Below are 104,922 nucleotides of genomic sequence, written 5' to 3'. Positions count from 1 at the left end.
ACAAGCAGTTTAAGTTGATAGCTAATAATTCAAATTTTATTAACTACTGACAGTTTGATAGCCACTGACAAATGCATGCATTTCGCTGCACGCACAGCAAAAAAAGAAAGAAATTTAACTTTTCGCAGGTGTGGCTGTCTAAATTAAAGAAGCGCTTAAAAAGATTAATCTACCGTCGATGTTTGGTGTTTTGTGGAAAAATGCGGCTTAGAACCAGTTTCGAAACGAACACAAATTCCAATTGCACGCCGAAAAGCGGAAAGAAAATTGGAGAAAACATAATGAAAGTGACTGTGAAACTTTGTGGCATTTTTTAACATTTTTTTTACAATGGGAATTCAAGTGCACGGCCGAGTGCAGGCAGAAACTGCAACCGCAGCATAACAACAACAAAAAGAAACACTTGGCTGCAATATATATGTATATATGAACAGTGTTGTTGTTTGTGTTTGCCTGTTGGCAAGTTATTCGGTTATTTTTAGCTGCCTTTAAATACACTTGAAATTATTGCACTTTTACTCTCGGCCTGTTTATTTATATGTGCAACCACAAATTAGCGGTTAATGAAGTTGTTTCAGCTATGCTGTGTTGCTGGTAGTTCAGGTTCGTCATCACCATGGCGGCAATGGCTTTGCAATCGGGTGTGTGTGCAATTATTATATTTGACATTGATGAAACGGATTGAGGGGACAGGAGTTGTGGGGAAAAGTATGTATTTATTTAAAAAATATTGAATTTTGTATTTCAGCCTATTATTTTGCCACCATTTTTTTTTGTAAGTTTTTTTTTGTTTTAGTTTGTTGGCAACCCTACCAAAAATTTGTTCAACGCTAAACTTTTTTGAGATTTTTTATCTTTTTGTGATTTATTTATAATAAAAATTTTGTGTTATAAAATCTTCAAATAGGTGGCAACATTCTTACTTTATAAAAATATAACATCATAGTATTGCAATTCACAGAGTGATGGCAATCTTAAAAAAAAAATTGTATTTACCGTTGTCTTTACAAAAATTTACAGAATTATTTTTTATTATTTAAGTTAGCAATCCTACCAAAAAGTATTTTCAATGCAAATTTTTCTAAACTTTTTTAACTCTAAATTTTTCTTATATTGTATAATTTCTGTATAAACTTTTTCAAATAGGTGGCAACATTGTCACTTTTTTCGTGTAAACCAGTATTATTTCACAAGGTGATGGTAATCTTTCAAAAAAAAAAAAAGATACATACATACATACATACATACATACATATGTATATAATGAACCGTTTACAAATAAAATTTTTTTGAATTGCTTTTTTGAAAGTTGGCAACCCTAAAAAAATATTTAATGGTAATTTTCTTCAACTTTTTTTATTCTACATTTTTGTTTATATTATATAAATTCTAACTGAAAAACTTCAAATAGGTGGCAACACTGTAACTTTTTTCGAATACACCTGAATTGTATTTCACAAATGGATGTCAATCTTTAAAAATAAGAAAAAATGTAAAAAATTGATTTTATTGAAATATTGAATGATGGCAATCCTAAGAATATATAAGATTTTTTTATAAATGTATATTAGAAAACATTATAATAAGCTATATATGTACATATATATCTTTTAAAAGAAAAAATTACAAAAAAATGTTATATATTATTGAATTATTAAAAGTTGGCAACCCTACGAATATTTAGATTTTTTTTTTCTAAATATATATTACAAATTATTATAATAAGTTATAATATCTTTTAAAAGAACAAAATTTTTTTTATTGAATTATTGCATGTTGGCAACCCTAGGCATATATAGATTTTTTTATAAATATATATGAGAAAACATTATAGCAAGTTATAGTATATCCTCTCACAAACCAACAATTTCAATTTTTCACCTTTCCACCCGCCAGCTTTAGTAAAAATGCCTAAAACTTAGTAAAAAATTTACTCGTTCTAAAATAAATTGCTTTAAAATATATATCCGGTATAATATTCTTCTTCTTCTTTACTGGCGTAGACACCGCTTACGCGATTATAGCCGAGTCAACAACAGCGCGCCAATCGTTTCTTCTCTTCGCTACGTGGCGCCAATTGGATATTCCAAGCGAGGCCAGGTCCTTCTCCACTTGGTCCTTCCACCGGAGTGGAGGTCTTCCTCTTCCTCTGCTTCCCGCGGCGGGTACTGCGTCGAATACTTTCAGAGCTGGAGTGTTTTCATCCATCCGGACAACATGACCTAGCCAGCGTAGCCGCTGTCTTTTAATTCGCTGAACTATGTCGATGTCGTCGTATATCTCGTACAGCTCATCGTTCCATCGGATGCGGTATTCGCCGTGGCCAACGCGCAAAGGACCATAAATCTTCCGCAGAACTTTTCTCTCGAAAACTCGCAACGTCGACTCATCGGTTGTTGTCATCGTCCAAGCCTCTGCACCATATAGCAGGACGGGAATTATGAGCGACTTATAGAGTTTGGTTTTTGTTCGTCGAGAGAGGACTTTACTTTTCAATTGCCTACTCAGTCCGAAGTAGCACCTGTTGGCAAGAGTAATCCTGCGTTGGATTTCTAGGCTGGCTCATCCGAGGCTGTGTTTGCTTTTTCATTGGGGGTGTTTTTTTACGTGGCGGGTCCCAAACCCAGCGCACAACCCTATGCAGGGGATGTTTCGCCTTCTCACGTTAGCTCGCCTTCAAACGGATGTTCTTAGGCTACCCAGAGGATACTTGGTCAAAGACCGGAAGTCGTGAGCTACTTGAGTCATATGTAAAAGAATCGTTTCTGGCCACTCCCAAGTGAATGGCGATCAGAGAACTTTCCTCACTTGCGTGAACTTCTACACATGACTCCATCCTCCCGGTATAATATTACGAGCCAAAATTAAACAAAATATAATTTATAACCAATATTTCATGGAAATAACACACATAACAGGGCATAAAATAAATCATCAAGCTGATTTATTTGCAGTTGGTTAGGAAAACTATATGTTAGCGTTGTTGGTGGGGTTGCTTTAGCATTTAAATTATTGTTTTGGAGAGTTACTTTAAAATGCTTTTAAATAGTTATTATTTTTATTTATTAAAAAAAAATACTCTTTACGTTAGCTGAAAAATTCAAATCATATCTTTCGAGCAGACAGAAATTCGTGGTTTAGATCAAATTTAAGTTATAATCATAAAACGTGTAAGTTTTTAAAACATTTTAAATTTTCATAATTTTATTTAATTTATTTTAATTTTTTAATTTTTAATATTCTTAAATTTTTAATACTTTATAATTTTTTTAAATTTTTATTTTTTTTTTAATTTTTTATATTTTTGATTTTTTTTTAATTTTTCGTATGTTTGAATTTTTTAAATTTTAAAGTTTTTTAATTTTTCTAAATATTATAATTTTTTTAAATTTTTAAATTTTTAGGTTTTTAATTTTTTTTTAATTTTAAAATTTTTTTTTTAAGTTTTTATATTTTTTATATTTTTAAAATTTTTCAAATATTTTTTTATATTTTCTTGTTCATTTAATTTGCTTAAACTACACTTAATACGCGTGTATCATTCCAACTTAATGCCGCCAAACATTTTTCATGCCATGCTCTGCAGCCAAAGTCTATGTTTTTCTTTAATATTTGTACACTCTTACGCAATTTCCATAAGCACTTACAAAGTGTTATAGTTCATTGCCTTGCAACACACGTTCACACATGCGCATCAGCAGCGGTCACCTAGTATTCTGCTACCGACAGCAAAAGATGAAAAGCGTCGAGTTTTAATTGAGTCTGCCGCGCACTAAAGTGTTTATAATTGAGTTGAGGGAAAATTATGTAAAAGACACATTAAATACTCATATATGTATGTATGCAAATGAATATGAAACTCAACAGCTGACGGGCAAACTTTCGTTTTACATAAGACAAACTCAAACGCCGGCTTATGGAGCAGCTGAAATTAGAGCAATTAAGTGCTATATAGTATATGGTGCGGCTGAGTGGCAGTTATAATTGGAGTCAGCAGACTAGTGCTGCTAGATCGCATGGCAAATAGACTACAGTAGTACGAAAGCATAAGTACATACATATGTATGTGCATAAGAAATATATGTATATATATATGTATAAAGTAATTACGTGAAATGTGCCTTTTTGAGTTTATGCTTAAGTTGGCAACGCATAAGCCTTTCGAAGAAAAATAATGTCGAACAAAATTTTTTTTTGTATGTTCGCTCGAATTGTAGGGAAATGCGTCGAATTTCTTTTGTAGCGCCTCATCAATCGGTTAGAAAGGCACGCGCATAAAAACGCGCTTAAAACACATATGCGGCTTAAAAATTAACCATTTTTATATTTTAAATAACAATTATAAGCCGGCCACTGCTGAAGCCTTTAAAAAAGTTAAAAACTGAAATGAGAGGAAACTCATTGGAAAGAAAGTATAAAATAACAAAAATGAAAAGAAATATAATTCACGCACGATTAGCGGTTGGGGAGAGGAAGGAGAGCGGTTGGTTGATTTTTAAGTGCTAAAAACGGTTTATCTCTATTTGCGGCAAAACTACGAGTTCTATGGGAAAAGTTATGGGTAATGAGATGATTAACAACTTTTGTTTCAATACTATTTCACATAACCTCAAAATTTATTTGAAAATTTTAAAAACACAAATTTTGGTTTTATTTTTTACAAAAAAAAAAATCTACTTTTATTATTTGTAGCAAAGTAAGGTTTTTATTTTCCATACACAACTTATGTTATGTTTTTAGTATTCAAGCAAAAAAAAAACAATAATGTTGCCACCTGTTTAATTTTTTTTTAATATATAGTAGCACAACTATTTGCTTATGAAACTGAAGAGTTCTAACAACGCCTACAACAGAAAATATATAAAAAAGGTTGCCACCTATTTAAAAAATTTAAGAACAAAAAAACTATATAGTAGCACAACAACAAGCCTAAGAAACTAAAGAGTTGTAACAACGTCTACAAAAGAAAATATATAAAAATAAGGTTGCCACCTGTTTGAAAATTGTAAATCAATTAAAAAAGCTATGAAAAAATAAGTATTACCAAATGGGTACTAAATAAGTGATCAAAATAAATTTTTAATTATTTCATTCGCTATAATAAAAAAAAATTACAATGTTGCCACCTATTTAAAAATTTAATTACAAAATTATTTTAATATAGTAGCATAACAATAAGCTTATGAAACTGAAGAGTTTTAACAAGGCCTACGAAACAAAATATTTAAAAATAAGGTTGCCATCTGTTTGAAAATTATAATTGAATAAAATAGTTATGAAAAAATAATTATTATCAAATGGGTATTAAATAAGTCAACAAAACAAATTTTTGAATATTTCATTCCATAAAATAAAAAAATTACAATGTTGCCACCTGTTTAAAAATTTTAAGTACAAAAAATTTGTAATATACAGTAGCACAACAATAAACCTATGAAACTGTAGAGTTTTAACAACGGTTACAGAAAAAATTGTATAAAAATAAGGTTGCCACCTATTTGAAAATTATACAACAAAATAGCTATGAAAAAATTATTATTACCAAATGGCCATTAAATAAATGATCAAAATAGATTTTTCCAATAGAAAACATTATAATGTTGCCACCTGTTTAAAAAATTAAAAAAAAATTAGTATATAGTACCACAACAATAAGCTTATGAAATTGAAGAGTTTTACAAATATATAAAAAAATAAGGTTGCTACCTATTTGAAAATGATAATTCAATAAAACAGCCATAAAAAATTATTACCAAACGGCTATTAAATAAGAGTAGTTTTAGAAGGCTTTTGGTTAGCGCTATTTTATTAGAAATTTGATTGTTAGAGTTGCGCTTTGTGAGCTGTGCTCAATGTTCGGCGAAATATAAAAAAATTGAAATATCTTTTATTTGAAGAAAATTTTAGAAAATGTTGCTGCTAAAAGTTATATTTATTATTTGCCTTAATTAAGTTGCACTATTCAAAATTTAACCTAAAATATTATAACGCACTGGCAGACAACAACAGTTGGCAGTCATCACTTCACGCTGCTACAGTCTTCAAAAGTCATTTGTTTATGAAATAAAAATATGAAATATTTTGTCATGCATAATAACTAGTAAAATCGGCAAAAATTAATCACCATAAAATTTGCGGCAGCGGTGTAATGGCGTCAAAATGCGCAACAGACAAAAGACTTAAGCGGCGAACCTGCGCTGTTGGCGCATATTGCGTGCATTTACCAACACTGTTAACGATGCTGTTAATGATCACTGTTGGGTTTTCTCGTTTTCTGTGAATTGTCGTATTTTCATAAGAGCAACGCAATTTGTACAGTGCAATTTAACTAAAAGCGATAAATTAAAAAAAAAATTATAAAATTGTGTTTGACTGGTGGCATTTGCTTTGTGATAACTGTGTTGAACCGGATCGTGCGTGGTTTTAGATATGTATATACATATACTATTTTAAAAATAAAATAAATATACATATGTATATGTACATTTATATGTGTGTATATGTGCACGTCTCTAGTACTTAGCGCTAATCGCTTTGGCAACCTACTTGTGTCTTAGTTTTGCCAGCGTCTGCTCGCCGCTCAAGCCACGAAAATTCAGTTTAATTTGGTTTTGTATTAATTTCATTTTAATTATTTGCTTTTTTATTTTTTGCTTTTCATCTGCATATTTGATGATTGTTTGCTGCTAATAACGCTTGTGCATTTAAAATATTTGTTTTTTTTTTCTTTTTCTTTTCACAATTTTAATTTTATGTAATCAGTGTTGACTTGTCGAAAGCGGTTCATGGCAGTCTGCTGCAGCAACCACACACAAGCGTCAAGTCAACACAATTCGGTTACGTTGCGGTTACGTATACAAATTGAGGAGTAGGTTGGCACATGCCAGTGCAAGCGAAGCTTACAGCTTGCAAGAGCGCAGCGGCGTGATAAGCGCTTACTGCCTTCATTGCAGTGTCATGCTTATTGCTGTGGTTGCATGAAATGTATGCTACACAGCAGCTGTAGTTATGCTTCGTGTTAAATTCACAAAAGTGTTTCATAAAGGCATAAGGAACAAGGTTTTGTGCCGTAAATCACATTTTTAACTAGCCAGCTGTGCAGAGCGCGCCAACAAAGGACAAGAAGCAGTAATTTTACTTTCACTGGGGAAGCCCCTGTATAAAACTCTATTTTGTATCTTGTTTTTATATTAACAGTTATTATTTGCCTCGTCCTTCAATTTTTACTACGTAATTTCGGAAACTTGCACGTATTTTTTTCGATACTGCGCTTCGTGGAATTCGTAGGCATGAATGGAATGCATTTTAATTTTGAGTACGAACTTGAAGTTATGTGAATCCCTATTTCTCTACGTAAGGTCATAAGAAATACATTACGTAATCTGTCAATGCCTCTAGGGATACTGAAAATATATATACATACATACATATGTACATACATATGTATGTACATGGGCATGTGGAGAAGGTGAAATTGAAAAGCTGCAAATTATCGATTTTTCCCTTTATTACATGAGCTTCAAAGCTTATAGTGTACATATGTTTCATTTCCTCAAGTAAACATTTTTAGGATGTTGCCACCTGTTTGAAAATTTTAAATACAAAAAAATGTATATTATAAAAAAGGACAAAAATAAGCCTATAACACTGCCGATTTTTAACAGGACCCACAAATATATAATAATAAGGTTGCCACCTGTTTGAAAATATTAAGTACAAAAAAAGATTTCATTATAAAGAAGGAAAAAATTAGCCTATTAAATTTATGAATTTTAACTACGTCCTCAACGGTAAATATATAAGAATGAGGTTGCCACCTGTTTGAGAATTTTATGTATAAAAAAAGTTTATATTATAAAGACCGACAAAACTAAGCCTATCAAACTGATGAGTTTTAGCAACTACTACTGTAAGTACACACATAAGTTGTATATATGTAAGTATGAGAATGCCATCAGTTTGAAAGTTTAAAGTTCAAAAAAAAAGAATTCTTAAAAATGAGCACTAAACAAGAGTAATTTTATCACGCATATCTTTGAAATATTTTGTAGCAAGGTTGCCAGACTGTGTATTTACAAAAATTTATGAAAAGAAATCAAATTGATGAAAGTGGAAATACTACTAACAAACTACAGAATAAATATATGTATGACAATAAGGTTGCCACCTGTTCGAAATTTAAAATTAAATTATACATATGTACATACATATACATGGAGGATGGAGTCATGTGTAGAAGTTCACGCAAGTGAGGAAAGTTCTCTGATCGCCATTCACTTGGGAGTGGCCAGAAACGATTCTTTTGCATATGACTCAAGCAGCTCACGACTTCCGGTCTTTGACCAAGTATCCTCTGGGTAGCCTAAGAACATCCGTTTGAAGGCGAGCTAACGTGAGAAGGCGAAACATCCCCTGCATAGGGTTGTGCGCTGGGTTTGGGACCCGCCACGTAAAAAAACACCCCCAGCGAATATTAACAACAAGCCTCGGATGAGTGACCCCCCTTTTGATGACGACCATGGCAAACGAAATAAGGAGAAAATAGTTCGAGCTGCAGAACTTAATCGAGCGGGTACAATCTTCTATAAGAGTGTACAGCTGCTGGCGTATGCCGATGATATTGATATCATCGGCCTCAACACCCGCGCCGTTAGTTCTGCTTTCTCCAGACTGGACAAGGAAGCAAAACGAATGGGTCTGGCAGTGAACGAGGGCAAGACGAAATATCTCCTGTCATCAAACAAACAGTCGTCGCACTCGCGACTTGGCACTCACGTCACTGTTGACAGTCATAACTTTGAAGTTGTAGATAATTTCGTCTATCTTGGAACCAGCGTAAACACCACCAACAATGTCAGCCTAGAAATCCAACGCAGGATAACTCTTGCCAACAGGTGCTACTTCGGACTGAGTAGGCAATTGAGAAGCAAAGTCCTCTCTCGACAGACAAAAACCAAACTCTATAAGTCTCTCATAATCCCCGTCCTGCTATATGGTGCAGAGGCTTGGACGATGTCAACAGCGGATGAGTCGACGTTGCGAGTTTTCGAGAGAAAAATTCTGCGAAAGATTTATGGTCCTTTGCGCGTTGGCCACGGCGAATATCGCATTCGATGGAACGATGAGCTGTACGAGATATACGACGACATTGACATAGTTCAGCGAATTAAAAGACAGCGGCTACGCTGGCTAGGTCATGTTGTTCGGATGGATGAAAACACTCCAGCTCTGAAAGTATTCGACGCAGTACCCGCCGGGGGAAGCAGAGGAAGAGGAAGACCTCCACTCCGTTGGAAGGACCAAGTGGAGAAGGACCTGGCTTCGCTTGGAATATCCAATTGGCGCCACGTAGCGAAAAGAAGAAACGACTGGCGCGCGGTTGTTAACTCGGCTATAATCGCGTAAGCGGTGTCTACGCCAATTAAGAAGAAGACATACATATACAAAAAATTACAAAAGAAGGAAATAGAATTATTATCAAACTAAATAATTTTAATAACACCCACAAGAGAAAAAATATATGACCAAGGTTGCCACCTGTTTAAAAAATTATAATTCAATAAAACAGTTATGACAAAGTAATTATAACAAAACTGGTGTTAAGCACGAGAAGTGCTTAGAACGCGTCCCACTGAAATATTTTACAGGGTTGCCAGACTGTTTTTAAAAAATTGCAAGTAAAAAGAGTAAACTGGAAATGGAAATACTACTATCAAACTAAAGAATAAAATTTACAACTGTAAATATGTAAGAACAAGGTTGCCACCTGTTCGAAAATTATAGTTAAATTAAGTATAAATGACAAAAAATGATATTTAAAAATTTTCATATGCCTTACAGTACAATTGGGTGCATGTCACTCGAATTTAAGATAAAATAAATTTACACACCTCAACATATGTATAAATAAGTACATACATACATATGTATGTACATATGTATATATGTAGTAGATGTACATATGAAATAAATCCTGCTTGCATGCGGATACCAGAACGCCTACTTCCATCTACAATGAGCACTAAATATACACGCGTAGACATACATATAAATAAATACGTGTTCAATTACATGAATATCACGTGTGTGACAATGTCGGGGTTAGTAAATTTTATTTATTTTTTTTTTGCAGGTTTAACATTGCTTTGATATTATCTACTGCGGCAGGTGTTTTTATTTTTTTCTTTTTCAATTGGAAAAACCACTGATATTAACTTGCTTGTTATTACGAATTAATAAAGTTTATTGCAAACATACATACATACATATGTATGTCTACAAATATATAGTAATGCATAGAAATATCAAAATATTCACATTTAAAATAAAAGACATATGAAAGCAAAAGCAAAAAGTAGTTATAAGAGTCAAAAATTCAAAAGGCGTTTGAGTATAAATAATTTAAAGGTCAAATGACAGCAGCAAATGAATTTGATTGACTGCAAAAATATAGTAGTCAAATATGTCAGAAATAAACAAAATTAATTGACACTTTAAAATAAAATACTTAAAAAACTGCATTTAATTGATTTTTGGACAAGCACTTTAGATGCGTAAAATAATTTTTATTCGCTAACATATGTAATTTATTAATAATAGCGGTAAATAATGGCATATCATAATAATATTATGTTCGTTAAAACTAGTCAAAGTTAGAAAAATAATTAAATTTGAAAAAAATGTTTCAAATAACTGCTGTTATTGTTGTTATTTTTCTGTGTTACTTATTTCAGTAGCGGTAGAAGTAGTAGTTGTTGTTGTTGTTACTGTTCAAATAACTGTTTTTGTTGTTGATTTGCTGTAACTGCTGATGCTGTTATTTTAGTAAGCAGTACTAGCACTAGTGGTAGTGTTGTTGTTGTCGTTGTTACTATTATCAGAAATTTTTCTGCTACTTTTCTTATTTTATTGTTGTTGTTGCATTTATTTCTGTTCTTGTATGAATATTAATTGTTGTTGCTACTACATATTATTATTGTTGTTGTTGCATATGTTGTTGTTCTTGTATCAGTAACAGTAGCAGTTATAGTTGTTGCTGTTCTCATTGTTGTAATAACATTAGGTGTAGTAATTTTAGTAGTACTTGTGGTAGTAGTAGTTGTTGTTGTTGTTGCTATTGTCATAATTTTTTCTGTTACTTTCTTAATTTTTATCGTTGTTGTTGTAGTTATTATTGTTCTTGTCTGAGTATTAATTGTTTTTGTTCCTTTTGTTGTGATTTTTGTTTTTAATATTTTTTGGGACGAAGCAGCCAGTAATTTTTTTTTTATCTAGTATGTATAGTATGTAAATTTATTTGCAAGTCATATTAAAATAAATAAATAAATTGTTTTTAATATTATCATTAGTGTATGTGTGTAGTTGTCACATATGTTGTTGTCCTTGTACTGATACATTACTGCTGAATATCTGTAGTAGTTATAGTTGTTGTTCTTGTTATTATTGTAATAATGGTATCTGTTGTAGTTTTCGGTAATCAATATAATATAATCAATATTATTGTTGTTGTTGTTATTATTTTTAATATTGATGGTTGTTGTTGTTTTCAGTAGTGGTCATTGTTGTTGTTATTTAGTGGTAGCCGTTGTTGTAAAATTTTCTTTATTATCATTGTTATTGTATTTAATGTTGTTGCTTTGTTTTTGTTCTTGAATTAGTAGTAATGACAGTGGTAGTTGTTGTTATTAAGCTACTCTCAAAAATTTTATTATTAATATTCGTTTTATTCTTCTTATGATTTTTATTTATCGTTGCCGTGGCGACAGCACTGACGATGCAGAAGGCATTTTCCACCCCCCACCCTTAACAAAAACAAAAAAAATGTATTATTGTTTTTTCTTTGTTGTATTAGCAGTTTCTGTTAATTTTTTGTTAATAATGATAATAATAGTAATATTATTAATATTGCTTTGTTGTTGTTGTTCTTATTTTAATTATTGTTTTGCATTTGTTGTATTTGTAGTTGTTGTCAAATTGTTTGTTATTTATATTAATAAAATTATAATGAATGTTACTGCAATTTTAATTTTTTTTTGTATTACTAGTTGTTTTGTTGTTGTTTTTTTTTATCTAATTGATTGTTAATAATAATAATATTATACTTGATGTTGTTGTAATTTTAATTTTTGTTTTTTTTTTGTATTATTTTTTGTATTTTTTTTTTGTATTTGTATTTTTATTGTTGTGTTGTTTTCGTTGTATTAGTAGCGGTTGTTGTTGCTGTTGTCATAATTTTTTGTTAAAAATAAAATTATTAATGTTGCTTTTGTTATTGTTTTATACCGAAACAAAGTATTGCTCAAAAAATCCCATCCTAATACCCAGATCATTTGCTAAATAGAGAACAACCCTATTATATTTTCATATATCCTGAAAGAAGTGAGAACTTAAGACACTTAAGACTGATTCATATTTGTATATGTATTTCTTCTTTGCAAAGCAAGACCATTTGAGACGCAAGGCAAAGGGTAATTGATACTCCATACACTTCAAAATATACACATTCCCAAATACATACAAACATGCTGTCCACCGCAAATCAGGAATATTAAAACGAAAGCAGCTTTTCTCCGAAAATCGAATCAAAATAGGATTTACGAGCAAAATCAATGGCAGTCAGCGCGCAGCATAAAGTACGCAACACGCAATTAGTCACAGCAGCTTGTGAAGGACTAAAAATACACACCTACGTAAACATATAAACAGGTACATATACATATATAACTTTTCGTACCAGCAGCGCAGGTAGCGCGCCGAGGCTGGCCGCTAAGAATGCGCAAGCAACCGAATTCAAATGGACGCAGATGCACAATCGGCCAACAGAGCAGCGAAGAACTTCACAGTGCCGTTAAGATGTGTAAAGTAAAACCATAAAGCAAATAATGTCATTAAGGGAAATGTTCACCATCGAGAACAATAACAACAGCGCAAGCACGAAGACCACTTGCTGCGCAGAGTTCGTTAAATGCAAGGCATCAAATGCGCTGTTGCAACCAGGGGAAGCTGTGACGAATGCGTTTGTATGTAAATGTGTGTCTCCATACATATAAATTGTTGTTCTTGTAGGAAATAGTGTTGTTGTTAGTCCCACTGCACATGCGTAGGTGCGCAGCAAACAGGTGGGCAGCGGAAAAATACAGAGGAAAACTGATGCCTGCAGGTAAACAGGCAAAGTCAAAGATTTTTCATTCTTCTTGCAGCCGTTTGTTTTTTGATTGGCATGCTGTTGCTTTGTGCACTTGTGAGTTTTTCTTTAGCTCAAATTGCTTCTAGGAACGTCTAGTAAAACGGCGGCGTAAATGAATTTTTTCTAAACTTATTCAACAGATTTTTATCGTTTTTGATTTTTATAGCATTTTAATGGTATGGTATGCATGCCGATCAAATTGATATTGGTTTCCCTGTGGGTTTTAACTTAAGCTTCTTTCTTGTACTAAAATTAAACATGAATTTGTTTGTACTATTTCTCAATGATTTTGGTACTAACAGCTTACTCGGTATAGGTCGAGTTTTATACAATTTTCTTCATTCTAAGTTCGTAAATCTTTATATTAAGGAAGGAAGTATTGGAAGGAAGTATTGATCTCATTCAACCCATTTGTAGCACACAGTCACAGTCTACCAACTAATATCAAGAAAGGATTTTCTCTGAATTTTAGTTAAAAATCTGTCAATGTGTCAGATATTTTTGATCAAAAGTTAACAACAGTACTGGGGTCCAAATGTTCGATGCCTAGTCCTTGGACAGTTTTTTTTACATTTGAACAATTTTTGGTCATAATATGGCATACACTAAGGGAATTATTCGTGCAAAGTTTTATCCCGTTATATCAATTACTTTCTGATTTGTATACTGAAAAGTGAAAGCATCGAGTGGAATTTAAACGATATTATATGGGAATTCGTACATTTTCACACTGCGACGTAGGAATTATGAAAATAATGCCATATAATAAATTTTGTCGGCTCCCGAGTTAGGGAGTTTCACCAAAAAGCCCGTCATCCAATTTTTTTCCTGGCTTATATGAAGTCTTCTCATACCATCTCGAAGACAATTTGTAACGTTTTTGACGTATTTAGTTATTGATTTTTAATTTATTTTTAACAGTACCGTTATATGGGCAATATATATGTATATGCGAGACTACCTATGCCAAAACCACCAAATCGATCAGAGAATCAGGAGTCTAGACACAAACTTGTTCTCCCCAAACTCAGCGAGACAAAAATTAAGCAGTAAATATTTTTAAGACCATAATTACGGCAACGGGTAAAGAATAAGAAAAACAGAATGATCAGCGAAAATTCACTCCGAAGTCTTTTGCGAACGTCGAAAATTATAAGGACTTAATAAAAGAAAGGTGGCAGCAGGTATTGATAGTGGCATCCTAAAAGATGACTACTCCCCATGGATCTAGCAACTGAACGCCCTCTGGTATCGCAAAGGATCAAAACTGGTCTATGCGTAGGTTATTGGCCTACATACGCTGGATGCTCATCTGCATTTCTTTCTAGCAATCTTGGAAATTTGCTTAATGGAAAAGCGCTATCAAAAGTCAAATATTCACGAGAATCCTAAGTGTGTTTTCTACATTAAGCGATGATTTCTCGAAATGTTTGTATAAGCAAATATGTGCTTTGAAGTTGAAGAAAATCTGGCATGCATTTTTTTCTTTTAAATATTATTGTTTGATTTGAGTTTTTCTGTTAAAAACACTGTATAACCTCCTTTAAGGCATTTTTTGCCAGAGATCTCTTTGACCCCATATTCATCTTCATCGAAAAATGTTACACATCTTTAAATTAAGAAGAGAACTCGATATTTTCAGCTGAAAATGTTGTTTTCAAGAAGCTCAATTTTCGAAATTCGAAAATTCGAGAGAAAATATTTCGATTTTGGGGGGCAAACTTCGAAAAACGGAGGATTTATTTTTTTCTTCATGACTTAATTGCCGGAAAAAGTTGTTTGGGTTTAATATCCAGAGAAAAATCGATTTTGTAATTTTCATAAAAATCAGTTAAGTTATTTCTTTATAAAAACAAATTTAACAGTTCTTCGAATTTTAGGTAAAATTAACACTCATAAGTTTCTTTCATAATTATTGTATTAACTGAAATAAACTTTTCATTCATCACTAGCATTTTAATATCTATTTCTCTCAACTCACCTTCATAGTTTCGGTCGCTAATTCCTTTCAAAAATCGCTTTAAACTTTCTATTACTTCTTAAATAAAAAATTTAGTTAATTTTAAACTGTCGAATAAACACACTATTCGATCGAGTATTAGATTTTCGTTTGCACAATTTTCGCTTCCGTCAACGAACACGACTAAACCGTTAAATAGAGCGCACCAAATAAGAATCTTATTTCAAAATGCTTTTACGACTGCAACTGACACTCCCGAACAGTGCAGTTATTGGCTTGCGTCAGGTTAACAGTATTAAGAACATTGTTCCATGTCAATAGCACTACGTTGAATTATTTTATAACACTTCGTATTGATGCGAATTATAAAGGAAAACTGTAAGTTACGTAGAAAAATTTTAGCAAAAAGCGCCCGAAATTTCTTTCCTGCTCCGCTTGCGCCACTACGTTAGAAGCGTTGTTGATTTTGGCACAATTGCTGGCACGTTTCGTTTACCCGTTCACTTTGATAACTGAAAAGCAAATTCTATTTTGCTTAGTAATTTAGTTCGCTATTTTCCCGACTTAACCGACTGATCGTCAAAGCGTACAAAATTGCACTGAATTTGGAGTTGACGTTGCGGCCGAGAAAATACAAACCAAGCAAACGAGCCACCACCACCAACACCACCAACAATTGGTGCACACACATACTCGTTATGGGGCTAGCGTAGAGCAACGCCGAAGCCGGGCCAACAACGGCAATGCGGCACAGCCAAGACGACCGGCTCGCGATCAGCCAAGCGACAGCAAGAAGTGAAGCAAACAAGCACACCAGCAACATAGCACATAAACATACACGCAGAAACACGAATGTGTGTGTATGTGCACGTCGGTGCCAGGCAGACGATCGCATCGCAGCGCAACGACCGAGCGCAGTCGAAGCAGCTGACGTTGGCTCAAATTCGTGCTGCCATGCCAAATGGAGAGCGCAGCAGCAGCGCGGTCGACTGCGCAGTCGCTGTTGCCGCGCGCGTCGCAGTTGGCGAAATTGGCAAATTTGCCATTGAGTAAAATTTGTTTAAATTTGCAAAAATTGTCGGTCTACGTCGCCGTTGAGTTGAGCGTTTTCTAGGCGTTTCTTCACACCGTTTGGGTGGGTAGCTTTAATTAAATTTGAGTGGGGTTGGTGGCGTTACAATTGCAACGTTTATAGTGTTTATTTTTTTTGCGTTCTGCTGTCCAATTGATGTTGATGTTTTGTGCGGCAATTTAAATTTACAGAAGCGCGGCATATTTTATGCAAATTTTTTTATCAAATAGCGACCAAATTTAGCTTGACATATTTTGTATGAAAAGAATAAATAAATGGCTAAAAAGAATATGGATATAAAGCAAACAATAACAAAACATTTAAGCATAGAAATGGTTGCAATAAGTGTGTGAATATGAAAATACAGTTATTTTGCTTAATATTTGTAAAAACGAAATAATAGTTGTAGACATAGAAATCAAAGGCAGTGTAAGTTTAAGGAAGAAAATTGTCATTGTTTTGTTAAAATATAAAATTTAGAGTTTCAAAAACATTTCAAAATCGGTAATTAATTTATATTAATTGCCTTTCCAATAGCACACAGTACCGCTCATACCACAGATCTATTGGGATCGCAGTGTTTCATAATACTCGTATCATACTGATCTCATGATTAGAAAACGTTATGAAAACAAGCGAAAAAAATCTAAATTATGATTAAAGGTATAAATATAAAGAACAAATTAAAAGTTATACTAAATAAAAAAATAATTAAAATAATAAAAAAACGTTAACTTCGGCAGCATCGAAGCTATAGCAGGAGAACCTCAAGATTGAAAGTTTGATGTTTTCTGGCGTAGGTGCATATTCTATAGCATAAAATAATATAGAAAGATCTTTAACTTCATTTTAATCGGTCAGTTTGTATGGCAGCTATATGCTATAGTGATCTGATCTGTAAAATTTTTTGAGAGATTAAAGACATGTCTTGGATAACAACTGATACCAAATTTCATCAAGATATATGGACAAATATAAGAGTTTGCATAGCTGGACTTGAGTTTGATCGGTCAATTGTAGGTAGATAGGAAGAATGACTATCTTACGACGAAGCTAAGCCTTTAGGCGCCAGTATGATACCTTCCTCTTCTATCGGCACCACTCTAAACCACATCTTCAACTGCTTCAGTTGGAGTCCATCAGTACGAAACCGCTGAGACGTCGTCAAGAAAACCTCGACGGCTAGTTGCTCTTCTATTCCTTTGTACATACTTAGAGTTTTACAATCGCATTGAACATGTTTGATAGTCTGCTCCAATTCTATCTCCTGACTTCTACAATATACTTTATATGATGTTCCTAGTCTACTGGTATGTCTGCCGATTAGATGGTAGATCTATGTGACAAAATTTCGGATTAATGCTTCTCGTATTTACAGATATGTGAGCAGACAGACGGGACATTCCTAAATCTACTCAGTCATTTATGTATATGATTTTAAGGGTTTCTGACGTTTTTTTCTATGTCCTTCCCTTTTGCTATTGGGTCCTTCCTTGTTATTGAAGAAGCTTTCAATAACGTCCTGCTGGAAATAGTCGTAACTGCACTGAACAGTCTGGGGGTTGAATCTAACCTCAAACATCTTCAGTCTTCTGTGCGACAGAAATGACAAACGGAAAGTGGTAACGCACGTGCTTGACGAAATGTATGTTTGGGAACCCCACAAGGTGGAGTTCTCTCTCCTTTTCTATGGATCCTGGTTGTTAACGATCTACTTAAAAAACTTGAAGATCGTGGGTATCAGATGATTGTCTATGGAGACGATATAGTAGCCCTTTTGGGGTGAAGAAAAGTTCCTGAGTGCCGTGGTGTACGAGTTTATACAAAGATCAGAGTCGTAACACATTGGGCTGTCGGGCGTGGTCTCACCATCAACCCTATTTATACTGTGATGGTTATATTTATTAGAAAATATAAGATGCCAGTGGCACGGCTGCCGCAAATGGGAGATATACGTCTGCAACCGGCGAATGCTGTGAAATTTCTCTAAGGCTCATCCTGAATAGGAAGCACTCATGAAAGCCAGATATAGAAGAGAGAGTAAAAAAAAATTACCTTATACTGCAGTAGAGGAGTCATTGAAAAAAGGTGGGGTCTCTTAGCGAAAGTGGTCCTCTGGCTCTATGGCACTATAGACAATCCCTTATGTTCTATGGAGTGTTTATGTGGTGGAAGTTTCTAGAAAAGACCACACTTGCAAAGAAACTCGAGGGCGTTCAACGGGAGGCCTCAGCTTGTGTGGTGCACACACTAACTGGCATTTAACGCCATCTTGCATATAGTGCCCGTAGACATCGTCGGAAGGTGATTGGCTGGCAAAGTTGCTGTCAGACTAAGAGAATCTGGATTTGTAAAAGAACTCGTGTCTGAACAATTGGAAATCCTCACACACTTTGACTTCATACCAGATCACAAGGATCATGGAGTCGCTAAACCGAATTAATTGCCATTGGCATGGGATATTTTCAAGTTTTCGTTATTATATCTGCTATCTGCACAATATCTTGAACTCATCAGCCAAAAATTCGAATATTAGCTTAATTTTAATAATTTCCATTTAATTATTACATTTCCAACAGCTCAAATTTTCATTAATATTTATATAATTTACATTTCAGTTTAACTAAAAGTTCATATTTTTCTGCAAATGCATGGCATTTCAACTCCAACCTAATACAGCTCAGCTTAACCCACCTTCAACCTAAACCAGCAATAGATATGTACATATAGTATACATATGTATGATATGCTCTTTCAACAATATCCATGTATAGTATACATATCTACATATTTGTAGTGCCTCAGCTGATCGCAGTAGCTCTCATGTGCCGCCACACTCACCTGTCGCTCTCTGCTTAATTACAATACACATAACTTACACACTCACACTCATCTCGTCTCAGCAACTCTCTGGCGCGCTGCCACAGCTTCTCTGTGGTATTTACTTTGTTGCGGAAAACTACTTTCAGATTTGTATTAGTGTTTTTGTTGCAACACTAGTTTTTTTGAACATATATATACATATGTAAGTATGTACATGTTTACCGGCTTTTATCTTACTTTATCTTATTGTTTTCTTTCTTTAATAGGAAATCTTGCATTTTCGCTGTTTCATGGTCACAAGTGTGACGTTGGCTGGTTTTGTTAATTGTGACGATTGTTTAGCATGAAAATAGGCGCTTGGCACTTAAACTCACTAAATAAAGGTAGCATATGTATGTATGTATGTATGTATGTATGCATTTGTCTATGCATTTTTTGTATGAAAATATGCAAACTATTTGTGGTATTTTGGCAATTATTTAATTTATAGGTATATATAAGCACGTGTGAGTGCATGATTTGAATTGCATAAAAGCAATTTGTCACGTTATTTGACGTAGAACATGCTGTTAGTGCAATACTTACAAATACTATTTTATTTAATTTTTTTTGGCAGAACATATGTATGTATACATACATCGTCACCTAAAATACAAAACAACGTATCATCAAATAAAAAAATATTTGAAAAACATTGTCAGTTATAATAACCAATAATAGTATAACCATTTTTATAGTGAAAAGTCAAATTTTTTTTTTAATATGAGTGTATGATAACCAATATATAACCATTTTATAACCAAAACTCAAATTTGGTTACAAAATGGTTATACAAGTATATTGGTTATTATAACTGACAATGATTTCCATTTTTTTGTGATGCGTTATTTGACATTTTAGGTGACGATATGTACATACATATATGTATGCATAATACGAGTATGTATATTGTAAAACATAGCAAAAATAGAAAATTTGTCGATATTTGATTTTTGGTTTGCTGTTTTTACTATAATACAAATTTTTAAAAGCGTTCAAAGCATTAAAATTTAGCTTACAATTTTCAATAAAGTAATTTTCTGTTCCGATATGCTGAAGAATGCATTTCCCGGGCGCCTAACCTCCCGGTTTGGCGTTTTGCACCGGCCAGCAAGATCGCCTGATTTTTCTGCTCCAGATTCCTTTTTGTGGGGCTTTTTAAATCCGTGGGTTTATGTTAACAAGCCTCAGACTCTTGCAGCTCTTAAAGACAATATCCGTGAAAAATGTGAAGACCTATCGCCGGAAGTTCTGGCCCAAATGATGGAAAATGCCATAAAAAGGGCTCAAATGACAATCAATTGTGGCGGCGGCCATTTATGTATATGATATCATATACTCGACATGATGTAAAAAAATTTAAGAGACCAAATAAAAATAATCCACAAGCACAATAAAAGTTTTTCATTTTTTAGAAAAGTTTTTAAATTTTTTAAAAAAGTTTTTTATTTTCCAAAAAACATCGGAAGCTTTATTTTTCCGCTATCTGTTACATATTAATAGATAATGAACGTTTCAAATTTCTCCATTAGTTATGAGGTTAAGTATTAGGCATGGCTATAATTTCTTCCAGTGTAACGTAATGGAACATTGATCGATTGGCCACGTTAGACACGAATTCGTTTCGTAAATTTTCTTCATAGATGTAAAACTCGTGTTTGGTCGTTACATAATATTTTATACTAAAGGTAACTATAAGTATAAGAATTCAATAATAACGGAAAATGTTCATAAATGACTTTTCAGGAATTTAAAGTTAAGATAATATCTTAATATCTACTTTTTTATAACCGGAAGAAGAAAGTCAAGAAGTAAGGTAAGACGGAGGACCTTACCGTTACAATTAAAAGCTTATACTTGAAGAGACTTTTTAGCGGTTTCTACGAACATATTTTTCAGAGTAAAAAGCAAAAACAAATTGAAAAATTTTGGTTTAGCATTTCGAGCTAAGCCGATTTAGCGGTTAATTTGTGGACTCGCATCACAAGAAAGCGAAAAAAATTAGTGGAATTTTTTTACCCACCCTAATACAAACCAAAAAAAAAATAAAAAATAAAATTTTTTTATACCCTTTAAAGTTATAAGCAAAGCAGCTGAAATTGCTGAAAAGCTGAAATTGATGATTTTTCCTGGTTTTAATAAATATCTGTAATAACAGCCTGATAAATTTTATAATATAATTCAGAAAATATATTTGTTTAATTTTCGGTCATGAAATATTCTCTAAAACTGGACGCACCACTTTCAAGTATAATCGTCTTAGTACTATCTGGCTACAGAAAGCTCTTGAAGAACTCAGTCCCTTTAACCATATCCCCGAAACTCAGTCATTTGTCGCTTATTTTTATTTGAAATATATTAAAAGTTCGTCACATCCCTACCTCTAAAAACCACCACACTTTACCTACACACACACAGCCTCACAATTATTTCAATATAAATATATATTTATTTATTTATTTTTTAACAACGAAAACAGTTTCACTTTTATGCGACTGATCCCACATTCCTTTCATGCATATACATATGTATATATAGTATGTACTTGTTTATGTATTTTCATTGTGGTTTTGTATTATCATAAACGCTTTACTCCCCATTCGCGCTTAGAAACTTCGCACTTTCTGCACGAAAACATATCAATTTATGCGGCAGCTACACACATACATACAAACGCATACAAAATGCTGCATTTACACACGCATTAGAAGCCGCGCGGTGACTCTATGAAATGTAATATATGCAGATTAACTAACTGCCTAGCCAAATGGACGTGCGCCGTGCCGGTGGCTGCGACAGCTCAAGCTACCCCAACTCAGTGGCGCGCTGATACACACACACATGCATGCATAGCTGTGTACTAATAAACGCTATAGCACATATGTATGTTTGTAAGTATGCACATATGTGTGTGTATATGTGTATTTGTATTTGTGTTTGTATGTAGTATATACCTTGTTGTTCAATTAGTGCAGAAAACTCTTCTGGTTTCGGGACAATTGAATAATCACCGTCATCAGCAGCAACAACGCGCTGAATAACAACAACAATAAGTGCCTAATATAGTACATAGCGATAAAAGCGAAAGCAACAACATAACAATGATAAGTTTAAGAATCACAGCAAAGCATTATAAATATATGTACATATAGTATACTTGTAGTATATGGTATACTTATGTATACGAGTATATCGTCAACTAAAATGCAAAATAACGTAACATCACTTTTCTTAAGTTTAAAAACGATATAATAAATTTTTTTTTGGTTAAAAACGGTTATGTATTGGTTATAAAATGGTTATATATTGTTCATATATTGGTTATATATTGGTTGTATCTCACAGCGGGAGGATAAAATTCATCACCACTTTTCATAAGTTTACAGAGAAAAAAAAAACGATATAGTGGACGATTGAGTTTCGGTTATGAAATGGTTATATATTAGTCATATATTGGTTATACATTGGTTATATCTGAGGTAAAAATTCATCACCACATTTCCTGAGTTTTCAAGCGCAGAAGAAACGTTATAACAGAAACCACTAATATTGAAACATAATTTGAGTTTTGGTTATAAAATGGTTATGTATTGGTTATATATTGGTTAGCATACACTCACATTGAAACAAAATTTGAGTTTTGGTTATAAAATGGTTATATATTGGTTAGTATATTTGAAACGATTTTCAATTTTTTTGATGATGCGCTGTTTTGTATTTTAGGTGACGATATTCATATATTATATTGTATTATTATATATGTATACACATATACTATATAGCACACATTTATTTACATATGCATGTACTAAGTACCAAGCCACATTGCCAAATGGTGAGATATAGCGGCAGATAAATAAGCATTTAGTGTATAATTTTTAAATTTTTATACGCTGTGTAGGGTATATAAAGTTTGTAATATGCCGAAGGAAGCAGCGGAGACCCTACACATTTTTTTCATACATTTTTATTTGAAGAGATTAATTCACGAAATTTGGCATAAATTATTTTTCAAAGCAACTTTATAATCTCCGAAAAAGTCGTTGAGATCGGACAACTATAGGATATGTCTGTCATATAAACGGATCGTTAAAAATCAAGTTGTTGTATGGAAAACTTTTTCATTAGACGAGATATGTTACCGATATTTTGCAAGAATTATTTTGCAAAGCACCTTCACAATTTCCAAATATATTTTTGAGATCGGACAACTATAGCATATAGCTGCCATACAAACTGATCGATCAAAATGAAGTGCTTATATGGAAAACTTTTTTATCTGACGAGATATCTTTACGAAATTTGACACAGATTACTTCGAAGAGCTATCCCACAATCTCCGAAGAAATTGTTACGATCGGACTACTATAGCATATAGCTGTCATACAAACTGATCGACAAAAGCCAGGCCTTGTATGAACAACTTTTTTATTAGACGAGATATCTTTACGAAATTTCACGCTGAATATTTTGCAGAGCTACCCCACAATCTCCGAAGAAATTGTTGATATCGGACAACTATAGCATATAGCTTGCATACAAACTGATCGATCAAAATGAAGTGCTTATATGGAAAACTCTTTTATCTGACGATATATCTTCACGAAACTTGACATATAACAATTTTCAAAGCTCCTCCATAATCTCCGAATATATTGTTGAGATCGGAAAACTATAGCATATAGCTGTGATACAAAATAACCATTTAAAATCAACATATCGAGCACCTATGACGGGTATTAAAGCTTCGTTGCCGCCGAAATTAATTTTTTTTTCTTGTTTAATATATTTTCTAACTGATCTTGCTGGATACTCACACAATGATAACACTTCGCTTGTAGCAAATTAGAATGTCGCTGTGATGTATGCCTTTACACAGGGGAGCGCCTTCCTTAATATTTATTCTTTTATGTATGTGTGTTATATTTCACGTTAGCACTTTGTTAGCTGCGCGTCGTTAAGCACACTTTAGTAGTTAAATATATTTATAAATATATACATATAAATATATATAAAAAAAATATTTATTTGCAAAAACGTTTGAACGCGCGCGCTTCAAAATAACGTTTTCGACACACTGCAACACCGCCGCCAGCACTGCGCTCACAGATCAGACGAACTAACTAAATCACTGACTAACGAAATTAGTAACGAACTGTGGAGGGAATGTGCGCGCGCCGCACCGACACACCAGCGAGACAAGTTGACGCAGCGGAAATTTCAATAAAACGCTACTTTTACTTGCTGCATGCAGGTCACAACAGGTAGTTATGCAGGTGTGTGCGTTTGCGCGTGCTATCGGACAGCTAGGTAGGCATTTGCGCTGTCGTTGAACGCTGCTTCAAAACTTCTTAACACGAAACGAAAAAAAAAAAGATTTTTTTAACTCAAAATCGAAAACACGAAATTTCGAAACCGTTTACGCGCAACACTCCAACGCCACGTAAATATCGCATAGAACTGAACGATCCAACGTCGAAAATGCTAACGGAACCGCACCGAACTAATACAAACCAGCGGTAGCATGTACTCGCACTAAATGACCGTCTAAGCGAACTGAACTAAACTAAAACGGAATTGAAATGATGTATCGCGCTTTGGGTCAGTCGGTCGTTGTGAATGTTGAGTGATGAGCGTGCGACTTGCTCAAATAATCAGCTCAAAGCAAGGTAGCATGTATAAATAGGAGTAAAAAAAATTGGGACCACAAGTTGTGGCGCTCCGAAACCTACCTAAAATTTCTGGCAATGCTTTGCACTTATTGCATGTAATTAGAAATACTACGCAAGAGTACAATGAGCGCAAGAGCGTAAATGTGAGCGCTCAAGTTCAATTTTTCGAAATATTTGTGCTCAAAAACCTGTCGAATACTTCCGAAAAAACTGCAGAAACGTGAAAATCATCAATCAAATTCTATATGCCATGCACGCTCTCTAACGCACCAGCTGTGATAATCAGTCGGTCGCTGCACGTGAGCGCCGATAAAGCGTGGAAAAGCTCAAAGAATGTCCAATATTAAGCGTAGTGCGTATGAACCACGCTTTGTCGTCGTCGTCGTTCAATGTGAGTGAGTCGTAGTTTGGTTGATAAATGAAATTATATTAATGTTGTGTTATCAGTTGTATTAAATTATGCGCGATCTATTGTAGAGTAACTACTTTTTAGGTATACAGTGGAAGCACTATTAAATGGACGATCTATCAATCACAATCTATTAAGCGGACAAAAAGGCTGGTTTTGGTCTGAAGTCGTTGAAAAAACAATATCGTTGATAAAGAGTTAGTTACTTTGGGAGGTGGTACACCTTATCCCACTTTGATTGATATTTGTGTGCTGTGATTGGTATTTTTTTTTTCAAAAAGCCTTATTCTAAGGTCTGTATATAGCAAACAGCCAATAGGCGCCAGATTCGGACAATATGCTATATAAAGAAGCAATTCGAAGCCCAATCCATGAATCCATGGTGTGAAACAGCACTCTCCTTTTGTGGCTTTTCCAGGCATTCATACTTCAAACGCTTTAATAGATCTGCACTTTTACAAATCTTTCATACTTCAAACGTTCTAATAACACTGTATAAAATTCAATGCTTTCCCTCATCAAGAAAGTCGATGAAATTGATATAAATGACATAAAATTACAAATAGTCTCTTTCGTCTTTACACAATTTGAATGCGGTTCCTTGCTTGCATACTGCTCGGATGATCCTCGATTAGACTCGCGAAATTAATTGACTGATCCATACTTTATCCACTGCCTTATATAGATACAAACAACTCAGAAATATCCATTCTTTATTGTTTTTGGTCAACTGTATGCTCACGCATCATCCCCGGCCTGCTATTTGGTGCAGAGACTTGGACGATGTCAACATCTGATGAGTCGGCGTTACGAGTTTTGAAATATCCATTTGGTGCCAAACAGCAAAAAGGAAGAACGACTGGCGTGCTATTGTAAACTCGACAATAACCACGTAAGCGGTGTCAACCCCAATAAAGAAGAAGAAGTAGCTCAAGCCGCACTTGTGAATGATATATACATGTTTCTTTGATATCTTTAGAATGTAAGCTTTCTTTGAAGATCAAAGCTTAATCAGTATCTATACATTCTAGTGCTGTTTGAAATTCACTTACTCAAAACTCTAATATTTAGACATGAGCTTTATCTTCCTTTGTTATTACCTATTTTAAGGCATTTTTATTTGCCACCTTCGCCATTTTGTTTCTGTTTTCAAGAAGACTTACTCACTTCTCTGTAATATAGGTTCCATTCCACAAACTAGTATAGTCTCCTTCATCCAATGTTATTACAATTTAATTTTGGATTCGGTAATTCTATTAACCTACAGGAACATGTGCGATCGACTATGTCTGCTTGTTTTTGGGCCTTTGGAAATATCTATTGCTCTGTTACAAGCATATTGGTGAGGGAATATACTGTCTAGAGTTAGGCATAATGCAACCTTTTAAGTTGCCGAACCACTGCAGTATATTTCAAGCAGAGGTCTTTGCTATAGGAAAGCCGCGGAGCTGGGCTCTAATGCACCTGCAATCATTCCAGATTCAACATCTACGTAGACAGCCAAGCAACCATCAAGTAACCTCGTATCGCTTATCAGCCAGAAGTGTCGGGTGGAAAGTGTTGCCAGAAGCAAACAAATTCACTTCTACTGGGTTTCAGACCACAAAGCTATCGAGGGCAATGAAATAGTGGACGAGATTGCCAATAATGGTGTACGGCTAACGTTCGAAAACGTGATCAACATTAGAAAACCCATGCATTGAAAAGTAAAGAAAATCAAAACCCGATGGAACGAGGTACCTGAGTGCAAAACTGCAAAAATCATGTGCAAAATGGTAGACCGGAAGTACACAAAATTCCTATTAGCACTCGATAGAAGAGACTAGAGGAGCATGATGGGAATACTGACTGGTCACTGTCTGGTGGCGACACACACCCGCAGGGTGTGGCTGATAGATTGAGAAGACTGCAGGAAACGTTTAGAGCAGGGCACTAGGGAAACAATGGAGCATCTCTTTTGGACTTGCCTCGCATTGGCAAGACTACGCAGGGATTCCTATGATATGATAAACTAGAGGAGGTATCGATAGTTAGGCCGCAGAGTCTGTTAAAATTTGCGCAGGTATTATAAAAGATGACCACTCCTCTTGGATCTAGTAACTGAACTCCATCTGGTATCGCAATAGACCGAAACTGGTTTATGCGCGGCTTATTGGCCTACCAGACTAACCTAACTAAATCTAACAAGCAGATTAAACTCTTGAGAGTTCCTCCAGGGAGTATACATGTACTTTGTTGTTCTTTGAGCAAACTTTGGTACCTTTATCCCTCGAAAGATGTGGGTGAGTCAGGATATCGACTTTTGCAGCTAAAGAGCATGAGCTGCCACTGAAAAGCAGGTTATTATAATACTTGAAAAACATGTTCTGTATAATGTATCGGATGAAGACTAAGCTTCAACTTGACCCAGGCTGGTCCATTTGAACTGCGCGTGCAAGCCGAGTCGGTAAAAATTAAAGCCTGTAAAAACTTGAAAACGCAATCAATCGCTCTGTTATAGCTTTGCCTACAGACTGCATTTTCACCATTCCCGCATAAGCAATCACCCAAGTGCTTGTAAGTACGCAAAATACCGCTATCCCACGCGAAACTGTCACGTGTCACCGTGTAGTTACTCATCTAGACAGCTCCTTTGCGAGCTGTTAAATTGTTTAACACTCACTAAGAACGCATTTCCCGTCTAAAGCGGCGAACAAAGAAACAATCCAGTAAACACCTAAGAATGACAAAAGCAAATATTGAAATAAAGAACTCAGCCGGCAATAAAGCTAGACCTTCGCATTGTTTTTTGTTTTGTTTTTGCGCATTATTCACATAATAAGATCGTAAACAATATCATCGGAATTGGCTTTGCCGAGAACTGCGAAAGGCGATACAGCATAAAGCAGCTCATTATTGTGCGGGCGATCCCTTTCGCCTTTTGCGGTCGATGGTTAATCATCAGCGTTTGCAGCGCCGATTGTGGATTGGACTTATTGAGTGCATTGGGCTTTGACTTTCTTGAGGCACGTTTTATTGCTTGTGCTCGCGACTTGTTATATTGGTGTGCACTCGTACTCATAATGATTTGATTAATCACCGCGTATGCTAATGAGTATGTGTAAATATGCATTGCTTTCATATTGTGTAAAATAATATAATAATATTTAACAATGCGAAACAATGGGTGCATGAAAACGATTTTATTCTTGGAATTTACGCGCATTTCCAAGTAGACAAGTGGAGCGTAAGAAACATACTTACTTTTCATTGTGCTCTTTGCGGTTTTAAATCATCTGCTTGTAAACATAGTAATAGTCTTACATATGTACATATACATATGTATATAGTGATTCACAATAACCGTAAGCTGTTTGACGCCAATTGGATATATTGATGTAGTCAAGTTCTTCTCCACCTAGTCGTTCGAAGTCCAGAGTGAAGGTCTTCCTCTGCTTCCCACGGCGGGCACTGTGTCGAATACTCTCAGAGTTGAAGTGTTTTCATGCATTCAGGCGACATAACCTAGTCTGCGTATCCGCTGTACCTTTATTCGTCATATATCTTGTACAGCTCATCGTCCCATCGAGTGCGGTATTCGCAGTAGCCAATACGCAAAGGACGATAAATCTTCCGCAGAACCTTTCTCTCGAAAACTCGCAACGTCGACTCATCAGTTGTTGTCATCGTCCATGCCTCTGACCATACATCATGCTGAGAATAATAGGTGACTTAGAGCAGTTGTACAGATTGTACCTTCTCATTCAGCTCTGCAGCTCAAATTATTTTCTCCATTTTTTCTTTTCTGAAACCTCGTTCGGTATCGAACGGCGCGGAGAGCAATAAGTAATGAAAATAATGCAAGTGTAGCTGAAGACCGCAATTTTTCTGACGATTACAAGACGTTCTCAGTAATTGGCACTGTCTAAAACCACAACCTGAAGGATTTTGAGTAGGATTGTGGCTTGCATCAGTATAAAGTTGTTCTCTCTCAAGAGCTGAAGCCATTGAACCGCCGTAATTGTTATGAACTTGTTGTTTTTATTTTGGAACCACTTGAAAACGATAACGATTTTTTAAGAAAATCATCTTCTCCGATGAGGCTCACTTTCATCTAAGTGGTGCGGTAACTAAATAAAACTGTTGATACTGTTGGGAAAAAAATCATAAAATTATTTGTGAACAACCTTACCATTCACCTTAATTGACAGTTTGGTATGGCTTTTGTTCTGGTGGAATTATCGGTTCATATTTCTTTCGAAATTTAGCTGGTGACACCGTTACTGTTGATGAAGACTAGTATAGATCGATGATAACCAACTTCTTCTGGTCGCAATTAGGTGAAGTTGATCTTGACAACGTATGGTTTCAACAAGACGGTTTACGTGCCACACAGCACGTGCATCAACCAAATTATTGCGAGAAAAGTTTGGAGATTCGCTTATTTTAAGAAATTGTGACATTGAATGGTTAGGCTACTTTTTATAGGATTTTTTTGACGTCGCTGTTTTTAGCAATAAATCAGACTCTCTTCAAGGTTTAAAAGTCAATATTAGTCATATTTATTTTTTAGTCAATATTATTAGTCAATTTAGTGGCAAAAGTCCTCGAAAACCCCTTTTACTTGACTTCACTTAATTTGACACCAAGTTTTGTTCAAGTCAGTTGTAGACTCTCCAAAGAAATTAATCAGATAAAACCATTACCGCATTAGCTGCTATTGAATCTGTTCGATTGAAGGCAAGATGCAGCTGAAATTAATAGTATTTCTTTTTTAATAATCAGAAATTATCCAGGCATCTTCTTAAGGGGTTAGGCGAGAATTTAAACTCTTTAAAAAGGCAAAAATTTGAAACATTTTTATGAGTCTCCCTTTCATGGTTTATTAAATACATACTTATATTATACAAGAAAATCGGCTGGCAAGGTTATGGCATCAGTCGTTTAGGATGCCGGTGGTATATTATTCATGGAATGATAAATGAGCCAGTTTTAATTCATTGCATTGTGTATTTGATTGCAGTTCTATTCTACCATTCCCAATATTTAGCAATTTTATTATTTTTCAGGAAGGATCAGTTTGAAATTGTACGCATATATGTATTGATTGTATTGCTCTGTGCATACCCATAGATGTCTTGAATCACCCAATTTATTTCATAAAAAACGGACTCTGTCCACAATATAAAAACTTGATCCACAGATGTCGCCTTTTACTTTAGCATCGTTTTATTTAATGCACGTTTACGCAAATTTAATGTTTGAATATTGGATATTGCGATGGTAGCGCCATCTATCGGTCAAACATTCCAAAATTAACAATTGTTTAAAAATGAAAAAATAATTTAAAAAACATTTTCCAGTGGACCAAATTGTAAATCTAAACCATTCTCAAATGTCCTTGAACATACACACAAAATTTCATCAAAATCGGTCCATCCGTTTAGGAGCAGTTCAAATGCAAACACACGGTCCGAAGATTTATATATATAAAGATAGTTTTTTATTTGAGTGTACGAAAAGATTTATAGACACTGTGGCAGTAGAGACACCCTTGAAAAAAATTATTGAGAACACTTTACTATAACAGTTTTCTCAACCACTTTTTTTAAGAGAGTCTCCACTGGAAACTGAGGTTAAGCCTGGGAATCGCCAGCGTTGTAAGCGTTAGATTTTCAAATTTCAGCATATTAGTACTGCTTCCATGAGAGCCGACTTAAATTGTAGAAGTAAAAAGAAATTCATTCAATAGAGTCATACAAAATTGACAACGCCAATCTATTTTCCGTTGGTTATATAAAAATGTTTACATAAATCCTATATTAAGGCACCTTATTGTTCACAAAATTCAATAGAATAGTTAAATAACAACAAAGTTCGGAAAACATGGCAAATACACTGGCATAATATGCGCCTTGCTATAAAAATGTGTACGAGGTGTGTTCAGCAAATAACAGGAATTTCAAAATTTCACAAGTTTTGGGAGCCCAATTGTCTTAAAGTACCATAAAATTTTCGATTTCGATGAAAAAGTGGACTTTATGTAATCCCATAGAGTATCAAGAATTCTTGCCTCAAGCTCAAACGTTAAATAAGGAGTACTACCTGCGAGTTCAACGCCATACGTGTGAAGCAATCCGTAAAAGTCTGGATTTGTGGTAAAACAATTCATGGCTTTTTACCTGTTTACACTTCGTTGCTGGTTCGTGAGTTCTTGACCAAAAGTAATACGATAATGAAGTCCCAACCTACATATTCGACAGACATGGCTGTGTGTGACATTTTACTATTTTAAAAAATAAAGAGAACTTTAAAGGGCAACGACGGCTTCTACAAGCACAGATGATATTACAAAGGCATCACTGAAAGTACCAAAGTCCATCCCAAGAACCGAGTGTTTCATCGATTGCAAGAAGCGCTATCATAACTGCATAGTATCGAAAGGATTTTGAAGACGACAACATTAATTTAGACAAATGAATATTTATGTTTTCTCAAACAAAGAAAATTCCCGTTATTTTTTGAACACACCTCGCATCTATCTTTTAATCATCGTGTAATCAGCTGAAAATTTGCGCAAATCTGAAAAACGTTCAATTCGTACTGTCTTGAACTTTGATGCGCACTTGACGGAATAACAAAGTAGATAAAGAATGAAGCATAACAGCGCAGCTGCTCGGCAAAGATAATACACAAATCAAAATTAGCATCGTCGAGAGCGACAAAAATAAACGAAATATAATTGAATGAGCCCGAGATCGTCAATCTGCTGAATGAAGCCGCAGGCATGCCTACTAATTCATACATACATACATGTACGTACTATCTCATTCAGTTGCACATTAATAAATGTAAAAACGTACATATGTACACATGTACACATAAATAAAGCTATTTACTGTTTTAAATTGAATTATATGATAATTTCGTAAAATAAATGTACGGACATACTTAAATACTCTTGCACGTAGCTTATGAAGGCTGTGCGCTCGTGCGCTAGTAAATTCAGCTCATTAAAAAAATCTCAAACACATGCTTGGTACACGTTTTTGTGAAAAATTCTATAGCAAGCGGAAAATACGGAACCACCATATATTGTATTATATTTCTCTAAACAAGGATTGTTCGATGGAAAAAATGAAATCGGGATATTTTCGAGATCCTGATAAAATTAGAGAGTTTCTGTGGAACAAGGATTGTTAGGTGGTTGTACACCATGATCGTGCGACTAATAATCACGCATGTGACGGTAGCTTGGACCTTTAAAAGCTTCGCAGACTTCGGTAGGGCTCCAACTATCGCAGTTTCAGCGACTTGCATGCATCAGAGTGTCGGGTGAAAAGCGTACTTGTCCATCGGCAGCACTTGAAGTCATGCTTCAGTTCACTTCAAATACACACTGCTCCAAATGACAGCAGAAGGATGTGACAGAGGTAAGATAAGCTCATTTCAGCGGATGAAAAAGTTAAGTGGTGTAATACCATTGGCTTTTCTCCCAAGGGGTAGCATTACCAAAAGGGTAAATTTCACGAAGAAGTTCAAAGTTAGCCTTAACAGCAAGGCTGAATAGAATGATGCTTAGGGATAGTGCAATTAACTGGTAGTTTTGCGTCAGGGATCCAGAAACTCCCAAACACCTGCAAATTAACTGTATAACAGTCTGCAGACGCAGAATAAAAACCCTTGGATACATGTTTCCATATAAAAATTACATCGCCACAGTTTTAATTGAGGAAATGCACCGCGACCTAGGGTCTATTGTGCCCTCTCCTATATCACATGACCTCCCAGAGCCCCAGCAGCCTGAACAGTTCCAGCAGTTTGCCGGGCTCTAGTGAGGTGATGTGATCCCTGCTGATATAAATAGAATCCAGGGCCTTAGCCTTTTTCCACAGATTGCTGTGCAAGCTAGGATTTGGTGTGCTGGTGTTTCCTGTTCCAGGTCGCAGAACCGGCAGTTAGCACAGGAGACCATGCCCATGTTGGACAGGTGCTTCCTGAGCTTACAGTGCCCTGTGTATATTGCGACAAGGAGACGGAATTTCTCACGGGGTACGTTAATTAATTCTTTAAACCTGGAGAGATTTTACCCTTCCAGAAGCAGCTTAGCGTGGCGCATACTTGCTGTCTGCCGCCAGTGCCGCTCTCTTTCCTCTCTCTCCTCCGTGCGGAGCAGCTCCTTAAGAGTGTGGGATCCTACCGCTATATATGGCTCTGGTCCCAACATCTTGGACGCTGCTGCCGTCCGGGCCAGTTCGTCGGCCTTCTCATTTCCTTCAACTCCCTTGTGCCCTGGTACCCAAATTAGGTGTACCCGATTGCACAAAGACAGGCGGTTTAGCCTTTATATGCATTCCTCGACTAAAAGCGATGTGGTCTCGTATGATAGGATCGCTATTAGTGCCGCTTGACTATCACTGAGAATAGCTATGCGCTGGTTGCGATAGTTGCGGCTGAGGTTGATTTCCACGCACTGACTAATGGCAAAAACTTCAGCCTGGAAGATGCTTTGGAAGCAGCACATAGGTGTGGACAGCTTAGTACGTGGTCCCGCAATACCTGCCCCAATACCTTCCGGTGTTTTTGAGCCATCAGTGTACCACTGAATGGTAATGTCTTCCAGCAGCTTTTCCAGCGTGGAATTATTCCACTCCGTCTTGCTGCCTAGAGTTACTTTGAACTTCTTCTTGAGATTTATTTTCTTTGTTGTGCCATCTCGTGGGAGGAGGGCCAGCGGTGTGCTCTCCGCTAGAGCGTCCATCTGTTTAGAGGACATGATCTTCCCTCTTCCACACCCTTTCACTGACATTAGCAGCATGGTGTACTTTGCTGCTAGCTTGATCACCTGATGCAGCGGTGTGAGCTCTAGTATGACTTCCTAGCAACCTTATTTATAACTTAATCTCAATTCTGGAAGCCCAAAAAAGTTTGAAGCTGAGGAACTGGAAGCATTACTCAATGAATATTGTACCAAACACAAGAAGAGCTTGCAGGTTCTTTGGAGTATCTTTAAATATCCATGAGACATTTGTTGAGATCAAAAGAGCGTTCTCTATTATGAGCTTCTAAAACTGTGTAAACACATTGGCTTCGCTTTCTTATCCAGTCTGAAGAAAGCAGAACTAACGGCGCGGTTATTGAGGCCAATGATAGCTGTACATTCTTACATAATATGAATCTTCTCGATTCATTTCTGCAGCTCGAATTAATTTTTTCCAACAGTATATTGAAGAAGTTGCACGACAGGGAGTCGCCTTGTCTGAAACCTCGTGGTATCCGAGTGGATACCATCACCCAGGTAACTGGACTTCGGAGTGAAAAGATGGAGCCATGTTTCATCCATTGACACATATCGATGGAAAATTTCGGGTTTATTACGCTTGAACATCTCCAAACACTGCTCAGAATCATCAACTCATAGCTTTTGGATACTCAAATATTCAGGAATGATAAGATGTACACGTTCAGTTGACATCAATAGACTGTCTGATGTCTCGAACAACCTCACTTTACGGCCATCCCAAATTATTTTGTGGACTTTTTTGATGTTTTCGTCGATAACAATCTCTTTTGGGCGTTCACTGTCTTCGGTGCTCATTTCACCATTTCTAAAACTTAGCATACCAATCCTGGTCCAGTGTCCGGAAATTTGCATTTTCTCTTAAAAAGGCAATATTTTATCACAATACACAACTCTACTCTCTTAGCTATTATACAAAAAAAGCCACAGCACATAGCAACAAATATTTATCAGATTGCAGTTTTGCTCCGCCACTTAAAATTATTTTAAACTCACATCCATCTTTCGACTTGGAGTTTAATGCACTTTGACATATAACTAGAAGTGTTCGGCTTGAAGTCACATAAAAACATAAATATTTATGTTAAATATGAGCATCTAAGCGTTGTGTGAAAGTAAGTAAGCTTGAAAAGGTCATTAGTAAGTGAATGTTAAGTAATAAAGTAGATAATCTTAACTAAAGAACTGAAGCATAGACACACATAAAAAAACGTTCAGTTAAATGACCGACAAAGTAGCTATGAAAATAAAATCAAATGTAGTTAGCGCTTAAAATAAGGCAGCTGCTAAGACATCTTCTTACTTAACATAGTAACTAACTATTAAGCTTAATTACATAAAGTCATTGTGCTGAACTTCAATGGAGTTGCGTTAGCGATAGTCTAAGCTTGTTTAATATTAAAGTGCAAACGATGAAATTGTGTATTAGTACTACGAGTATGTGCTGTATGAAGCTACATTGAGTTGTTGTCGTCTCGCTGTCACTGCAACTGTTCGTTCCAACGCCTACTAAGGCGACTCTATTAAATTAGCACCTCGCAAGTGGGCTGCTGGACCGTATTCTAAGCAGTGCAGCAAAAAATGAAGCTGCACTATGCAATATGCGTATTCTTATGAGTATATGGTATAACGGTCAGTGAGAAATGCAGCATTTTTTCCAGAGAGAATTAAAATATGAAACCACAAAACCTTAAACAAATATTTACGATAAGAAAACATATGACTAACTAACTAACTGAAATGGATGAAGTTGATGTGACCTATGATTCCCTCAAGACGCCGAAATGCTGAAACTTTTGGTGAGCGCATTATCTTGCGTGGCCTTCAAGATCGGGCGATTTAACACCGCTGGAAAATTTTTTGTGGGGTTTCTGGGGCATCGCTTTCCACTCAGATAAGCCCTAGACGATTGACGCTTTGGAAGAGGATATTCGCCTCCAATATCACAAACCTTTTATACCCCAGTGTATTCCTCCATTATTTTTTGATAATTATCAGAAGTGCTGTTCAATTGTGAAATCAGAATTACAAAAATTATGATTAACCCGCATAAATACCATACATGCATATATTGTTGCTAGAACGCTATTCTCACAGCTTTTGTTGTTGTTTATTTAATAGTTTTTTTTTTTTGTTTTTGACACCGGCAGGTTTCGCTGCTTAAATAAAAATAAACTAAGCCGGTCGTTTAACTCAATGGGCTTATCAACATCAATTCAAAAACTTGCTCTTTTTCCGACATTGTAACAAACTGCATAGCAACGCCTATTACGAGCACTTCCGAGTATACATACTATATGCATACTACATATTTACTCATACACTTCATTACTATCTTTTGTTGATTAGTGAGATTACTTTGTTTTATTTTTAAGTAAAATAAATTATTTTTATACAGAAGAATTCAAAAATTGGTAGCGTCGTTATGCTGAATAAGCTACTTAGTTATCGATATTTTAATTATCGATTTTTCTAGGTTATTATTATCGATTTTTCTAAGTTATAATTATGTATATTTTTATTAACGATTTTTCCAGGTTATAACTATCGATATTTTTATTATCGATTGTTCTAAGTTCTATTATCGACATTTCTATTAATGTTTTTTCTAAGTTCAAACTATTTATATTTTAATTATAAATTTTTCTAAGTTTTAATTATCGATATTTTTCAAGTTATAATTATCGATATTTTGATTTTAATTTTTATTAAGTTTTAATTATCGATATTTCGAAGTTATATTTATCGATATTTTTAGTAACGATTTTTCTAGTTATATTATCGATATTTTTATTTTAATTTTTATTAAGTTTTAATTATCGATATTTCGAAGTTATATTTATAGATAGTTTTAATAACGATTTTTCTAAGTTATATTTATCGATATTTTCACTAAGTTATAATTATCTATAATTTTATTAGCGACTTTTCCAGATTATAATTATCGATATTTTGACTTTAATTTTTATTAAGTTTTAATTATCGATATTTCGAAGTTATATTTATCGATATTTTTAGCAACGATTTTTCTAAGCTATATTATCGATATTTTGATTTTAATTTATATTAAGTTTTAATTATCGATATTTCGAAGTTATATTTATAGATAGTTTTAGTAAGGATTTAGCTAAGTTTGGTTTATCGATATTTTGAATAACTTTTTTCTAAAACACAATTATCGATATTTTCACTAAGTTATAGTTATCGATAATTCCATTAGCGATTTTTCCAGGTTATAATTATTGATATTTTGATAAATGTTTTTTTTTCTAAGTTGTACTTATCGTTGTTTAGATTAATGTTTTTTCTAAGAAATAATTATTTTTATTTTTATTTGATTTTTTTTAGTTATTGGTTTGGGTTTTCTTAGTTATACTTATCGAACTTTTTTTTAAGGTCTTTTCTAATTTAAATTATAATATGTTAATCAATATTTTGATTAACGATTTCTTCTAAGTTATAATTATCGATCATTTGATCAACGTTTTTTTTCAAAGTTTTAATTATCGATATCTTATTTAACGTTTTTTCTAGAATATAACTCTGGATTTTTCAAAGATATAATTATCGATATTTTTATAAACAATTTTTCAAAGTTTAATTCTCGATATTTTTTCAAACGAGTTCTCTAAGTTTAATTATCGATATTGTTACAAACGATTTTTTTTAATTATAATTCTCGTTATTTTAATTATAATTTTTTTTTCAAGTTATAATCATCGATCTTTTAATTAATATTTTTTCTAATACGAGTATATAATAATCGATATTTTTATTCTGGATTTTTCTTAGTTATAATTATTGATATTGTTATTATCTATTCTTCTTTCAGATTGGTATTAATGTTTATACCAATATCACATTAAAATTATATAATTTATACCATATAAATGTTATCCATCTTCTCTTGTACTGTTACTGGATGCTTTCGCCCCGAGTAAATGGCAAGCGGTTCAGTGAACTACTTGTACTTTACAGGTGCCTAGTTGTAGGCACTCTAGCTGATCATTTTTTAATGAAGTAAAGCTAAAAATTTTGCAAATATCTATTAGTCATAAAAAAGCGAATTAGAATCATGTCGTTCCTTGCTTCCAGACTGTCTAGCTTTTGGAGGGCAAAAGTTGAAACATTTTGAACCTCTTACTTTCAATTATACGAGTACGAGCGAATTGAAAATAATTGATTTGTACCTAAAGCTCTTTGTCGCTATCTCAACTCAGTTCGATATATGTAAGTACTATATCGCTCCACTTAAACAAAAATCTTTTACCCTTTCTTATCATTCTTTTTAAGTTCTTTAACTAATAACTGTCTTAGTTAAAGAGGCGTATTATATAAAAAGCAATATTTCCGATGCAACCGATATAAATATCGATCATTGTACACGCATCTCTAATGCTCATCATTCCTCCAAATTACATCAATTTATAGATATGTACTGATAAGATGAGTATATATATGTATATATATTTATATGCGTACAAACACACACATGTATATATACAAGTATATGTACATATGTATAAAATATTATTATATTAGCAATGAGCATGGAATTTCAGGAAGCATAGTTTTTGCACTTTGCGAAAGCGCGTGAAATACTATACGAGTATGTCTGATAATTTAGTTGATGGTGAACTTGTAGACAAGTGGGCTCGTAAAATTTGGAATTTTCTGGTGGGCAGCAATGATGGAGACAACGCAGTAAAATATAATTACCGTGAATTTGATTTAATTTGCCATTCATTTTTCGGATGAACCTTGTAAGAAGTCGAGGATAATATAGAGGAAAGGTATGGAGATTTGGAAGAATATGTCTAATAGCTATCACGATAATAAGATAACATCTTCAATACGAGTACTACTGTGAGCAAAATATAGTAAGATGGGTGAAATTATTCAACAAAATTTGTCGCGAGCAAGCCAAGTAGTTGATGAGGGCGACATAGATATTGAGAAATAAATTAAGAATTTTAAAATTATGAACAAAGTCTTACTATTTTTTGCTCTCAGTACCTAGTATAATAGATAATAAGCTTGAGATTACAGATTTCGTGACTTAATTTATTTCAAATGACATTATGACAGCAGCTGCTAAGCTTATCATCCCCCAAACCCAAGCAACATTAAATTCCTTCATTTGATTTATTAAAATTTGTAAAAATCTAAAAATAAATTTCGACTTGTAATATATATAGCGAAATAGCCTGTCATTGTTATAAAAATATATGAAAGCAATTAACAGGTACATACATATACATATACATATATAATATTATTTCGTATTTAAATAGAATCAAGTAGAATTATTTAATTGAACTTTTTGGGGTGAATGATTGGAAACGAAATGAGGGCATGAGTCCCGTGTAAAAACATGTGAAATGTTTATTTTAAAAATTATAATTATTTTTAATTTATATTTTTATAATATAATATATTACTTTTTAAGCTAAGCAAGAAGGCTATGTCATCACTAAAAATAGCAACAAGCTACTTCATTATCAGACAGGAGTTGGGGCCTGGTCACAGCAGAATTGCTGGCAACTGCAAAGCCGATAAGCCAGCCAGTGGAATGGAACCAAGTTGAATCTCTGTTGCCATCTTGAGTTCTAGCACTGGACCAATGAACCTCGCAGACGGTAGTCAACGAGCCGTTCCCGTATGACAGCAGGAAACTTAGTCCTAAAGTAGAACGAAAGAGAACTTCTGAACTACTTTTACTTAACAAAGTTCATCTTATTGAAATCGTAGGGATTGTTACCATTGTCCAATAGGCTTTCATGCGGTAAGGTTAACGGACCCCAGTTTTTAAAGTTGTATGGAGGAGGGAGAGCTGGAAACATTCAGGAAATTCCTCCACCACTGCGAAGCCTTGAAATATCTTGGTAGTGTTATCTTGGTTGAACCAAATATATTGTATAACAGAAACTTACATTAGCCGTCTAGACAAAGCTATTATAAGCTTAAAGCGTTTGTTGATTTTTAATGGTCTTATGATATATTCTAAAGGAGTTTTAAATAACACAACATACCGCCTTCTATGCTGTGCAAATGAGATCACTGTTAGAATCGTTCTCATAACCTAACCTATTTATAATTCTCTTTTTGTTTAAAAGCTCGGGTATATTGTAAATTTTTATCCCCTGAACATGGTATATTAAGTTTTCCTTGAGCTTTGTAATACTCACAGAGAAACATCGGGGACTTATAAAATATATGTATATGACGAGCTTAGTCGTCTGTCTATCCGAAATTGAAATTTTGCGCACATTCTTTTTTTCTTTTTCAAATAAATTGTTCAGAACCACTATAGTTTATAATATACCTTAAACCTTGTATTCAATAGGTTAGGTTTTGACTGATCCTAATGTGCATACATAACATATACATAAATAAACAATAATTTGTATGCACGTAAACTAATTTTTATGACGCTTATCAGTCTGCAATTATAATTTATGCGAATAGACGCAACGTGAGCTTCCATACAAGCCATCGCTCTAGTATTACACTGTACAACACTCGACTAGGTATTGGAACAAATTTTTTTTGAGGTGGAGTTAAATCAAAAAGTAATTGCTGCGTTTTTTGAAGTCGAAATTCGAATTTCGAAATTCAAAATTTTTTTATTATATCAACGGAGTCTAACTATTTTCGGCTTTTTACATTGCTGTGTTTTTCGAAGTCGAAATTCGAATTTCGAAATTCAAAATTTTTTTATTATATCAACGGAGTCTAACTATTTTCGGCTTTTTACATTGCTGCGTTTTTCGAAGTTGAAATTCGAATTTCGAAATTCAAAATTTTTTAATTTCATTTATTTCAAAGATGTATAACATTTTTCAATTTTTTATATTGGACAGCCGAAAAAGTCTCTTCGTATTTTATCAATAGATTTCGTTGCAGTCGTATACATACACACATATGTATAGTATATCCAGTGCTACCAATCACATGGTGTCATATAATATTGAAAAGGTGAGATTTAAGTTTAATTTCACAAAAAAAAATTAAATTCGAGAAAGTTGAAAAAAAGTTACAGCTCTTCAAAAATGAGTGAAAATAATGAAAAATTCGTTATATTTTGAAATTTTTGTATAAATAAAGAGAAGAATGCCACGCAAGCCACCAATGAAATTAGTGACGATGCTGTATGAGTTCGTGTAGCATTTCGTTCTGGAAATTTCAAAATTTCGATTTACACTCATGAAAATTTTACACTGATGGAATAATGTCTCTAGCGGAAAAATGACAAAAAGTGCTTGACCAAAATAAATTGAAATTTGATTAGAAATACGAAAAACCTTTTTCGACCATTCAATATTATATGACAGATGCTGCAAGGTTTCAAAGTCGTGTTTGTATTTTCGAAATATAAAATTTTATATATTCTCTTGAAGATCCGACTTTGAAACCTTGCAGCATCTGTCATATCAGCTGGACTGAAACATGTTTTACTTATATCATTGAAATAAGTAAAAAACGTAGTTAATGTCGCTATTTTTATATTTTTATTAACTTGCATACCGTGATTACAGATTTTTTCAAAAAGCTCATTTTCGAAATTTGATTTTTGAGTCTAATTTTTTTTTATTTATTTTCCTTATGATTCAAAACCTCGAAAAAAAATTGTTTGTCCAAAGTCCACCCAACATAAAAGTCGAATTGGCCATATAGTGTTATGTACTCAAATGTTATTGTTATTATTTTTTTCTTTTTAATTCTAATATTTCACATGTGTTTAGTGTTCAAAATTATTGTCATGTCCTTGACCGCTGTTATCACACAGCACTTGGGTGGCAAAAGAGTGATTAATAAAAAGTGAATGGCTTGCTTGTTGTGTGTTTGAGTGAAAGATGATTTATTAATATAGATTTTGGCTGTACAAAAATAAGCTCACAATTTCATATGAAGAGGTAATATTTTTTTATAATTAAATTATTAATTTTTTATGGCTAATATTGATAGTTTAAAGGAAAGGACATATAAGCGATAAATTTATTGACTGCAGAGTGTGACCGTCAGCCACTGAGCACATGTGCTAGTTAACTGCTAATTAGCAATTCAATGTTCAATGTGCCAATGTTTACAAACAGAAGACACATACCATCTGACAAATATATAATATATAGATATCGTCGATTGATTGAAGAAACTAGGATGAATCTGTGAAGATGGAGCAGACGTTCCATTGCCCGACCATGAAGAAGTTCCAATAGCAATTACCCGCCTGAAGAACAACAAAGCGGCCGGGGCCGATGGATTGTCGGCCGATCTATTTTAACACGGCGGCGAAGAACTGAGCTTCTTTGTAGAATATGGTGGGACGAAAGCATAACCAGCGATTGGAACTTAAGTGTGCTCTGCCCTATCCACAAAAAGGGAGACCCTGCAATCAGCACCAACAACCGTGGCACAACATCACATATAAGGTTCTATCGAACGGATTGTGTGAAAGATTCAAGCCCATCGTCAAAAAACTGATTTGACCTAATCAATGTGGCTTTAGGCCTGGCAAATCAACCACTGACCGGATATTCACCATGCGTCATATCTTGGAAAAGACCCGTAAAAAGAGAATTGACACGTACGTCGATTTCAAATCTACTTTTGTCAGTACGAAGAGGAGCTGCCTTTATGCCGCGATGTCTGAATTTGGTATCCCCGCAAAATACTGACGTTGACAAAAAACCAAAAGCTCCGTCAGGATCGGAAAGAACCGCTCCGAGTCGTTTGATACCAAACGAGGTTTCAGACAAGGTGACTTACTATCATGCGACTTTTTCAACCTACTTTTGGAGAAAATAATTCGAGCTGCAGAACCAAACAGAGAGCAGGTACCATATTCTATAAGAGTGTACAGCTGCTGGCGTATGCCAATGATATTGATATCACTGTCCTCGACACCTACGCCGTTAGTTCTGCATTCTCCAGAATGGATAAGGCAGCGAAGCAAATGAGTCTAGTGGTGAACGAAGGTAAGGCGAAATATCTCCTGTCATCAAACAAACATCGCACTTGCGACTAGGCACCCACGTCACTGTTGCCAGTCATAACTTCGAAGTCGTAGATAATTTCGTCTATCTTGGAACCAGCAACAACGTCAGACTCGAAATACATCGCATAATATCTTTTGCCAACAGGTGCTACTTCGGACTGAGTAGGCACTGAGTAGGCAATTGAGATGTAAAGCCCTCTCTCGACGATTAAAAACAAACCTCTATAAGTCACTCATTATTCCCCTTCTGCTATATGGTGCAGAGGCATGGACGATGACAACATCTGATGATTCGACGTTACGAGTTTTCAAGAGGAAAGTTCTGCGAAAGATTTATTGTCCTTTGCGCTTTGATTATTCGGAGCAGTGTTTGGAGATATTCAAGGGTAATCTACCCGAGTTTTGCATCGATATGTAACGGCGAATGAAACATGGCTTCATCATTGCAATTCGAAGTCCAATCGAGAGTCATTCGAGTGGATTGTACACGATGAATCCGCTTCAAAGCATAGAAAAAAGCAGCAGTCGGCTGGTAAGTTGTCACAAGTCAGTGAAAACGATTGCAAATATCCATGCACTGGTCTTTGAATTGCTTCCTCATTCACCATATTCTCCAGTTATAGCCCCTAGCGACTATTTCCTCTCCTCAGATCACAAAAGAATGATCGCGTTCTGGCGAAAAAATGTGTTTTGCTATGGTAAGCTGAGAACTGTAAATAGTACCATATGCTAAATATCCTCCATGCTAAATATAAAACACACACACACTAAATATAATAATTACTTCGTTACTCACAGCAGAATGGAACCCTACTATATAATCACATATGTGTTGTAAGCCTAATGAATACAAAAATTTTTTCCACAGAAATTGAGAGTTCATTCAACTGACATAAAGAATAAATGTTATGTTTCATTCATCTGAACTCAATTTAGTTTTAAATCTACATACATACGTACGAAGAGATACATATATATTATGTACACTCATGCGCATGCTTTATGTAAATGAGTGATTAACGGAAAGGAAAGTGCTTATCAATTAGCAAGAAATATAGCCTTTTATACTACATATGTATATGCAAGCTGCGACGATTGAATTTGAAACACTTGCACATTTGAATACTTTTTTACTATCTAATTACTTTTACTAACCAATATGGAAGTATTCTTAGGAGAGCTGGGAAACAAATGCGATAAAGAACAAAAGAAAAGAAATGTATGTAATATAACCAAAGAATTATTAGACATGAGATAGCAATATAAAAACAGTTGAGCAGCATATGTAAAAAATTCAATTATTTTTTCATACCATACTCAGAACAATTGGTTAGTTATTTGGGTTAGGTTTTTTTAACCGGCTGTCACGCCACACTGCGAATTTTAAGAGGGATATAATATCTAATTTTGATTTTACGGATACGAGTTCTAGATAAGCCTCGTCAGAAGCATGGGAGCAGTCCCTGTACTTGATGCATGTTGTGTCCTTATTAATACCCATCCAGCTCGCATGTGATGCCTGTAGGTTTTCACCTTTCATTAGACCCACAGCCGCCTTGCAGTTCTTTGGAGACCGTATAAATAAAAATCATGCTTGATCTTGGCGATATTGCCTTAAGGACATAAGCATTCCATCACATCATGATCCGCCTGTCCAATTTGGAAATTTCATAGTGTATCGTTTTGAGTGACTTATGTATTACTTATACTAGTCCACAGGAAATAGTCGCACGGCGTCAAATCGCACGACCGAAGCGGCCAATTGACCAAGTTATTTTGTGAGATAATACGTTCACCAAACTTGGTTTTCAATAAATCGATTGTGACATTCACTGTGTGGCTTGTGGCGCCGTCTTATTGGAACTACGTATTGTACAAGTCGATACCATCAAATTGGGGCCAAAAATATACGGTTATCATTGAGCGCTAGCGATTGCCATTCACTGTAATGTGCCAGTCTTGATCATCACGGCCCTATGACGCCGCCAGCCCATAAACCGCACCAAACCCTAATTTTTCCAGAAATGAGCCTCATCGCTGAAGACGATTTTTCTATGAAAATTCGGGTCATTTTCAAGTTGTTGTTCAGCCCAATTCCCGAACATACGACAATTCTGGTGGTCAAGAGGCTGCAGTTATGGCGTCAATTTGATCTTGTAAGGAAGTGGCCGAAGATCTTTTCACAAAATTCGTCACAACGACGTCACGGAGATGCCCATTACTTGAGAACCACGTGTGAGCGACTGATTTGGGTCTTCGATTATGATGACCATACTTAGGACGTAGTGCTCTTAAAGGTGAGGCCACTGACTTCGAATTTCGTTAGTAAATTTTATTAATTTCGAAGCTAAATGTGAGGTAAGCCAACTTGCGGTCTAATCCTGTACAATTTCAGTACATAAGATTTAAACATCGACCTTTTTCAGTATTTTTTATATCGTGTAATTATTTAAGAGCATTGCACAATAATATTGTGTTCAATTGCATTCGTCATTCGGAAAATTCTAGTGCACAAGTTCAAGTATAACCTTTACCCTGTCGCATTTATTTCAGGAAGTCGTTATGTAAACAAAACTATCTCAGACTTTAAGATCATAATATAAATAAGTGGATTAGTAATCAAACACGAGTATTGTGAGTGAGTTTGTAGTTAATTGTTTACCAATTGGAAAATTTAAGCCTGTATGTCGGAAAGGTTTTCCGAAATACATATATGAAGTTTGCAATAAATCTCGACTCTTAAGCATCACAAGACCGGTAACAAGATGCGATTGCTGTGTTGGATACATCGTTCTGGAATAATTATGTACACGAAAATTATTTTCAAAATTGCCAAAACTGAGCTTCGCGTTGGTTTCTCACACACCGTATTCTCCGTAACTGAACCTTAGCCACATACTCTGCCGTCAAAAAAATGCTGTCAGAAAAGAAATCGCCGAAACTCAGGACTGTGAAGAGAAAGGCAAATCGTTCCATAAAAATTGTATCGAAGAGTAGGCTATTTCAAGGCGGTCGGGTGATAGTTCATGCAGATGATGCTCTCATGGTTAAAGCAAAATCTGTCGAGACTGTTTACGAGTTAAAACAAAGATACTTCAATGTGAGCACAAGGTGGATGAAAAGAAATGTCTTAGCTGTCGATGCTAATAAAACTGAACTGGTTTTATTTACCAAGAAGTATGAAATTTCGTATGAATCCCTTCAATCATAGGAGGGCTCTCGATTTCACCCTGTCGAATAGGTAACTTGGGTCTCATCCTTCATAGAACGTTATTATGGAAGCCCAATGTTGACAAGAGGATGAGGAAGACATTGGTTGCCTCAGGTGTTCATCGAGCGGCTCTCATTGTACAACACCAATGATTTTCTGAGTTTTTTTAAATAGAACTCATGGTCATAGCCTGCAGGTGCATTGCTGCGAAAGTTGTTATCAGACTCCAGGAAACTGGATATTTTCAATAACATTCCGAAATGTTCTGCCACTTCAACTATATTTCAGATAACTTGCACCGCTGCGCCACGGAGCCTACGCCCAGCGACATCTTCTACGCGCATCTACCTCCGAGATATATGAAGATCAGGCGGATTCGCTGGAGCAGAGGCGCAGTTTGGTGTGGGAATTTCCTGTCGACAGCTCTCACTCAACTCTTGTTTTAGACTACCAGACCACTGTAGTGTCTTTTAAGCAGAAGTGGCAATCATTAAGGTAGCAGCAAATGTACTACTCCGAAGTAAGGCTTCTTTTAGTGATATTTGTATGCATTCACTTCTAAAGCGGAGCTGCTTTACAGAACTTGAGCTGGGTGACAGTGAGCTGAAAACTAGTCAAGGACTGCACAAACTTCCATATTAAACTTATTTGGGTGCTTGACCACAACGAAATCGTCGTAAATTAGAAAGCCAATGAGTTGGTAAGAACCTTACAAAATTTCCTTTAGGATGGGCGTGGCGCGAGTTCAGCAAGTGTTGTTCAGATAGCTAACAGTTCTAGGCATCACAAGAGGCGCCCTCTTGCTGTCAAAGTGGAATTATTCGTGGCCTCATGAGAAATCAGTCTATTTACAAACCCTAACCTAGTCTATAAACGCAATAACCGATAAACGATACGAACTTTTCAGCCTTCTCTTGTGTTATGACATTGGAGAGCACCCTAAGCATCGATTCGCTACTTCAGAGCCTAAGACATCGTAAGGAGCGCCAACTAGTATGTAATAGCAAGCGAGCGCTGACAGATCTCTCTATATTAATGACAGTTTTGCTTGCCAATCACATCATTTAATAATTTCCCATAGGGTTCGATCGATCGATTTTATTTTTATTTTTTTCAAGCATTTTCTATTAAACGCTTAGTGATTAATCATAAGCAAATAATCAATTAGTGTAAACAGCAATGTAAACAAGAAGCAATCTAGATGCGCCAATGTATATAAACAGATTTGCATTATCAGCTAAAAGTCAGTTAATTAATGCCGTAAAGTAGAATGAGAGGAAAATTCCCTGTGATAGCAGACCATTGCGTTGAGCTCGATTAGCTGTCAAGTAAAACACTTTTTTATACAAAATAGCAACAAAATTGAAAGAGTTGCATATCAATTCAAAATAAAATAAATACATACATACATTTGTTTTAAAATTTTTATTTAGATGCACACAAATTACAAAAATAACAATAGCTGCCAGATCAAACCCTTAAATCCACACGAGAGTTTATCAGCAAACGAAACACAATCTATGCTGCGTACATATCTCGGCTGCTTATCAGTCGTTAACGAAACTTGCGCGCCGAACTGTGGAATCGTGGCTTATCTCACGGCATTGCCGATTTTTCGCAGCATCAGCAGCTGAGCTAGCGGTCAAGGGCTATCAAGCGCAAACATTTGCTAAACATTGTGAATGCAAGTGAGCTGTAACGACAATAATAACAATACAATAAACAACAACAATAGCAAGTTGGGTACGTTGTCATACACGTTTGTGTTATCACTACGCGGTGACCTTAGATTATGCTGGTACTTTCGATGTTCGAGAGGCGGCTGCTGGTCAATCGCTTTCATTTGGCATTGTAGTAGCGAACGCGGCGTTGAGAGTTACGGCTAGAATGCCTTGGCGGACTAGTCAAGACTGGTTTCGAGCAATTCGTGTATAACAAATGAAACTAAAATCGGAGTTACGTGGAAAAAAAAGTGTGAAAGCAGTGTTTTTGGTAGAGTCCCACCATAATTGAAGTATATAGTAAATGCGACGATGAGTTTTCAAATTTGTCGCTGTTGTTTGCGCGAGAATCCTGCGGCTACATATGGTATTTTCGATAAAATTAGCTTCAGTGATTGTTTTAGTAACGGTAATTACAGCGTTGACGGTAGCGTAAGTTTGCGTGCCGCCTTACTCAGCTGTGCGCCGAATCTGCATGTCGAGCACGATGACGGACTGCCGGACGTCATATGTGAACACTGTTTGGTGCGTTTACGCGACGCAATGGAGTTCCGACGGCGTTGTGAGGAAAGCGAACGTGAACTGCAACGCCGTTATGCAGATACGGAACGCGCCATAGAAGAGGCGCTACAAATCATCAACATGATGGATACTAAGGGTCAACAAGGCAACGCAGATTTGGGTTGTGTGACTGGTCTGCATTTAACTGGTGACTTGGGTAAGCGAAATTTTGTAAATGTTTTACTTGAACATACGTAAGCCTGATAGAAAGTGAAATATCACTCGTTTATTAGCTCCAAATGAACTCGCCATGTTGGATGATCTCTTGCAATTGGAAGAGCATAATATCGTACCGCTGCCAGTGAGTGCACAGCATATAGCAACGGCGGAGCAGCCGCCACCACTAAAGGGACTCATGCATAGAGCAGTGAAGGATATGCGTTTACTCAACGATACAACAACAACGGATCTTAAAATACAAATGCCTGTAAGCAACATTGAGCCGGATATAAATGAAGAAGCACCGGTTAGTCCGCAACATACCGACAGCTCAGCTTCGCATACGGACAGCTCACAGGAGTGTACGCCGAAGTCGTTGCATCCCTGTCCCGAGTGTGAAAAGAAATTCACACGCAAATTTCAGCTCAAACTACACATGATCTCCGTGCACAAGTTGGGCGATGGACTGCAGTACGTATGCAAAGAATGCGGCAAAACCTTCGCTTCACGTCACAGCCTTAGCTATCATCAACGTTCGGTACATTCGGACGAGCGGCCATTTGCATGCACGCACTGCGATCGTCGCTTCGTTTTGCGCACACAACTCTCCTCACATCTGCGTATACACACTGGCGAAGCCAAGCCGCGCATTTTCGAGTGTCCGGTGTGTGACAAACGTTGGCCGACCAAGTCGGTCTTGCGCACGCACATGCGCTCCCATGTCGTGACACAGGAGCGTCCCTTTAAGTGTCATCAATGCGAGAAGGCGTTCTTTACGCGCGGTCATCTGAGCTCTCACCTGCTGGTGCATAGCGGTGAAAAGCCATTTTCGTGTCCCACCTGCGGCAAATCGTATCAGTGTGTGGGGAATTTGAATAATCATATGGCGCGACAGCATGACTTCGAACGCAGCTTGGCACGGAGCCGCAGTACTACTGTCGAGCTCTAGGAAATATAGGTTAACATTTCATTATACTCATTTATGCATTATTATTGATATTACCATACTTCTAATTAATCGGTTTTTGTACTTACCAGATTTTTTATATTAATTGAGAGTTATTTGTTTTGAAGTATTAAATGTAGTGTTTTTTATTCCCAATTTCCTGGTATTCATTATTATATTTTGTGGACGTGTATGAGATAGACTTGACATGTTGAACCCGAAAGACTTTTTCAACAGTCAGAAACTTATAATATACGATACTTACATACAGGGTTTGTCCGGAAAGCAATAGGACCGATTTTTTTCGTCGCGACAGTACTTTGGAGCTTGCGCGCACCGACTGGTTTCGATAGAGGGCGTTCCTAGCTAGCGAAAGAGCGGCTAGTCAGTTGTCTCTGAGCATCTGGGGAGTCAGGACAAACATTTTCACGCGACGTGTTTCTGTAACTGTTGCAAGCTGGCAATGCAGCGTTCGTTAGAGCAGAGATACAGGATTAAACTCTGTGTGAAACTCGGTGAATCTGCGACAGAGGCGTTTGATATGATCAGGCATGCTTACCCAGATATTGCTTTAACACGAAGAATGAATTCTTCAGCGAATCGTACACTTGTTATAAGCCCCGTTGGAATACCCATCAGTGACTTTTATATATTTCATATTCATAGTCCTCCGTTTCTACTAAATGTAGGGTCCTCAGCTATGTTATCAATATCGTTTTTTTGCGAACTCTACTTGACGGCAGTTTGAAAAAAAAATTCAGTTCTTTCGGTACGAGTCTAGCGTTGACCCGCTTCGTCTCTAAAACATTAAACAAAATGAGTTGAGTCGATCCATAAGCGCTATTGAGAGTCTTTTACGATTTTCTGGTACCTATACAACATAGGCAAGTAAGCATCGGGGGTCTCCACGGTGTTGAACCAATCGTTACAATTCTTTAAAAATTCTCAAAATAGGCTCCTTCTGCGTCGATGCAGCGCTGCTAGCGCGATTTCCAAGCATTGAAGGCGTCTCGGAAGGCATTCTCTTTGAGCTTTGAAAGCCGAGGTGCATGCTGTTTGGATTCCTTTTTATCGGCATTTTCAGGCAAGGAAATAAAAAAAGTCCGGGTGGCCGCATCTGAGCTGTAGGCCGGCTGCGGCAGCGTTGGGATGCCGGCCTTGATTAGGTAGCTATTCACAAGAAAGGCTGTGTGAGCCAAGGCGTTGTTATGGTGCAACTTTTAGTCAGCTGCGATGTCTTGTCGGACCCTTTAATTGACCCTTCGGTACTTTATTGTCGTAGACACCACTTACACGGTTATATCCAAGTTTACAACAGATTTTTCATCCATTCGGACGACATGACCTAGCCAGCGTTTCGTAATTCCATGAACTATGTCAATGTCATCATATATCTCGCACAGGACATTGCCAATGCGCAAAGGACCATAAGTACTCCGCAAAACCTTTTTTTTCGAAAACTTGTAACGCTGACTCATCAGATGTTGTCATCGTCCACGCCTTTGCCCCATAGCAGGGAATGATGAGTGACAGTAGATTGAAAAAGTCGCATGATAGGAAGTCGCCTTGTCTGAGACGTCGTTTGATATCAGTAAGCTTTAATCTTTCTCACAATATCCTCGATAAAACCTTATATCCGATGTTGAGGAAGCTTATCCTGTGGTAGTTGGCGCAGATTGTGAGGTCTCTATTTTTGTGAATTGAGCAGAGCAAATTTAAGTTCCAATCATGTTTTCGTCCGAACATATTCTACAACGAAGCTGATGCATGCCGGTAATCCATCGACCCCCACCGCAGGCGAAAACTTGCCCTAGACCCCAAATAACTTGCAAACCTTATGCATCTGAAGGTATTTCCTTATACCCGAACTTAGTAGCTCTTTCTTACTTGTTTTAATATAAAGTTCCGCCAGTACCAGAAAATGTGTCCCTGCCTTCAACCTTGAAAATTGCGAGTGTATAAAATGTGTGGTTCCAACCCTATACGGTGCTACATTACTTGTACTTCAATAAAATATAAATTGGGTAACTTAATCAAATACTTTATTATGGCGATATCATTTTAAAATAGTATTCGTTATCCATGGCATGGAGTCGGTGATATTTTCGTATGCATATGGTATTGAAGTTAACATGCCACATACTTTACCACCGAGGGATACCAAACCAACTTGCGTATAATGCTTTTGCGTGAATCTGCCCCTCATGTACTTGGTTTCCCAAAATATGGGGCTACCAGAATCACCTTGGCAAGAGACCGAACGATTTGCACCAGACTTAACACAAAGCTTCGATTGGTCTAGATCATAGAATGAGTGTAATTTTTGGCAAACATCCAAAGCTTCGAGTTTGAGATAACCTTTCTGTAGAACATCAGAACCGCGCACTATATATGTGAAGGAAGGAGAATATTAGTATTTTATACAAAAATATTTGCGCACAATTTTATAACTTACCGTCATTACTTTCGGTTAGTCCCCAGCCGGCTAACGTTAAATTATCTGTTGGCAACATAGCGTAATCACTTGGTGATGTTGGCAAACAAATGGGTTTGATATGAGAGTAAACTTAAGGAAAAATTATATAAAAATTTTTAATATTAATGAGCAATAATGGCGATTAATGAAATATAATTTCATGAATGAGTAATAAAACTGCATATCTACCTTGAAAGTTGATAGCTTTATCAAGTTTTATCAAAGCAACATCTTTGTGCTTGTTCACCGTATTGTAGTCGGGATGTATAAATGGTTTCTGTATTGGATCTATATTAAAATCTACAAATGTTTGGCAATAATTGATATTGTTAGATAGGCAATCTTCTTCGGTCATCAGGTCGTGTTCGCCCAGGCGCACAAATTCTCTGCAAGAATACATTGAAGAAAATAATATTGTAAAAAGCCGCTGAAAGTAATTTACACGTGAAATCTATGTACTTATTGCATATATGGATATTGCTAGTGGGTAATCCAAGTAGAGGTACTTTTTTCAATAGCCTTTTTTTGACAGATCACGCTTGAGTCGTGTCAAGCTGTCATGTCATTTTTGTTCAGTATTGTTTGGCATTTCCTTATGGAAAGACTTACGCCTGAATAACGTTTACAAAACGTTCCACTTTAGTACGAAAATTCACGTTCTATGTACATATATATGGTATAAAGAATGTGTTTTGCGGGCTTCGCTCAACTTATGGTCAACATAATCGGTCTATTGAGCGTGCTAGTCGCAACAAGATCACCCATCTTGAGAGCTAGCATTCATTATTGGTTAATATGCGACCGAATAGATCACGTTCCGGACGCAGTTAATAAAATATAGCAGCCGTAGCTGAGAGTGTACACGACGAAGACCGTGGAGAGTCGGTTCGACGCCGTTCGCAGCAACTCGGACTGACGTATGGAACGATTTGGCGCATTTTACGACGAGATTTTCAATTAAAAGCGTACAAAATACAGCTTGTGCAAGAACTGTAGCCGCTCGACCTTGCTAAAAGACATCGGCTTCGCTCTAGAAGCTGTTGAAAAGAAGATCTGACGTTTTTGAGCCAAATTTTGTTCGGCTCATTTGAGGCCCATTTCTGACTCAATGGGTATATAAACAAGCAGAATTGCCGCATTTGGTGCAAATAGCAATCTGAAGAGATTGAAGAGGTTTCATTTAATTCAGAAAAAACAACTGTTTGATGTCGTTTGTGGACCGGTGGAATCATCGGTCCATATTTCTTCATCTTTCATATCAATGGCGAATGTTATCGCGTATTGATAATCGACTATTTGATATTTGAAATTGAAGTTTGTAACCTCTCGCCGACTTTTCGTTTCAACAATACGGCGCCACTTCCCACACATCGCATCAATCAATGGGTTTATTGAGACAACACTTCGGTGAGCAGATAATTTCACGTTTTGAGCCGGTCGATTGGCCACCAAGTTCGTGTGACATCACACCTTTAGACTTTTTTCAGTGGGGGTATGCAAAGTCTAAAGTCTATGCGGACAATCCCGCTTCGATTCAGACCTTGTAGCAAAACATGACGTGTTAGCAATCGAAATGCTCAAAAGAGTCATCGAAACCCTGGATGAACCGTCTGAGACGTAGCCGCGGAACACATTTGAAAGAGATACTCGTGAAAAAAAATATATACCAAAGACTGTTCTTTCGCATGATAATAAACATTCTCCATTAAATGTGTAGTTTTCTTTAAAAATGTTTTTTCTTTAAAAAAGTAGGGAATCTTGAACTGGAATACCCTTTATTATTCCACGATTCTTTTACCTCACTCCTATCAAAAACTTCATTAATTTTGTTCCATGCACACTGTTGAATACTTACAAATTATCCTGAATGCAGTGAGCCGCTGTCAAAACAACGCGTTCTGTTATTACAGAACCGCCACAGATTGTATTCTTCGTAGAACTGAGTAGTAATGCTATCCACGGAAATTCACCTAGCATAGCATCTATGCCATTAGCAACACGAGTATCCTCCACATTCCCACAATTGTGTTGATTGAGTAAAGCGAGACCACGAGGATTTATGGTTTCCTTTTCCAGTATTATGGCAGGTGTTGTAGATGTGGTGGTTCTTCTGCGATAAGTTTGTCTTATACAGCAAACGACATCACCACTCTAAACAAATATGTCAAAGTTATTTATAAATTGCCAAAGAAAAAAAGCCAAAATGCAATGGATATCCTTACAAGTCCAGAATTTGCGCAATCTGCGTTATATCTAAACATCTCCATTGGCCATGCACAGTCTTCAGAGAAATAACATTGTCCGACGCGGCCATTTGCTTTGCAATAGTAAGCGTCTTGAAAATATTTTTAAAAATAAATTAAAAATAATATTTTTTTTTATTGCTCGCGTTTATTCAACTCACCGGCACTGTGAAAATTATAACAACAACTAAATAAGAGAATTACAGCCAATAAGCGTAGGTTAAGGCCCGCCATTATAACAACCGCACAAGCTGAGTACTCTTCGAAAACTGCTTGGAGTTTTGCAAATACAGAGTTTTATATATAGTAAATATGATACTCAAGCTTTGGTCTGAGTACGTTCAGTTCAAAGTAAGATAAGCCGTATTTATAAATTATTTAAAGCTCTCATTGGTTAGACATTCCAATGATAAGCCAGTATTTCCCGGAATTTTGCCAATATAAATATATATTTTTTTAAATATTGTTCTCCATAAAAGTGGTTGATAAATAAAATTCAGTGATTCTTTAGTTGAATTGTTGGTTATTTCAAACATTTTCCAGGTATAGATACGGGAAGAAGTAAGTGAACTCGAGAATCAAGGTTGCGAAATAATTCGTTTGTTCAATTCGCCGGCCGGCAAAATCCAGCCAAAAATTTGTAAGTAACGGGTGATTTTTTTGAGGTTAGGATTTTCATGCATTAGTATTTGACAGATCACGTGGGATTTCAGACATGGTGTCAAAGAGAAAGATGCTCAGTATGCTTTGACATTTCATCATGAATAGACTTACTAACGAGCAACGCTTGCAAATCATTGAATTTTATTACCAAAATCAGTGTTCGGTTCGAAATGTGTTTATCGACAAATTTTGTTCAGCGATGAGGCTCATTTCTGGTTGAATGGCTACGTAAATAAGCAAAATTGCCGCATTTGGGGTGAAGAGCAACCAGAAGCCGTTCAAGAACTGCCCATGCATCCCAAAAAATGCACTGTTTGGTGTGGTTTGTACGCTGGTGGAATCATTGGACCGTATTTTTTCAAAGATGCTGTTGGACGCAACGTTACGGTGAATGGCGATCGCTATCGTTCGATGCTAACAAACTTTTTGTTGCCAAAAATGGAAGAACTGAACTTGGTTGACATGTGGTTTCAACAAGATGACGCTACATGCCACACAGCTCGCGATTCTATGGCCATTTTGAGGGAAAACTTCGGACAACAATTCATCTCAAGAAATGGACCCGTAAGTTGGCCACCAAGATCATGCGATTTAACGCCTTTAGACTATTTTTTGTGGGGCTACGTCAAGTCTAAAGTCTACAGAAATAAGCCAGCAACTATTCCAGCTTTGGAAGACAACATTTCCGAAGAAATTCGGGCTATTCCGGCCGAAATGCTCGAAAAAGTTGCCCAAAATTGGACTTTCCGAATGGACCACCTAAGACGCAGCCGCGGTCAACATTTAAATGAAATTATCTTCAAAAAGTAAATGTCATGAACCAATCTAACGTTTCAAATAAAGAACCGATGAGATTTTGCAAATTTTATGCGTTTTTTTTTTAAAAAAAGTTATCAAGCTCTTAAAAAATCACCCTTTATTTCATGCATGGAAAATTCTCTCAGTTGAAAATAACCAACAACCATTGGGAAGAGTCTTAGAAATGAGTCATTCGCCGTATGAAATAATCAGCAAATTAGAGTAAAATTAGTAAAATGTCATGTAATGATAATGCCGGCCGAGCTATTCTAATACGGCGGTGAAGAACTGACAAGGTGCGTGCATCAGTTTCTTTGATAGGACCTTATCAGTGTGGCTTTAGACTAGGACAATCTACTAACGACCAGATTTTCACCGCGCGCCAAATATTGGAAAAGAACCGTGTAAAGAAAATCGACACACACCATCTCTTCATCGTTTTAAAACCCCTTTCTACAGTACGACAAGGAGACGACAAGAGCTTTTATTCCGTTATGTTTGAGCTTGACTTCGCCGCAAAACTAATACAGCTGTGTAAACTGACGTAAAGCAACATCTAAAGCTCCGTCAGGATCGGGAAGGACCTCTCGAAGCGGTTCGACACCATACGTGGTTTCAGACAAGGCGACTACTTAACGTGTGACTTGTTCGCTCTATTGCTGTAGAAAATAATACGAGCTGCAGAGCTACAGGTGCTGGCGTAAGCCGATGATATTGCTGCCATGATATCATTGACCTCATCAATCGCGAAGTTAGTTTGGCTTTTTCAAGAAGTTGTTATCGCACGTGTCATTTGTCTGAAGAGTCTACCAATACCAAAGCACAAGTTTATAATTAAGAATTTAAAAACCGTTCATTTTCAATACTCTAGAGCAGTGGTCTACAAATTTACTCATTCAAACGATTTATATTTGAACAAAACACATGCGAAATTTTTAATTAAATAATATAATATAACAAACAGTCTTCACATTTGAAGACGTACTTATATGACGTCAAGTCAACCGTACAGAGGAAATTCAGTTTATGCAATGTAAGAACCGTTTCATCAATTTTTAGAACCCAACCACTTTATGTTTATTTTGCTGATATTTTCACTCTAAAACAAATTTCGACACGGATTTTCGATTTATGCCGCTTTAAAACATAATAACCAGAGAAAAACCGATTTACTCTGATTTAAATATCATAAAATTTATATTAGATTCAAATAAGTTGCTTATGTTAATATTTTTATTATTTTTAGTGACATCGTTTTAAATGGCTTAATACCGGAACAAAACACACGATAACCCTTTACTTCCAGTTGTAAAGGAATTCCTCGAAAATTCCTCTATTTTGACAAATCGCCTAAACACGCATCAGCTGTTCATGTATGTCAAACAGGTGATGTAACTAAAAAACAAAACAACTTCTGTATTATTATTTATAACATTACAGTAAACTTAAACGCGTTCCTTTAAAATTAAAGATGTTAATAATACGCCAATGGCGTCAATTAAATGGAGTAACGCCATCAACGTCCAGGAATTGGTTATGTCTACAAACCGGTCAACAATACACAGGAGCAAAACAATGCGGACAACACCGGCAAATGGCCACCAGTGTCGGTGCCGCAGATGCTAAGGCCAGTTTAGAAATCGACGGAAAAATTTATCCAACAGACGATTGGACAAATGTCACGCCAAAAATATTATCCTATTTGGGTGTAAACAAACATTTGCAACGCAACCATCCGCTTTCAATTATACGTCAACGCATTATTAATTATTTCTACGCCTGCTACAGAAACTCACGCGGTAATCCATTATTTTCGGTTTATGATCAGTTAAGTCCTATTGTGACAGTGGAGCAAAACTTTGATAATTTACTATTTCCCGCCGATCATGTAAGTCGTAACAAGTCAGATTGCTATTACATTAACCAAAATCAATTATTGCGTGCCCACACCACCGCTCATCAAGCAGACCTAATTGCTTGCGGTCTAGATAATTTTCTGGTAACTGGTGAAGTGTATCGACGTGATGAAATTGACTGTACGCATTATCCTGTCTTCCACCAATTAGATGCAGTGCGATTGGTTACGAAGGACACACTTTTTGGTCGTAATCTAGATTTGGAAATATTTGAAAATGATTGGCAATTCAAAGTAAAAGATGCTCCAAAGCCTGAAACCTCTTCAAAATGCTTAGATCAAACGAAACAAATGTGCCATACACTTGAAGCAGTGAAATTGATGGAACACGAAATGAAGGGTGTGCTGGTGGGGCTAGCACAGGATTTGTTTGGTTCGCAATTGGAATATCGCTGGGTGGACACATATTTTCCCTTTACACAACCTTCCTGGGAGTTGGAAGTACTTTATAATGGTAAATGGCTAGAGGTGCTTGGATGTGGTATTATGCGTCACGAGATTCTTCAACGATCAGGCGCTCACAATAATATAGGCTATGCTTTCGGTTTGGGTTTAGAGCGTTTGGCAATGGTGCTCTTCGATATCCCTGATATAAGGCTGTTTTGGTCAAATGATAGTGGATTTCTCAAACAATTTAATGAAGACAATTTGCACAAACTACCTAAGTACAAACCCATTTCCGTTTACCCGCAGTGCAGCAATGATCTTTCATTCTGGTTGCCTTTGGGTGTAGATGTGGATGCTGGTTTTGCTTGTAATGATTTTTACGATCTTGTGCGTTCAGTAGCCGGTGATGTGGTGGAACAAGTGAGTTTTAAAAAACGTTTATGTTTTTAATTTTAACTATATAAATTTTAACTATATATCACGTTTAATATTTCTTTATCTTACAGATTAGCTTGGTAGATCGCTTTAAGAATCGTAAAACAAACAAATCTAGCGTATGCTTCCGTATAGTCTACAGGCATATGGAGCGCACCTTGACGCAAGCAGAGGTCAATGAGATACACAAAAGCATAGCTGATGCTTGTGTGGAAACCTTTAAAGCAGAAATTCGATGAAACACAAATGGTTTTGTAAATAAATAATTTAATATTATTTGAAAACAAACTTTTCGTTTGTTAATTATAGATCGAAATACCAGATATATAATTCATAAATAATTAATTGTTAATTTGGTTAGAAATGTTAATAGCAAGAGTATAAACTTAAATAACGAATTTAAGTTTTATTTTCAATGTTATATTTTGCATTTCATTTTATGAATGGATAGGGTGGCATCGCTAAGTTGACATATAATAAAAGGAAAGCAAACGTCATTTGGGTAGAACCGGCTGAGCTTTTGTTGTGGCACGTTAAGTAAAGAGATTGCGATAATAAATAATTAATATTACATTGAAAGAAGTTTAAATAAAGATTTGGTTCTAAAGATTGGGCTTTCCACAGTATTGTTCTTTCACAAAGGTAAGTGCACCTCTCTGGCAGTTGTTAGGGCGAAAAGGCATCACATTTTTGTCCATGACATATCACCTGACAATCTGACCGGCATTTAGATTTCATTAATCTTATTTAAGTATAACAAATTGTTTACATATTCAGCAGATATAACTAATTTTGGGCCGCAGTGCATCGGAACAGCCATAACCTAAATGAACAACAACGTAGTGCCACCACGAAGTATTAACGTCATCAACATTAACTTATCGCATCTTAATCGTTGATTCATTATTGCCTTAGTTACCTCATAAAAAATGACTGAGAAAATAACGAAATTAGCGCTAGCTAGTCGAGTGATTATATTGGTATTACAGCTACTTGTAAACCACTTGATGCCTGATCACAAATCTGATGTATTTCGATCACCGATTGCACAACAAACTCAACAACATATAGGAGCACTAGAAAACAACGAATTTAACTCTCATAATGCCACCGAAAATTCTTGGCTTGATCGCACAGTACAATTTTGCCTTGGCGGTCTACGTCACTGGGATGGCGAATATTTTCTACACATTGCAGAATATTCTTATTCCTACGAGAATACACTCGCTTTCTACCCACTATTTCCGTTAGTGGTACGTGCAGGTGCAAATGCTTTGTATGCACTCAATATGGGCGTGTCATTGCGCAGCTGGTGTTTGGTAGTGGCCGTTTTGGTCAATGTATTTTGCTTCTGTAAAGCAGCTAATGCACTTTATGCACTCACACAGCGTATTTTTAAGGACCCAAATAAAAGTTGGAATGCGGCGTTACTATTTTGCTTCAATCCAGCGTCGATATTCTTCACTGCCGCCTACTCGGAAGCGCTTTTCTGTTGGTTATCGCTACACTTGATGTTGGAATGCGTTTCCGAGTTTCGATTTGCGCGTACCACAGTAACACTGGCACTATCTATTGTGAGCCGTTCAAATGGTCTACTCAATGCGGGCTATCCCATATATTTTATGCTGCGGCACACCATACTCAAGTCATATCATCGCTGTTTTGCTGCTGTAAAGTTAACACTTTGTCTGATTGGTGCACTAACGCCGCTCACATTCTTCTACTTTTACGCATTCAAACAGTACTGTGTACCACAACATACAGTAGCGCATTCAGAAGCTGTGCTGAACTATGCGCGAGAGAAAAATTACATTTTAGCTGGTCATCGAATGCCGCAAGATTCACCGTGGTGTGATAATACTTTTCCATTTCCGTATTCATACATACAATCACACTATTGGAATGTCGGTTTTCTACGTTACTACGAGTTCAAGCAGTTACCGAACTTCATGTTAGCTTTGCCTGTGCTCGCGTTCTTGCTGTATCATTGCTTTACGTACTTTAGACATTTCATGCGTATCCTACTGCCGCATTATCCCATCATGCAGCTATTAAAAGAATATAAATCGTTGCCTTTTGTACTGCATGCATTGGTACTTACACTATTTTGTACTTTTTTTGTGCACATACAAATATCAACAAGGTTATTGTGCTCGGCTACGCCATGTCTTTATTGGTTTGCTGCCGATCAGCTGCCCAAGACCTTTGATCTAATCAAATTGCGGTCAAAAGCTGGATCTATATTAGTATGGTTTACAAGTTACTATTTAATTGGCACAGCGCTATTTTGTAACAATCTACCTTGGACGTAAAGTAATGGAAAATTTGGACTTTTATAATAAACATACAACAAATCGTTGCGGATAAGTGTACGCGTGACAGTGAGAGCATTGTAAGTGGAAGATACATACATATGTATGTTTTTGATAATAGCTAACAATAATGCTTGCTGTTTATTTATTATATATTTTTTGCAGATTAAATTAATGCAAAGCTTAAAATTACGACATCTTCATCCCATCATCGGCACTAGAAATGCAACTAGCTGTACGTGCATAGCTGCGCTCATTAACCAAAAAATAATTAAAATAATATTAAATATCAATCAAATTGACTAACTTATTTAGCGCTTATTTTTTAGTTTCTTCTTAAATTAATTAATTTATTATGTTTTGAAAGACTAAAGACATTGTACGTGTGCGGCCTTATGATAGGAAGTGAAATTAAGAGTATAGAAAAAGTATAATTGTAAGAGACTGCGTACTAGTGTACATAAATGCTGAAGCTTTTGAGAGCAAAAACTTTTAACATTTATATTAATTAGAAAAAGTATTTATTTGAAATATGTAAAGCGCATAAAAAACAGTTTTCTAACCAAGAATTTGTATAGTTATTATAAATATACATATATTCTTATTGAATTTGCCTGATCATTTTAAATTTTTAATACATATTTCCAATAACATCGCTCTAATAACATTAGCTGATATTATGACTTTTAAAGGAAAATTGGAAAGATTTTAATATTGCACATTTTTTAAATGAATAAAGTGTATTTAAAATACCCGGACATAACCTAGTTTATTTCATGAAGTTCTCGAATTTTGGCAGATCAAAAACGACCAAAGTTTTGACTGATGCCTCTTTCGAGTTCCGGTTTAAAATAGAGAGACAAGAAGTAAGCAAACAACAAAAAATTCTTCGAAAGAAATTATCTTTTTTAATTCTCAACGTTGAGATTAAGTTTTTCCATTTGGTGCTTGGGTATCATTGCCATTGAAGATATTCGCTTAAAATTTTGAAAGATTTAATGCAGTATTTTTTTTTTTTAATTTCCAAAAATTGGCTTTTTTGTGCTGTCATATTAAAAACACAGCATTTTAATTATTACTCTAGAAGATGCTCTTCAAAATGCAGCAAATGTAAAATATTCGCTTCTGCTTCAATTACAAATCAGCGGCGTTGCCAACTCTTCTCCTTATGTTAATTGCCAAACAAGATATGTTATTATATTATTTTCAGCTGCTTTCTGTTTCTATAATTGTATATATGTATAACTCCACTCTTTTGTGTCAAATAATATAAAATGTTTTGTATTTTAAAACTTTTATTTTATTATATAATGTTTTTACACGTTTCATATGCTAAATATAGTGATGGCGATGAGAAGGTGGTTTTACGTTTTATTACATAAAAGTTACATATTAATGTAACCTTTGGTATTTCTCTTTGCAAATGGTTTTAAATTCACACATCGACGAAAATAAACGAATAAAATTATAATAAACAATACTACAACTTATAACGTACAAATAATACAAACGAAAAATCAGATACGCTTCATATAGAAGTTAAAAATTCACTGTAGTTTATAAAAAATATTAATTCGCATATTTTGATTGTTATGTATTTCTAATTTTTTGTGATGTTTGAAAACCTACAACCTAAACAAGTGGGTAGCTGGATGCCGAAGCTATACCACATTGATTATCCTTGTTGCGCGCCATCTTAATATAACCTTTGTCACCCCAGGTGGTGCCCCAAGAGTTCTTTACCAGCCAGTAGTCTTGTCCACTGGAATCAGTGCCATAGCCCACCACCAACACACCGTGATCTAATTGCTCGGCATCACAAGCAGGCTCATTATAAACACCTTCAGAGTAAAATTGGAATGATTCATGTGAAGCATCGATAGCAACGGAAACTGGACCAATGGTGGCAACAGCTTGCTTCATTTTCTCCTCATCGCCGGCTGGAATGTCGACAAATCCGCGATCGGTAGCACCAATACTGGATGGATTATAGTGACAGGAATCATCAATACCCTCATACGGGTAGGATTTCTCCGTATCTATGCCACCATTATCCTTAATATAACGGAAAGCGTTATCCATCAGACCACCATTACAACCATTGTTGCCATATTTGCCAGAGCAATCGACCAAGTTCTGTTCGGACAGCGAAACTAGTGTATTTGTTTTGCGAAAATGCTGACCCTCAAGTGCACCAGTTGTGGAGAAAGCCCAGCAAGAGCCACAGTGACCTAATGATAAGTGGGAAAATTATTTAAAAGTTGCAAAAACAAAAAAATAGTTGTAATTACCTTGATCCTTGATGTCGGTAACAGCACCATGCGAACGCCAGTCCACAGATGTCGGCACAGTAACATGGGCTGGTGCAATGAAGGTGGCGCCGGTGAATTTTCGGTTGCTACTGCTTGAAGAGCAGAAATTTAATTATTTACTAAAACAAATTTTGCTAAAAGTCGCTTAACACTTACCGTAGTTGCTTTCTTAGTGTGTTGTTGTAGCCATTCATTGTTTCACGGAATTCATTATGTAACATGTCGCTATATTTGTTGACTGCCATTTTAAATGAAACTTTGCCCGCTGCGTATAATTGATTGTGCTTGGCAATCTTCAATTTGTTCTCGTTGAAGATTTTCAAACGGAAGCGCTCTTCTACTTCGTTGGAGTAGTGTTTCTTGTGTTCCATCTACAAATATGGAAATAATCCAAATGAGAATAAATCATTTAAAAATGTACAAATAAGGGCAAAAAGAATAAGAAATTTATAAATATTGCATTTTTATAAAAATAAGGTTAGAATTAAGGAAAAAATAACGATCTCTTGCTGTAAAGTGTTAGGTAGGGGTGCGGGGTTGGTGTAGGTTGAATTTTTAAGGGTCAAAACCTGTTTATCACAAATTCGGCCAGTATGACCCAACCTAACCTATGCTAAACAATTTTTCAATCAGAAAGAATTTGAGAAAATATTATAAAAAAGTAAGTAAATGCGAACGCAATACGCACCAAAAGAGTAATGTTAGCCATAAAAGTGTCTCCCTCAATTTTTGTGTGTTTTATGGCGGTAATAAGCATACAAAGAGAGATTTTGTTTATGGCAGGAACATACATATAAAAATGCATGCATAAAAAAAACATATATTTTCAAGTACAGATAAGGTAAAGACCACCTGCAGATTTGTAATCTAACGCTTAATTATTTGTATGCAAAACAAATGAGTAGCATTGAGCCATTTATCTCGATCTTACGCTGCCAAAATGTGTCGTAAATAACATATACCAATTCAGAAGCGTACTTTATTGTTGTTTCCTCAATTAAGATACGAGTAGGTTTATGTATAATTGAATGTGATAAAAGTGCAATTGGTTTAATAGTCTTAAGCGCAGTTAGCATTGTAAATCATTTAATATACTCGTAGAAGAACGTAATTCTAATTTGAGCAAAAAATATCGAGAAGAACCTGTCCTTTTAGTTACATGACCATGTAAGACTTGCTGAAAATGGCCCTGATACTTACAACATGACAAGCATAATTCAAATATGTATTTGATAAAATTCGATACACTATTTGTTGTGGTCTCAAATTGCCCGCAAGCTGATTTTCCAGCTTTAAGTTCCATTCCATAGAGAACTTGTTTGCAAGTTATATAACATCACACAAACTGTTACAACTGAAATTTAACCTCAATAATTTCTTAAATAACAAAAAATTAATTCGTACAACAACAGTAGACACAACAAACAAATCAGTTTGACATTTGATCTGCCGAAACAACGAAAAATGAAGACGCGACCACTTTGTGTGAATTTGAGAGAAAAAGTCAAATATTTGGCAGAATATAATAAAAGCATATGGAAAATATTAAAATTACATGCAAATCTGCAAATTTAGTAAAACTCATATTAATTGGTAAGCTGAGCTGCAATGCCGTTATTTTTCAAAAGGCACATTCAAACGATTAGCGAGTATGTAACTCGTTCATAAGTAAATTTTCTCTACACCAGGGTTGGATTTTTGGTGAAAAATTAAATTTTTAATTTTTTATTTTGATTTAAATTTAATTGTAAAATCGGATTTAAATTTGTAGCTTTAACTTTTAATCCCGAAATCAGAGTTAAAAATTGACAAAATAATATTTATTTATTTAAAAATACATAAAATATTATTTAATTAAAAAATTGGAATAACAAATAAAAAAATATATTTTTAAAATTTTTTTTTAATCTGGAATGGAAAAATGATCCTTGTTTTTTTTTTTAACTGAAACCATGAATCAACAACAATTTGCGAATACTGTTTCAACTCATAATGCCAAAATCAGCTGATTTGCTTTGTTTTTGTCAATTAAAAATATACATTTTCAAACATTTTTGGCACGTAGCTGAAACCAAATAGGCTGTAAATCGCACAAAATCTAAAAAATATAGTTTTTTTTTTTAATTGAAAAAAAAAAAATATATATATATTAATTTTAAATTATTATGGCATGAATTATTGTCCAAAGTAGTGGTACAATCTCAGTAGAAATTGATCAGATCGGATATTATATAGCAGCCATACAATTATATTTTATTTTTTATATTTGTGAAGGATGTTGTTGCCTTTTTGTGTTTTGAATTCGATATTTGGTATTGAAAATTTCAAAATTAGTTTTAATTAAGATTTTCGGGATTCCAAAAAAAAAAATAAAAACTTAGTTAAAGTATTTAAGAATAATACTATTAGGTTCTTATATAGGCCCCTAATGGGAATTCATATGCACCAGCATGAATTTAGACTGACTCATGTCCGAAGCGAATGCTAGATATGCATTTCAATTAGTAACTGTCTGTGAGCTAACGCAATGCTATAACAAAGTTAATTATAATTCTGTAAATGCACTATTTCAAGTGATCTTGGTGACATGAAAGTTTCAAGTGAAAAATCACGTTAGTATAAAAGATAAAAAAAATCATACTGCACACAGATCTCTCAGCAAAGTTCCATACAAAAACAATGCATTTATTAGCCTGTCACGCTTAATTCAATTAAGAGCAACTTGCGACGAAGTCATAACAACGCCATTGTATGCAAACATGAGTGTTCACTTTTGTCTCAAGTTGTTGTTGTTTGTTTGCTTGTGCCTTTTTGTAGGCGATTAGCCTATGGTTTTTATCATATTGTATATTTCAGTGATTAGCTTTGCTAATACTACCGTAAGCAGACCGGCTGAGTGATAAGACGAGTGCTCATTCGTGTGTTCTTATCGGCGCCATTAAATAACAGTGAGTAACCAAAATGCTGAGCACAGCAATTGATTGAAGAGCTACACTCGAGTCAATTATTCACAAAGTCATGTTATTATTTGATTATTTATAATTCAGTTTAGTTTAGTAACTATTTATTTTGAGTGTGTGCATAACTTCTTGCGTTAGTGTTGGCAACTATAACGAACCCGAGATGTGCGGGATTATAAAAAAAATGATTTCATTTTCGGGTTTCGGTGATTTAGTAATAGATTTAATTAATAAAATAATTTAGTCATTTAAGCAACAATTTAATCTGAAGATAATGCGGCAGTATTTTTATGCGCTGAACCGAAAGTAGCGTCAGAGACCCAATGAAAATAAAATTTAATTGTAATTATGAACGAACGATCTATTCCATAATTTTTTAAGATATAGATCACAAATTTTGCACACGTGTTTTTTCTACTCAAGAAACTGCTCATACGTTGGAATAACCGATATCGGACCCCAAAGCATATACATAGCTGTCTTACAAACTGAACAATCGGAATCAAGTGCTTGTATGAAAAACTTTTTTATTTGAAAAGATATTTTTACGAAATCCGATTTATATTATTATCTAGTGACATATATTATTGTCATATGACATTAGTAACAAAAATAAACAATAAATAAGAGCTTACAAACAACCGAGTAGCGCAAAATTGCCCGGCATTATCGGAAATAAAAAAGTTATACGTTTCCGGGATACTAACATTTGCCATCACCAAAAAGAGTACCATAAACGAAGAAAGTGTGAAGCGTGTCGTAACGGTTGTTATCAGTGATTATTGTTGAGTGTGCCTTATCGAGATTGAGTAGGCGAATTGTTAATGTGGTATTACCTTTGTATTAACGTGTCGAACTTTTTTAATTCATATAATGAAATGCTTGTATTTTATATGAGTGGTCAATACATACATAGATTAGATTATCATGGGTAACCGTACGTAATTTGATAGCTCACATGTTTCAATTAGGTAAGTTCTTGTCAGAAATTATGAAAACGTTTATATTTCATTACGATTATTTATTAGCAATGAATAATAGTGGCTGATACGATATCATTATTTCGATTAATGAAGAAGTATTATGCCTATTGTAAGGAAAAGAAGCGACGGATTATATACAAAAATTCACATGACATTTTATATGTAGGTAATTGACTGGTGCGCTGTTGTATATTTCGAGTCTACGCCAATAAAGAGAGAATGGGTAAAGTTCACAAATGGACTTTTGGGGAAAACAGGGACAACTATTTTTTTAGTGAGTATAGAGATTATAAATTGAAATTTTAAAAGAACAATTAAAGCTACATAGGTTAATAACAAAATATTTGAAAAAAAAAATGTGCAGAGAAACAGATTATAGTGAAATATGCAATGGAGGGTAGAACTTCAACCAGCAAATGAAGACTTCGATGCTCTCAGAGTGTCATAATGAAACGCTCTGCTTCTGAAGTTCCTTATGTGGCCTTCAGCAGTGTCTATGTTTAGAATATGCTCCGAAATTTTAAAGTTGATACGGCAATAGTTTGGAAGATATTAGAGTATTTGTAAAAATTTTTGAACATAGTATAATCGACTTTCAGAACTTAACCCTCTATAACTCAAAACCTCCAAATTAACTATTTTTAGTGGAATCGGTTAGTTTTATGGGAAAAATATACAGAAATTATTATTTTTTTTTTTTTACTTTTTATTTATAACACATATAACACAAAAAAACAATGAGTAACAGTGATAAAGAAAGTGGGCAAAATTATGAGTAAAATGGAAATCCTTCAGGACAAATGAAAGTTCTTGAAACAATTATTGTTTTTGGTATAGCATAAAGCTAACCCGCACTTTTCACACACCGTGTGAGTGAACGCGGCACATTTCGGGAACTTGCATCGGATTTTTTTTCCGCACATTGAGGCCAGTGCCCGACTTTCACTGAAGAAAAAGCTTCATTGGAAAAAAGTAACCGCACTTAGTTTGTTTTGCTTATGCTTGATTAGAGGAATGGAGTGTAGACTACATTCTACATTGCTTGACAAGACGAAAAAAATTACTACGAGTAGAATTTAGGAAGGTGAAACGGTTTGTTGCCTGTGGTCTACCATACGTTATAGAGGGTTAAAACGTGTTTTTTTTTTTGTTTTTTATAGAAGGAGAAAGCATCGAAAGCCGGAATGTGGGACTTAAATCCGCTAAACATAACCTATTCCCATCTCATGTCTCTCCCACGGGCCCACTGGACAAAATATTACTTCATGGGAGAGAACTTAAAACGTGCTTTTCTTGAAACGTTGTTTTCAGAGTCAGAATTGGATGGAATGACTTGCAATTGTCATATCATCTAGACACTAATAGTCAGATAATGATCGAGTAATAAGGTTTTAGATTTTAATTTAGATTTTTTAGGCGCTCCGGGCAGTGAATTTTCACAAAAAAAAAGAAAAAAAAAACATTTTTAATTTTAAACAGAGATAACCTCTTCGCCGCATAACACCGTTTCTCTGAGATTCTGTAGTTGTTAAAGCGGCAGAAAAGATTCCTGAAGTATTTTCGAGGAATGGTGTCAAGTTGACAGCCCTTGGCCGGTTAAAAATCTATATTCGTTCCGTTTACTTAGACCCGACTGTTGTGCTAATTTCGGAGGTACTTCTGGAGAACAACTACGAATTCCAATATTTTTTATTTTATTTTTTTCAAAATGAATCGCCGATTATTTAAGTACTTTAAAGTCTGTAAATGTATATGTGTTAATTTTTTTGGATGAAATGTCGTTTCCAAAATTCCCAAGAAAAAAAAACGCGGGTTTTCTGACTCGAATAACGCTTCAAAAATAACGAATTTTAATATGAAATAATAAAAAAAAAAAATTTACGAAAATTTAAGCGATGCCAAATTTCACTTATTAAAGAATTATACGTAGTTATATAAATATAAAGAACTGAAATTAATGAAATTAAAAAATTAATTAATACTTAAAACCAGCATAAAAATTGTCCAACAGGGACTGTGGTCCATGATTTTCTGCATGCTTTTTAACTAAAAATAAAAACGTAAATAACGAGACCAAAGCATTGTGAGACTCCTAAAATAGCTGTTGAACAGCAGCTAAGGGCGTGCAGTAAAAACTGCGTGCTCAATGAGACAATACAAAAATGTTTCACTTAAAGCATTTTCTCATTTAATTTAATTTTTATTGTTAACTAAAACGTATGTGGTGTGCTTTACATTCGCTCCTTTCTACCAACGAGTCAGCTGCACGTGTTGTTTGACATTTCTTTGCAGGATTCTTGTAGTTGTACATTGCACAGCTGATGATGGCTGTCAATGGCACACATTTCAAGAACACTGCGCGCATTAAGAAACACAAAAATTTAAAAGCTTTCAAATATGCGGCCATGTGCTGGCAAGCTGCAACCCTCTTTATTAAGCGAAACAACAACAAACACACACATGCATTAATGCGTGATTTTTATTATCGATTTTTTCCGCCAAAGAATTGGAGTCATAGGAACGCAAATATTATGGAATTTTCATTAACAATTAACATAAATAATTGCATTTATTTATTTATTATATTAAACTAATGCTTATCTAAATATTACAAACTAGTGGCTGTACAAAAAATGTGTATAAAACACTTTAAAATTATTATAATTTGCACATTTACAAGGAAAAAATACACACGTTTAGGATATAAATGCCTTTTGGTGCCCATCTGAGTTTTCAGCCTTCGTTTATATTTGTATTTTATATTTTTAGTACATTTTTTTTTGTTTTTAATGTTTAGTACTATTGACAGTGTTTTATTTATTTACTTTTGTCATAAATTTAGTTGTGCTTATGTATACACTGAAAAATTTATTATTTTATTTCTGCATTTTTACTTTTATTTACTTTCATTATTTTCTACTATTTTTTTTTGCAGTAACTTTGTGTATTAACCGTGTAGTAACTATATGTATATTGCTTGAGCTGCCAGGATTTATTTTCTTAAATCATATGTTGTTGCTAATTTTAAAATTATGTGCCTACTATGTGCTAACTAATGCTTAAGTTGTTCCATTTCCAGCACGACACCACCATCTTGTCCGTTCGTCGCGGGCGCCGCTGGCACCGCCGCCTGTGTCTCCAAACACGCTTCATATATGCTAGGATCTTCCCACACGACACGTTTTCGTTTGTACATAATAAAGGCGAATAATATAGCATTCGCGACAAACATGACCAACAAGAATATGCCGGGCATAATCACGTCCCGCATCATTTGGTTGTCATCGGCGGCCACGCTATCAGACATCCTGTTTGCTTTATGTACTATTGTCTACCGAGTATTTTTTGTATAATATAATTTTATATATTTTTCGTGCTTTGTGCGTGTTAAGTTGCGTATGCTGCGTTGCTTTTTTTCTTTCTTGTGTTTTTGTTTTATTGTATTGTTAGCTTTGTACTAATGACAATCAGTCTTTTGTCGCCGTTGCTGTCAAAAACAAACGCGTCTACTTAACTTAGTAGAATTCACGAAAATAATTTATTTATTGTATTGTAGAGCCTTCCATGCGCTGACATTCCACATTCACTACTCGCTTACAACTGTTGTATGCGAAGTACACACCGTACTGGGGCTGCACGTTTGGGTGAACTACTGCGCTAGTTGCTCTTAACGACGCAGTCGCTAAAGCTGCTGAGTTTTCTACCGTCCGCTGACGCTACTGCTGCTGCCTTGCTAATCGTGTGTGTAGTGAAATTAGTTCGACAGTGGCTGATAAACTAATCACTGGACGCCGCACCAAACACTCATTGTTGTATGTAGGACGGCTTCACTTCCTCCTACTTGTTGTTCGGGCACTTTATCCATGCTGTATTGTTGCTGAACGGCATTTGCGTATAAACCGCAGTATTAGTCAGGCTACATACATATGTATGCATGTGTACAAGTTTGCACATACATAAACATAAATGTACATATTTATGCTGTATAGCTGTACGTTTATTTTGCTCTGTTATTAATAAAATTATGCCTTTTGTTATTCTTCCACCTTGACTCTAGAATTTAATGCTGACGCTTGACATAGTCAAAATTATCACACGCTGTACATATGTATATACATATGTATATTATTTTTGTACTTTTTTCGTTCTTTTCACTTTCGTTTAAATAATAAAAATTTTTGTTTTTTTTTTTTCTTTTTTAGTATGCTGACTTTTGGCAAAATATTGACCCCTCTGACGTATGAAACATAGTTTTGTACACGAACAACATGCAAGCATTTCAAGCGCGTTGAATAATTATTTATCAGTTTAACTTGTTTAGCACAGTAGCTACTAAAACAAAGAGTATAAATGTATACTAAGCGCTATACGGCTTCGGTGTTTCATGTAAAAATATATTTTAGTTGGAATGTAAGTGAAGTGTAGTAAGATTTTCATATGACGAGTGGTTTCGGAGAAAAATATTTTATAATTTTTATTTTAACACGAAAACCGCATTTATGCCTTACAATTATAATTGGTTTGAATATATAAAGTTCGCGTGTTCGAAATGACGGATTATTTATTCTTAAATATTTAAGAGTTATATCCACTTGACAATTAATAAAAAATCGATATTTTATTTTGCATATGAATGAGTTTATCGTATTTACTGATATTTCAGAATATAATAGAATATACGGAAAATTTGAATTTAATCCGATAAATCGTTTTGGAGTTATGTATGTATGTATGTATGTATGTATGCATGAGCATATTTGTAAAAAACTTGGTGTAAATGGGTTCCAAAACTTTAAACGTGTTTTTCTCGAAGTGTTTTCATAGTCGGTGAGGGAAAATTCCGTTTCAATGACAGTCGCGTCGAATTAACTGGAACGAGCATTGATTCTTATACGGCCAAGGACGGACAACTCGCACCATTCCTCAAAAAAGAAAAAATTTCAAAAATGTTTTCTGTCACTACAATAACAACAACAACAACAAAAATTCTCCGAAACAGCTGGACCTCTCTGAAGTGTGCAAAACAGATCCCTTTTTGGGTAGCCGATTTTTTGTCACAAGTCAAATTTTTCATCTACAGTAATATTTTTTTTTAATTTTATTGACTTGAGATCATTATAAGCAGAAGTAATCTACCACACCGCTAGTTAACTTATTTCGGAGGTCCTTGTGGAGATTGAAAAAAATCAAATTTTTCATCTATATAATATTTTTTTAGTTTTTGGACCTGCGATAACTTTTTTTGGGGGTCCACCTGGAGATTTGATACAAGATCAACAGATTAAAAAAATCTTCAACAAATGTCGCGGATTATATATACATTTTCTTGATTTATTAAATGAAATGCCCTTTCGGAAAAAATTCACAAAAAAAAGAGCGGCTTGAAAATGGATATAACCTCTTCAACTCTTAAGTACACTTTCAAAAACCGCGTATGAAAGCTCTGTGAAAGCTGATTAGCAAGTAGCAAGTTTAACAAGACATGCGGTATGACAAATATGTGATTTTTGTTACATATACTGCGAGCAGCTTGAGAGCAGGACCGTTCCATGGCAGTCGGGTCTCTGAAACGTGAACGTATCCAAATTTTTATTTGACTGTTAATGCGAAAGCACTTCAAAAATTATTTGGGTAATGCCAATATGACACTTCAACAACAAAAACAATAATAACAACAACTACAACGATAGAGTTAATTTCTCAAATATTAATAGCCCAAATGACATATTTTATATCAACCCTCCTATCGATACAATATCAGCTTTGTAAATGTTGCTTCATTTAACTACATACATGTGGCATGTAAATGTAAATATGTGCATTTGAAGCGTAAATTCTTCTTTGATTACCAGTGAAGAGTGGAACGCCCCATTTTCATTGTACGAAAACACTTGAAATAACTCAGCTTGATGGCATTCGCTTTATTTGTTCACTCATTTAACCTTCCTTCCTTTTCGGACATTCTGATCTGTAGGTTACAAATCAAGTTGTTGTTGTCTTTACATTTTTATTTTTACTTTTATTTTTTTCGACAATGCTGCGACATGCTGCAGCAGCCGTAATTGCTGCAACAACTACCAATACAAGCAGATGTTCAGATACAAGGGTGAGTAATGGTAAGTCAATCCCGAAATCAGCATAGAAAATCCCGAAATCATGCTGATATTTGTACTTAGTCTAAACAGTACTGCTACAGACAAGATTAAAATTTTGAATTTCTTAATATTTTTGCAGATTTCATGTAATGATGACGACGAATGTTCAAGGAAGCACAGGAGTATGACTTGAAATCAATTTTTAATAAGAAATTATTTTTTTGTAAGCTTAATACATCGTTTTGTTTTTTAGTTCAATGCACTTAACGACTCATACCGAAAGCTAGACGAGTGTTATCAACTCCAGACGATGAACCGGATTCAGCTGAGGTCAACATAGTAGCGGCAAAGAATAAAAAAATATATGTATGTATGTGTATGTAACAGCTGCTTGCTAACTGCACTTTAATTTTTTCAAAATACCTAAAAGTATGCTAAGCCATAATACATTATTGAACTATAATGAAAGTAATAGAGTTGTGTTGAAATAAAGTGGTGAGTTGCACAAAGCGAAAAATAGTGGGATGTGAGGCTTCAGTAAATTATTCATTTATATGAAGTAAACAACTTTTATTCTAAAATAAATATATTTGTTAAAATATCAATAATATATATAAAACGAAATAGTCTGGGTAGCTAAATAAAGGTTGTTTCCAAGAATAGAAAAAGATGTTGTTTTAGAGGCAGAAATTATTTCTGTAGTAATTGCGAGAAATGGTGCCGAGTTGACAGTCCTTGGCCGCATAAAAATTCGGATCCGTTTCGGTTATGAATAACCGACTGTCGTGGGAACCCCAATAATCGGATTTTTGTTGTCGTAGCGGCAGAAATCTGCCAAATTAAAAAAAAATCCGGATCCCTGCCGGTTAGGAATAACCGACTGACGTGGGAACGGCCAGGAATCGAATCTGTGCAACCGGCACGGAATTATATTCGCCCAAGCAGTTACAACTCAGTAACAATGCTTTATGTAATTTATCGGTAACGGTTTCTGTCGCTACAACAACATACATATCACTATATACCTCCCTATTGCATAGGTGCTTGTGTTATGTGTTTGTGTTTTATCGTCTTAGGGAGCAATATGGTAGGTTTTAAGCAGAACTTCCTTATCAAATAAACAAACGCTCCGTACATGCATACATATATTCACATGTACATATGTATATACATTTTTAAAAATATTTATAGCATATATCACAGTTTTCGCTTTAGTTAGACTTCTCCCCTTTTGTATTTGCGAAGCTATGCATTTATTGCTGATAAGAAAACTTAATGCCGTCAAATCAAATGTTAACGACTTATAGAATATGTTTACATTCGCACATACAACGTCTCAATACAGTATTGATTGAAGAAAAATATAGGTATATGCAAACATATACTTAGCTACTTTATAACGACTATCATAGCTGACCCATTTGAGAAAGTATTGGCTAGAACGCAATTGCAGGCTGAGCAAATAATGGAGGAAAAATAAGCAAAATAACGTGCGATTTTGATAGATAAGCTACTATTAAAAGAGACATTGGAATATATTTTATAGCAAAGCACAGTAATATGCAGAACAATAGCAAGCAAGATATTATAAGAGAAAGCCTAGCTTAATTGTATTTATAAGTACTTTTAAGGGGTTACAGCCTCTTATGAATTTCAAAAAATCGTTTTTGGCATATATAGTATGTATATCAAATGTAAATATGTATATATGAGACTATTTTCTGAAAGTTTTCAAGTTGATACAGCAATAATTTCGACTTTGAGCGTATTTGTAGGATTATTTTAACTTACTGCAAGCCGCTTTCACATTTTAAAATGCGTTTTTATCGAAACTCTGTTTTCGGAGCGGGTGAGGAAAATCTCTCCGAACGGCTGGACCAATTGACTTGAAAGTTTCAGACAATTTTCTTAGACAATGATCGGAAAACAAGATTTTTGATAGTAATTTCGTATTTTACAATATATTTTTTTAAGTTAGAAGGTGAGTATAGGTCGTGATTAATCGAAGTATTTGGGACAAAATTTCAATTTCCGGCAAAGTTGCAGACAAAATAGATTTTAGGTCTAATTTATAATACAAATTGCCTTGAAAAATTTAATTGTAGTCGAAAAAAAAAATTCTTCAATCAAACATGCGGTCATCTCATTTACAAGAGATGCGAAATTCTTCATTAGTTTCTGAGAAACCGTCACCAACATCTTCAATGAAAATTATGTTTCGAGAAAAGCACGATCAAAGATTGAAGTAGCTGCCCGGTCAACGCTGACGGGCTGGCCTTCCAAAGGTTATATCTCCTATACTTTAATAACGATAGCCATGAAACTTTGGGAAAATATTCTTGATATATCATAGCATTTAAAAAAATGCAAGTAAACAATTTTTTGAAATGTTAAAACCCACGTAACTCCTTGACTCATAAAGAAGTTTTAATCAAAAGTTTCGTTAACCAATACTGAACACAACACTGTAAATGTCAGTATTTTGTTTGACAACATGCACATAAATATTCATAAATATATACATATATTACTAATATGTTTATTATATTTATATATTATTACTAATATAATTATTATTTTTTTCAAATATTGAAACTGAAATTGTTTACATATAATAAATTCCAATTTCATTTATCAACTTTTGTATAATTAAAAGCATTTAGTTGCATTCAAAATCCAACTTAGGCATTTAAAACTTAACCCAGTCACTTTATTATTGATAAGGCACATTTTCTTTTGAAAAGAAAAAATTTAAGCTGCTGCATGGATGAATGCATTTATGATTGACAGAGCTGTCATATCAGTCTGCTGCGACCATGTGATGCTTTTGGCGCGTGTTGTTGCATCGAAATTACGCAGCAAGAAGTTTATTGCAGTTTGATTTAATAAGAGTACGTTGTATGCAAAGCAACAATTAAAGAATAATATAGTAAAATATATGTATGTAAATGTAGATAGGCGCAAGTCTACAATATATAAAGTCAGGAAAAACAAAAACGTAAGCGTACTTATAAAAAAAATAAAATCACATCAATATTCCGCATTAAGAGTTACATTTTCGTAAAGATAATAAGTCATACATATTATATATGATTTGGATGCTCTTTATCTTTGTATGACAATGCACCATTTCTTTGAAAGAATAATGAAACCGAGTGCACCAACTATATTTCTTCCTATACTGCATTGCATATTATTCATCTATACGCGATAAACAAATTTACAATATTTGTAATATCAGCATTTTTGCAGTTAATCAAGAATGGATTTGCAAGCAGATCAGTCACTTGATTATTGCATATAATTTCGACACCGTTGTGACAGTGCATGCTATAAAAATGTGCAACATATATGCATCATACAAAAATGAATCACACACGCAATTACTCCTTCCATTGTTACGTTGTTCTGAGTTTGAAATAATTATTACCATTACGTGGTGGTCAGCAGTAATGACCATATGGCATGGCATTTTACGAATAACAAAAGAAAGTTGTAAAAAAAAAATGTTGAAAGTTTTCAAACATAAAGGGAACTGAAGGTGCAATATACATAAATAAAATGTTGAAATGAACGAATTTTCTATAAAAAGTAGTGGGAGTAACGATAATTATCACTAATTTATATAAAGCCATTAACGGCAAATGATTTTGGGTTGGTTAAAATTAAAATAAGTTTAAAAGTTTAAAATTTTCAACAAATAAAATCATATCAGGATTATAAATAAAATAACCACCAATAAACTACTACTCTGGAAAGCACTTAAGCATTAAAAAAATCACTTATTAGTAGTAAATTTAGTTGTTAATAAAATTATTTTATTTGAAAAAACTTACTTTATAGGCAAACCATTCTTCTTTCACAAGATCGCTGAACGAAACCGCACTAGCATAGGCGAACATCGCCATAAAAATTAATACTGCGCGCATCTTTGTGGTAAATCTGCAAAAGAAATATCGTATTAATAAATTATATAAAATTAAATTGGTTTATTGAATAAATTTTACTGCTTTGACTTTGTTCAATATTTTTGCAACAAAAACAAGAAAAAATTTTTACTTTGCTGCACCGAAGACGCAGCTGGTCACGCTAATCATTTACATATGTATATATGTATGTATAACATACAACTTTATGGGGTCTGCGACGTTTCCGTCTGGGTGTTACAAACTTCTTGGACAGGGTACAATTTTATATTACTGAAATATTATTTACCCTTTTTTCTATAATATACAATAAATTTATCTATGGATCACACTTAACAACATGCAACGGACATACCAATATGTACATATACTATACATTTTAATTATGACTTTAACAAATTCTGGGAATAACTTTTTCTACGTACATACATATGTGTGTAATTAGTAACAACAGAAATTTACATGATTATTTTTTATGTAATTACTAGAGAATTAAATGATAATATGCCTTTGACTCATATTTGAACAATAAACATTAAACAACAAACTTCTTACAACATTAATCGCTTCGAAAACTTCTGGGAATATATTAATATGTAATATAATGGAAAATACACACTAAACAATGTGAAAATCTACATTTGCTTATTTATTGTTACAATTTTAATTAAACAACTAGTATTTAGAAGAGAAAACCATAGCAAAATTTAGCAAAGTCAATGCCACTGAATAAATTAATATATGTATGTATGTATTTGTATTGTTCGCATATCTTTTAAAGTGTAAACAGATATTTTTTGTGTACCACAACAGCTGATTATCAGGTAATCTTGTCACGTCAATGGCACAAGTACAATAAGAAGAGGTGGAAGAGAACAAATATTGCAATGAGAGAATAAGAGCAGATACCTTTTATTAACATATACATATGTATGTATGTACATACATGCAGACATATTTTAATATTGAAAACAAAAAAAAAATTAAAAAAAAAAACTGCAAATCAATAATCTTTACGCCGTTGCATATAAAGAAAATCAATAAAAGGTACTATCTATGTTTATACCAAAACCAATTAGTCATTAAATATAGCGCCACTGTTATTTATTTATTTTGCTCTTACCTATTCCCCATTTTTCTTTGTTTATTAAAGCACAACATTATCTCCGTTTATACATAAACAGACTTGTGGGTTAAATTTCATATAAACTTATGCCTCACCAGGGCAAAAGGCTCGATTTCTATGCGATTTAAAAAAAAATAAATTTTCAGATAAGGCAAGAGAATTTGAAACGTAGACACTATCAAAGCAGAGATTATAACAAATAATATGTGGTTATTTGACCTTATTTTGGCGCAGCAATAACAATTTATTGAACTACTTTCTAAACATTTGTACATGGTATAAATATGCTTATTTATTAAAATTAGAAAATCAACGTATTTTGTTGTGAAATTCAACATATGTACATATGTATTTATTAATATTAGAAAACCAACATATTGAAAATTTTGTTGTGAAATTCATATAAAAGTTAATATTTTGTTTATTGGAAGTGTTGACAATAAAAATTAGCATGACCCTATTCTTTCAGTCGGGTTTCGCGGCGAATTCATAGTCACATAATTCGCTAGTGAAAATAAGATTTAATTCCGTTATTTGTTTATAATTAATTGTCAGTTATTTACTTCTTCGGTTTGCTCTGCATTGAATTTCTATAGAAATATTTATCTAAAACCAGTTTGTTGCGACAAAACAAATAATGGGGGCCAAAGTGCTTTGTTAATATCAAAGATAAAGAGATACACAACTCGCCCGTCACTGGGTTAATATGCTCTTATAACAAAATACTAATAACTAGATGAGCCAAGATCTGATGCATTCAGCGTATACTAGCGTAGGCAGTATTGATATACATATTGAAATACTGTACTATTCGTCACATGACGCAATTTTAACTAGCATCAACTAATAGCTTCACTTTACCTGAGATATATTTACCAAAATAACTATATATTCATATGGACATACAGCGAAAAACATATATGTATATTTAAATAATTACCTCTTTTCGTTTGTTAATTCTCTTTTCCCAATCGGCCAATTGTTGAGAGCACAGTATTACTGGTATTTATGGCAATTGTCTTCGGCCTGTTGCTCGCCGTCTACGCAACTTTGCAGTTTAAAAATATTTACTTTTATCAATTCTTCCCACTAATATTAATTACTCTCTTTCAAATACAAAAAGGTAGAACGCTTTAAATACTTTACAAAAGTCAACTAATCTGTATGGCTTGCGAATCGCTAATAATTTTCTCGGTTCCGCTTGCAGCTGAATTTATTCGTCCACAGTTCGTTTTTCTGTTTTCTACATCCATTTTGTTTATAGTTTCGTTGATTTGTTGTTGCGCTACGCCAAATGATTTTTTTTTGCAGTTCATTCTTTGTTTTGTTGTTTGTCGAGTCATCTGTTGTTGCACAAGCACAGAGATGTCAGCGCTGCACAGTGTTCAAACTTTTTATTCACCACGCTTTCATGTTGAATTTAACATGCATGTAAGAGAAAACATGTACATCTACATGTACTCTACAGCTGTAAAGTGAAATTTTTTACAACTCAGCACAAGGCACTTGATTCTCTACTGATCTATATAGTAAACATAGTGATATCATTCGAAACTGTCATCAAACAATACACATAGTACGAAATAAAAAAAAAAATCGGGTGTATTTTTCGTATTCATAGTCCATACCCTTAAAAATAACTTACAAAAATTTTTAGTGGATATTTTAAATATTTTTGGAGTTACAGCGTTCTAAAGTACAATTTTGATTTTAATATGGTTTCGGGAAACATACGTGTTCGAATTTGCTGCAATGATTGCACGGATACAAATGATCCGATCAATAGCAAATTTGCATGCTCTTCATATAGATCTTCTTGTAATGCCCTACCAGTTCTTTGTTCGGATCAAAAATTGCATTTTTGCAGAACAAAAAGACTGAAATTATGGAAAAGATTAAAAAAAAAAAAAAACATTTTGCAATTTTTTTCGATCGTTGGACCTTATACATACAAACAATATCTTTTAGATTAACGAGAATTTGTGTACGTTTCATTCACGGTGAAGGCCGGAAGCAGTGTGGGAAAGTAGATCCTTTTTAGGTTATCTCGAAAAATATTTTAATTTTTTTTTTCAAAAATTGTTTTCGATCATTACCTGAATTCATCTAACATATTTTAATTTTTTTTAAATTTTTTTTTTTTTAACTTTCAGGTTTTAAGTAGAAAATTTTTTCTTAACGCTAGACACCTTTTTTCGTTTTTTTCGGAATTTTTTATCGAATAATAACTGCCCTACGCCTATCCTGTGACAAGTGCAATCAAATTACCTAATAAAAATTGTTTCGATTTCCTTCAAGTAACACAAAAATCTCTGGGGCGACTTAATGAAATTGCACCTGCCAATTTGCCTTTCCTGCGTATTCGTAGAGGTATTCAACTGAAATCTCATCTCCTAAGTAGGGTAAGGGTTGAGGGCAAGTGTGTGTCCTAAATAATTCTCAATATAAATAGCCACTAAAATATGCAAATGTTTTAAAAAAATCTACCTTAACATCATCTACCTCGAAGTTGCTGTCTAATCCTAGCCTATTAAACGATTGTTCAGGCCGTGGAAGTCCCTGGAACTCTTGCCACCATAAGTCCTGCATTGAACGGTCATTATTATTAATATTTATTTCTACTATTTCATTGGAAATATTTGCTTTTTTCGTCCTGTCACATTAACAACACAGCATTTTAATTATTGCTGCAGAAGATGCTCTTCAAAATGCAGCGTCGTTGCCAACTCTCCGCCTATGCGTTATTTGCCGAACAAGCTACCCTGCAAGACGGAGGTAACAGATTGCACAAACACATTGAAACATTTTCAGCTGTTCACTAACACTGTTACATTTTCTGGAATTTTCAATGGAATGGGAGAATACTGTTACAAAAAGTAGTATTAAGTTGTATTTGTATTACTATATGCATCCATTATTATGAACAATAGCTGTAGGTATATGGAATAGCATTTGTCTTATTGTAGACATCTGGCGCCGCGGCTGTTTGTTTGTCGAAGCAATAGCTACATCTGGCGCCGTATAGCAGTATGTTCTGGTGGTTTCTAGACGCAATATTCTAGAAGGACACATCGGCATCTAGCGACATCTGGCGCCGTATAGCAGTATGTTCTGGTGGTTTCTAGACGCAATATTCTAGAAGGACACATCGACATCTAGCGAGAAGTGCGTGGCTATATAAGCCGTGGCAGCGCCAACGTAATCAATCAGTGTTAAGAGTAAACTGCTATAGTGTAGACGAGTTGTGAAATAAAGAGTTGTTGAATTAAATTAAACAGTGTTGATTTTATTTGTCAATCCAGAGATACGAACCTAACAAAGTAAACTAGCAAGAGTAAATTCGTAACAATACGTAAGTAAGATAGAGAAAAACTATCGACATTATAAACATATTGTAATGTTAACTTGTTAGAATAGGAGAGGCGAATACCCAATATTTCAAGAAGAATAAACGAAAAGCGCAGTTTATTTTGGATTTTACAGAGGTAAGTTCGCTATTTGATAATATGATATTTTATAATTAATTTCTAATTTATATACATATATTATTAATTTCTTTTATATAGAGAAAACGAAAGAGGTTAACAAGGAGAAAAAGGTAAGCATTGTGAATTTAATGTTGTGTGTATAATTAAAAATTTTAATATTACAGAAATCATTTGGGCCATCATCCGTGCAGCAACCAAATAATGGAGTATGTTTAAAATTATTAAAGTTAAATAGTGTATATTTAATTCAAATATTTGTTATAGATTGTGCATTTTATTATTAAATAAAGAGAAATAATAAAAAAACTGAGTTTTATTTAAAAGAATTAAATTTGCTAGATGTAACAAATGGGTAACAGATAATCTTGTTACTGCTTGTTCTTCCTAACATGCTTATATGTTAAAGGTAACAAACTGATAACCAAAATAATAACACTAACAGATATTCGGGTAACAAATACTTTTTGTTATCCATAACACATGGGTAAGCTAAGCGCTAACAAAATAATTTGTTACCCGTAACATACTGTGAAGTGATTTGCTAACAAATGTGTGTATTCTGTTAGAACAAGGCAGCATGCGATATTTGCCATTGGTTAGAGCGAGATAACCATTGAACATCAAATAGCTATGTGTTACTTTTTTCCCACTCTCTGAACAAAAGTAACAAATATTTTAACGAATGCAAAAGTGAACAATAACAATTCGCTTACACGTTCGCTAACAGCTACCCGTCTTGCAGGGTATGTTATTAACATTACCGTTCAGCTGCTTTCTGTTTCTAAAATTGTATATGTATACGTACTATATATTACCTCCACTCTTTTTTGACAAATAAACAAATTTGTTTAATATTTTAAGAGTTTTAATTATTTATATAATATTTTTACAGATTTCGTATGCTAATTATGCATTAATATAGTGATGGCGATGAGAAGGTGGTATTACGTTTTATTACATAAAAGTTACATATCAATGTAACATTCGGTATTTCTCTTTACAAAGATTTTAAAAATCACGCAACGACATAATTAAACGAAAAAAATTAAAATAAACCATACTGCAACTTATAACGTACAAATAATACAAACGAAAAATCAGAAACGCTTCATGTAGAAGTTAAAAATTCACTGTGGTTTATAAAAAATATTATTTCGCATATTTTGATTCCTATGTATTCCCTATTATATTTTTTTCTGTGAACCTTCAACCTAAACAATTGGGTAGCTGGCGGCTGTAGCAATACCGCATTGATTTTTCTTGTTGCGCGCCATCTTAATATAACCTTTGTCACCCCAGGTGGTACCCCAAGAGTTCTTTACCAGCCAGTAGTCTTGTCCACTGGGATCAGTGCCATAGCCCACCACCAAAACACCGTGATCTAATTGCTCCGCATCACAAGCAGGCTCATTATAAACACCTTCAGAGTAAAAGTGGAATGATTCATGCGAAGCATCGATACCAACGGAAACTGGACCAATGGTGGCAACAGCTTGCTTCAGTTGTTCCTCATCGCCGGCTGGAATGTCGACAAATTCGCGATCGGTGGCACCAATACTGGATGGATTATAGTGACAGGAATCATCAATACCCTCATACGGGTAGGATTTCTCCGTATCTATGCCACCATTATCCTTAATATAACGGAAAGCGTTATCCATCAGACCACCATTACAACCATTGTTGCCATATTTGCCAGAGCAATCGACCAAGTTCTGTTCGGACAGCGAAATTAGTGTATTTGTTTTGCGGAAATGCTGACCCTCAAGTGCACCAGTTGTGGAGAAAGCCCAGCAAGAGCCACAATTACCTAATGATAAGTGGGAAAATTATTTAAAAGTTGCAAAAGCAAAAAAAAGGGCTGTAATTACCTTGATCCTTGATATCGGTAACAGCACCTTTCGAACGCCGGTCCACAGATGTCGGCACAGTAACATGGGCTGGTGCAATGAAGGTGGCGCCGGTGAATTTTCGGTTGCTACTGCTTGAAGAGCAGAAATTTAATTATTTACTTAATTTATTTATTTACTTTTTGTGTAACAAATTTTGCTAAAAGTCGCTTAACACTTACCGTAGTTGCTTTCTTAGTGTGTTGTTGTAGCCATTCATTGTTTCACGGAATTCATTATGTAACATGTCGCTATATTTGTTGACTGCCATTTTAAATGAAGCTTTGCCCGCTGCGTATAATTGATTGTGCTTGGCAATCTTCAATTTGTTCTCATTGAAGATTTTCAAACGGAAACGCTCTTCTACTTCGTTGGAGTAGTGCTTCTTGTGTTCCATCTGCAAATAAGAAAATAATCAAAATGAGAATAAAACATATAAGAAATGTACAAATAAGGGCAAAAAGAATAAGAAACTTATAAATGTTGCATGTTTATAAAAATAAAGTTACAAATAAAAATTTAGTTGCAGTCAAAAAAAAAATTCTTCGACCAAACCTGATCTCATATTTCTATTACAAGAACTGTGAAAATTTGCATTAGTTTCTGAGAAATCGTAACCACCGACTTTGATGAAAACGATGTTTCGAGAAAAGCATGATCAAAGATTGAAGTGACCGACCGGTCTAGGCTGAAGATGATATGGCATGGTATTTTTTAAATAACAAAAGAAAGTTGTAAAAAGGTGTTGAAAATTTTCAAACATAAAGGGAACTGAAGGTACAATATAAATAAAAAGTTGAAATCAAAGAATTTTCAGTAAAAAGTAATAAACACGTATTGCGCGTCCCTTATTAGTAGTAAATTTAGTTGTTAACAAAATTAATTTATTACTATTATGCACTAGCATAGGCGAACAACGCCACAAAAATTAATACTGCGCGCATCTTGGTGGTAAATCTGCAAAAGAAATATTATATTAATGAATTATATAAAAATAAATTGATTTGTTTCACAAATTTTACTGCTTTGATTTTGTTCAATATTTTTTGCAACAAAAACAAGAAAAAAGTATTACTTCGCTTGCACCGAAGACTCAGCTAGTCACGCTAATCATTTATGTACATATAACATAAACTTTATGGGGTCTGCGACGTTTGCGTCTGGGTGTTACAAACTTTATAAACAGGGTATGAGCTCAGAATATAATTTTATATTACTTAAATATTGTTTATTCTATTTTCGATAGCATACAATACATTTGTCTTTGGATCAACGCGAAAGAACTGAGCACGCCCAGGTGTTGGTCCAACCAGGGTTTGGGATTGGGCCGCCAATGCATAAAGGAATTCTATGCGAAAAGCTAACGTGCTATTTTTTCCTGTCATTGAGGTATTATTTGATTTCTTTATTTCTTATTTGGTGTTTAAGATGTGCTCCGCTATCCGTACATGCCCCATTTATACCGAAATTTTTTTTTTTTTTATCCGACCGTCAAAGTAATCGGAATCGTGCCCATATATTTAAATAATTACCCTTTTTCGTTTGTTTTTCCCCTTTTCCTAATAGGCCAATTGTTGAGGGCACAGTTTTACTGGTATTTATCGCAAATGTCCTCGGTCTCTCGCTCGCCGTCTACGCAACTTTGCAGTTTAAATATATTTACTTTAATCAATTCTTCTCACTTATATTAATATTAATTACTTTCCTTCAAATACAAATAGTTACAACAGTTTAAATATTTTACAAGTATCAACTAATCTGTATGGCTTGCGAATCGCTAATAATTTCTCAGTACCGCTTGCAGCTGAATTTATAGCAGAAACAGCGAACAACGCAAAACAGCAGCCCGAATCAGCTGATACGACCAATCTTAGGCGAGCGCAATGTAAATGATTAGCCAACACCGCTTCAACCGCCCGCTTTACCGTACGACACCGTAGAATTTCAAACGATTTGAATTTTTGCCGTAGAAACGAGTCAGCTCTTTCTTAAGGGTTAAAAAAAAAATAATTAATAATTATATGGACTTTCGTTGATTCTTTAAGCATAATAAGTTCATGGACAGGGTATTAGCTAAGATTATAATTTTAATTTGCTGAAATATTGTTTATCCTATTTTCGATAACATACAATACATTTATTTTTGAATCACACTTAACAACATGCAACTGACATACCCATATCTACATTTAGTCTACATTTTAATTATGACTAACAAAATCTCGAAATAAAATTTGGTACGTTTAGTACACATGTGTATAATTAGCAGCAATACAAACTTACATGATTAATTTTTTTTATTTATGTAATTACTATGAGAATGTTATCACCAAGTTTTAATTAGTTTATCTTGAGTAATGCCGTTTATTTTTAATAATATAGGAAGAGGTTTACACAATATTCTTGGTGGAAGTATAAATGTGTTTGGTCTCACGTTTTTGTTGTCTTCAAAGAGATATAAGATATATAGAACAAGTATATAAGTAAGTGAGATGAATGGAGAATGACGATTTTCCACCTAAATTAAATGAATTGAGAAGAAATGGACGTTATACAATTTAATATTGTTTCTGAAGTAGAATACTGGATGAAAATATCCGGCCTAAAAACTGTAGAAAAATAAATTATATATGTATTCTCAAAACTATAATACTAAAAATACTTCTAAGTATATTCTCTATAGTTACTTTCCCCTTATTTTACCACAAGGCACTTGATAAATACTCTACTGATCTATACAGTAAACATAGTGACATTATTCGAAGCTATCCTCAAACAAGACATCACTATTCTTTAAAGAGCGCACCTAGTATGAATTAAAAAAAATCTGATGTATTTTTCGTATTTCATAGTCCATACCCTTAAAAATAACGTATACATTTTTTGAGTGAATATTTTAAATATTTTTGTAGTTACAGCCTTCTAAAGTGCAGTCGCTCAGTTCAAATTATTTAGATTTTAATGCGGTTTGGAAACAGCAGTGCTCGAATTTGCTGCAATGATTGCTCGGAAACCAATAATCCGATCAAAAGTAAATTAGCATGCTCTTCATAGATCTGCACTACCAGTTTTTCATATGGATCAAAAATTGAGTTTTGACAGTAGAAAAACGACTAAAATTATGAGAAAGATAAAATAAAAAAACGTTGCATGTTGGAAACTTTTAACGGTTTTTTCGATCGTAGGTCATTATACGAACAATATCTTCTAGATGAACGACAATTTCTGTATGTTTCATTCAAACAGTAAAGAAAAGGAGCACCTTTTTTAACACCGTCGAAGATGGCGTGTTTATCGAAAAATATTCAAAAATTTTATGTGTACTCGTATTGCTAATATATTTATATTTATAAAAATTATGTGTCACGTGTTCTCCAGTGTGTTTTTTTTTTCAAATATAAAAATTATTATAATTTTCTGTAAAATACCAAATGGATTTCGGAAGTATATACATTTGAAAATAAATATTTGTAGCTGATATCGCCAATATTTGCGGAGATATGAGCGTATTTATGAAAATTTTCTAACTTACTTGTACTGCAACTGACACTCAAAATTTAAATCGTGTTTTTCTTAAAAACTGTTTGCAAAGTCGGCGAGTTAAATTTCTCCAAAACATTTAGTTTTTTCGACTTATAATTTTCACTCGATTTTCTTATGTATACTATTTGTCAGATACTTATTATGGATGACATAAGATTTTGATGATGATTTCATGTATTTTATCCACTCTGTAGTGTAAATTAAAAAAAAAAATATATATAAAAAAAAATTAAAATATAAAATATAAAATTTAAAAAAATTATAATTTTTTAAAGATGTTGCCATTTTGTAAAAAAACAAAATTTTGCCCAGTTTTTCGATCTTTAACTGCAATCAGCTAACTTATTTTAATATTTTAATAATTTTTTTAAGTTTTCAGATTTTAGCAAAAAAAATTTTCTCACCTTTTTCACCGTATTTCCGAAAGTCCAAGGAATACAAAATATTTCAAAATAAAGCACTGATTGTTAAAACAGAATTGTTAAAACAGAATAAATTCTATAAATTAATATTTTTTTTAGTTTTGTTTATTAATTATGGGATCCCACAAATGCGCAAAATTTTTCAAATGGTGCGTTTGGCGGCCGAAAAAAATGCATTTTTCACATTTTTTTTTCATAAAAAAAATTAATTTATTTATTACAACTTTTGAGCATATCAAGGAGCAACATTTGAATTTTTTATTATTTGAATTTTTCATTTATTTTTTTTTTAGAATTTTAGCCATTGGCAACTGCTTTCCGGAGCACCGCCAAAATCGTATCCTCGCGGTGCTCAGCATAACAGACGGTAAAGGTTTATTAAAAAAAAAAAAATTTTAATTCATCGGTTAGTATAAATATATTTTTTAGTAACTAAATGAAGGTTTTTTCTCACCGAAAAATATATTTTTTTTATAAACAATTTTAGGCCGGCCGAAATTTTGGTCTAAAATCTGTTTTTTTTTTGTTTTAGAAATTGCGATTTTGTCAAAAAAAAAATATTTTGCTTGTTCAACCAATTAATTATTAGATTTAACATTACTTTAATGAAATATTTTTAATTTTTTTAATTTTAGAGGATTCAGTTCAGTGATGTATTGGTCACCGCAAAACTGTTTTTTTGTGAGAAGCTCCCAAAGATCAGCTGTAGTTCCTTTACAAATAAATATTTTTACTAATAATAAGTCTTAAAATACAATTAAAAGATACAAGAATATGTGCAGAAAGTTTTAGATCAATAAATTAAAAAAAATTCTCAGCAAAATTCGCTCTTTTTCTATCTTCATACAGCTAGAAAAAAAATTTTCCAGATTTTTTTCTGAGAAAACTTACATTAGAAGGTCGAAAAAAGCAAATTTTCCAGAATTTTTCTTGAGATATTTTTTTGAATTTATTGGTCTAAAACTTTCTGCAAATATTCTTTTAACTTTTAACTGTACTTCAAGACTTAGTATTAGTAAAAATAATTTTCTAGAGTCCTTAAACAAATAAAGTATATACCGCACTTTATATTAAAAAAAAACATTATAAATTGTTACCGAAATGCATCACTGTTCTAAACGTGTTTCGAAAATATAATATATGCCTTTGTAAATATATTTTTAATACGAATTTCGCGCAATTTACTGAAATTGCACCAAATACTAGCATACCTTCAGGCGGCATACGCCATGTAGACCCGGAAGACTACAAATAACTGTCATAAATGCTCAATGGCACATGCCATTCGAATGCAACACTGCGTAAAAATATCGATTGCTACCGCCGCTTCTTGGCCTAACGGCCTGCTGTACGCTGGCTTGTACGCTTTCTGTATGCCCGCCAGTGTTTTCGTATCCAATCACGTAACGTCCTTGCTGGATGATTTAGCCGTGCTATTGTCATATCGAATAAACGTTTTCACATCGTTGTCCGGGTGCGAGCTAAATAGGAGATTGTCTCTTACGTAAATATCTATAAAATTATTTGAAAAAGAAAAATAATAAAAAATTATTAAGAAAAAAGCTGTGTGTGTGCGCTAGCCAAAAAGCAGTAATAGTTGTAAAGCTTGCACAGCGCTGAAAAGGACTGGTTAAAAGTTGAAAAACCCGCAACGAAGCAAAGAAAATCGATTACAAAATTTTGCACAATTTTCAAGACTTTTTCGGCAATTGAAAAGTAGGCAAAGCTTGGTGAAGGCGGTGGTGCGGCTAGCAGCTAACGGTTTTCAAATGCATATAAATATGTATATTGCAATGTTGCAGACTGTCATAATTGCAATGAGGGCATGGAAAAATTGTGCAATCTGTGTGTAGAAAAAAAAATGTATTTGCAATTGCAAAGTTATTTATATGAAAATATATATTATATATGTATGTATATATAACAGCAGCGCATACGTAATTCGAAAATAGCACGGAAGCATAACGGCAAAAACTTTATGTATGGCAAAGGAAAAATCTAGCAAATAGTGTTTAAAAGTGCACAGTTTCGCATGGTTTGCAGCATTGCTGGCGTTTCTATAATTTTTGTGTGCGTTTTTGGCAGAAATTTCGAAAAACTTGCGCAAATTTGGCTTTGCCGTTTGACATTTTCGTTGTCATAAGCCAAAACGATTCAATCGATATCGCTATGGTTGGCGGGCCCCCATACCAACCCACACACACGCACACACACACAAAGGCACATACCTGCTTCGCAGTGCATTAACACACATACGCACAGGCACTGGGCACCATTCCACACTAATTGGACGCAGTTACATAAGATTCGTGCTGTGAATTTGCAAGTGCCGCTGCGGCAAGTAACGGGATTAGCGTTAGACTTGAAAGAAAAAATGGTTAAAAACATTTTAAGAGGACTTTTTGAACAATTTCATTTAATTTTTTCGTTTTTCAAAAAGCATTTAAGCATTTAAAGAAAAAAGTGGGTGTTTGCAAGCGTCATATGGGTGACAGTGTTGAAGGGGTTGCGCTTATTCGTCGTTGCCGCTTCGTTTTCGCCAGCTGCATTGTGGTGTCTTAGCTTGCGAACGTTCGTGTGCATGCGAAACCGTTAGTCAGCGTCCAGTATGAGAGTCGTTTGTCGGTTTTTCGGTTTTCGGCGCAACACAATCTATGTATTTGAGGCTTAACTAGGTCAGTTATTGAATTTTCAAACGAATTGCAATGCGCAAGCAACAATAACAATAACAACAACAACAAGAACAACAATTACATGTACTCGTATGACCAGCACAGTGCATAACAATAAGACAGTTATAAAAAAAAAAACAGGCAACGCGTTTTAACGACAAAAAGAGACAGTAACGATTGCATGAAGTGCCAGCCGAAGCAAGGCATGGAAAGCGAGCAGCAACGAAAAGCGAAAATGTGCAAATTGTGCGAAATGGCGTTGGTGGCGTTGAAAGCAATGCGGAAGTGGCTGCAACTCAAAGGTTTCCATGCAAGAAAATGAGCGCAGTCGAAAATAATTAAAAGAAAATAATAAAAAACGATATATTTAAATATGCATGTGTATGTGTGTGTGTGTGTTAACTCAGCAGCAATATGAAATAGGGCAAATATGTTCCATTGAAATTACAACTTTTGCAATAATTTGCTAAAATTTGACATGACTGGCAGTGCTTTGCGTGCCAACAACATTATTGTTGTAAATTTGTTATGAAAACATGCCACCAACATTATTGTTTTTGTAAATATATTGTTGTATTCGTGACTATTGATCTCGATTCTTTTTTTGTTGTAATTTTTTTCACTGTCATTTTCTTTTTTTGTTGTAATTTTTTTTTACCGTCAATTTTTTCTGGCTGTCATTTTCTTTTTTTCTCATTATCCTACATTTTAATTTTTTGCCTTTTATCCACTTCGCGGTGGCCTCTTTTGTTGTTGTCGCGGTGGCCTCTTTTGTTGTTGTAGCCACTTCGAGTTTGACTTGCTTTGTTGTTGTATTATTATTTTCGTTATGTGTATGTGTGTTTATATTAAGGTGCGTGCGCTCATATACTCGCTAGGCAACCCACTAATAACAGTTAATAAAATCAATTCTCCACCCATAAAGAATGTCAGCAGAACAATCACAGACATGTCAAATCTACCTCAAAATGGCTTAGCACGGCCAAACTCAACTCAACAGTTTGGTTGCATGTGCTGCTATGTATTCGCATACATATGTAAATATATAAGTACATATATGCTGTTAATTGAATGATTCACAAATCAAACGCCATAGCATTTGTTAGAGCGAGCTCGTGTTACATATCAGCGCTTATAACGGAAAATTATATATTTTTGTGAGTAATTGAGGTTATTTTCATATATCGTACATATATGTACATACATATGTGTGTGGTTTTTCAAATATGGAACACATTTCAAATATACATACATAAACATACATATGTACATATGTATGTAAGCACCTCCAGCACCTGCTTAAGTAGCTTTTGATATTCGATTTCACTACTTGATTCACATTTATAAATAGATATATTTTCGTTGTGTGTAATTAACCACCGCTGAAGCCGCTTTTTCTTTGCTTGTTCTACCTTACATAATAGCCGCTGGCTGTCATACATTTTTTCCTTCAACAGTTATTTTCCATCAACCTATTATACAAGCGATAAGCCTGTTTTATATGATTTTTCATGGAAAATATACATATAAATATACTAATTGAAATTTGTAACAAAATATGCTTGACTTAACCCTTATTAAATTGTTTGCAAGGTGCTTGTATCCGCTTACATAACCACTTCAAGCTTAGCAAATTGTTTCTTGTGGACAACTGATAGGCAATTTGCCTTTAACTGAAGAGTCAGAAGACCGTTATTCGAGTACACGCAGGTTATTATTATTTTTATTACTTTCATTTTAAGCGCATAAAGTAAATGAGAAGTTTGTATATGTACATACATATATTCACATTTTAGTATACTGACTTACACATCGTCACCTAAAAGGCAAAAGAACGCATCATCAAAAAAATGGAAATTGATTTTTTTATTGTTTACGGTTCCTTAATCATGTCAGAAATATGTATTATGAAATTTTCAGCTGCCGTTAACAGATATATCCAATATATAACCAATGTATAACCGATATATGTATAACCAACATATAAGCATTTTATAACCAATATATAACCATTTTATAACCAAAACTGAAAAAATAGTTATTGTCTCCTCTCTATGGTGTTATAGTGGCGCAAGTTAATTTTTTTTTATTTTTATGATATGCAATAGCGGTGCTATCCTCATCTATTTATCTTTTCATGATATTGTATTAACTGACAACTAAGCATCTGCTGCCTTTCTCTGGGAGAAAAAGAATTCAAATAATCCATATATACACAGAAAAATGGTTCGCATGGCTCATAGATTACCGAGAAATTAAACAAATTTCATTAAAAGAGTAGAAAAAATGTCACCATCAGCTGTATGGAAGCTATAGTACCCTTCACAAATGAAAATGTCCTTTAAAGAACTTAAAGAACCACTACCAAGTTCGATCATAATCATTTCTTCAGAGATTAAACCGAGTCCTTGGACAATTATTCATGCCAAATTTCGTTAAGATGTCTTATCAAATGTAAAAGTTTTCCATAGAAGCACTTGATTTCTATCGTTCAGTTTGTATGGCAGCTATATGCTATAGTGATCGGATATCGGCGATTTCGACAATTTAGCAACTTCTCTAACAGAAAAGAACGTCTGCAAAAGTTCAGGTCAATATCTCAAAAACTGACTGACTGGCTCGCTTACATATCGACAGACAGAATCCCGAACCTGCTAAATCGACTGCGCTACATACGAGGGCTGCTATATATATTTCTGGCCTAATAATGAAAATAGGAATATTTATCAACGAAAATGTTTTTTTTTGTTTTTTTTTCGTTGGATTTGGCTCGTCTTGGAAGACCCACACGGTCGGGCTCATACGCATAGATCCATGATTCGTCACCTGTGACGATCTCATAAACGTCTTTTGAAGCACCGCGACCGTATTTTTTCAGCATTTCTTTACACCAATCCACACGAGCCTTTTTTTGAGCGATTGTCAAATTGTGCGGGATCCAACGAGAACAAACCTTTTTTACGGCCAGGTATTCATGCAATATCGAATATATGCTGGTGGGAGAAATGCATAGGCATGCCTCTATCTGAAGGTATGTTACATGACGGTCTTGCATTATCAGTTCTCGTACGGCATCGATGTTTTCTGGCACAACGGCTGTTTTTGGACGACCTTCACGGAATTCGTCTTTGAGCGAGCGTCGGCCACGATTGAATTCGTTGTACCAGTTTTTCACAGTGCTACAGGATGGTGCTTCATAGCCATACAAAGATTTTAGTTCATCGATGCACTCTTGTCGTGATAATCCACGTCGAAAGTTGTGAAAAATGATCGCATGAAAATGTTCACGAGTTAATTCCATTTTTTGGCCGAGATGAATTTTTTAATTCCCTGTAAATAAAACAATTCACGATTAAATGACAAAACGTTCTGAGTGATGTTATGCTAAAAAATGTCAAACTTTCCAATGGAAATGTCAGATTGCACCTGGCAACACTTAGTGTTGCCTAGTCCAGAAATATATATAGCAGCCTATGTATGTATAAGTTATGCGCCATTCTGAGACGTCTATAAGTCATAGGTACACCAAATCTCAAATTTTTTATGCCAATATTTATACACCCCTCTTTTTTTCTTGCATGAAAAAGATTAAAGCTATTTTAGATGGTCTTAACTGATGGAATTGTCTTAAGAATAAGTTCAATGAATTAGTGATTCGTTGTTTCGAACATCTGTTCGAAGTCAGTGGATTGAAATTTACTTTTTATATGCTTTTGATCAAAACAACAGATTTTGAGAGTCTAGAAGTACATACTTGGGAAAACATTGGATTTTGAGAGTCCAGAAATCAGACTTAGGAGAAATAGATATCTAGAGTTTCCTCCAGCTATATTATGACATCTTTTGAGTTGTTGAGATGGGGAGTGTTCCTCAAGAGAAAAAATCGAGAGTTATGAATCGATTCATATTGTAATTGTTTACTTAGATTAATCAGTATTTGCAAAGAACCTCTCTAGTATTGATAGATATATGTACATATATGTGTAGGTACTCTCTTTGATCCAGTAACTAGATAACTTTTTATTCGCATTATTCGCAGAGTGAGCATAACTCGCGCTGAGCCAGCAGATTAGTAAAGTGATGTAAGATTTCTCTTCAAGTTATTTAACAAAAGTGAGATGCCTGCAAGTCCTGAAACAGGTTCGAACAGACTGAGTGTTTTTCATGAAAACCTTCTTAATATTTTTTTTTTTAGTAGGAGGAAGCATCGAAAGCGGAACTGTGGGACTTCAATCCGCTAAACCCAACCTAGTCCCATCACATGTCTCTCCCACGGGACCACTTTTTAGTATTAGGGGTAGAACTATGTCGAAGTGAAAGGAAAATATGCCTTAAATCCTTTAAAAATGCTATCTTTCCGCAGCATTAGCGCATGCAATCAATATAAAGCTAATACAAGTTATCATTTCTTCAATTAATTATTTTGTTGTCTTCTCTCCCATCAGTCACATACACCACATACTTAAATTGGCTCGTTCTTACCAACATTGCTTGTTGTATAACATTAATCTTGCATTAAAAGTGGTGTAAGCGAATAACATGGTACATGCATACATATGCTCGTATACAGTGAAGCCTCGTTATAATGAAATTTGACTGAATATGAACTTCATACAACGAACTTCTAACTGAATTCCAGACAAAACGCTGCAATGAAGAAGATTTTTGGGTTTTAATTTTACGAAAATGTGATTTGAATAACTGTATATAGCAAATTAAAAAAAATGAAGTACCGTTAGTGTTAACCCATAAGTTTGTTAGTTAAGAACTTGAAACTGTGTATTTTTTCTTTTAGTTTTTAATAAAAAATAAAAAAACCGGGATTGATGAATCCTAGAGAGTAGTTAATCGAACACAAAGCTGGTAAATTAAATGTAGTACATTAAGGATTAATCATTGCAGTTTTATTAAAACCAAAATTAAAATATATCTGCCTTACAAACTGACTGACTGTTCAAAATAAAGTTTTTGTATAAAAACTTTCACATTTTCACAAACTGTCCTTCCAAATCAAATTTAAGAGCTATTTATGCCTTTCATGCTTCATAAATGCAGCTGTGTAGGGTATTAGAGCATCAGCACAGTAGAAGTTAGAAGAAGATTCAATAGAAAGAATAGAAAAATTTTCATTTTTTCTTGCCTTCAAATATTTAATTCAAGCTAAATTTCTATACAAGGCCTTACCGTATATACTATGCTGCAACGTGACCACATGAAACGCCCACTAAGCCATCAAATAGTGCCAAATCCATTTCCTATACGACAGCCCTTACCGCTGAACACGCGACCACACGCCACCACTTACATGAACTTATTGGTACTTATGTAGTGCATGCGTTGATGCACGGGTGTGTGTGTGTATGTACATTGTCTTTTCTTTGCCGCTATGACAGCCGACGATTATGTAAAATGCAAGCGCAGCACTTGCAGGAAAATCTTCCTGCGCAACGTGAGCGCTATCAACAGCACAGCAGAACATCAGCAAAGTCATTATTGTCATTCGTTTGCGTACATTCTTGCATGTTGGCTCGGCAAACAGTGCACGAGAAGTCGTGTGCAAGTGCTGACAGTGTATGGGAGAAGAGAGCATCAGAGAATGCATATTTGAGTATGAGTAGTGTGACAAAAATTGATTGCATGTACTTACGTACATACATATGTATATAATTATATATTTATTTATATGTATGTGAAAATTTGTATAAATGTGTGTGTGTTTTGTATGTATTATATGTATGTATGTATGTGTGTTAGTTTAAAATTTGCGAAAAACATAATGAAAAGAAAATTGCAATGTGTCCCATATCTGAAAAAGTGAGAACAACGGTGCATACATACATACATGCATGTACATGATTAAGCATGTGCGCAAACTTTTTGTCGGCGAAAAGTGCAATCAACTAAAAATAACAACAGCACCACTCGTTCAATATAAATCATGTACAAATTAAAAAAAAAACAAATAACAACAAAAACAAATAATTTAAAAAGAAAATAAATCGTGAGCAAGGGAAAATGGCAACGCTGAGCATGTGCAAGCGTGTAAATCTTGGCAGTTGGATGCGACCACAACCGCAGCACCCAATAAAGTGGATTAGGCCAATTACTTTGTGCCACAAACTTTCGGTCGGACGCAAGCAGAGGCAGTCGTTAAGCTAAATGTGTTGTCACAACAACAATAAGGGTGAAAAAACTAACAACTGCAAAGTGGAAAACTACAAAACGAACTATGGATGTCATAATGTGTACACACTTTTTCGTTATATACAAATGCTATATACACATATACATATGTATATGTGCTCCAATATATATACATACTTACATATACAAATATATAGTACATATAAATAAGTATGCTACGCCCCGCCGCAGCCGCCATCACCCGCGTATTTCGACGTTTTCGCCTACGCAAATGCGCCTCAAAAGTCATTGTCTGCCGCTGACGTTTGAATTCTTGCCGTTTGCCAATGTTTCTTTGAAATACACATTTTCTCCCGTTTTTATTGCATTTTGTGTTTCTTGCACTTCATCCAAATGATTTAACCGATTATTTTGTTGCATTTCTTCCGAATCATTGCAGTTCAGTGCGAGATGTCGGCATAACAGAACGTCAAAGAATAATCAATCAGCCAGTCAGTGAGTCAGTCAGTCAGTGAGCCAGCAAGACCGCGTTGAAAAGTCCGTGTGTGACAGTGAGTTGGTGTGTTAGTTGCCGCCGAAAAGCCAAGCCAGTTAAGCAGCAGAGTAGCCTGCGTGGCCGAGTCCAATTATTGTACCTGTGTATGAGACGTGCCCCGATTTGTGATTTTATTTCGAAGTGACAAAGTTTTGCTTCACATCCGTTAACTGCGTGTTTTAAGTGAACAGTATAAGAAACAAAAACAAATAAAAGTAATCAGCAAGCAAAATAACATAGCAAAAAGCAATACGGTAATAATTAAAAAAATAATATAATTGAAACTAACCGAAAGTATCAAATATTAACCAAAAGAATTAAACTAAAAGTTCTTTTAGCGAACTACATTCGAAACAAAAATCGTAGCGAACAACAACAATAGTTCTGTTTTTAATCCTCACCAACAGTTTTTTGTTAATCTCGTTGTTGTTGTGAATAAATCGATAATTGTATAATATCAAAAACACAAAAAGCAAAAAAAAGAAACAAGAAAAATGTCACCACTAATGGAACGAACACTGCTGCTCTTGGGCATCCTTTGCTGTTTACAAGGTAGGTCTGTTATACAAATAACAATTTCACATAATTTTATGGCTTACAAGTATTTTTAAAATAATATTTTTGTATTTTCTTGGCTTTAAAAATGGAAACGAAATATGAAAGGAAAACTAATTTACAGGGGGTCTGTGGTCGACAAAAGGAATGAGAGGGGCGTGGTTGACTTTTTATGAGTTAAAAACGGCTTATCTCGATTTTCTAATAAACTATAAGTCGTATTGTCGTATTTGGAGGGTTGATAATTCGCAAGCCATTGCTGAGGCACCGTTACATCCCCAAAAAGTCAGAGGCAGAGGGAATCGTTGACCCATGTTTCTTTAAAAATAAAGCTAATCATAATGTTATAGTCAGAAGGGAAGGCTACAGGGTCATGATTAAATACTTTTCCATGCTTAAATTGTACGATGTTGAAGTGAAAAAGTTTGGAATCCACATGACGGCAACCAACGAAACAATCGATTTATTGAAGAAAAATTTGATGGGCATAATATTAGGTCGTCGAATTTGTCCCTTTCGCCTTTTTTTTAATTTCGCGACTATGTGTTAAACGCTACAGATCTCGTATCTGGCAATACTATACATCTTTGAAAGGTTTTGACATAACCTACAAAAGGACGCTATGCATGATTAGATTGGATATTGCGTTCAACATTTATAGACGTGTAAACATGGAGTTCACTAAAGCCGAAATTCGCGCTATTTTAAAGCTTTCCTTTGTTAAAGGCAAATCCGCTAGAGAAGCGTTCCGTGAGATTAATAGTGTTTTAGGGGATGGTACTCTATCACTTCGAACTGCGGACGAATGGTTTCGACGATTCAGAGCGGGTGAAAACGACACCATGGATAAGCCAGCCAGCGGAAGACCTGTGACGACGAATACCGATCAAATCATGGAAAACATCGAGTTAGACCGGCATGTGGCATCTCGTGACATCGCCCAGAAGATGGGAGTTAGTCACCAAACCATTTTAAACCATCTGCAGAAGGCTGGATACACAAAGAAGCTTGATATTTGGGTGCCGCATGTTTTGACGCAAAAAAACCTTCTGGACCGAACCAACGCCTGGGAAATGCTGCTGAAACGGAACGAACTCGACCCATTTTTGAAGCGTATAGCAAATGGCGACATAAAACGGATCACATACGACAGTATCAGTAGTGGTCGAAGGCCGGTGAATCGTCCCTAACAGTGGCCAAGCCGGAATTGACGACTAGGAAGGTTTTGCTATGTGTTTTGTGGGATTGAAAGGGAATCGTCCACTATGAGCTCCTCCCATTTGGCCAGACTCTTAATTCTACCATCTACTGCGAGCAAGTGGACCGCTTGAAGCAGGCGATTGACCAGAATCGACCAGAATTGGCCAATAGGAAGGGTGTAGTGTTCCACCAGGACAACGCCAGACCACACACTTCGTTGATGGCTCGTCAGAAGCCACGGAAGCTCGGATGGGAGGTTTTATTGTATCCTATCGTATCCACCATATAGCCCGGACATAGCGCCAAGTGATTACCACCTGTTCCTGTCCATGGCGAATGCCCTTGTTGGTGTAAAGTTGAACTCAAAAGGGGTTTGTGAAAAGTGGCTGTCCGAGTTCTTCGCAAATAAGGAGGGGCGCTCCTACAAGGGGGTATTAGGATGCTGCCGTCTAGATGGAAACAGATCATCGAATGAAACGGCTCATATTTGAACTAAATCCGATAACTGTAACACTTTTTATGAAGCATTGAATAAACAGCAAAAAAGCGGAAGGGAGATATTTGACAACATTATATCTCGCGCCGTAGGTTTGTGGTGAGGCCATCGATTTAACACCGCTGAACAATTTTTTGTGGGAATGTGTAGTGTCAATTGTATACTCAGATAAACGCGAGAAGATTGGAATAGAATATTCGGCGCTCTTAAGAGTGTTCGAAAGTTGAGTCTCTTAACTGGAATTTATTTGAACTAGCCGGCGACGATTATTTGATCGAAACTATTTAACTATTTTTAGAATAATGACAGATACTTATTTATATAATAGAGTTAAGTTCTTGGCCATAATAATAAATTATAAACGTTTTATTTCTTCTTAAAAACCACACGTCTAATAAAATACCCTTTACATACCTTTGTCAACATATTTTCTAAGAACCTGCATTATAATTTTCCTTCCACAGCAACCACTGCGCTGATGTGTTACGACTGTAATAGCGCCTACGATCCCAATTGCGGTGATCCATTCGAACCCTATACCTTGGGTAAGGTGAACTGCACCCAACAGGAGGTTAAGGAACATCTTAAAGACAAATACACCAAACCTTTGCTCTGCCGTAAGACAACACAAAAGGGTGAGTAAAAGATGATAACTAGGTTAATTTCGATAACTTACCCACCTATAACGTTATATCGTTTTAGTTTATGGCAAGGTGCGCGTGGTGCGCGGTTGCGGCTACATACCCGATAAGAGCGATGATGGCCTGTGCATGAAACGCTCCGGCACACATGACGTGCAGGCAATTTATTGTGCGTGCACATCTGAGCTGTGCAATCATGCCGCCTCCACATTGTATCAAAACAACAATCATCCCATACTATCGGCATTACCCTATACATTAGCAGCGTTCTTTGTTTGGTTTGCCACATTTTCGAGTCATTTCAATATCAATGCTTTTGGTGCTGTGCAAAATTCATAAATAGTACGAGATATACAAAAGCCTACACGCATATATAGTAGAAATAAATAAGCATACATACATACAAGCATACATGCATACATACATATGTACATATGATAGATGTGTATATGTGTATTAAGGAAATGAAGTCGCGAAGTTTTCATTTAACCACCTTAAGTTTGAAAAGTCATAATAGAGTCATATACACACCAGAACATACACACACACTTAGACACACATGCATTGCATAATTCAAGCGAAATAGAGCAAACAAAATGCAAGTAAAAGCAGAAGTTGATTAGGCATAAAGAAAGAAAAGGAAAGCGAAACCAACATTTAACGGTTAAAAATAGCATGGAACAAAAGCTGATGGGTGTTAAAGCAGTTTAAAGGAGAGCGACGCAGCCTAGCTGAAGTAGCATGTGTTGTATAAGCAGACAAATGAAATCAGCACACTTGAGATTACATAACCACATTCAAGCTAAAATAAAGAAATAAATTAAATTAATAGAAATTAATACGAAAAACAGCGATTTGTTCAACTAAAACCGAAAGCAAGCATCTTTACTGTATATGTTGCCCCTAAAAGTATGCTAATAAATATATTTTTCGTTCGACGACAATGCAATTGACAAAGCCGGAAAATATTGCTGTTGAAAGCAGGTATGTGAGCGAAATGAAATACAGTTGCACTTCACTAACTCGAATCAGCATAAACCAGAAAAAAACTTCGAGTTAGAGAGTCTTTGAGTTATTGAGGGAAATTTGTCTGAAATTTGTCTATTCCAATTGCCAATTCAATAGTTAGTTAATATGTAGTTATGAAGAACTTCGCGTTATAGAAGTTCGAGTTATGAAGAACTTCGGGATATGAAAAATTAGAGTTATGGAAGTTCAACTGTATTTACAACAACAACTAAGAGGTTATATCCACTTGCAAGTCACTAAATGCTTTTTTTCTTCAGTTTTGTTGAGTAGTGTAATTTTTGAAATCAAATAAAAAATTAAAGGAAGACGAAACCTATTCGAAATGAAATATAAAATAACCAAAATGTATAGAAAAATAATTTACAGACGATTTTAGTTCGGGTAGAGGAAGAGCAGGGTGTGGTATAAAGAAAAGTAGTTGACAAAGTTGTAGTTGGTGAAAATATTCCACTTTTGTATCAACACGTTTCTACATAATAATATTAAAAAAAAAAAATTATTGAAAATTTATTTTGTGTTTTAATACAAATCTTTCTCTAATATTATAGTAAAAAAAATTATTGAAAATTTATTTTGTTTTTTAATAATTTTTTTTTTCAACAAAAATATATTATTAAATAATTATAAAAAAAAAATTATTGAAAATTTATTTTGTTTTTCAGTAAAAATTTTTTTGTAAAAAATATTAGATTCAAAAACAAAATAAATTTTCAATACATTTTTTTTAAATATTATTATTTTTTAATAAATTTTTTTCTAAAAAATATTAGATTGAAAAACAAAATAAATTTTCAATAAATTTTTTTTTAATATCATTTTTTTACTTCTTATGTCCAAAAGACTATCATTTTTTATATAAAATTCATACATATTACGGTGAAATTCTTATTATTAAATATTAAAATTTGTTTCTAAAAAAAATTATATTAAAATTTTTTTTGAAAATTTATTTTTCTAAAAAATATTAGATTTTATAAAATATTAGATTTAAAAAAATCAGTTTTAAATTTTTTCTAAAAAATATTAGATTTTTATAAAAAGTCAGTAGGTCAATTTTAAATAAAATTTTTTAAGGTACTGAAAATATTCCACTTTTTATCAACACGTTTCTCACATAACCTCAAAATTTCCGTGAAATACTGTAGTCAAATATCAAAGTTTTTATTATTTTATTACTTCTTATGTCCCAAAGACTATCCAATTTTGTATAAAATATAGGAGGAATTCTTATTTCAACTTAAAATCAGAAAAAAATTAATTTTCAATAATTTTAAATAAATTTGAATAATTTTTTTTCAAAAAAAATATTAGATTAAAAAGAAATCAATTTTCAAAATTTTTTTTTAATATTAAATTTAAAAAAAATATTAAAACAAAAAAAAATAAATTTCCAACATTTTTTTTTTTTCTAAAAAATATTAGATTTTTATAAAAAGTCAGTAGGTCAATTTTAAATAAAATTTTTTAAGGTACTGAAAATATCCCACTTTTGTATCAACACGTTTTTCACATAAAAGATATAACCAATATACATATGTATGTATAACCATTTTAAAGCCAAAGCACAAATTTTAGTTCAATATGACTAGTTTCTACTCGTATTATATTTTTTTCCTTCGCCTGTAAACTTCTGAAAATTGGTGATGAATTTTAGCCTCCCGCTGTCAGATATACCCAAAATATAACCAATATATAACTATTTTATAACTGTTATAACTTTTTTTCTTCGCCTGTAAACATGTGAAAGGTGATGTAACTTTATTTTGCATTTTATCGATTATTATTTTTTAATTCACAAGTGGCTATACCCTTTAATAATATTTTATAATAACATTTATTTTTTATTTTTAGGTTATGTTACAATTAAGGCGAACCACGCGATTAAATGTGCGCGCCAGCGCTGCTGCGTATGTATGTGGCTGTTATTAAACAATACGCATACATATATATGTATATACATAATTAACTTACTTACTTATACAAATATGACATTTAAGTTATTAGGAAAATAACAAAAACAAAACCATTAGAAAAAAATCAAATACAAGGAAAACAAAAACAACTGCCGTCACATGTCTTGCGAAGAAGTATTCGAAATTTTTAATAATAGTTTCACAGTGTATATATGTATGTATGTATACTATAGTGCTAAATGTAACCAACACATGCTGACACTAACGACGTACGTCACAAATATCTAGCTGCGTATGAAAGTGTTAAGTGTTATGTAGTAGTTGCTTTGTAAGAAAAAAATTAAATTAGAAAAATTATTAATTTTTTTTAAATACTTCACATGAAATTGTGTTTGCAGCGTTATTGAAGCAGGCTATGGTGCTTAAGGAGTTATATCCACTTGCAAGTAAGAAAAAAAAGAGATTTCGTGCAATTTGTTTAGAGAGGCATTTAATTAAATAAATTAATTAAAATATTGTGCATTAACGAAATTTAATGTACTTTAATAAGCGGTTATCAATTTTGAAAACAATTTTTTTCTCTCAAACCTGTCGCTGATCTCCAAGAGAACCTCCGAAAAAGGTGTCTGATGATGCGCAAGATTTTTCTGCTTAAAAATATTTAAAATTCAATAATAAAAGAAAAATTATTATTACAATAGTTGAATGCAGTTAATGATGACAAGAATGGTGAAAATTTTGATTTTTGAAAAATTGGTGGCTTCCTTAGAAATATATTTTTTGTTAAAAATCACTTTGAAGTGTCTAAAAATCGAGATTATCATCAAAAATCTTATTACTTCAATTATTAAATAATAAAATATATAAATAAAATATCTTGGCAGGTTATGTGATCTACCACAAGTCGATCGATTTAGCCGTTTCGGAGAGATTTTCCTCACCAACTCTGAAAACAGCGTTTCCCGAATCGTTTTAGCTGCCAATTCTCATGAATACGCTCATATCTCCGAAACTATTCTCCAAATCAACTACAAATTTTCGAAAAATATTCTCAAATATCTATGCATTCGACACTTATGCAAGCAAAGACTCGATTTTTCAAAAATTCACAAGTGGATATAACCATTGTCGTAAAATGCAAGAAAAGTGTACGCAAATTTCTTAAATACTTTATAAATAGTGTGTGTTATAACGTACAGTATTTTCTATACAACGCCACCACGTTGGAAACACTAAGCTGCCAACCACTGTTGTATAGTCTTAACATAACATTGAAATGTTACTTTAACAGTTGCAAGCAAATAAGAAATACTTAAAAAAACTGCATATAAAATATAACTGAACAAAAAAGCATTTTGCGTGTTAGTAGCTAACTCGCAAAGCAACACTAGTCTCATTCATAAGCTACATAACCTAAAATTTGTTTTAACAGTGAAATAATTATTGCTTCTAAACCTGATTTTGCTGCATTATTGCCATAATTATAATAACATAGTTCATATTTGTCTTAGTTTTTAGCTATAACTTCCATTATTTGCATACTGTATAACAGTTAAATACTGTTATATTTTGACAGAATCACACAAAGTCGGCGCTTACACATACAGCTGTATGTATGTCACAATTAAAAGGCAGTTCTTACGATAAGGCAACATAATAAGAACAGTTAATCGTAAAAAATTTGTAAATTTAGCAAATATAATAAATAAATCACTTCAAAAAAATATAGGGACTTAATGATTTAAAGCAGCTACCATGTAAACCCTAAAAAATAGTATTCAATGCAAATACAACGCATACAACAACAAATTATGCAACGGCAATTCATTAAAATGCATACAAATGCGCTCAATACTGCAAAAGAACATATACACGCATACATACTTACACACTTAAACATTTTATGCATATAAAGCTAGTGAAATAAATCGCCTACCATATTATATAAAAATAAAAGAAAACGTATTCTGTGACTACATGACTACATAAATTTACATATAAACATACACGAACAAACACACATACTCAATATTTATATTATATGCATGAAACCGCAAGTTTTGTCCACAGAAAAAATTCAAATATTAAAAATAAAAAATAACTGTCATAAAGCAATTAAAAACATATATAATTTCGTACACAAGCAACATGCTGCGTAATGAAAGTGAACATGAACCTTTAATAATTTCCATAAAGAAGAACGTAATATAGTAAATATGCATACATAT

At 34.4% G+C, this 104,922-nt stretch overlaps 7 protein-coding genes across 10 annotated transcripts in view; 4 read left to right on the top strand and 3 right to left on the bottom strand.

Moving 5' to 3' along the window:
• Positions 1-24,651, bottom strand: part of LOC105226314 (patched domain-containing protein 3) — a 78,627-nt gene extending 53,976 nt beyond the window's left edge. Inside the window, exon 1 of one of the 2 annotated variants that reach the window (XM_049454030.1) lies at positions 23,898-24,651. Coding sequence is in view for 1 of the 2 variants with exons in the window: in XM_049454029.1 (XP_049309986.1) it covers positions 15,168-15,173 (6 nt within the window). In the remaining variant the exon portion in view is untranslated. Of the gene's footprint in view, positions 1-15,167; positions 16,718-23,897 lie in introns of those variants that run through there. The other variant, XM_049454029.1, reaches the window with a different exon arrangement.
• Positions 24,652-48,002: 23,351 nt separating this feature from the next.
• On the top strand, positions 48,003-49,683 carry LOC105232843 (zinc finger protein 75A). Its single transcript, XM_011214723.4, has 2 exons — positions 48,003-48,588; positions 48,665-49,683. Exons 1-2 carry the CDS (start codon positions 48,183-48,185, stop codon positions 49,537-49,539), a joined length of 1,281 nt encoding a protein of 426 aa, XP_011213025.1. The 5' UTR covers positions 48,003-48,182; the 3' UTR covers positions 49,540-49,683.
• Positions 49,684-51,561: 1,878 nt separating this feature from the next.
• LOC105232846 (phenoloxidase-activating factor 3) lies at positions 51,562-54,575 on the bottom strand. Its single transcript, XM_049454038.1, has 6 exons — positions 54,417-54,575; positions 54,235-54,347; positions 53,868-54,163; positions 52,202-52,398; positions 51,992-52,102; positions 51,562-51,921 (listed from the first exon to the last, which is right to left on the bottom strand). The coding sequence occupies exons 1-6, from the start codon at positions 54,487-54,489 to the stop codon at positions 51,593-51,595; spliced, it is 1,119 nt and encodes a 372-aa protein (XP_049309995.1). The 5' UTR covers positions 54,490-54,575; the 3' UTR covers positions 51,562-51,592.
• Positions 54,576-57,092: 2,517 nt separating this feature from the next.
• Positions 57,093-58,851, top strand: LOC105232842 (probable phenylalanine--tRNA ligase, mitochondrial). Its single transcript, XM_029553221.2, has 2 exons — positions 57,093-58,438; positions 58,525-58,851. Exons 1-2 carry the CDS (start codon positions 57,188-57,190, stop codon positions 58,690-58,692), a joined length of 1,419 nt encoding a protein of 472 aa, XP_029409081.2. The 5' UTR covers positions 57,093-57,187; the 3' UTR covers positions 58,693-58,851.
• Positions 58,852-58,944: 93 nt separating this feature from the next.
• Positions 58,945-62,311, top strand: LOC105232841 (GPI mannosyltransferase 2). Its single transcript, XM_029553222.2, has 3 exons — positions 58,945-59,095; positions 59,234-60,845; positions 60,931-62,311. The coding sequence occupies exon 2, from the start codon at positions 59,383-59,385 to the stop codon at positions 60,763-60,765; it is 1,383 nt and encodes a 460-aa protein (XP_029409082.1). The 5' UTR covers positions 58,945-59,095; positions 59,234-59,382; the 3' UTR covers positions 60,766-60,845; positions 60,931-62,311.
• On the bottom strand, positions 62,040-83,963 carry LOC105232839 (cathepsin L). Its single transcript, XM_049451617.1, has 8 exons — positions 83,727-83,963; positions 83,527-83,639; positions 82,873-83,465; positions 79,108-79,160; positions 76,952-77,057; positions 63,234-63,448; positions 63,057-63,169; positions 62,040-62,996 (listed from the first exon to the last, which is right to left on the bottom strand). The coding sequence occupies exons 1-8, from the start codon at positions 83,939-83,941 to the stop codon at positions 62,398-62,400; spliced, it is 2,007 nt and encodes a 668-aa protein (XP_049307574.1). The 5' UTR covers positions 83,942-83,963; the 3' UTR covers positions 62,040-62,397.
• Positions 83,964-88,854: 4,891 nt separating this feature from the next.
• LOC105232838 (hypothetical protein) lies at positions 88,855-104,447 on the top strand. Of its 3 annotated transcripts, none has more exons than XR_007422450.1 (5): positions 88,855-89,013; positions 96,765-97,412; positions 99,576-99,746; positions 99,814-100,736; positions 102,633-104,447. XR_007422450.1 is itself a non-coding variant. In XM_049454046.1 (4 exons), the coding sequence occupies exons 2-4, from the start codon at positions 97,355-97,357 to the stop codon at positions 100,089-100,091; spliced, it is 507 nt and encodes a 168-aa protein (XP_049310003.1). In that variant the 5' UTR covers positions 88,855-89,013; positions 96,765-97,354; the 3' UTR covers positions 100,092-100,738. The 3 variants fall into 3 exon arrangements, 1 of the variants encoding a protein (XP_049310003.1); XR_007422451.1 differs by lacking the exon at positions 88,855-89,013 and adding an exon at positions 89,528-90,184; XM_049454046.1 differs by lacking the exon at positions 102,633-104,447 and having other exon boundaries at positions 99,814-100,738.
• The last annotated feature ends 475 nt before the right edge of the window (positions 104,448-104,922 follow it).

Source organism: Bactrocera dorsalis, chromosome 3 (genome assembly GCF_023373825.1).
Source record: "Bactrocera dorsalis isolate Fly_Bdor chromosome 3, ASM2337382v1, whole genome shotgun sequence".
Taxonomy (NCBI): Eukaryota; Metazoa; Arthropoda; class Insecta; order Diptera; family Tephritidae; genus Bactrocera; species Bactrocera dorsalis.
Note: the sequence above shows the minus strand (reverse complement) of the source record. Positions and strands in the feature narration are given on the sequence as shown.

What these genes read in the sequence shown, in the direction of transcription:
- LOC105232843 (XM_011214723.4), top strand. Translation starts at nt 48,183, where the DNA reads ATGAGTTTTCAAATTTGTCGCTGTTGTTTGCGCGAGAATCCTGCGGCT. An exon ending in GCATTTAACTGGTGACTTGG is followed by an intron (nt 48,589 to 48,664) that starts GTAAGCGAAATT and finishes CTCGTTTATTAG; the next exon opens with CTCCAAATGAACTCGCCATG.
- LOC105232846 (XM_049454038.1), bottom strand. Translation starts at nt 54,489, where the DNA reads ATGGCGGGCCTTAACCTACGCTTATTGGCTGTAATTCTCTTATTTAGT. An exon ending in ATTGCGCAAATTCTGGACTT is followed by an intron (nt 54,164 to 54,234) that starts GTAAGGATATCC and finishes ATATTTGTTTAG; the next exon opens with AGTGGTGATGTCGTTTGCTG. An exon ending in TAAAGCTATCAACTTTCAAG is followed by an intron (nt 52,103 to 52,201) that starts GTAGATATGCAG and finishes TTTTTCCTTAAG; the next exon opens with TTTACTCTCATATCAAACCC.
- LOC105232842 (XM_029553221.2), top strand. Translation starts at nt 57,188, where the DNA reads ATGTTAATAATACGCCAATGGCGTCAATTAAATGGAGTAACGCCATCA. An exon ending in CCGGTGATGTGGTGGAACAA is followed by an intron (nt 58,439 to 58,524) that starts GTGAGTTTTAAA and finishes TTTATCTTACAG; the next exon opens with ATTAGCTTGGTAGATCGCTT.
- LOC105232841 (XM_029553222.2), top strand. Translation starts at nt 59,383, where the DNA reads ATGACTGAGAAAATAACGAAATTAGCGCTAGCTAGTCGAGTGATTATA.
- LOC105232839 (XM_049451617.1), bottom strand. Translation starts at nt 83,941, where the DNA reads ATGGAACACAAGAAGCACTACTCCAACGAAGTAGAAGAGCGTTTCCGT. An exon ending in AAGAATGGTTTGCCTATAAA is followed by an intron (nt 63,449 to 76,951) that starts GTAAGTTTTTTC and finishes CCATATTTGTAG; the next exon opens with ATGGAACACAAGAAACACTA. An exon ending in ACACTAAGAAAGCAACTACG is followed by an intron (nt 63,170 to 63,233) that starts GTAAGTGTTAAG and finishes CTGCTCTTCAAG; the next exon opens with CAGTAGCAACCGAAAATTCA.
- LOC105232838 (XM_049454046.1), top strand. Translation starts at nt 97,355, where the DNA reads ATGTCACCACTAATGGAACGAACACTGCTGCTCTTGGGCATCCTTTGC. An exon ending in CATCCTTTGCTGTTTACAAG is followed by an intron (nt 97,413 to 99,575) that starts GTAGGTCTGTTA and finishes TTCCTTCCACAG; the next exon opens with CAACCACTGCGCTGATGTGT. An exon ending in CCGTAAGACAACACAAAAGG is followed by an intron (nt 99,747 to 99,813) that starts GTGAGTAAAAGA and finishes ATATCGTTTTAG; the next exon opens with TTTATGGCAAGGTGCGCGTG.